The sequence below is a fragment of the Astatotilapia calliptera genome, chromosome 20, assembly GCF_900246225.1.
Source record: "Astatotilapia calliptera chromosome 20, fAstCal1.2, whole genome shotgun sequence".
Taxonomy (NCBI): Eukaryota; Metazoa; Chordata; class Actinopteri; order Cichliformes; family Cichlidae; genus Astatotilapia; species Astatotilapia calliptera.
This window is the reverse complement of record NC_039321.1, coordinates 27544767-27686318: the sequence shown is the minus strand read 5'-3', so window position 1 is coordinate 27686318 and position 141552 is coordinate 27544767. Positions and strand designations below refer to the sequence as shown.

The 141552-nt window shown below is 40.6% G+C and overlaps 11 protein-coding genes and 2 long non-coding RNA genes across 16 annotated transcripts in view; 7 read left to right on the top strand and 6 right to left on the bottom strand.

Annotated features, from left to right (window-relative positions):
* Positions 1-1233: 1233 nt before the first annotated feature.
* Positions 1234-5955, bottom strand: dclre1b (DNA cross-link repair 1B). Of its 2 annotated transcripts, none has more exons than XM_026155159.1 (5): positions 5939-5955; positions 5117-5400; positions 4231-4396; positions 3925-4107; positions 1234-3186 (listed from the first exon to the last, which is right to left on the bottom strand). In XM_026155159.1, the coding sequence occupies exons 2-5, from the start codon at positions 5312-5314 to the stop codon at positions 1973-1975; spliced, it is 1761 nt and encodes a 586-aa protein (XP_026010944.1). In that variant the 5' UTR covers positions 5315-5400; positions 5939-5955; the 3' UTR covers positions 1234-1972. The 2 variants fall into 2 exon arrangements, with proteins under 2 accessions (XP_026010944.1, XP_026010943.1); XM_026155158.1 differs by lacking the exon at positions 5939-5955 and adding an exon at positions 5587-5777.
* Positions 5956-36428: 30473 nt separating this feature from the next.
* adora1b (adenosine A1 receptor b) lies at positions 36429-40226 on the top strand. Its single transcript, XM_026155104.1, has 2 exons — positions 36429-37293; positions 38913-40226. Exons 1-2 carry the CDS (start codon positions 36953-36955, stop codon positions 39688-39690), a joined length of 1119 nt encoding a protein of 372 aa, XP_026010889.1. The 5' UTR covers positions 36429-36952; the 3' UTR covers positions 39691-40226.
* Positions 40227-55303: 15077 nt separating this feature from the next.
* mmp9 (matrix metallopeptidase 9) lies at positions 55304-59523 on the top strand. Its single transcript, XM_026155146.1, has 13 exons — positions 55304-55716; positions 55867-56105; positions 56200-56348; positions 56452-56580; positions 56670-56843; positions 56953-57126; positions 57229-57402; positions 57487-57642; positions 57732-57921; positions 58028-58158; positions 58243-58393; positions 58499-58602; positions 58738-59523. The coding sequence occupies exons 1-13, from the start codon at positions 55579-55581 to the stop codon at positions 58854-58856; spliced, it is 2028 nt and encodes a 675-aa protein (XP_026010931.1). The 5' UTR covers positions 55304-55578; the 3' UTR covers positions 58857-59523.
* Positions 59524-60274: 751 nt separating this feature from the next.
* On the top strand, positions 60275-72719 carry LOC113013475 (zinc finger protein 335). Its single transcript, XM_026154397.1, has 28 exons — positions 60275-61304; positions 62629-62822; positions 62947-63223; positions 63335-63412; positions 63725-64849; positions 64961-65131; positions 65289-65459; positions 65549-65807; positions 65893-66070; positions 66164-66276; positions 66383-66401; positions 66564-66680; positions 66893-66969; positions 67134-67294; positions 67399-67619; positions 67872-67971; positions 68072-68160; positions 68268-68524; positions 68654-68768; positions 68854-69051; positions 69417-69559; positions 69649-69788; positions 69967-70064; positions 70186-70272; positions 70762-70845; positions 70942-71001; positions 71644-71749; positions 72010-72719. Exons 2-28 carry the CDS (start codon positions 62631-62633, stop codon positions 72129-72131), a joined length of 4758 nt encoding a protein of 1585 aa, XP_026010182.1. The 5' UTR covers positions 60275-61304; positions 62629-62630; the 3' UTR covers positions 72132-72719.
* Positions 72720-75226: 2507 nt separating this feature from the next.
* LOC113013082 (uncharacterized) lies at positions 75227-104399 on the bottom strand. 2 transcript variants are annotated; one of them, XM_026153685.1, is made up of 8 exons: positions 102299-104399; positions 101124-101692; positions 97179-97784; positions 93237-93842; positions 88249-88854; positions 84307-84912; positions 79314-79919; positions 75227-75979 (listed from the first exon to the last, which is right to left on the bottom strand). In XM_026153685.1, the coding sequence occupies exons 1-8, from the start codon at positions 104085-104087 to the stop codon at positions 75266-75268; spliced, it is 6102 nt and encodes a 2033-aa protein (XP_026009470.1). In that variant the 5' UTR covers positions 104088-104399; the 3' UTR covers positions 75227-75265. The 2 variants fall into 2 exon arrangements, with proteins under 2 accessions (XP_026009470.1, XP_026009469.1); XM_026153684.1 differs by having other exon boundaries at positions 101124-104399.
* LOC113013083 (uncharacterized) lies at positions 82540-83036 on the bottom strand. Its single transcript, XR_003270786.1, has 3 exons — positions 82840-83036; positions 82678-82767; positions 82540-82600 (listed from the first exon to the last, which is right to left on the bottom strand). It is a non-coding gene; the product is annotated as an uncharacterized LOC113013083 (long non-coding RNA).
* Positions 91112-91791, bottom strand: LOC113013084 (uncharacterized). The gene is made up of 3 exons (XR_003270787.1): positions 91771-91791; positions 91608-91697; positions 91112-91530 (listed from the first exon to the last, which is right to left on the bottom strand). It is a non-coding gene; the product is annotated as an uncharacterized LOC113013084 (long non-coding RNA).
* A 77-nt stretch (positions 104400-104476) lies between the features above and the next one.
* Positions 104477-112103, top strand: LOC113013080 (uncharacterized). Its single transcript, XM_026153683.1, has 2 exons — positions 104477-106911; positions 111185-112103. Exons 1-2 carry the CDS (start codon positions 104554-104556, stop codon positions 111896-111898), a joined length of 3072 nt encoding a protein of 1023 aa, XP_026009468.1. The 5' UTR covers positions 104477-104553; the 3' UTR covers positions 111899-112103.
* Positions 112104-120842: 8739 nt separating this feature from the next.
* LOC113012999 (uncharacterized) lies at positions 120843-122517 on the top strand. Its single transcript, XM_026153490.1, has 6 exons — positions 120843-121195; positions 121267-121578; positions 121709-121835; positions 121943-122061; positions 122192-122238; positions 122359-122517. Exons 1-6 carry the CDS (start codon positions 121156-121158, stop codon positions 122515-122517), a joined length of 804 nt encoding a protein of 267 aa, XP_026009275.1. The 5' UTR covers positions 120843-121155.
* Positions 122518-123329: 812 nt separating this feature from the next.
* Positions 123330-126024, bottom strand: LOC113013362 (pepsin A-like). Its single transcript, XM_026154204.1, has 9 exons — positions 125966-126024; positions 125618-125759; positions 125364-125481; positions 124730-124848; positions 124429-124625; positions 124138-124254; positions 123861-124005; positions 123564-123662; positions 123330-123467 (listed from the first exon to the last, which is right to left on the bottom strand). The coding sequence occupies exons 1-9, from the start codon at positions 126022-126024 to the stop codon at positions 123330-123332; spliced, it is 1134 nt and encodes a 377-aa protein (XP_026009989.1).
* A 1790-nt stretch (positions 126025-127814) lies between these two features.
* Positions 127815-129509, bottom strand: prok1 (prokineticin 1). Its single transcript, XM_026155095.1, has 3 exons — positions 129337-129509; positions 128425-128550; positions 127815-128049 (listed from the first exon to the last, which is right to left on the bottom strand). The coding sequence occupies exons 1-3, from the start codon at positions 129412-129414 to the stop codon at positions 127930-127932; spliced, it is 324 nt and encodes a 107-aa protein (XP_026010880.1). The 5' UTR covers positions 129415-129509; the 3' UTR covers positions 127815-127929.
* Positions 129510-135161: 5652 nt separating this feature from the next.
* Positions 135162-139872, top strand: lamtor5 (late endosomal/lysosomal adaptor, MAPK and MTOR activator 5). The gene is made up of 4 exons (XM_026154074.1): positions 135162-135311; positions 135406-135467; positions 137905-138022; positions 139497-139872. The coding sequence occupies exons 1-4, from the start codon at positions 135277-135279 to the stop codon at positions 139555-139557; spliced, it is 276 nt and encodes a 91-aa protein (XP_026009859.1). The 5' UTR covers positions 135162-135276; the 3' UTR covers positions 139558-139872.
* A 334-nt stretch (positions 139873-140206) lies between these two features.
* Positions 140207-141552, top strand: part of slc16a4 (solute carrier family 16 member 4) — a 29638-nt gene continuing 28292 nt past the window's right edge. The window contains exons 1-2 of one of the 2 annotated variants that reach the window (XM_026154254.1): positions 140207-140609; positions 140971-141048. The gene's annotated coding sequence lies outside the window, so the exon portion shown is untranslated. The remainder of the gene's footprint in view (positions 140610-140970; positions 141049-141552) is intronic. The other variant, XM_026154256.1, reaches the window with a different exon arrangement.

The window sequence follows — 141552 nt, the reverse complement described above, 5'->3', positions numbered from 1 at the left end:
GTGGTTTTAATACATGTTTTTTTTTTTTTTGCATGAGCCCCAAAGGTTGATTCTGTTCATGTGGATGTAGTGTTTTCAGTGGGAGAAATGTTTCGTCACCCATGCAAGTGACTTCTTCAGTCTCAGCGCACTGCAGGTGCCGTATAAACTGTTCATTGCATAATGACAAACTAGCCCACTGAATGAACAGTGAGCTGTGAGGTCAGTTCTTCCATCATTAGTATGCAAATCGCCATGACCACTGATCAAACAATCACTGACAAGTTAGCTCTTCTGTGTTGTGCCATCCGCTTCGCCAGAGGAAATGGAAATCCTCCTGGCACTTAACAGCGTACGCTACATTGCTTCGTTTGCGTCAGGGGACCCGATCTTTGGGGTGGACCAGCTTTTGGCGCAGAGTGTTTTAGGGTTTAAAAACTATGGAGACGCTGTGTTTAGAAAAAATGCACCTCATCTGTCCCGATACTCCTGTCACATGAGGGATCACTAAGGGTTTTTGCTTAGGCAGCGGTTGTCCTCTCCTGGATCAGCTGGAGAGATCCAGGGATTTGGAATTTATTAAACTCATTATTCTGGCAGGACATTTTGGTCCACAAAGATGACATTTTACTGAACCTTGTGTTGCTTTTTCACAGCTTTTGTATTGCTAAAATGTTACTGTTCGCTTATCACTCAGGCAGGCTGATTGATCAGAATCAGATTTGACCTTTAACATTGCAACTTATGTTCAGAAAACACATGGTGCACGGTACAGCCAAATTCTGAACCAGAGAAAGCCTTTTAAGCCTTTATGGTTCAAAGTTTCTGCCTAAAACACAAACCACATTATATTTACTATTTAAGCTCAAGAGATTCATCATTTCCGTTCTCTTAAAGGTTGCTTCACTGTCAGAGTGGGCTGTTAAACGGTCACAGGAGGTGACTGTAACGTACACAGCTTGTTTATTGTTGCAAATAGCGCTGCTAACTTGCTTTGTTAATTGAGTTGATCATTTTCTAAAGTGTTGGGGTGAAAATGGACTCCTTATGTCACCTGATAGGACATTAAATTAAACATAAAACAGAAGCTTAAATAAAAAAATGAATCTGGTACCAAATTCTCTCACATGTAATTCTAATCCTGAGACTTAAAACTAATTTTCCCAGCAAAATCCACAAACTGTACAGATTGAATAAAGATTTGGTTGTGCTACCAAAAACATTAAAAAATACAAAACAGTAACTAACACATGCTCACATTTAGAAAAAATGTTTATTCACATGGATGTTAAGTTGCATCACGCAGCATCAGTGGTATCCACGAGCAATAATTACGGTAAACTAAATTGTTTAGTTTAATTATTGTTTAAACTAAAAAGGAACAAAAAGTGCTCAGTAAGCAATAACATGTGGCTGATATCTTAATATACAAACAAGGACACAGGAGTGAAACTAAATTATAAACAGTGGTGTTTACAGAGAAACTGAGAATCATCACTATTCTCAAAAAATGGCCCATGGTGCAGTGCGGTTTCTTAACACGTATCCCCATAGTTTGGTATAGCTGAAGCATGTACACCCAAAGTGTGAAAACGACCAACACATAATACTGAGAATGTGCCTCAGCTTTGTCCATACAAAAAGTCACTGATTAGTTTTCCCCGACCAACATATCCCGACCAACAAACGGATAAAACGTCTTCCAAATGAGAAATAATTATTTTCTGTCGATCTTACACAGAAAAATGCAAACGTGAGGGAAAAGCTTAAAGAAACAAAAAACAAAAACCATCACTTAACTGTTCCTGCTCAATAACCAATAACGTCCAGGCCACACCAACAACAAAAAAATAAAAAATAGAAATAGCACAAGGAATTAAAGCGCAGGAACAAGTAGGATAACTGCTTTAAAGTGCTTATGACGACACAAAAACACAAAAAGGCCTCTAAAAGAAGGCAAAAACTTCAACCTCAAAATCACCACAAACAAAAATCAGTCTGAGAGGTCATTGTCTTTTGAATACTGTAAAGGTGAAGGGGTAAACTGCTGCACAAAACCTTTCTGCAGGAGGCCGCAGCTCTTAAAGTCCTCCTCTGAGAAGGGGAGGTTCTTTAAAAGTCTGTTTTCAAGCTCCTCTATATATGCATAGTTCAGCAAAGCCAGTGGGCTGGATGAAGCACAGGAATCATTATCAGGGCTGTTCTGAAATAATGTCACGCTGTCGTTCTGATCAATCCCGCAGTGCTGACTCATGGTATTCTCAATTGGCAATGTGTGGTTGTTCTCACACTCACTGTGCTGGTTATTGATTATTTTGGCACTTGTTTCTAAAGACAACGTTGTGGTAACACTGGGCTTCAAGCAGGCATTGGTGTTTGCCAGAATCTCCACTGGAGAGAAGCGGCTCGGTGCGATTTCGCTCAGTGGCGTTGACCCTTCCCTCGCTCTTTCTTCTGTGACTGTCTGGACGATGTTGAGGTTCCACACATCTCCAGCCCCTCTTCCATTTCTGCTGGGGGTGAGCTCTTTGCTCAGGTCCAGGAGAATACAGTCAGAGTCCTTTTCACTACTTTCTGTTTCTGTCTCTTCCCCAGATCCATCCTGCTCCACACACTCTGCCTCCCAGGCTTCTTCACATGACTTCCCAGATCCCCTTACAGGAGACTCAAACACCACTCCTTTAGGAACAAGAGGATGGAAGTGTTTGCGGCGAAGGCTAGTGTATGCTGATGAGCAGAGTTGCCTCTCTGGCTCTCTCGACATGTAGTGTCGGACTGACTCTGGTACCAGGATTTCATGGCGTTTTTTGTGCGGGAGTAAGGCAGAAAGACTTCCAGGTACACATTTTCCTACAATGGGTATAAGGCAGGTAGGTTTAAGTGCTGAGACAAAATCCTCCAGCTCTTGGTAGGAGGAGTGATCTGAATAGGGTACTACATGGACATAAGGGTGGAAAGAGATCAGCGGCCTGCTGGTGGGCAAGATGGCCAAAGTTGGTTGTTCTTTGTTCCACTGGTGCAAAGCAGAGGCACAAATCTCTGACTGGTCCACAGCTCTGATACGGCCGGCCCCTGGCTCAGTAGTGAAGACATCAGGCAGCTCCAGAGCTTTAAGGGTCTCCATTCTCTCAAAGCTCACCTCAATCCAGGTTTTAAATTCCATCGCCAGCTCCAATAGCAGGGACTCTTTACCTAAGGAATAAAGGCCTGCAAGACGGAATAAAGCAACAAGAAAACTTTAGACCTGCAATAACTGACCTTTTTTTTAGCTACTGAGAATCAGCAGGAACAAGCTGTGAACACAAGAATGACAAATCATCACCTTCTAAGCTGAGGATGTGAATTAATAGCTTTGAAAGTGAGACAATGTGTTTATCAGAAATCTGAGGAAGAGCTTTGTGTTCAAAATATCGCACAGCTACAAAAAAAACAAATTTTAAAAAATCCTTCTTTTCAATCCCAACATTGATACTGATATTGCTGTTTTTGTTAATTTTACATGTACTGTTGTCAGACACACCCTTTGGCAAAGAGTGCAATGCGACTCCTGTGTATGTAACATCAGCTTTTGTCCCCTAATGGTGGTGGTGAGGCTAAGGTTCCTATTAGTGCTGTCAGCGTTAATACGACGTTAACACCACAACCGCATTAACGCGGCAAATCCCCGTTAGAGAGTTAACATGGATCGGCCCTGGCGAGGGCTGCACGGCATCAACACACGTGCAGCCCTCGCCAGGGCCGATCCATGTTAACTCTCTAACGGGGATTTGCCGCGTTAATGCGGTTGTGGTGTTAACGTCGTATTAACAAGATTAACGCTGACAGCACTAACTCCTATTAATCTTTGGCAGCATATACACCCAATAAAAAAAATACAAAAAAAGCCATTTATGCACAGTCACAATACAGTAACTGACAGGGCTGCAGCAAGCTGTTTAAACTGACCTATGATAACATTGTGGCTGGGGTGGCTGCGAATAATCTCCTTAATCTGTTGAGTGGCTCGCTGTCTTGATGGCAGGGTACGGTTAGGGTCACAGTTAGTGTTGTCCAGGTACAGCACATCTATAGTGGCGTAGGTCCGTAAGCATGGCTCACGCAGCATTGAAGGAGTGTATCTAAAGTCGCCTGAAATAAATCGGCGCGGAATGTTAATTTACGTGATACCAAAAACTTGAGAAATTAAATCCAACAGGACACAACTTGAGAAATTGCATTTTTCAATGTCTGAGAAGCTTCAGAGAAACAGACCAGTGTATAGAATGGAGCCAAAGTAGCCTTCGAATAGAAACATGACAGCCCCTGGACAGTGGTTGGCATCTATCAGTGTGACCGTGAGCCTCTCCTTGCCAATATCATCCAGTGGGAGTAGGTATGGCTCACCCACTTCTAAAGGATGGATCCACTGTTCTTTCACCTAAGCAGACATGGAAACATTCAGAGGAAAACCAAAAAACATCAAAACCTTATAAAAGACTTTGGTGCAACAGAATATCTACTACTCCAGATCACGGTCAGGTTTAGTCTGAAACACGTTTAAGGTTGATAAAAGATCAAAGTTTGGAAACTATAGAAATAACACACCACTGTTATTGTATATTTTGTATAGGGTTGACATGTTGTGCACTCAGATCAGAGATGCTTGTGTTTATAACCTGGCAGTATTGAATGTTTATGTGAGTTACTGTTGCCTCCTATGAGTGTGAAACAGCTTGGCCAGTCTCTTCTGACATCAGCAAGACATTTTTGCCCAGAGAACTGCCGCTCACTTAATGTTTTCTATAAGTGTGCATACTATAGCTGTCCACTGCAGGGTTGAGGGTTTGACACTTCATCTGTCAAAGTGTCCTTGGTACAGAACATCTGCCATTTTACCTGCTGCTTCTGTGTCGGGCTCTACAGTAGCCAAACACATTTGTTACTGTTCTTTCTGTTCCAAAACTCCAGCTTCTTGGCTATAGAAAATCATGTAGCTGGATAATCATTAATTATACCTGTGCTGTGCGAGCCCAGGTGTAGCCAATAGCTCTAATGAGCTCTAATTCAATAATTAAAGGTTTTAGATCCCGTGCAGCACTGCTTCTACACTCAAACATGCATTTGTTTCTTTATTTTTAATGACTACACCCTCCCTTACCTGCAGCTTGAGTTTCAACAAAGTGGCGGTTGTAGGTGAGCAGTAGATGGGGCGATTGCTCCACGTGGACGTCAAACCTGTCGTGTGGTCGCTGTGCATGTGGGACAGGAAAAACAGCCGGGTACCCGGACACTTCCGCACATGCCAGAAGTCCACGGCCAGCGGCGTGTGGGGAATGACTTTCCCGTTTGCGGGCATTGTTATTGCCACCGCTTGAGGTCATCCAGCTGTGTGGTCAGTCGATAGATGTCACGGGTTTTTCGCCTGTGGCCAGCTGTTAGAGACTAATTAAAGTAATAGTTGGGAGTTTGACGGGCAGTTAAGGTTGTCACAGAGCAAACTGCGTATTAAAATGTCAGCAGAAACACAACAGCGTGTTGACATAAACAAAAAAACAAAACCCTTCACTGGCTTCTGGCTAACGGAATCGCTAAATACAAATTTAACACTCGTTACTAAAGGCTACATACTTTTTTTTTCTCGTATTGACCTCTGATTTAGGTTCAGAAAATCTTCAGCCCAACCTTGAGCACCTTAAACAGCTGGCCGGTCGTTACATTTTCACAGTTGCGGTGCTAACAGCAGCTGTTAAGCCCCGCCATTTCTGTTTTCAATTTAACGCTCAACGCCTCCTTTTCCTTCTTCTTCTTTGTTTTCTTTATTGTAGCGGTCATGCTGCTTATCTACAATACTGCCACCAAAAGGCGGCACTCGGCTGGATCCATATAAAAAAAACTAGAAACACCCCCCCCCCCCCCCCCCCCCAGCAATAGCAGTCACCTCAATATGCTTTATGATGTAAGGCAAACACTAAAAACTTACAATGTTAAAGAGAAAACCTCATCGAATGGTCCCCTCGGAGCAGCACTTGGCGACAGTGGAAAGGAAAAATAATGAAATTTCTTTTTATAGGAAGAAACCAAGGATGTAGCAAATCAATTTCAACAATATCCATTTTTAAAACTGTATTTGTAAATCTCTAAAAATATATATTCAATACAGGAGGCTACCAGAAATACACAACGTAAGCAAACTGTTGTAGTATCCACAAGATGGCGCCAATAGAGCGGAAACAGTCGCTTCATGGCAACTTTGCAGGGCATTTATTGTGTTTCTCATATTTTACGAGATTATAAATTGATAGAGAAGAGCGCTTGATTATTTCCGAAATATATTAAAGCTTTAAACAATTCTAGCGAAAAAAAAGAGAGAGATATACTGAAGACTTTGGTGTTTGGATGATGGATTGATTCCCCTCTGAAACCTTCGAGACTTACTTACTGTATCTAATATATGACTATATATATGTAACACTCATAAAAATCATCATCCCAATATGCATTATTTGTTATATACATTGAGAAGGGGGTACTGCTAAATGGGGTCATTGCTATGGTGATGATAGGAATTCACTGTAGCGCCCCACCCCCCGCACCTCTCCACCCTTTTCCTTTGCACGCTGTTCACTTTTCAGGATAATACCTGGGACTGCTGCGCATTCCTCTCTTATCACGCGGCATGAGTTCTCTTTCCATACAGGAGCGCATTAATCACACGCTGCTTTACAGTTAATTATATCACCCCCAAATGCACGCATGCGCCCACTCTGCAAGGATTCAGTGGAACCCCTGTTACTATTCACTTCACATCTTTGTGATGGTTCCACAGCGGGAAACTGTAACTAATAAAGATTTTGTCCCTGATGTGCAATAGATGTGTTTATTTTGGGGGTAATGCTGCTCTACGTTCACACCTCCAGCTGCAGTGTTAAAACAGTGTCTAGAGACAAGTAAAATATTGATAACAGGACAAATATTTCTCATAGATATTCTAAGTATAATTATGCAACTGTGCATAAATAAACAGTAACGCACTTCATTATTATTTAGTATATTCTTTCTCAATCAGCAACGAACATAATTAAATTCCTTAAATAACGCGTGCACAAAACCACCGTGCCTTGTTGTGATTCTTCAAATATTATAGGAATGTCAGTGCAGGGAGAAGATTAAAATTAGCAGCTGTTTACATGTATCAAGCCAAAGGTTGCTGAGGTCAGCAGGAGCTGTCTTTCCTGTCATGGTGTTCTGCAAGAAGAAGAAAAAAACAAACAAACAAAAAAAAAACAAAAGTGCTGTCAGACAGTACCAGTGATGCTTCAAAAGCAGATGGCTGCACAGTCTGTGATATGCCACTGCTGTTTTTAAAAGGAATGCTTTATATCTAACACATTCTCTTGCGCTAATTTCGGTGTGCAAATGTCCCCATATCCTTTATTCCCCTCTATCAAATGCTACTACAAAATGTTACTTAAATTAATACAGATAAAAAGATGTAAACCAACTTGATGTTTTTTGGCAATGACAACGATGATTAAATGAGATTCGGTGGTCCCATAAAAGTTTTTCTCTTAATTCTCTAGTTTTTTTTCCTAAATATATAACCATCCCCACGGTAATAAAGACCAGTGTGATCTATTTTTATTACCCCCATTCATCTGAGTCAACAAATTTGTACAGTCAGACTCAGTGGCGATGGCGGCTTATGTCTCTTTCCCTTCTGGGATGATGCAGTGGTGCTGCACACACACTCTCCCTGCTGCAGAGATATTTACAGACATGTGTGATGAGCTAAAAATGTCCCTCGGGGGCTAAGAACAAGTTGCAGGCTAGAAGAAGCTGGTGAGGACACATATCCTCATTTTGGCAGCCTCTCTCACTTATTCCATCTGTCTTTCTCTGTTTATCTCTCACCTTCTCCCTCCTCCAGTCTCTGCGCTCTTTGTTTCATTTTCTCTGCTTCAGCCTCTGCCATTCCATCATCCTCAATGGGGTTTCAAGGGTCACACCTTTTATGCTCTCATTGTGTGACATAAAAACAGTGTCATGATACCACAGTACAGTAGCATGATTGCTGTCTAGTCCTCTTTACCCTGTGTGTTGAGCACTACCTTCTTATCCACACTGCTGTATAACACCTATAGAGGTGGAGAAGCTGCACCACAAAAGCACTATTGTTTCTCCCCTCATGTGAATTGATAAGTTCAGTTTATTGGACTTTCAGGAGTGAGCTGAGAGGTGTGGCATGTAGTCAGCATGGTGGAAATCACCCACGGACCAGCTAAGGGTGCAGTTTTAGGGCCGCAGAATGCACAGCCATGATTCGTAGCTTACTGTCATTGCAATGCTGCATACAGAGAGAAAAATGACTCTAATTTTCATCCCAGAGAGCTCCATGTGTTTTAAAATTTCTTTTTATATGATGCAGGGATATGAAAAAATCCTCAGCAGTGAGGATTAATATAGGTAACATGCAAGCTGCAGGGCTGAAAACCCTCATTAATTGTCTATCAGGAGAAGCTGGGACATGGTCAATATGTCAGCCATACTAGCATTTAATCAAAACAGCATTTTTTTCCCCTGAAAAGGGAACAAACAGATACGGGGGCTAAAGAAAGAATAAGAATACGAGCCGTTTGAAAAATGCACAAGAAACATGCTGTAACGCCAACGTGCTTTTAGACACATTTTATTGTGCACAGCCCCCACATGCACCCGACTAAATACTTGAGAGCGGTTTAAGATGGTGGTGAGATGAGTCAAGCATTGTTTACTACACTGACGCTGCAGTTCCTTCTTTGTGCTGTACTGAATTTGTGTAATGTTGCGTGTAATAGGCTATTTCTCCTTACTATCAGCACATCAAGTGTTCATGCACCGAGCAATAAGCAAAAGATTTAATGATAAAATGAGAGTTTAAAGATTTGGCACAATTTCTGCAGAAGCAGACAGGTTTGTTTGATAGAGAGATCCTCTTGTTGTCCCACAGGAAGACTAACACTGACAACTGACTGTCAGCTCCTCAAAAATACACTGCCAACAAACACATCATTTTTCTCCATAGGATGAAGACGAGTGTGATCATTCAGGAATCTGATTTATATACATAGCATGCAACATGTTCCGCATGACTGGCTTGCTGCTGAGATGACAGATTTTCAATTGCTTCCAAGTCAGCGCTGTTGACGCTCTACTATTATGCTCCTCATGTAAATTGGGACAAGATTTCATAGATTTCCTGTTTAGGTTAAATTGTCCTTTTTGGAAGCTCTTTTCCTTCCTGCGTTGGAGAACTATTATTGTAGGTAATTTACTGAAATGGCTTATGCATCAAATGATGGGTGTGAAGCAAATTTGCAGTAAAAGCATAATTTACTCGCAAGGGAAAAAAACAATCGTACACAAGCACAAGAAACCGGATTAAAGTGAGCAGCTTCAGAGAAAGGCGAGGTCAGAGACCATCATTCTGAATTAATTTAATGGACATGAATGTAACTTTACTTTTACTCTTCACAGATGTCTCAGCTTTGCCAGTGGTGCCCTGCACACCAAACCATAATAAAAGACATGATAAATAATTGATCAAACAGGCCCCAAAGAAACTTCAATCACAGGGCTGCCATATACTTTAGTGAATCAATGTGCAAGACAAATGGTGCGTTTGCTCGTGATTTAGCAAAGTGCTTCCCATGTGCATAATGCACGTATGGCACAGTATAGCACAGAAAGGGCTGAATTTACTTCTCATCCAGCACTGAGCAATGTTTGCAGTAATTCTGTCCAATGGGAATAGACAGAAGTACTCTGTTGTGATTGTTGTGTTTGTGCCTGCAGAACTGGGGTGTTTTGTTGGTTATTTGCTTAGAGAAACTTCAGAGGAACTGGCACTGAGCAGCTGCAGAAAATGGGGTTAACCTTGTTTATACCTATTACTACAGTCAGGCTGGTAAAGCATGCAAACGTCAGAACAATACTTTACCCTGCTGGTAATGAGGCACGCACGCACGCACACACACACACACACACACACACACACACACACACACACACACACACACACACACACACACACACACACACACACACACACACACACACAGTGGGCCTGAAGCTCAGTCAAGTGTGTTAAGTTGATGTGAGTATCCCTGTGACAGGAGCTTAGTATACAGTTTACTGAGAGAGGAAAAACACCAGGCTGGTAAAAATCCAGGAGCCAGTGTTTCAGTCTGTAAGGCTGTGAGTAACTACTCCTCATTACCTGTCACATTATATCCACTAATTGACGAAACAACCAGTCTAGTAGATAGCCCCATGCACTTTGCAACTACAGATTGATTTGCAGTAAATTAAATAGTTGCAGTACTCTCATGGGACAATCAGAAGACAATCAATACACTGAGTCTGCAATATCAATTTGCTGTATAAAAGCAGGGACACCATCATTTTCATTGCTTATAAAATCCATAAAAATGCATTTTACGGAAAGAATCAACTGTAAAGTCATGTGAAGCTTCATTTTTCACAAGGCCTATCAGGCTCTAGAGACTCATAGCCCCGTATCCATCCTGCCACAAAAACGATGAGCTTGACCTTTGTCTGCAATCGCTTAAATGCAGAGTCAGTAAATTTCAAATATGAGATCAGAACCACTTATTTTGATAGCAGTTTAAGTCTTTTGTCCCCCAGTGGATTAGGCAGCTGAGGGAGTTTGCACAGGAAGACAGAAAAAGAGAACAAGCAAGCAAGGCAGTTATGGATTACATGGGGTTTGGTGTGCTGTGTCTCAGCGAGGCGTTAGATTTGAAAATCGAAATTAAATTGCAAACTCAAGCTGTAAATGTTTTATCAGTTGTCACCACATTAATGCCACAGTTTATTTTGGCTTAGTGGATAAAAGGATGTTTTTTCAGCGATATGAAATGAATGAGGAAAAACTAAAACGATGGCAGATTTTTCAGCACAAAAAGAAAAAAAGACAGAATCTTTCCTTTAGTTTACCTTAGCTGGCTTTCTGGCTAACCCACTTCTGTTATGCTCTTGTTATCATTTAGAAAATTGTGGATTTGCACAGAGCAACAGAAAATGGTTGATATTACTTATGCGGCTCCAGTTGGGCTGACATAAAAGAAACTTTTGTGGCATATCTCCCGGTGGTTTTATCCCAGGATGCTTCTGTTTGTGCCTTTTTCTTCTCTCCCACATGCCTTTGTTGTGTTTTCAACAGCAACTCTTTGTTTCTGTTATCAGGCTTCAATTTTCTTCTCAATGTTTTTAGATGGCAGTTCACTTGATATTCTGACATCCCAATATGTAGCACACTATACTTCATCACGATGGTGGTAACTTTACTTGATAAGATGAAAGCTGTGCATTTTGTGCGTCAAATATATACAAAAACAGATTGACACAGTTTTATGATGCATAATCATGTGACGCGCACCTTTTTTTTGTGTGCAAGACATTGGATTATATTCAGATATTGCTTCTGGATAGAATCAGTCAGTCAATCACTTTGATTGCTTGATCATGCACAGCTTCATAAATGCAATGAAAAAATACTCATCTATGTGTACTTCTTGTGCGGTTTTAGTTTTCAATTTGTGCAGTTCTTTCTAAGTTTAGCAATGCAGCCAAACTGAAAAGCCGACCAATTATGACTCTGGGAGGAGACCGAGTCCAGAAGATTCCCTGAGAGACGGGGGACCCTGCTAGAAGGATGACCATCAATCAGTCCTTTTATAGACCAGCAACATGTAAGCTATTTGGGGCAATGCTCCTACCAAAAAACAGGCAACCCTTCTGATAATAATAACAGCATGAGGTTATCAAAGTTCTTTTCATTGCCAGAGACAGAAACACAGATCAAAACTGAGAGATGGGTAAATATAGATGATTCGTCAAGAAAAACTGCTCACACTTCATGCAATATGAGACTACAGCCCAACAGTCAACCAGCTGCCAAAAACAGGACGGGCTACAGGACACGTTCTTGAGTAACCCAGGCAGTGCCCATATTTAAACGCCAAAGAACATATGAGAAACCTAAAGTAGGATGTTAACAGCCCCTTTGCATTCACTTTTCAAAGTCATAGCATGATCTCTTAGACAATCCAGCTGTGGACTTCTATGAAGTGTTTTAAGGGTCAGAAAACGTTTGTATTTTTTTTCGAGCACTTAATAGTGAATTTTCATAATAAAATCCTTAGTATGGATTTTCAGGATAAAAAAAAAAGTCAAGCCAAATATATAATGATCCTACAAAAACTGAAGGGGAGTGAGAACATGTTTTAACATCGAATTTATTTGCCGGCGATTTTAAAACAGGCAGATGTGAGCACATGGGGGAATAAAAGCCCAGGCAAACATCCTAGAGTGCTTCCACCTTAGAGAGGCGACAAAATTACAAACGCTCTCTTATCTTCTGCCCATGAACCAACCAGATGCTAATATGTAATTCTTAAGGATGGCCTACTCAGCATCAATTATAGTCACTGCAAAGTAAGGTGAATCACTCTAAGTGCTACGGCGGTAGAGCACTGAGAGAGCTGATACAACAGTTTCAAAGATCATACAAGGAAGTCTTCGTGTGACCTCGGCATATTCAGGGCAGGGAAAATAAATTAGAGTAGACTGCAGATTCCCATGTACCCACTTAATCGTAACAGAATTCATCCTGTTAACCTCAACCTACAGAATTACATAATTTATTTTGTATACTGGTAAAAAACATGCTCTGTATGGAGTGGAAATTTTATGTTCAGTCTCCTATGACTCTGGAGAGATGTGGTAGTTCAACTCTATGGGCATTTTAAAGCTCTTCTTAGTGGTGCTGTCTCTTGGACCGCACTGCATTGAAAAGTGTTTCCAATTTTAATAAACGTTTACTGGCACTGACCAATGCCACATACCACCGCATTTAATTCTCAGCTGGTGTGCAACGCCCGTCTACTGTTCTGTCCTCCTCATCCATAAACAGGGCTGGACGAAACAATAAAAATGTCTTTAAATGCAGTTCAACACGACACCACAGATCCAAATAACTGAGGAGCTGTATTTACTACTACTTACTACAGACAGCAAAACTTGATTATGAGCTGTAAAAGTATTACAGGTCTGTTGCATTGGATTGCAGTAGGCTGTGAATCAAATGAGCTGGTGAGACAGCTTGCCATTCACATGAACTAAAACTACCAATATGAGTCAAACATGAGATAAATTGCTGTTCCCAACATGATTAAGACAACTGCAGACGTTCCCTCTGAAGTCTGAATGCCCACGGCTGCAAATCTATGCAGCAGAGTGGTTTACAATAATGAGGCTTAACAGCAAGTCTTCATTTGTCTTCATTGTCTTCAACACTTGTCTGCTTTAACAGACTTCAAAGGTTGAAAGTAATGTTAAAGCCACAGAGGCATTGCAACAATGAGCGGTTTGATAGCATGACAGCAGAGAGCATGGGTTAAAAAGAAGCTTAAATCACACACACTCACATTGCATCTTCAGAGCATTTAATCATCAAGATAAGAAACCGGTGTTTTGCAAGACTACGTCAGAGTTTAGAACTGACGAAAGGCATATATGTGAGGGTTACAACCCTATTCAATCTAGAGTTACATAAAAGACACAAACTGTAAGAATAGGATGAATATAAAGATGAAAGAAACACAGAGATAACATCACAAAAGCAGAAAATTTAAAATGTAGAAAAGAAGGAGGAACTGGAAAACAGAAAGCTGCAAGTTATAAAGTCACCAAAATCATCAAAGCAAAGAATTAAAAGACGACATACTTTTCAACATATTTTTAAACAGTCATTAAATTGTCAAATTAATTAATAAATAGCTTTTAAATGTTTTTTTCATAAACACATCACATGCAGATTTTTGATCAACATTGTAGAGCTGAAATGGTGCGTTTATTGTTCTGACACACACACACACACACACACACACACACACACACACACACACACACACACACACACACACACACACACACACACACACACAAACTGGCAGTGGTGCCAAAAAGCTGGAATCAACAGAGCAGCACAAAGGACCAACCACTGACATCAGTGACCATCAGAGGGGCTGCCACAGATGATGCCTCTGAAGCCACCAATCTTGACACATACCTAACAGGGTCTGGTTCTCTGCAGGCACCAAAGTCAGAATGGTTCTGCACTACACTCCCATTGGTGGAAAAGAGGTATGAGAGAACAGCAACGCCTTCATAGCAGAACAATAATTCTTTGTGGGTTTGTCATCACAAGTGACTAATTTAAAGCCAAGAAATCACAGGCTCGATTATGAATATGAGTTTTGAAATCAGCGATTACAGCTGTTTATGTTTCCTGGAATCTGGTCAGATGTGGTTGTTACGAAATACTGCTCGTGTCCTTTATAAGCTCAGCTCAAGTGCTAACCTCCTGGCTGTCACTGAATGTAATTTTTAGCATCTTTCTCCAAAGACAGAATGTCAGGTTTCCATACAGAGGTGGAAAAGGCTTGGATCTGCATTCGCCCTCTCCATTTGCCTTGTCAGCTGATGTTCTAGATAAACACACTGTATCAGTTTTATGGTCCCCTGAGTTTTATCCTGTGTATAGATGGTGCTATATTAATACCTTCAGTAGTTGCTTTTGAGTTTAAGTCTTGCACAGGGCTCCAACTGTTAACAAAAGATGTTTGCTGTTCGCTTGGGACTTCAGCAAAGAGCAGCTAGACTACAGAAATAGCAGGCAGTGCACTCTGAGCTCAGAGTTAACAGAGCATTTGCTCTTGAGTTTTTAAAGCACTATTACCCCCACCAGAGAAGTTATGACAGATTGATTTGCAGCTGCGATTTCGCTCCTGTCAAATATGAACCATTTTCAGAAGTAATCACAGGAGAAGTAAGACATAAAGCTCTATTATTTGCCAGACCATTGTGCCAGTGTCAGTCTAAGAAGATGCTCATTTCAGAGTCAATGGGTTTTTTTGTATTGTAGACACTGATGCAGTGAGACAAAGTCGGGCTATCGTAAATATATTTTCAATGCTGTGGAATAAACAGCCAATCTGGAGCCACAGCCAGTGCATCTGTGTTGCTGCATCTATTTCATTGTCAGCAGACAGCACCGTTCTCATTACCATTTTATGAAGCCCAGTTGGCAGAGTGAGTTTGGCAGAGTGCTGCACGACTAAGAACTCTGTTGAAGTGAATTAATTTAAAATGGGATTCAGACACTGGCACAAGATATATTTAGTATCTTCTCAGGCTTGGGCTCTGGGGACCTGATGTCCAGAGCTTTGACAGGAAAAGACAAAATCTGTGCAGGGACCTGATAACAGCTCAGGATCAAGAAGTTGGATTACTTTCCTCTTATTTTAACACACTTATCCTGCCCATTAGATTGATTTTAGAAGAACCAAAAGCTCCTAAATTTACACTCAGTTCGTCTGGATATGTAAATTCAGTGTGATTGTGAAGCTAATTTTAAAGGCAGCAGCAGCAGAGTATTTCTTCCCCATTAAAACTAAACTACCTGAACAATTTTCCTCCCAAGCTGTAGCCTTTAATTATCCTGTTCAGTATAGCTGGGAGTCTTTATTATCTGTTGTAACCAGGATGAATTACATCACCGAAACAACTCATGCCAGTGATATTCTTTACAAATCAGCAGCAGCTTTTAGTACACTGAGAGATGTGCTCGGTCATCTGCTGGAAACGATAAGCAGACTAAACAGGGAGGGAAAAGCCAAGGGGAAAAAATTACAGCGTGAAAACTCAGCACTTTTAAAAAGCTGTTAGCCTTATCTCCATGTTATTGACTGTTGGTGCATTGTTTGAAATTTCTCTGAGTCACTTATCGTGCGGACAAACAGAATCTGACAGCTGTGTGAAAACACGAGTCATAAGCTTTTCAGGAAGAGATCATTCAGACTGAAGGAAACCTTTTCAAATGTGCCCTGATAACCTTTTTGTCAAGTGTGCAGATGTAGAGCTGAAATCCCACAGGTCTTCACCCTCTTAACCTGTTTCAGTCAAATTGATCCTCATTGTATCTCTAATGGTTAACTGAAAGGCATTAGGAACGGGAGAGCAGCACGCAGATCCAAGAGGATACGATACGAAGCTCCCCAACTGCCATATCAGCCCTCCCAACATTTGACTCATTATAGAGGACTTGTGCAATTAATGTCACAAAAAGAGCACTCATGAGGGAGGACTGTATCCATCCATCCATCTTCATCCGCTTTATCCGTGGCCGGGTCGCGGGGGCAGCAGCCTAAGCAGAGGCGTGTCAACCAGGACAGCCCTACAACATCCAGAGCCTTCAGGAACTCGGGGCGGACCTCATCAACACCACTAAGGAGTTGTTTAACTGCCTCAGTGACCTCGCCTCCGGAAATTGGCGGGTCATTCCCCTCATCCCCGAACTCTGCTTCCTCCTCGGAAGACGTGTCAGTGGGATTAAGGAGGTCCTTGAAGTATTCCTTCCACCGCCTGACAATTTTCTCAGTTGAAGTCAGCAGCGCTCCGCCAGCACTATACACAGTGCAGGTAGAGCACCGCTTTCCCCTCCTGAGACGCCTGATGGTTTGCCAGAATCTCATCGAGGCAGTCCGAAAGTCTTTTTCCATGGCCTCTCCGAACTCCTCCCACATCCGAGTTTTTGCTTCAGCCACTGCCCGAGCCGCATTCCGCTTGGCCTGTCGATACCTGTCGGCTGCCTCTGGTAAAAAACCCCAACGTACCGATACCCAGCCCCAGCCCGCCGCCTCTCACCAGGGGCAACTCCAGACTGAGACAGAGTCCAGCCTCTCTCCAGGAGACTGGTTCCAGAGCCCAAGCCATGCGTAGAGGCGAGCCCGACTACATCTAGCCGGTACCTCTCAACCTCACGCACTAACTCAGGCTCCTTCCCCACCAGAGAGGTGACATTCCATGTCCCGATTGCCAGTCTTGGCAGCCGGGGGTCAGTCCGCCAGGGCCTCCGCTCCTGGCCGCCGCCTGGCACACAATGCACCCAACCCCTATGGCGCCTCCTGCGGGTGGTGGGCCTGCAGGAGGATGGGCCCATGTCCTCTTTTCGGGCTGTGCCCAGCCGGGCCCCATGGACTAAGGCCCAGACGCTCGCCCTCGGGCACCCTCCCCGGGCCTGGCTCCAGGGCGGGGCCCCGGTAACCCTATCCCGGGCAGGGTAAACTGTTCCCTCGATGTTTTCTTCATAAGGGTCTGGGAGGACTGTAGTCATACTTAATTTCCTGTAATTTTCATGATTTTTTTCATATAAGCTGCATTTGCATTGTGAGTCAGAGCTTTACTACTAATGTCTCTTCTTCTTGTCTATTATAATGTGATTTCACCCTGACACATTCACTAAGGCGTGGGCCAGAGCTTGAAGGCACACTCCAGGCCCGTTAACCTTGAATATCCCTTTTGTTTTTGATGTGTCAGATTCTCAGACTGAAGAGAGGCTGACCTGCCAGCTATTGATTGCAGGAATGAGAGATGCAATCCAATATTCGATATCCGCCTACCGTCATATCAGGCTGCCATGTTGACTATTTTGAGAGCAGCATGAGTGGGCTTTCATTATTTATGAGATCGTGTACATTCTCTCAATGCATGTCAGGTCCATAATTTGTAGGACAACTACACACTTTTTGTAGTTTTCCCTCTGTACACCAACACAGTGAATTTTAAATCAAACAATCAAGATGTGATTGACAAAAACATTGTATTAACTTATTAGGAATTACAGAGGTTTTTATACAAGGGCGTCCATTTTCAGTGGTTCAAAATTAACCAGACAAACAAACACATAACTGTAAATATAAGAATTGTTTTTAATACTAGGATGCAAATCATTTATGCTCAATGACTGCCTGAAGTCTAGAACACATAGACATCACTAAATGCTGTGTTTCTTCCCTTGATTTGCTCTGTTAGGCTTTAATATAGCCACCGTCAGTTGCTGCATTTTTCTGGCTGTCTACATTCTGTTTGACTGACTGAAGAAGAATTTCCCATTTCTTTGCCTTGAGTGACTATCAGCATTTACACTTGGCTGAATCAGAGCAGAGAGTAGAGTCCTGTACACTTCACAAATCATCCTGCTACTTCTTTCAGCAGCCACATCATCATTAAACACAAGTGACCTGCTTCTCTGCCTCCACCAAGTTTGATGTGGTATGCTTTGGATCATGAGTTGTCTCTCTCCTTCTCCATACTTTTCTCTTCTAATCATTCTAGCACAAGTTCATTTTGGTTTCATTTGTTCAAAGATTTTTTTTCACTGTGCAGGCTCTTTTAGATGTTTTCTGGCACAGTCTAATCTGCTCTTCCTGTTCAGTGATTTGCACCTTGTTGTAAACATTAATGAAAGCATCTCTTAACTACAGACCTTGACAATGATACACCAACCTCCTCAAAAAGGCTACTTGACTCGGTTATATGTTTTGAATGTTTGTTCGTTTGTTTTTTAATCGTGGAGATAAGTCCATTGGACTTTAGTACTGTAATTTTTCAAGCTTTTTTGTGCTTTTGATGTCTCAGATAGGATTTTTCTTTTTCTGTCTTTTTCTTCAGCCTTGCAGTGACAGCTTTCTGGACCTTATATTTAAATTTACAAGGAAACCTAAATTGAACACTTTGAATCGGCTTCATATATCATTTCTGCTCCATTTGTCACAGCAAGCGTATGGGCCTTACCTGCTTGTAAAACTGCTTGTCAACCGCAGCCAACTGTCAAATTACATTTGCGCCTCTGAAAATTGGGGAATGCTGTGAAAAAATAAACTGAGCAATGAAACCAAACTGATTTTCCAATATTTATTGGCAGAAACCTTTGTAAGGCACAATCTTTGCACCATTATTGACACAGAAAAAAAAGAAAAAACCCAAAACCAATTCTGTCTTGTGCACGGACAGAATCTTTGTCTGTTCAGCTGTAGGGAGTTTTTTTCTTTCTCACAGTCATGTAGTCCTGCCCAAAAAAAGACAAAGACCACACATCATAACCTCGAAACAGCTTACAGCTAAAAATGGATTTAAAATCGAACAATTAAATCAAACAGAGACAAAATGACAAAACTGCGCTTTTGTAAAATGAATTATGGATCTATCTATTTTTATCCTATTCACATAATCTTTAAATGACCTCTGCACATCATCCACCACATAACCTGTGCAGGTGAGAAGAGCAGCGAAATGAGGTGATGACATGCCACCAGCTCTGCCATGTCTCGCTCTCTTGGGAGAAGTGCTTCTTTTTAGGAAGTGAAGGGATTTCTAGAAATGCTAGTGCTGAAAGGTGAGACATGACACACTTCCTGAGGACTGTTGCACAGCTTGTTAAACCTGCCACCATGTCAGGGGTGAAAATGTTAGTGTTTGTCACTTAACAGCTGTTAGCAAGTGATTTCACCTGATGAGCAATTGTTGGACAGAAAATGAGTGAAAAGGCACAAACTCACATACACAAACACACAAACACACATGCACAGTACTATAGCACTCAAAATAATCTGGCAATTGAAATGGAAAACTTCCAAAGATATGGGGCGCAAATTCCCCCATCACCATTAAATTGGCATTTCTATGATGACATGCTGGGGATTAGCTGTCAGATTCCTGTTTGAATTTAACGTCATCTTTGATTGTTTTCTGATTAAAATGGTGCTTAGCCTCACATTGAGAGCACCCCAGAGTTTTACATTACAGCTTTCCCGTAATTGACAATGCCCTCATGTCAGCATGAGCTTAATGCTCATACTGTGCAGCAGCTGGTGTAATATGAAACATGGGGTTGCAGGAGTGCAAGAACACGTGTCTGTGGGTGGCGGTAGTAGGAGTGCTGAATTTAATATCAGTGCAGATGGAGAAGTGTAGCGGCCGGTGAGGTGGACGCCTTAAGAAGAGACACTTGAGAAAAACTGGACATAATAAAAAAGTATGCACTGTTTGAACAGCAGGAAAGATATCAACGGTTGAAAAAAAATGTAATTGTGTGATTAAAACGATAATGGCAAGAGAAATATCCGCCTTGGAACATCTGTTTTTTATACAAGTGTCTGTCAGTGTTGGACTGTCATAACACTGGCAGGCGTGACTTGGGATTGGTCTCGATGGGAACAAGGGGCTGAGATTGAAGCAGTGGCCAAGGCCATGAAACGCTTCAGCAAAGACAAACACTGAAGCAGAACTGGTCTCTTCAGAAACAGGGAGAGAAAAGCAGTGAGAGGAAAGACAGGATAAGAAAGATCAAATATTAATGCCAAGCCCACCTCTCTCCACTGTGATACTGTGCTTCATTTTCAAAAACAGCATCTCTCTCCCTCTCTCATGTTGCTTAAAGTTTTCCATTACAAGAACTGGCACTTTTAGTTCTCCAGGTATCTATAATTTAGCAGTTTTGCCCTGTGGAGTTGGTTAAGCTACTTTAAAAGATTTGTGTGCCCCCTCCGGTCTCGTCTCTGGTACAACAAAGACTGGACCTGCCGAGTGCTGTTTACTTTGGTTTTGGATCAAGTGTTCTCCTGACTGCTCTGTGGTGGTGTGTTTAATTACAACAATTTGACCTTTGGGTGTTGCAGTCAAGTTTTAAATTGAGGAGGATTTAATTAATCTTTTGATTCAAACAGAAAATAAATACACAACTGACCAAAATCGCTCCTTTATTGATATAAAGTATATGTTTAACTGGATGAGATTGCTCTTGTTCTACATTAAATCAAATTCACATTGTACATGATGTTGATGGTCACTTTTAGCTAACATTCAGAGGTTAAATGCTCTCAGCTTTGGAAAGCATTAACACAGTGTGTGTATATAGAAGCTGTGAGGTTGTTTGAGCTCGTTTCAGCTGAATGACTGATCATATCCACATTTTCTTTTCTGCCACGTTCCCTCCTATTTTCTATTGACAATGAACATGAATTTAAGAAAAAAGAAAAACTTTGTTTCACAGTTGTCAGCTAACATTAGCACCAGTTAGCGATCTTGGTTATTAAGGTGCAGTTCACTGTTGGCTTCTTCTGTTGCTTCTACAACATCACATGTTGCCATGAGGCTATCTTTGCAACTTACAAATAATGTTGTAATGCCACAACTTAGTAAAGGTGGAAAAAAGGTTGTTGAAGTGTTGCCAAAGAGTCTTGGCAACCAGGAAACATAAACAGGCATGAATCTGATTGAAGATTCTTTTCTCCATCTTTTGCATGTATCTCTGAATGCTGAACAAGACGAGACAATAACCACGTGTCGCACTAAGCGTCCGTGTCTCCAGTAAGACATAACTTTAAGCGTCATAATTTAGAAAGGTGAATTATAAAAATTCACCTCTTTTAATAATTTCACAAAGGAGTAACTTGGCTGTAGAAACCAAAACCTTTATTTGTACCATGCTGTAAACATGCCGTGTAATTTGTTATTTTAATACGAGCCTCTGTTGGGAAGGAACTGCAGCGAACTGCTTTTTCATGTTCAGCCCTGGTGGTTGGTTCTCTAACTGGATCAGTTATGCTTTCTGAGACAACCTACCCTAACCCTAAGCACCAATCACAACACAGCACGAGTCCTGCTGTCTCCAGCTGTTTGATCCTGTTTAAAATAAAGCAGGGTAACAACTGAAGAAAGAAGACATGGTTAAAAAATACAATAAAATATGTATTCTGTACACAATCACCCTCAAAGAGAGTAGTTGGCGGACTATCTACTATAGCTAGACACATAAGAACATTTTTGCATCCAAAAGATAATAACCATATTAGAGGTCATTTAGCAATGATGTGTAAGCAGTAACCAATCTAATATGACTTGCCAAACAGGCTTAAACCTGAGTTCATAGTGTCATTTTGTGAAAGGTTATGGACTGTAAGTAATCAGCATGCACAGAAAGCGAGCTCCAGATGCCCTGCCCTTGGGTAAGGACACAGATCCTCAGTAGATCCTTTAAAGAACTGATGGAAGACCTTGACCTTGGGATGTATTATTCATGTGCATTTAGTATGAGATATCAAAGGGCATTTCAAAAACTTAATGCCGTCTTAAAAAATAAAAAACAACAGCAAATTAGGTCAGAAAACACATCACTCAATGCAGCAGAGATTTTGACGATTCCTCTGTGGCATTTCTTTAACTGGGTATCAGTGACTGATGTTAACGTTGACGCAGCTTGTGTAGACTTGACCAGATCAACGAATCTCAGCAGATACCTTAACAACACAGGGATTATCTGGATTCCAGCATCACGGCATCTGTGTATGTGAGCCGTAAGTGTATTTTTTAATCTGTGCCCTCATTTATCTGTAAACCATACAACATAAATCCGGCTGAGAAAATCTCCTTCCTCCTCACAGGACTCTCTGTTCAGTATACTATGCCACAGAGAATTTTATGAATAACAAAATATATGAAGGCAATACAGAGTAAACCACGGTGTGTGCTAGTACATGTGGCTCCCTTGAGATGGATGGGGCATTTAAAAAACAGAGATCAACTTTATGATTTCGGTTTGGCAGAAATATGACTCCAGAATACTTATGTGCCAAGAGAAACACAAAGGAATAGGGGTGACCATCTGTAACATGATCTCAAAGCAGAAATGAGCAAAAACACATTATATGAACAAGGCCAGAAAAATAAGTCCCTGCAGGGAGCTTTAAAAGGCTGTGATATCGATTAGACTCTACAGTACAAATGTTTTGTACATAGTTAATGAACTGAGGGGGATCATTAACTATAACACACACACACACACACACACACACACACACACACACACACACACACACACACACACACACACACACACACACACACAGAGCTGATCAAATGAACGTGTTACTTGGATACACAGCATGAGCGGGGCAGCAGAAACAACTGTAACCATTGTAACAATCTGTTTGAACAATTAAATCATTTCTCACGGCGATCAGACAGGTTTCTATATCTCACACGCCAACACTGAAGGCAATCAACTCGAACTCAGGTGGAGGATAACATCAGATAGGTTCAGTGAATGAGAGCAAAGTCGAGTAATCAAGCTTTAAATATAAGACATTCATTAACTCTTAGTGGCAAAGGATGGCACAACAGTCACAAGACGTGTAAGATAATGAGGGACTCTTGGACTGTAGCACTAAAACCCTGCAGCAGGTGGATGAACTAGTACTGAAGTGTGGGATTGGCAGGTGACAGCAGTGATCAGTTTAACAAGGAAGCGAGTGGCTGCCCAGGTGAATTTAGGTGAAATGTGTGGCGTTGCATGTTGTCAGGAAATAGCTACACCTGAGTCAGCAAAGTGAGGGGATGGAGAAGCATGGCAGCAGTTAGTTCAGGTCAGTCATCTAATTGGTGACATGGTGTCATCTGGGATTCAGAAGTTTCAACAGTTGTGCTTAAATTAAGAGCTTTTGTGTTCAGTTAAATAAAAAGCCACTTATGTGTTGCAGTTACTAAAGGTAAGCTTGTCCTGAATAGGATTTGAAAGCAGGAGATAAGATATATAGCCAAGTCTGCTTCATCCAGCTGATGAAGTAGCTCCATGAAGTAGTGAGTATTGCTAGTAGTTACAATGTATGGCGAAAAGTGCTTTTTAAGGTAGAAACAGCTCACCTGCCATAAGGAGGTTTGTGGAGTCTCAGAGCTGAAACCCAGAGCCAGGGCGGTGACTGCTCTTTCATCGTTAATCTCTTTTGTTTATTCTCTGGTGAGACATCATAATGGTCCTGGTGAATGCCAGCCTTTTATTATCATCTGTTTAATGTCACCTAAATGGATCTTTAACCAGTTTACCGCTGTAGGAAAAGGAGACCATGAATGGCTTCTGACCATATATATGCTGCCCAATCCAATTTCCGTTTCTGAATCAGTGGAAAACCATGCATGTGAACGTTTTTTATATGAAGTAAAGATTCCAAAAATGTTCCATTTGTTCAATTCTACTGTACATTTCTCACAAGCTGTTAAGAGAAGCAGCATGTTAAGATGAACCAGAACAGTGTAAAAATCGAACTTTAGCCGTTTATTAGTAGTTCAAATCCTGGACCACTATTTATGGACTTTTGAGCTGCTGTGATGCAAAAATTATATCATCTGTAACTGCTTTTCTATATGTTGCTGCGACTGAATGGACTGATTTTAAAAGCAGCCATAAAGCTCAGGAACTTACCAAAAAACTTACTATGCATGAAAAAAATTTCATATGTTTGACTGTTTCATTTCTATATATTGCTAATTTTTTGCACAACTTTACAGTACCTGCAGTTTTTTTTCCTCTTTTTACAGTGGATTACAGTGAAATTTACCTTCAGAGTTATAACAATAACAATACTGCATAACAAAATCTACAGTACTCCAGATTGTATATGATTTCAGATCACTTATCAATGTTTGTTTGTGACTGTTCTAGATTAAAGATTAAATGGATTCAGTGTCAGAGTTTTGGGCTGAACATTTATTAACAAATGATTTTGTGTTTAACCTGAATTGAAAAATCACCTTTTTAAGGCAATGCATCACACTAACATCAGGTGTGATTAATGTGCAGCAACCTAAATACTCAGTGATTCAAATCAGTCTTTAGTGTGATGCAACGGCTCTTGCAGCTGGTATTTGATTGCCCAACGTGGTAATACATATGTGAACTAATAAATAAATGATATCTTAAATTGGCTGCAAAGGTTTTTAGTTTTTCCCAGTTGTGATCTCAGCATTTTATTTAACAAGCAGAGATTTTTTTTTTTCTTTTAAAAAAAGGTGCCTCTCAGCACTGTGGCCAGCTGATCTAACGTTTCTGGATGTTTAATGATTTCATATATCATTAAAGTTAGCACCAAGCCTGGGGTTGCAGCTGCAGTTCGTGTGTGTTGGGTTGTGTCATTCAGAATCAGTTCTTGTGCATGAATATGCTAATAGAGGAGAAGGTGCCACTGGCTGTTTCACAGTCTTGTAACACCTCAGCTTTACTAGCACTGAGTCTGTCAGCAGTTTGTGCCCTGCCAGCATTGACAGTTATTCGTTTGAGGCCACGAGTGTCCTTAATGCATTTCGGCAGATCTTTGTTGTGACTCTTAAAATTTACTCTCTCCATTTCTGTGTGATAAAACGCAGGAAACTGCAATAGCCACCAGAAAAGGCATCTGTCAAGTTAAGAAACTTCCTGGGTAATTCTTCTCAAAGTTGTATCCAAGTAAATCCTGAGATGTTAGAGGAAAAAAAACATTTTCACGCCACTTCATTCTGCAGGTTTTTAAAATCCCAAAGCCAGCAGTCCTTATATGACCCTGTTGTCCCGGTATCTTTTCCATTCACCCACAGTGTGGGTAAGCCTTTATTTGACAGTCGTAGTAAATAGATGCAGGAAGCAGTCTTAGAAGCATAAGAGCCAGCTGCACTGGGGGACTCCCTGCGAAGGGCATGCACGCATGGGTTGTGTACTCTAACCACTCAGCTATCAGGTTACCCCAGTCCAACACTCTTAAAAAGGAGGTCTCGATCCCTGAGGACCCTCACCTTATTGTCACAAGTATTAGTGTCTTCAGAATTACGTAGACTGAGCCATGCGTAAAACATTTGAGTTGTTTGCTTTTCAAAGCCTCAGGTTAAAAGGATTTAGGGAAAATGAGCAGAAAATGCTCACTGGGTGATTTTTCAAAAGCAGTCTCATCTGTTTACCTCCAGTTCTCCAGCTAAAACTTCATGCTTGGCCTCACTGCGGTAAATAAGTGCGTCATGTGTCTCTAAGTCTACGTGAGTGACTTTATATCCAAACAAATGTTCCCTTGAGTGAAAAACTCTAAAAGGCATTAGTTCCCACACTGAAATTTGTTGCCATAGGAACCAACATGGAGGGTGCTGAATGATGGAGGGTGCATATAACGTTGAATAAGAAATGCATTTTACTCCAAAATGAAGCACTTAATCAAGACTGCCACGTGCACCGCGAGGGTCAAAAAGCAATCCAAGCGAATATCAAGTGAAAACACTGAAAGAAAAAAACCTGAACCTGGAGTCACATGTGTATTTGGATGCATGGAGGTGTGACTGAAGGTTGGTATATGAATGCAGAGTGATAGGCTGTTGGGATGATGGACAGGATGGCTAGATGGATGGATCTGTGATGGATGAAAGCAGAGATGGAGGGTGGACTGGTAAACTGATGGATAAATACAATACAATCAGCATTGACTGCAGCATTAGTGTAAGTGTAAATAATAAAGGACACAATATTAGTTCCCTCAGCAATTTAAAAGTACAGCAACTTAATGAAACTTCAAATGAGCAATTTACAGTTTGAACGTGTAGGTAAGAGTGCACTGCATTGATGAATACCTTGATAATTTAATCATGATGATTCAAATGACAGATTAAAATGGTCCCTAATCATTTTTCTTCTCATGTTAATAATGCATTCGCACATTTCACTGGAATTTCATCCTCTCCTCGGTAGGGAATCTCTTTTTATTGCCTGGTGGTTTCTAGCATACAAGGAAGAATAATGCATTCCACATTGCTGTAATTATTTCCTGCAGCACCAATAGCCCTCTACACACACACACACACACACACACACACACACACACACACACACACACACACACACACACACACACACACACACACACACACACACACACACACACACTTTCTTCACGTGCAATAGAGCTCTTGAAAAAGCAAGCGGCCATGGAGTGCGAGGATTCATCTTATTAATAAAATATCACCCTTCCTCTCAGACCTTGGATGGCTTGAAAGGAACTTGAAGTGACAAGAGGCAGATGACCCTTTGAAATTAATTTTCTTTTTCTTTTTTAAGGACTACAAGTAGCATTGCTGTTCTGTGAAGAAGTGACAGTGTCTTTGAGTAAAACAATTTGCACAAAATCTCACTCATCCTTCTGTCTGACTCAACTATTACAGATAGTGTTATTTTCATTCCCAGGGTTGTCATATTCTAATTGAGAGGCGAAGAGAATATTGGTTTTTGAAGTGCCTACAAATTCTGCTGAGGAATGATTGTTATTCATGGAGATTTTTCACAGCTTGAGGCAGTTAAGTTAAGAAAACCATGTCTTTCTCACAGTGTTTACTTCATGTTCTGGTTATTTCAAAAAGCTTCCGATGACCTGCGTGCATAACTCTCCATTACATATCAGCCTTTCCACATATCAGTCAAAGATCTGATTGAGAGGCGGTGAACAGGAAGAATGCTGCAGCGAGACATGCAAGCGTACATGCAATGTGTAATGCAGCGCAGTTAAGTGATGCAAAAGTAACCTGCCAGGTCATTTTTCCTCCAGTAGGCGGAGCGGATGTCAGCCTTAAGGTTGGTCCTTTATACCAACAAATCCCCATGGGTTGTTGGTGGTGGGGTTTGTTTTATGGAGACTGGCCAACACATTTTCTGTACGCACAGCTGTGAGGCAGATGCAGTGAAGAGCCATTACACAGCGTGCATATTCCCTGCACACAAACAAATAATGCAGAATAGCACTGGATCTTTGTTTATATGAATAAGGGTAGACTAACATTATAAACTTGTCTCAGTGTATTACAACACAAGCTGCAGCTTCCACACTGACCACATAAATTGAATCAACGTCTCTAAAACTAAATGGAAACATTATTACATTTTTAAAGGTAATAATGCTGCCTTGAGAGGTGCAAGATGTGCACGCTTACATCTGTGACATCCAATAAACTGAACAGTAAGTCAAGATCTCAGTTGCTGTTGTGAAAAACTCAGTGGTTTCTAGAAGATGCGTTAAAGCCGTGGCAGAATAACGCCTGCAATTCTGCTGTCAGTAGCTGATTGCTACCAGGTCAGCAGAAACCTAAACTATTCACAACCCAAATCATTAGGTTTCTCCAGATTTTTCTGCAGAGTCTCACAGACATTATGTATCTAAAAAGTAGTAGTTAAAACAGTTTCATGACAGTTTGGCATAATTAAGCCACTAAACAAAGGTTGACAGGGCTGTCACAGGAAGTCATAGTATTGCCTGACAAATAGACCAAACAGACAAACAAAGAAAAAAACAACCAGCTTGACCAAGACAACCACCTGATTTCATCACAGCTGTCAATTTAATATGCAGCCGTGCCTGCCCTTTTAAACTGATGTGCAGCAGTGAAATACAAGCACAGCTTTGTTTCTTTGCAAAAACAGAGTCAGCAGTAAGTTATACATTATGTAAGCTATAGACAATAAGACAAACACTCAGGCACGAATAGGAATAAATTGATGAAACAAGATGAAATGCTTCTGCTGTCTAATCAACAGCATCTAGAATATTTTTGCATACTATTCCCCAGAGCGTGTCAGAGGCTGATTAGTGGCATCCAAACTGTTACGCGAGGACCAGTCGGTCCCAACACAATTTCTGTGTGCGGAACGGTGATGAGTGACGAGCAGTCGGAAGTCAAACAGACAGCCTTTAGTATTCAAATTGTGCATAGTGAATACTGGAGTGTTTTGATGTACCCTGCTATAGAATTAGGCTTGATTATTAATTCTTTCTATTACAACACTGGATCCTGGCAGCCTCCAAAATCACTGAGCCGACATCAAAGAAGCCGAAGCCGTAGCACAACATCTTCTCCCACAGAGAGCTGAAACTACATGTTTGACCCAGTTTTCTTTAACTCATCAGGACCTGCTTTTCCAAAGTCTCTTTTCAAAGGAACATCGCAGCAAAATGGGCTGTGACTTAAAAGACCCATCTAGAAGCGATAAATGCACAAGAGGCCACACCAAGTCCTTTGATACAGGATTGACCACTCCTCTTAAACAGATTAGATTCGGAGTTTTGTCATTAACCCACACATTTTTTCCCACCTCTCCTTCCATTTCCCTTTATTTTTTTCTCTCATCTGTGTAGTTGCTCCCTAACTGACGCATCTCTCCCATTTCTCTATTTAATTATATCATTTCCCTTTCAGTGATTCTCTACCAGTTTCCCCGGTGATGCCTTTGTATGCCAAACTGAGGGAGTGTTCAGTGCTGCTGAGGTGAATGAGAACAAGAGCCTGATTTCAAAGGTAACTGCTGACTTGGGTTTTGAAAGCTATAATTATTCAGGTCTCACTTTATTCTTCTTGCTTCCTCTGAATACGAGCTGAGGAAATTCTATAGTGGGAGCCTTGTTTATGCAGTAATAAGCATACCCAGCCATTCCACATTGTATTCTGCTAATTATCACCCTTGTAGACTAATTAGAAATTTGTATTGACAGCTAATAAAATGTAAAGCATCAATATTTAATGTGGAAGCTGTGATCAAGCAGGGATGCTACTGTACACGCTGCTGTCAAAGAACTTCTCTGTTACTGTTGTCAAGCAACAAAAGGAGCACATATTGAGAAAAGGAAGCAGGGGGAGTCTTCATCATTATCAAGAACTCCTTCAGTATCTCCACACCCACAAGCAGAAAGATAAGACTCATCAGAAATGTTTTTTCTTTTTTAAGATCAGCATTAATTGCTACCAAAGTCTGTGGTGAAAACAATTTGCGCCCCACTCACTAACACTTAAGGCAACAGGATGTGGGTTCTTTACTTTTTCTTTTCTATTTTTGTCTGCAAATGGAGCCGCTTATAATTCTGTGATGTTGCGTAGGCGGCTGGAAATTCTTTTTTTATTACTGTAAAACCATCTGTGGGAGGTGCTGAAAAGCTTTCACCCAAGTCAAGCACTGATCATGGAGCTGGGCGGGGATGTTAAGTGAATATTAAAAATGTCAACATGCCACTTGAGTTACATTTCTAACCTTGAAATTTTGAGAGAGAGATTCAGTGAGGGGCACTCACTGCTGCCGCCTCTTTCATGTGGGGCGAAGAGCTGTGGGAAACACAGCAGAGAATTTGATAACCTCAGTATTTTCTGCACTGTAATCTTATTTGGGGCTGGTGTTGGATGACTGTGAGATCCTCTCCCCACAGAGCTGCATTACCGAGCCTGTAGTTTGGGTTTGGCATTTTTCTTTTTTTTTGCTTAAGTAAAACTCCTATTCACGTTTTAGTACACTTACAAACACACACACACACACACACACACACACACACACACACACACACACACACACACACACACACATGGAGTGCGAGGATTTATCTTATTAATAAAATATCACCCTTCCTCTCAGACCTTGGATATAATGCTTATATTAAATGCACCTGTCTTTTTTAACTAAGCAAAAAAGCAATGATGCTGTCAAGTCATCCTTAGGTTATTAAAAGTATGAAATATTATGTATCAGTTGTTGAGCTTTGGAGGTGCGTTTCGGCATCTTTTGTCATATTGTAACTAATATAATTGTTCAGCTAAGCCAACTGGCTACAGCGTTTGCAGACGTACAGCGTCTGCAAACGCGTGAACTCTCAAAAATATCTGTATTTACATGTAAACAATGCCATTCTCTTGTTCAGTGGATACAGTAAATACTGCCATTTTTTTCAAAGCCACAGGCTTCCAAAGATACACAAAAGGTGCCCTTTGACGTCAGTCTCTGGATGGTTGAGGAGATATTGGATTACCAGAGAAAACAAACTGTTTGAATTAATGATAAAGTCAATGATATGTGAAGGGATGTTTGTAGAGTGTACCAGTGGATGACTGACTGGTGCCCTCCTGCTCCCACAGTTCAGCCAAATCTGGTTTTGAAAAAAAAAACAACAAAAAACTGTGATGAGAGGTAACTCTTGCAGTGGCTGAAGCTCCCCTTGCGTGCGGTTGTCAGTGGTTAGTTTAAAAGGCTTTTTTGGGAGTTTTTAGGTGAGGTGAGTCATGTTGAGCGCTTCTGATTTGCATAAAGAACTTAATGCAAAAGAGGAGAGGCCAACTTGACTGCTTACACAGAGAAGCACTTAAAAGGGAAGTACTTAAATTACAGATCGTGTGGCCCAATAACAGATGTACGGTGGGTTGCGGGTCCTGTAATATATAAGATAAAGTGCTGTAATTACAAGATAATTAAGCAGGAGACCATGGTTTGTGTGCCCTTTTCAAGATTCATTTTGCACTTACTGGTTTTCACTCACTGTGACTGTGACTCACTGAGCACCCAGAGTGTGCCGAAAGGCCCAGGGCAAACATCTGCATGTGAGACTGTGGAAGTGACACCAGGTTTGTGTAAACTAGTCAAACAAAACGGTTCCATCTTTTTTCTTTCCATTTAAAATAATATCACACAAATTGCTGTTCTCATCCATAATGACCAGCTAATTCAAACAAACACAGTGGAGGCTGTTGGAAAACATAGTAGGATTTGGAGCTACAAATGATGATTATGGAAAATATGTAGTACCACTGTGGCTCTTACCATCTTTGTTTATGACTACATATGCATAAATACCCAAATCATACCCAGGTGTACACACGGGTGATCACACCCACAAACTACACCCTTTTTGGCTCCTACCTCAAAGCACACTGTGTTCTGTTGATCTTATGTGCTGCACAATAATGTTTAACATTTAGTATTTACTGTCATATTCCCATATATCATTGTGATGTTGTTTATTCTATTACTCTTGTTCTCTTCTGCTTGTTTTCTTTTTTCTTTCTCAGCAGATGATCCAGGTGATTGATATATGCATTTTTTTTTCTCTGCCCGTTCTGTTGGTTTTTGTCTTTTGCCCTTCTCCCCCGTCCCTCTTCTCAGCTGTTTCTCTTTCCCTCTTTCTTTCTCCCCTTCTTTCCCCCAGTCAAGTCTGTCCCGTATTCAGTAAGTGAAAATAAAATAAACAATAAAAGGTGAATCAAATGGACCATTACGGCAAGGCTGGGATGGTCAGTTTGGTAAAGTAAATCCGTTGGGCATCTTTCTTTGCCTTTAGACAACAATTCTGATGGCAAAAGAGCCAAACGGGACAGGCCAAAAAACAAAAAAAACAAAAAAAACCCCCCAAAAAACAACAAAAAAAACCAAAAAAACGGTTCCATCTTTTTTCTTTCCATTTAAAATAATATCACACAAATTGCTGTTCTCATCCATAATGACCAGCTAATTCAAACAAACACAGTGGAGGCTGTTGGAAAACATAGTAGGATTTGGAGCTACAAATGATGATTATGGAAAATATGTAGTACCACTGTGGCTCTTACCATCTTTGTTTATGACTACATATGCATAAATACCCAAATCATACCCAAATCATTGCCCTCGCTTACACAGAACATGCTATCCATCACAGGGCATACATTATCAAGCCGCTCCTCTCTAAACACATGATCATCTTACTTACATTTGCATGCCTTGACACGCAGCAACTGTTTATTAACAACTGTAAACCAACACAATTATGAAAACATGATCCCAGAGTAGAAACAGCACCATCATATTTCGGGGGCCTTGATGGGGACTTGCCATGATGGAATGGAGGGTGAAATTCCCACTTTTATTAAGACATCTCACGCGATAATGCAGGTGTGGCTCTTGCAACAGCCTGAAGCTTAGTGGAAGTTGAGTGATAGAGCAGGACAATAACACTAAAAATCAAAATAATAAAATAAACTTTTGCAGTGGCCCGGTCGGACCTCTGAGTTCAGCCCAATCCTGCCGCCTGACCTCAAGAGACACATTTAGAGCAGACACCCCAACATTATAGCTGAGGCAAGTAGTTCTGTCAGGAGGAATGGTACACAATGGACCAATTAACACAGCGGAGGCAGCTGCAAATGATGTCATTTTAAAGCAGACTCTTCAATATTTTGCCATTAAAAAGTTACAGCGCACAATCTCCGTAAAACGTATTGTTCTATTCTGCTGGTGTGAATGAAAGACAATGAAATTTGATGAAATGTGTTCTTGCCTTGTTCTTGCTGTGCTATTAATAAAATGAAAAAAAGGTCAGCATGTGACAGCAGCTTCCACATAGCAGTTTCCCGTCATGTAATATAGATATTTGCAGTAGTTAAGAAACATTAATATGGGTTTTAAGTAGAAAATTAAACATAAATGAAGGAAGCTTACATTTTGCAGGCCGTCACTAGGGAAACTACACCAATGACTCTACACCCACACTCTAACATTTAAGTAGACCTTTATTGGTTTACACACCAAACTACTTTGGATTGCAAAATGCCAGCTTATTTATAATACATTGTGTGCTGTTGAGTGATCGCTACGAGTGATGACACTGAGGCCATGTCCTTGGGAGTGATTCAGTTAGTTTGGCTGTTTGAGTGACGTGCAGCTATATACATTGCCTTTACAGTATTTTTGAGGGTTATCTAATGTTTTTAAAATGTATGTCTTTCTGCCAAAAACTACAATTTAACCCTTGTGTTGTCCATGGGTCATTAACAATAAATATAGAATTAACATGCATTTTTGTAGCTATTATTTTTCATCAAAACATTCCATGTTTCATCGAATGAGGGCTTCAGTTTGATATTGCACAGCAAACTGCCATGTGAGCTGCTGAGATTTTTCATTTTCACCTTGTCAGCTCATTCTTCGAGTGTGAGTGGTGGTAAATTTCCTGGACACATTCTGGGTCAGAAGCAGGTGAGCTGCGTGGAGTAGGCTGAATGGTGTGGAGCACCCAGCTGGCAGCTCTGAGAGGAGCTCTTACACCAAATTATAGTGCCCATAAAGTTGTTTTTCTTGAGTGTAAAAAGGAAATCAAAACATATTAAAGCACTTCAATTCACAGTATATGATTATCTACAGGGGCTGAGCCACAGTGAGGCTGCTGTAGACAGTGGTCAGGACTTAAAGCCAGCTTAACTCTATTTTTGTAACACATAACCAAAAATCACATGATAATGTACAATTTAATAACAGCAAAATCTATTTCCTCTACAATCAGATGTGCAGTATTTATTCCCACTAAATCATTGTTTTAATGCTATAAAGTATATTATTAGGCCAGAGGGGCCATGGCGCGATATGGCAGCCTCGCTTCTGTCAGTCTGCCTCAGGGCAGCTGTGGCTACAACCGTAGCTTGCCTCCACCAGTGTGTGAATGTGAGAGTGACTGAATAGTGGCATTGTAAAGCGCTTTGGGTGCCTTGAAAAGCGCTATATAAATCCAATCCATTATTATTATTATTATTATTATTATTATTATTATTATTATTATTATTATTATTATTATTAAGGAAGTAATAAATGCAGTGGAACACTTCATTCTCTGGTGCACAATAGTTTGTGGTAATAACTTTAATTATATCATATTTATATTCATTTTAAAGAACAATCAAGCTGATATGTTTGCATGGAAACTAAGAGCATCTATGGAGCAGATTTTTTCAGGGAAAAATAATGAGATACATGTGACTGTTCAGTTCTCGCATATATTGTTTTCAGTGAAAGTCTTCTGATCAGCAGTAGCCCAGGCTCCCTATCTTGTTGTCTGCACTGTAACACAACATTTTTATTACTAATTTCAAGTCTTCCACTTTGCGTCAGTCCTTTTTAAATGTGTTTTGGCCCAGAGACGATAGTGGCATTTCTGGATCATGGCTTCTTCTTTGCATGACAGAGCTGTAATCTGCATTTGTGGATGGCACAGTGGACTGTTTTCATAGACAATGATTTCTGAAAGTGTTCCCAACCATTGATTTCCATGACAGAATCAAGCCTTTTTAATGCAGTGCCGCCTGAGGGCCTGAAGATCACATGCATCCAATACTGATTTTCGGTCTTCGGTCACAATTTGCAGAATTAATTAATTTTTTTGTAGATTGGTTAACCTCTGCTCGCCTTTACTTCTGAGAAACTCTGCCTCTCTAAGATGCTCTTTTCATACTCAGTCATGTATCTGAGCTGATGCCAATGAACCCAATTAGATGCAAAATGTTCCTCCAGCTGTCTCTTTTTAGTACCACTTACTTTTCCAGTCTTTCCCAAGTTTCTGGTGATGTGTTTCTTTCACCAAATTCAATCTGAGTTAATATTTTATAATGAACTGTTAGTATTTCCGGGTTGCTAAAAGTAATTCAATAAAGGGCTAGATAGTGGGAGATGCCATAAAAAGTTGAAGCCTTTCAGCACGTCATTTCGGTGAAGATGGCGTCAGTGAACATGATCAGACAGCATTTAAGGGTCTATGTATGTCATGTTAAGTGTGGGAGAAAAAATCTGAAATGAGGGTGTCTCTTGAACTTGCTTTGCTCCTGCTTACCAGGGTTCGTCAAAGCCATAACACTATTTATTGATAAGTAGCTGAAGACAATAGTACTGTGAGGATATGACCTTGATAATGAGACTTATTTCAAAGTGTAAACATTCAGAATCTTGAATGTCAGCCATTTCCACCCAAGCGAATTAGTTCATGCCATTTGCTCTATAATGATTGATTTGCTCAACACTGCCACCACACATATGCTCATTAAAAAATGTCCCTAGTGAGTCGCAAGCCAATCGCTGCAACTGGGCCATATGGCTGCTTCCTTCCTTGCTTATTGGCTGACCTCTGTACATCATGCTGACAGTTTTCACCATGCTGCTTCTCACAGAGTGGAATTGTCTCCAGTGAAATCCTGCTGACTGTTGGTCCCCCTGTCATCTCTGTCTCTCAGTGTGGATCCCGGAGAGTAGTAACACCCCCCCCCCCCACACACACACACACACACCCGCCCCCCCTCACTTTGCCTTTTGTTTTCACCGTGAATGTCAGCTGAAACAAAGTGTTTGCAGTTCTCCATCTGTGACACCTGCATATCCAATCTACACAGTCATGTGTGGCTGTTGTGGTCAGTACTCACACTGCTACCTGGTGCTGACCTTTGAACCTTGGAAAGGTAACACAGGATGCTTGTAATTTTATGCAGCACTTGGCTTCTTGAAGTTCTTTATGTCACTGGAAGAAACAGGGCAGGTTATTGTGCCATGGGGATCCTGTTCCTGCTTCAGATTCTGAAGGAGGATATATCCGTTTTCAGAAACCACTTACAAAGCTGTAAAGGTTTTTTTAAAAAAAGGATGATCAATAGATCTAAATCAGTCACAAGGTTTCCAATTTTAAATCCCATTAGTTTTTCAGATGGGCTTGCTTCAAGCTGAGATTGCAGGCCTTTGAAGTCTACAGCATAAAGATCTATTTAGAATGACCTGAATATTTCTTTTTATTACAGATACATTTCTATCTGATGTGTTCTTAGTATGTGGCTGGAGGAGTAAAACCAAATAAGTGGCTTACTACTGTGTGCCTCCCTCCAGTAATACTGCAGTTCCAACGGCGTTTGTTACATGGCAGTTTCACTCCTTCACGCCTTATCAGAACAATGGGCGAGTGACCAAGGTCTATTAGTTTTCCAAAGGGCGTGGGAGAAATGCATACATGGCGTTACAGAGAGTTCACATCACCCTTCGCTCTACTTCTTTCGGACGGTCCTGCAGAAGGCTAGCACCATTTCATTTCTCCGTGGAAAACGAAGGAGTTGCACGAACCGAGGGGAAAACGACTAATAAAACCAAGAAAGCAACTCTCAATGCCACACTGTTTTCACTGAAAGCGCCACGAGCGAGAGAGAAAGAAAGGCAGAGGTGAACGGAAATTACGCCGCGTCGGAGCTGCAGCCGTGCGAGGCTTTCTGTAGCAGGTAGTTTCTCATTGGATGTGTGTTATGTTTTTTTAAACTGCTAGATTAAAGTGACAAAAGCTGGGTGATGAACACGAGGCGCCCTCCCGGATAAATCGCAAAGCATGGCAAGAACGCTCCTCTCCGAAGAAGCAGGTGTATTCCGCCAAGTGAAGGCGCAGGACGCAGAACAGCAGCGACGCACAGCCGCCTCTGGACCGTAATCACCTGCTCCAAAGGAAAACACCCCATTCTAAGACACCGTGGCTCTTAACCTGCGTATCATCGTCAGAATAACTAGATTTTCTCTCAACTTAAATCTCGTCTGCTAACCAGGAGGATGAGAGTGCCGTGACACAGCGGGACGCATTTGGAAAATTCTGTACTGACAGGAAGAAAAAGTCAAGGATTGTTCTGTTGGCTTTTTTTGTTTTTATTTTGCAGCTCACTCTTATTAAGGACAAAATTATCTGCAAGGATGGCCGGGGCACTCTTCTCAGTGGACTCAGTCTACATCGGAATGGAGGTGGTAATTGCTGTGGCGTCTGTAATCGGGAATGTGATGGTGGTCTGGGCGGTGAAGATTAATAAATCGTTGCGAGATACCACGTTTTGTTTTATTGTCTCCCTGGCTCTGGCGGATATTGCAGTGGGAGCACTCGTCATCCCTTTGGCCATTACTATCAACATCGGACTCCAAACTCACTTTTACAGCTGCCTGCTTGTGGCGTGCACGGTGCTGGTCCTGACGCAAAGTTCGATCCTGGCCCTCTTGGCTATTGCAATTGACCGCTATCTCAGGGTCAAAATCCCGACCAGGTAACGACCTTTTTGCAACCTAAAGGATAAAATTAAGGACGGGATTGAGTCATGCGTTATTTGTGTAATGTGGGGAAGTGATACGAATGAAAATAGCATAGATTTGTTGGAGGTACTCACCAGAAATGATAGCAGAAGTCAGCACAGTTCCAGTGCTGTTTCATTGATTTCTGTATGGGCCTCGTTTCACTATACAGGAAGCTGCCAGTCTGCCAGTTTCTTTATATGCATATATATCCGCCTCCCCATGACAGCTTAACAGAGCAAGGCCAATCTACTAACTACTTTAATTAGTCTTTCTGTCATCAGGATCTCTAATGTGCTGAAGAGGTGCACAGCGACACAGAAGTGGTCAGCTTTGCTTCTCCCGCTTTGTATGTGGTGGACACATCATGTCATGCTGGGGTAAAGTAAAAGCACAAGCAGTGGTGTTGAAGAGCTAAAAGGACAAGCCGAGAAGGAAAGAGAAATTACTTATTTGAGAATATTGCCTATGAAAGCCTCAGACCCTTGTCCCCTGTTAAATCCCATGAAGTCTTCCAGGCTTACAGTAATATTCTGTCATCAGTTTTAACTCTTGACTTTTCCATGTAAAGTTTGTCTGTCACAGCAGCATCTGGGCGTCCTTGCTCGGGTTATGCATGTAGAAAGTTTCTCAGGAATTGTCACTTGTTTCCAACACACATTGCAGAGACTATATTTAACAATATGCAAATACAGCATTGTAACATTTTCATAAATTACATAATATGCTGCATGCTCTACCACGCTCCCTGTTTTTAGATCAGAACCTGATCTTTTCCGATCTCTTTCAGGCTCAGTTTTTCGATTATTTTATTTATTTATTTTTTTCTGCACTTCTGACACAGACCTCACTTAAGGTCTGGGTCCCTAATCAATACTCATCCTACACATGGCACCTGCTACATTTGGGCTAAATTGAAGAATCTTGTTTTGCCTCACGCTACCCTTTAGCAAAGGTCAGCCTGTGGTAATATGGGTGTTTTCTTTACAGCCAAAACATCCTACATTAAACATTAACCATTAGTAATCTGAAAATGACTAATCACTGGCTTACCATGATGAGCTGTATCAGATAACTACTTTCATCCCTGCCTCGGGGCAAGTATCAGGTTGTGGTCCCTGAAATTCTTTACTTACAAGTCAAGACAGCAGTGATAAGATCTTTAAGCCTCTGCCTTTTTTTTTAACCTCCCTCTGACTCTGGCTACTTCTTCATAAAGCTTCTTAAATAATGAGAAAGCCTAGCCTGCAACACCTTTAATATCCAGTATGTAATAGCAGCTTTCTTTCTTTCTTTTCTTTAAAAAAAAACCCATTTCTGGTTTTAAGAAAGTCATTAAAAAGTAACAGTCTTGCAAAGGTCAAGTATCAAAGATAAGAATTTCAGAAACATATTTTAAAAGGTAATATGTGCTGCAAGGACCTTTTCACAAAGTGTCTTGGGGGTTGTGGCTGTGAAGATGTGAATCACATCTTCTGTCAGCCCAAGGACACTGACAATATGAAAAATGAAGTACAAAGAATGAAAACATGCATGCCCTGACAATGCTATGTGGGAAAGTGCTGACGTGTCGCTCTGCTGTTTACTCCTGTAGGTATAAGCGGGTGGTGACCCCTCGGCGAGCGGCACTGGCAGTCGTGATATGTTGGACGGTAGCGTTTATTGTGGGACTCACACCCATGTTAGGCTGGAACAACCTGAAGCGCTGCCAGGAGAACGGCTCCATCAGCTCCGACCTCATTACCACGTGCAAGTTTGAAAATGTCATCAGCATGGACTACATGGTCTATTTTAACTTTTTCGGCTGGGTGCTCCCACCTCTGCTGCTCATGCTGTTCATCTACGCAGAAATCTTCTACATGATCCACAAGCAGCTTAACAATAAGAAACTGAACACCAGTCACGCAGACCCCAACAGGTACTATGACAAAGAGCTGAATCTTGCTAAATCCCTTGCTCTTGTCCTCTTTCTCTTTGCTGTGAGTTGGCTCCCCCTCCACATCATCAACTGCATCACACTCTTTTGTCCTGAGCGTAACAAGCCCAAAGTCGTCCTCTACATTGCCATCCTGCTCACCCACGGCAACTCTGCGGTCAACCCAATTGTCTACGCTTTCCGCATTAAGAAGTTCCGCTCAGCCTTCCGGAAAATCTGGCAGCAGTACTTCTGCTGCAAGGACACATCGGCTCTGGAGACCCAGGCCAGTGACAGGAAAGAGATGCCAACGTTAGACCTACAGCAGGCAACACCGCCTCTTTCTCCACAGACAGAAATCCCTAAACCCCAGCCTCTGTCTGAGCAAAACCAGAAGGCCGAATCACCTCAAAAACATAAAGGACAATCATCCTTACTGGGGCAGAATGCAGCCTAAGCAAAGGATAGAGCTGATGCCTGGAGAAGTAATGATCAGTGGGCAAAGCATATGCTCTCTCCTTGTCTAATGTGTAACATGCATTGTTACACAGGGCTACAATGCTTAGCGGAAGGGAGCCAGTTAAATCACTGGATGAGCAATTGTCTTCACTCAGGAGGAGTGTATATGCTGAAAGTTTGATCAGAGAGAGGGAAAGAAAGGTTGCATATAATCGTGAAATAATGGAAGTCTTTTTCTGACAGTGACTGTTGGTTTATCTTAGTAACAAACTGAGAACACTGAGCTTTAACTGTTTTATTCAATTTGGTGGAACAGTTGGTGGAAACATTACAAGATGTGCAATATAAGTTATTGTGGTTGGTCAGTATGAGATAATCAGATATTACAACTTTCTTAAACGTTTATATATTCAATGGAGGCGGCAACTCTTACTACTCCATAACTGTGTGTAAGTTTAAAGTGACAGTGGCTAAAAATATATGAATGTAATAATGTAAATATGGGACTAAAAGCAGCACAGCTGTGAATGAGCATATCTTCTTCAGGGTCTTCACTGGGCAACAATGTGTAGTGTGTTATCATGGAAAGGTTTTTTATAACCCCTTAACTCCTTTATGCAGGAGCTCAACCCCCCCCCCCCCCCCCCCGTCATTCAGCAGTATCAATCTATAGCAGAAGGAGCGACGAAGAGGGATAAAAAAAGTAGCAGATGGACCAACAAGAGCTTTTAGGTGTTGCATGCAAGAGACTTGAAGAAGGAAGACAGCAAGTCACCTGGGAAAAACCCAAGATGCACTTAAAGCTCCTCCTTGAGTGGATCTCTTCCTGCCAGCCTCTTTTATCTGGTAGTAAGAGTGGGGTTTCCCTTTTTACATTAATAACAACATTATCACATCTCAACACCAGAGTAGCAGCCATGGCCTTATTCATTATCTGAACTGGTGTGGGCTCCACTTTTAACTGACCCAGAAATGACAACCTGAAGATGGTGAGTATGTACTACGCTGTAAGATGAACTTTTTTCGCATTAGCTTAGTAATGTAAGTATGGTAAATGCCACTGACTTAAAGACTGTGTGAGAATGTAAACTAACTTTCTTTTGTCTCTGGAAAAGACTAAGAGGTGGGATAAGACACTGACATTCTCCTAAACTGGTGACAATCTCTTCTGTAAGGTTAAGGCATTTCTATCACTGTCTTAAACATCTGACAGGCAGGAGCAGACAGTGAAGCTGTTTGATTGACTGAAAAGACAGGATCAACAGAAACAGTAAAGCACTCCACCCATGTGAAATGCCTACAAAGTAGAGGCTGGGTGGGTTGTAAATACATACATTTAAGGGAAAAGTGGATGAATAAATGTTTAAAGATGTGTCTTTTTTTAGTTAATGCAATTTACAACCTGGGTTTACAGCTCTGATTAGCACTGAATAGTGAAATATACATGTTTGTGTCATGATTTTATGTTTTTTAATAAAATGTATAATTCCTAGTCCGAATGTTATTACTGAGCACAGTGTCTATGTGCTCTATGATATATGGTTATAAAGTAAAAAGCATTTTCAGCAGTAAATATGATTTTTTTTAAACTTAAATTGAATGTGGTTATGTTTTTTTGTTTTGTTTTTTTTTTTATAAAAAAGAGGAAACAATCATAAAGAATGCCATCATCAGTCATAGAACATCCATGCAGTGCACATCAGTAAACACATCAAAATTCAGTCATGGTAAAAAAGAAAGTACATTTATAGGGTTTTACATAACAGGACATAATAAATCATCATCTAATCCTAAGAAAATACAACCTGAGGTGAGCAACAACCCAAACATATTGCACCCGCTTCTTATTTATTTAAGAAAAATAAAGCAAAAATGCAGAAGCAGTGCCTTGAAAATGAAATATAATTAAGCACACCCTTAGCTGCTCCTTAGACTCTAAATTCCACTGGAGGCAGTAAGTGCTGCTAATAAAATGCACTTGAGGAAGTGATCATCACCATGTGTGAGTACCTCTATGAAAGCAGAAGGTTTGGCAGTGTGCAGATGTGGGGCATTCAGGTGTGACACAATGCCAAGGAGGAAAGGCAATAATCTCAGAGAAGCAATTGTTGCCGATCAATATGGGAAAGGTTTGTCATCCGTTTGCACCAACAAAGATTATTCACATGAGGAAAAGATTCAAAAGATCCCCCCCCCCCCCCCCCCCCCACACACACACACACACACAAATAAATAAATAAATAAAATTAAAAAAGAAAGAGAAACCCCCCAAAACCAAGAGCTACACCTCAGAATCTGCAGGCATGTAAGATGTTAAAGCTCTGTAACAGTGTATAGGACACAGATGAGGTCTGTATGGAGATGTTTCTCCATAATGCACAGCACCATGTTTGGTGAAAACTGACCACAGCATATTAGCAGTGCATAACAGCATGTTTTGTAGCCAGAGGACCCGGGCACCTTGAAGTAAAAAAAACAAACAAGGAACTTCTCTGTAAGTCAAAGTATTCTAGAGCCAAACATGTGAGGCTGAAAGCTAAAGTTAGTCTGAAAATTGGGCCATTATACAGAATAAGCATGCAAGTAAACTAGAAGATCTCCATCAGAATGGTTGAAAAAGAAAAGAGACGTCAGACCTCAGTCTGATTGAAATGCTGCAGTCACGCCTCACAATGATGTGAGAGACTGATGAATTCAACAGAAGATGTAGCACTTGAACTTACTGCTCTAGGTGATTTAATAAGCTGGGTGTACTTAGTTTTCCATACATTGCTTATGTATTTTTGCTCAGTTTTTTAGTTGTGAAGTAATACAGAAACAAGCAGCAGTGACTTTAAACCTTTGATTCGATCTTTCTCTGTGTGCTTTGGTTTCGACTGGATGTGTAGGATGTCAAAAACATTTTGGTTGTGAACTTTGGTCAACTCTGGGTTTTTTTTACGTAAATGTAGTTCTTTTACTCAAATAAAGGGTTGTTTCACAGAGTGATTGTAATTGAGAAATATGCTGAATCCCAGGCCACTCATTTAATCAGTTACACACATCAGAGTACAGCAGTGGGTCAAACACAGTACTGTATCTGCTGAGCGATATGTGAAAATGGTACACTGGCAGGTCATTTTTGAGTCTTTTGCTTTTTGTTTCAGTTTTCCGGAAGCCAACCTTCCTGGTTAGGTTCAGTCTCACATCTTTCAAAAACACACCATTATTTCAGGGCTGGTAGTCTAAAAATAATTCCTCAGGAGTCACTGAAGACCATACCAGAGCTAAGGACAGGGAATATTGCATCAGGTGTTCAGGAACATTCAATTATATGGTGAAATTGATCTTTGGATGTGTAAAAAAAGTATCTGTTTTCAGTTTTGTGTTTACATTTTATTTCTGCTACTCTCAAGTGGCCGAAAGCACCAGTAAATGCATTTTTAAAAGAACTGGACTAATAGGTCTTACACCTATGTTTCTTCCTTATATAAAGTCATGTTAACTAAGGATGCACTTGTAATATTAAAAGATCATAAACAAGTTCTTTTCTGTCTGTTCAGTCCTCTGGATCATTTGTCATCCTCTGACATGTAATTTTTTCCACAACAATCAGCACTCGAATCGGTGGATATCTCAGCTTCTTATGGGTACCTTGCTGCGGCTTATCAGCGCTGTCAGAGTTCTCATTAATTTTTCAGAATAATGCCGTGAGTGGCTTTATGATAACAGTTGACAGTTGTCACCATTCACACAGCATTTCTTCTCTCTTCTTTCTTCTCAGTCTGTGAGTTTCTTTGATATTAAAAGACTTGTGAAGTTCTGAAAAAGACCAGGCAGCGCAAATAAGGACTGTGCTGTGTCTGCAAGGGTTTATGCTTGAAAGCTGTCAACAGAGTAACTTCACTCGCTTCTTTCTGATATGACATGTGTATAATCCCTACAGTGGATGTTGTGTGCGCAATTTTATATGACATGATGTTAAACAGAAAGCTTTTATAAATCAATAAACTGTTCAATATAATGATTCATAATAGTTTGCTCTGTGGCCCTGTTCTTATCATACTGGCTCCAATGAAAAGATTAAATATTAAGTGAAAGGAGACTTCAGATAAGAATGTGTATTTCTATTAGAGCAGTGACCTTTCCCTGCAGTGACATACTGTTCTTGGGCTGATGTTAGTGTGAACCACAAGGCCTGAGAAAGAAGAGAGAGACTTGTCTTCACACGGTTCATCATTCATAAGAAAAAGTGATACTTAGAGCATAGCTATCATTGACTTTATGAAACCACAAGTGTTATAATACATTTTCACAGTTGTTGTATTGATTGGTTCACATTTCCAAAGACAGTTCTGCTCAGTAATGATCTATTTAAATAATACATGAGTTAATAGAGTACAGAGTACCATAATAACAAGTGTGCTTTGAATTTTCTGGCAAACCATATATACACGCACAGTACTGTGCAAAAATCTTGAGCCACCACTCGGGGCTTTTTTCTACAATTCTCATTCACTCAGTCACACACACAGTCATACAGTGTTCACATCTATGCCTAAGCAGTTTTTTTAATCTAACATTCACATGTAAACACACACACACACACACACTGATGAATGCATCAAGAGCAACTGGTTGTTCAGCATCTTGCCCAAGAATACACGTGGACTGGAGGAGCCAGGAAGTGATCTACCAGCATTCAGATTGGTAGATGGCCAGCTCTGAGTCACCACTGGCCCTAGGAGGCAGACTTTCTTAAAAACACTCTTTTGCAAACAGAAAGCCTGGATAACTATTTGCTCTTGAGCAATAGTTCTCCAGGCTTTCTCAAGGTCTCTCCCAGTATTTTTTTGGACATTGGCTGTGTATTCACTCATTTCCAGCCCAGTCTGACAATTTCAGGGAAATTTCTTTATTCTTTTTTTATTTGTTAAGTCACTTAACACTGACCTACTATGAATCGCTCAAGCATAAAAAAAATGCTGATGCTGTATGGTGATGTGTCCTAAAAAAATTAGGTAAGTGAACAAGTGGTGGAAAAACTCTAAAGAACTATCTGCAGCAGAAGAACACTATCTGAAAGTCATATCCATAAAATCAGTGGAAACTGGTCTTAGGGAGTGATTACTCCAACTTTGATTTTGGTTCAAATGACCATCAGTATGCATGGACGAGTTCAGAGAGAGATAGAACAGTGAATGTCTAGAACTATCCAACCCAATATCACGGCAAAATGTGTAATAGACACCGAAGCATGAAAAGGGCGCACATGCAGAAGTTGCAGTAAGCAGCAGTAACAGCAAAGGGAAATATTTTATTTTAAACAAAATTAAAATAATCTTGGGAACGTGTTTAAACAGCCATCATTACACATTAGTTGCCTTGCTTAAACGTTTCTGATGATTAAGGACCCTTGAATATATTTTATAGGGTTTTTTTGCTCACTACCGACTTCTTGGCTGTAAATATATTATTTCTCCCTGTTGGTAATCGTCTGGGTTGAACCATCTGTGAAACATGGTGGAGTTTTTGTTTCTTATGGTTCCTGGTTCAATGACCCAGTGTTTTGAGTTTTTTTGGTTAATCTTTGGGTTTATGAAGTCATTTAGGGTCTAGTTCTATATTGCTTCATCCTTTGAGCACTTCTGAGTTTTGTTCTGTTCCTTGGTTTGTGTCACCTTTTTGTCTTCAGTCTGTCCTAGACTTGTCTCTGTGTTTCCTTCCTAGCATCACTGTATGAAGTCTGTCTTGTCTCTGTGTGTTTCCCTTTCTGTCTTTGTGTCAAATCTGCATTTCTGTTCCCGTGTTCTGTTATTTTATTTTGTGTTCTGTCTTATTTTGGTAGTCTTTCATGCTGTCCCTCATTCTACTTTGCTGTGTGTTTCCCTGCTTCTTGTTCCTGTTTCCTCCAATAAGTGTATCCTCTGGTTTTTATTTTGTCTGGATCACAGTTGACTAGTTTAGTTCAGCCAGAATAAAGGTTTGTTTCTTTTGAACTTCTGTTCAAAACCTGCCTGCCACATCACTTCACATGACACTGTCACAGTTTGGAGCAGCATTTCTGCTAATGTGGCTGTTGATCTTGTCAAAACTGATTGAATTGTGAACGCAGAAAAGTACTAAAGCCACACTGTCATACAGTAAAAGGATACTTGGACAGAAAAGACAGTGTTTCACTATCAGTCGTGGATTGGCCTCCCCGGACTTCAACATTATTGAAGCAGTGTGGGATCACCTAAAGCACAGGTGTCCTACTCCAGGCCTCGAGGGCCGGTATCCTGCAGGTTTTAGATGTGTCCTTGATCCAACACAGCTGATTTAAATGACTAAATTACCTCTTCAACATGTATTGAAGTTCTACAGAAGCCTGGTAATTAACTGATCATTTGATTCAGGTGTGTTGACCCAGGGTGAGATCTAAAACCTCCAGGACACCGGCCCTCGAGGCCATTAGCTCCCCACCCGACCTAATGGAAGCTAACAGCCAAACGTGAGTTTGGATATCCTTAAGGAAGCCTGGAAAACTATTCCTCAAAGATACGTTACATTATATACTATTGTAAGGTCTTTGCCTTAAAAAGTGAAGCAACTGTTTGATTTGACACTATATAAATAAAATTGAATTGAACAGAAAGACCTTGTCTAAGAGAGTTCAGGCTGTGTAGAAGAATAAAGGTGGTGATTCCAAATATTGACTTTCAAGCTGGTTAGAAGTGCACAAACTCTGGTTTTGTCTTTTATTCTGTATTTTTGTTCACGTTTGCAAAATGCTGAACCTATTTCCCATTGTCTTAGAAAAATACAAGGTGTGGCTCAAGACTTTTGCACAATACTGTATGTGGATCAATATTTCTTCTGGGTGGTCTGTTCCAGCTGTGTTTTCAGTCAATAAATTGAGCTGAACCTCTAACCAACATGGCTATTCCACTTCTCCCGTAAACTCCAGCAAAAGAGGATGAAGTGATTGCGTATTCGCTCCTGTAAGAAACATTTTCATTAAAAATGGAGGAGAGGTTTGATCTACCTGGGATCTCATCAGGCATCATAAATAAGCAAGTGTCTTTTGCCCCCAGTGCTGCTGCACAACAAGAAACACATCACCTCACCAAAACACTTATACATGATAGCAACATCTGTCTCAGGGAGCAGCTGAAACAGACCCTGAAAATGAAATGAGGATAACACCAACAAAACAGTTCTGTAAAGTCATGCCAGCACTTTACTATGTGTTATACAGTAAAGCACAGAATGATGCTCGTGTCTATTGTTGACTTTGTTATGCATGTGCGACTTCACAGAGAAGCAATCAGTCATAAAAACAAGGCCACCAATACCGCCTCCGCTGCAAGAACATCTGTGTCAGACTCCTCTGCGTTGTGATGCAGCAGTTTGGGAACATCAATTCCTGGTTGGCACTGCAGCTAATGAGAGGCTACATTCACATCAATGAACATAAATGAGCAGATGAAAAAAAAACCCACCAAAAAAACAAAATGTGTGGATGAAAATTTGCAGCAGATGGAAAATTTGCATTCAGTATCAGCCGAACATTGCCTATTAAGATGTAATGATATGCAGCATATTACTGGCAGTATGTCACAGAGCAATTACAGCACAGTGATTAAGTGAAATCCTGTTTAGCTGCAAAATAAACATAAAGGTGTTTTAACAGAAAACCAGGGCAATCTCAGAGCATTAATGAAACTACTTCTATAAATCGGTGCAAGGAAATCGATGCAGTTAAACAAGCTACTTTCCAGTAACAATCAATTATTCACCAAAAAAGGCCTACAAAATTAGAACAGCATCAATATTTTATCTCCTTTTGTTATGTTTTTTTTTTAACGAAAGAAGAAAAAGCTAATCTCTGCACCAGGATGTTGACAACGCAGCCTTGAAGCAGGCTGTAAAATGTGGGGAGGGCATTGCCTGCTGTGTGAACCCAGACTAAAGAGAAGATGCACTAAATCATCCACTGGATTGATTTAAAATGATATTTTTATGGAGCAGGTTGAGGAAATGATGATTGTCTGCTTTGTTAGCTCCGCAGTTCCTTCTTTGGGTAAATAAGAGATCAATGGACAGTATGGCTGTTAAAGCTTAGTGGTGCATTTTCTTTCTGACACTAATTCCCTATACCAGAGTGCTGTCCTTTGTCTTCACTGACTGCCCTTATGACAGAGTGCCACCTACTGGTGAAGATGCACTTAGTACTAAGTTTATTAAAATGTGGTGGTGCCAAGAGAAGCTGCTACTGATTTGGCTGACTTCCGACTTCCTCATTAAGCATCTCCTGCAGGTTCTGGAGGACAGATCAGTGTTTTTTTTTTTAATCTAAAATAGTTTTGATGACAGCTCCAAAGACCTGCTTGGCGCCATTACAGGAACTAATTATAAAAAAAGGGTGGGGGGGGGGGGGGGGGGGCACAGGGAAAAGAAAACACAGCACTGCTACACATAATGACATGCTAAACTGTGCTGCTTATATGATGTAGATTTCTTAGCTATGAAAGAACATGCGTTGTTTAACTTGGCAATGTTCTTTGTACAATTCAGCAAAAAAAAAAAACTAAATCAAGATTTTGCACAATTTTAAGGCAGGATATCATCTCTCTTTTTGATCACAAACAAGATTTTTGTTTTCCTTTGGTTTCTGAGCACGAGCCAGCTGTTTGAAGTTCTTGACTATCTGACCTTGATCCTACAGTATGTTCCAGAAAATCTTCCCACATCCACAGAAGCTCACCCACACACCGTCACTAGACCTAAAATTCTGTCCCCATTGTAAAGAGACAATATGTTTTTTATTGCTCCACTTCTCAGGCAACTTTAAACAAGTTCGTGATGGTAAAATGTTACGCTGAATGCAGCGCTGTCCACTTCAATGACACAGGAAGAGTCATGAGCAGATGTATAACCACAACCAGGCAGGGTTCGACTTGTTTACTGCAGTGCCGGAAAATGACACATATTGTGTGCAAATCTAGGTTTTTACCCCGAAGGAAAATGCTGCATTTATCTTACTCTGTGTGAGTTCAAACCCCTGCAGCCCCACGTATGGTAACAGTAAGCGCAAACACCAGCAAACACACATCAGAGGGAGGGATAATTGCCTGCCTCGACAAGTCTAAAGTAAAATGTGCAGAGGCAGTTGAACTGCTGTCTGACTCACTTCCCACCTGCTATCAGCTGCTTTTTTCTCAGGACTTTTTTTTTTAATGAGGACAGGGAAATTCCCAACTCTTTTCCCATTTTTCTGAGATTGTGGTTTTTAAAAACCTGCTGAATAGACTTTGCCGTGCTCAGCTTTGCATTCTGGGAGTGTAATGGTTAACTGTTTTTCCTTCCCTGTTCCTTGTGGCAGATTTGAAAAAAACAACTCTTTATAAGAGTTACGAAGGCGTTGCTCCATATGCAGTTAAACAATCCAAAATAATATTTAGGGCAATCAGAGCTCCCACCGTAGCCCATGGTGTCACTCCTTGTGGCTGTGCTTTGGTTGGCACCCGCTCATAAAAGGCCACTGCTTATGACTGGGAGTAATTAGCTTTTAATGGTGGTGGTGGTGAAAGATGGCTGTCCTTAAAGTCAACATTACTCCGCCTGCCTTAACTTGTTCTGCGGTGGCAGCAGACACTGTCTGCCCCCACAAGTGGCTCTCAGCCAAACCCCTCTGTTGCTTTTTAGTGATATTATATAATGACAGTACTTCACACAAATTGCCTGCAGCATTATTTAAAACGATATCTCCCCGGGGTCGTATGGTGGCCTAGGGGTTAAGGCGTGAATGTCTACCACAACATATCCAGTTCCCTTCCTGCTGTGGCCCTTTTCTCCTTTTATGACTCCCCGTTTCATGTTTTAATCTAAAAAAAAAAACATGAAGTAAAAGTATACATCTCTCTTCGTGACTTCTTTCATGATAGTTGAACAAAGCTACATGTTCTCAAAGACTTGAGCTGATTCTGCAAGTATTTACAAAACACCAGTTTACATGTACTCATGTTGGTCTGAGATTTCTCTGTCACATCCTGTTTCATTAATCAGTGCCAGTGTGTCCCAATCCTGTAGAGTACCTGAGACGCAGAGGAAGGCTATGACTGTAGCAGTCATCATGGACTCTGTGCCAGGGAAATAACACAATAATTGGACCATGAACATGGCAAATTTGAACTGCATTGATCAGGTTTGCACTGCACCGTGTTTCAAAACTTATTTCCACATGTCTTGGCTGAGTGTAGTCATCATCTTCTGTCATCATCAGAATTCTGAAGAAAGATTCAGGATTAACTCAACCATAGATACAGTTTGGAGAAGTTAAAGAAGGAGTAGTTGAAGAAGAAGACCTTCAGTGTTTTGTGTTGTGTGTTTTAGAGTAAACATGATAATGGATGAATTGCTACTGTTCGGATTGTCAGCGTCACTATTATTGTTTTTTTAGCATATAAAATCCCTGATGTTGACGATAGTAATAAGTATATTTTAATTGTATCCACTTTTGTATCCATTTTTCCCATCTCCTAAGTTTTACAACATTTTATTAGATTTTTACAATAAAGCATGATATGGAAAAATATTGTGCCAATAAACAAGAAATATTCCCAAACTAATGGCCTGCATTCTGATTATCATTGACGAAGTAGAATAATTACTCCTGTCTACTGATCCAGGGAGACATGAGTCAAACTTCCAGCCTCTTGTGCTCCTACACTCGTATTCATATGACTCTATTCAACTTTATGACAACTGTGTAAAGTCTGTTCATGGAAATATTTCTGTCAAGTGTTTCACGCTGACTTATGACTCATTATAGACAAGCTGTTATATGAGTGACCCTTGAGGGATTGGAGGGCACAACATGGTTTCCGCCCCTGGCATTGACTTGTTTTCATCAGTTTTTGTTTTGGTTGTGTCATTTGTTATGTGTGCTGTGCTACAATGATCTTAGTGTGACAGTTTCACCCACAAGCACGCATAGTATCTGGACAAATTATGAAGTGCTACAGATATTCAGAGACAATACATGAGACATACGGGTAAAAACTGTTTTAGTTTCACTGCTACTGTAGTAATGAACTGAAGAACATGGAGCGATCAAAATTAAAAGAAAGAAATACAGAGCCTGTCTTGGAAAACCAAAATAAACATGCGTAAAAACAAAACCATTCCCAGAAGACTCTGCAAGACTCAGCAGACTCAGCACAGGCTGCGTAAAGTACCTGGACGTGGTGACGGGGTTACATTTCCTCCACATCAAACCAAGTAATGCTCCTGATTGTTGCACAATCTCTGAATCCCACCACAATGTCAGCAAGCCAGTCGTCATAAAATACAACACAGCTGAAAAACGAAGCTAGCCAAGGAACCACATCAACTGTCGCAGACAGGAAATGAACTGCCTGCTAGTAACATACCATAAGACATAAACAATTTGCTTTAACAAGGCAGTTTTAAAGTAAACAGGGCATGTTAACAATTAAGGGCAAAGTTGCAAAACTGCAAACATTGAATCCAGGCTGGCTGAAAAAAATGAGGGTATGAATTACACTTTGGTGAAACACTCACACAGTTCTGCTGCCACCGTTCAAAACATTTCTTGGCTATAAAATGGTGTTTTTATAGTATCTGCATGTGTGTGTGTTTTTTAGCAACCCCAGGGAAAATACACAGAGGCCACAAATGATGACTTTTTTGGTATTACATAAGTTAGTCATTTGCACAGTAAACCTAATCCAAAAAATCCAACCCACTTTAGCTGTGAGGGTCTAGCAACTCCACTCTGATATTATCCAGTTCACTGCTGACGCAGTCGGCCACCTCATATGGTCACGTGGTGTGTGCCAACAGACTGAGCTGTGAATGAGGGCGAATTTTGGAATGATGCCATGCAAAAATGTGTATTTTTCAAGGTTTTCGGCCAGACGTCTTTTTGGGAGCACAGTGGTGAAACCAAATGAAATGTGGCATTTGTTAAAATGCATGGAGCCATGTTCATTAAACCTTTGACGCCATGTGAAATCAGAGGCAGATGTTTTGAAACGAGATCTGGGAATCCTTTCCGGAGCTACAAATAAGCAGAAATAACAGTTAGATCATGTTAAATGAAGAAAAAAGGGAGGAAAGGGCATTACATTAAAGAGAGATTTATGTCAGCTGTTGCTTTGAGGCTGAATAGAACTGCTTTATTCTGCACTGAACAAAATCAGTGAACCCAAAGATATAGCAGAATATCAGGGCATGCAGTGTGCTACAATGTAGCTGGCAAGATGAGACATTTTAGACGGGTACATTTTTCAGTTCATTTGCAATAACATGGTTTAGGTTTGTTAGTAGGAGTCAGTAAAGGCAACAAATGTCATAAAATTTGGAACACTGACATTTTTCATTCTTCTTAAATCAAAGTGAGCATAACGTCAAGAAGGCCAAAGAATTCAAGCTCCGATACAGTCCCGGTAGATCAACTGCCAGCACATATAAGCTAATGGCTAATGGTTCAACTGATAAATTTCTACACATTCAACTTGCAAATGTTCCATATAATGTGCCTACAGTTGCTGGCCACCTGCAAGCCACTTTGAAACCCAGCCTCCATCTCCTTTGTGACTAACTTAATATATCTGTTTTAATACTCTACTGGAGTCCTCCCTTTTTTTCATGTATGTACTTGGAAGGTAGGGATGTGTGTCCAAAAAAAGAGCCATATCGCCAAATATAAGTGGCAGTATATTTATTTATTTACTTATTGCTATTCTGTTAAAATATGTTAAAGTATGAACTCTTTACACAGCAATGTAAAATATACACATTAAAAACAGAGTACATCCTCTTTCAGTTCTAAGGTTTTACATATCAGGACATAATATAAAAATTGGTTCTGTGCAGGTGCTAAAATTATTTAAATACTGAGATGAACAATAATGAATGGCATACTGTCTTGTGCCATATCATTAGTTATTTAACAATAACCACAACAAATGCAGAAACTGCACCATGTGACTCAATAGCTTGTAGAACCAGCTTTGCAGCAAAAGCAACTTTTCAGCTTGAAGTGATTGTTTTCAGTGATGTAATAGGATTTATCAGTCTGTCACATCATTGTGGGGGAATTTGGGCTCTTTTTTCTGTCCAGCATTGCTTCACTTCACTGAGATTTGTGGACATCTGGTAACGCGTGGCTCTCTTAAGGTCTTGCCACACCATTCTAGTCAGGTTGAAATCTAGACATTGAGTGGGTCGTTTCAACACCTTGATTCTTTTCTTTGTCAGCCACACTGTTTTAGATTAGCTGGTGTGATTGGGACCATTGTCCTGTAGCATGACCCCGTGTGGGCCGACAGATGGTCTCATATTTGACTCTAGAATACTTTTTGTTTGTCATGAACTTAAACATTTAACATGCTAACTAAAGGTTGTAGGGTGTGAGATGTGAGTGTTGCACTGTCTGACCTTCGGTTGATTTTGGTGGGATGTATGGAAGACTTAAATGCTTTCCACTTTTCACACGATGGACATTAATGGGAAATTGTCTTAAAACTCTTCTCACATTGATAAGCAGCAGCAGTTACTTCTCAAAGATTTTTGCTGATGTCTTCCCTCTTTGGCTGCTATTTCTTAATTCCTATGAAAGCAGTACTTAGTTTCCACACAGTTTCTGCATTTTAGCCAAAACTTTTTGTTTAATACATTTTTCTCATGACGTTGTATTTAATAATTCTAATGATTCTCGTGATACTTAACCTTAGAAGTCAAAAAGTGTGCACTTTCTTTTTCATGTGACTTTAATGGAGACAGGTAAATGGCCTGGAAGTTTTACAGATATGTGAAAGATGTGGACCATTACTGCTGCTGTTCAAGGGAAAACAAAGCGAATTGCAGACATAGAATTAAAAATATGTTCTTCGTGAGAAGATAACATCATTTCTAGTGTACGTCAACAAACATTACCAAATGGCAAACAAAGGATGTATGTGTCAAAATGTATGAAGCATCACCCACACCAGGAAACCATGAATTCAGAGATGCGGAAATACATCTTCCTCAATAAACCACAGGTCCAAAATTTCAACCCTCCTCTTCAGTAATACTGTATGCACACCATTTCCTTTACCAAAAAAGGTAACCCAACAGCTTTAGGTCAGAGGATGTGCATACAGTTCTTTGCATTTCCAAGTTTAAAACTCAGTCTAGTTCTATTTACAGCCAACTGATCTTATAGTCATTCACTTTACTTAGTAAAACATTATTCTCAAGTTCTTGGACAAGACATACCCTCTCTGCTTTTTACACAAGACATTTTGACTCTGCAAAACGAGTTGTTTATTTTCCTGCATCTGTGAAGGTACTAAGTAAACATGTTTGCACAGTAGAAAGGATGTGTTCACTGACAAAAAGCCCCATATCTGTAGTCTTGACCATTCATGTGAGAACAAGTGAGTCATGGCATGCTGGCTGAGACACATCCTCTCCCACCTTGATATTCACATCTCCCAAAATATCAACATTTCATGGTTCAACATTCACACAGCAGTACACATAGTTGGCATTCTCTAAAGATTAAAGATTAAAAAACAAGTTTTCCTTAAGTCATATCTGTGTTTATGTGTTTTTCAGTGATGTCTCAAATTGTTATGAAATCAATGCGTGCATGAGAGCTTTATGGGAAGAATACAAAAACATTTGACGCAGTGCTTCTTGCCAAATAGGACATGTTAGTAATTGCTAATGAATTGAGTCATTCTGGGGATAAAGCAATTGAAGATGTTGCACCAGTAGTTGGCAGGCAATGATGAAGCAGTTAGTTCCCAAAAATCTGAACTGCAAAAATGTAAACTGCAAAGGAAGTAAATGTGAGTGCGTGCTGATTTCATTGTTACCATTTATGATGATACATACTAATGCTTAATGCAGCAAATACAAGAAATCATTAGGTTACTGCCTTAACAAAGCAACATTTTCTTTCCAAGTTTTCAATGCGATCCTGCGTCTGGCTTGACCTAGTTTCATGTTTCCTTTGGTTTCAAAACTTAACAAAAAGAGGAAACAAGTTGTATTTATGAAAAAAGTGGAAGCAGAAATCTTTTTATATCAATAATTTGAGCAGAAATAACAGAAGTGTCTAGCTGAGTCCCATGATGACACGATGAGTGTGTTATGCTTTAAAAATACAAAAAAAAAAAAAAAACTTCACTGTTCAAATTTAACCTTTTGTTTATTTTTTTTGTTTAATGGTGTTAATCTCTTTTGTTATTTCCTGAATGGTTTTTATGGTGGTTTATTTTTTTTTTTTTTGGTGCTTTTTGAATGGCTGAAAACACATAAAACTTTCAAAGTACTTCATCATTTCCTAATTATTTTTGTGGGTATCTGGCATCATACATTATTTATTTATTTATTTTAATCAAAACACAAAACAAGCATTGCTGTTTACCAAAATTGGTCTTATCAGCCATTGCCAGGTAGTCATTCAGTAACACTCATTTCCAGTCTGACAAATCTACCCAAAACTACATTAGGTCAGTCACTCATTAGCTGTTATATGTAAAGCTAAAAGTGGATATTTGGAAAGTCCCTATGTTCATTCAACTAATACAGTTTGCCAAGATGTATGTAGGAGGGATGCGGTTTTTGTGTGGGAGGGGAATAAGGTCAGGTGACTAAGAGTTTTTTTGATGTATAAATACAAGGATCCCTAACCCTTAACCAGCAGCACATCACAGCAAGACTACAGCAAGAGCCTCCAGTCAAAACGAAGAAGGGAGCCAAAGCTGCAGCAAAATCCAACATCAGAGGAGAATCATTTTGGCTTTTTTTTAAGTTTGTTTCTTTTGGTCTGAGTCCTTGCTGACTGCAAACTCTTAGTAAATATTTTTGTTATATTTTGCGCCAGCCTACAGTAGATCTCACCATGAGATGCTGTACTTTACTTGTGTGTTTACTTTTGGGCATAAGCACACAAAACGGATGGAGCCTTCCCCTGAAGTCCGTCTTTGTCACCTTTCCAGGAGACATTCCCAAAAACATGACTGATTCGGAGCTGGCAGAAGTAAGTATGAGGGCTATTTTATTCAGACAGAATAAAATTGCATAAGTGGGATATTTGCAGAAAGACAGTGTAAATACAGATAAAGTTAATTTCTGCAGAAGGATTGTAACAGTAACACAGTAATGTTGGTTTGTCGTGTTCTCCTTCCAGAATTACCTAAAGAACTTCGGCTACATGAATACTGTGGAACGCAGTGGCTTCCAGTCTATGGTGTCCACCGCCAAGGCTCTGAAGAGGATGCAGAATCAGCTGGGGCTGGAGGAGACTGGGGTGCTGGATAAAGAAACCCTGGATGCTATGAAAAAACCTCGCTGCGGAGTTCCTGATGTGGCCAACTATCAAACCTTTGCAGGAGACCTCAAGTGGGACCACAAAGATGTTACTTATAGGTGAGCAAGAAAAAAAAGTCACTGAGTTCACTATGTAAGGGGCGGACTGTGCAACGAAGTTCTGACTGTGTATGTTATTTTATCTCCTCCACAGGATCCTTAACTATTCCCCAGACATGGATAGCGCTATCATTGACGATGCTTTTGCCAGAGCGTTTAAGGTGTGGAGTGATGTGACCCCTCTGACTTTTACCCGTCTCTATGACGGCACGGCTGACATCATGATATCGTTTGGGAAAAAGGGTAATGTGCTTTACGATGGTCGTTTGATTTGTTTTATGCGCGCTGACGCAACATAGTTGCATAGAAAACCAAACACTAATGTGAAGTGCACATTTCTATTCAGACCACGGAGACCCCTACCCATTTGATGGTAAGGATGGCCTTCTAGCCCATGCCTACCCCCCTGGTGAGGGTATTCAGGGAGACGCCCACTTCGACGATGATGAGTTCTGGACCTTGGGGAAAGGAGCAGGTAATTAGAAACACCGGCAACAAGCATTTGTCTCCCCCTAGTGTTCACTTTAAATGTAATTAAATGTCCGGTCTCTTCTGTCTATATAGTTGTGAAGACTCACTTTGGAAATGCGAATGGCGCCACGTGCCACTTTCCCTTCAGTTTTGAGGGCAAATCTTACTCCACCTGCACCACACAGGGCCGCACAGACAATCTGCCATGGTGTTCCACCACAGCTGACTACGACAAGGACAAGAAATATGGCTTCTGCCCAAGTGAACGTAAGCTTGACACTGTATTCTCCAAGGCAAATCACATGTCACAGGTCACCCAGATAAGCGGATTTGCTTTTGTGACATGCTGACTTCTATTCTCTTTTCATCCTAACAGTTCTATACACTTTTGATGGAAATGCTGGTGGAGCTCCATGTGTTTTCCCTTTCACCTTTCTGGGGGAGGAGTATGACAGCTGTACCACAGAGGGCCGCAGTGATGGTTACCGCTGGTGTGCCACCACAGGCAACTTTGACCAGGATAAGAAATATGGATTCTGTCCCAGTCGTGGTGAGGGAACACATAAACCACAACACATAAATGCAGTGCAGTGCTGCCACAGTGCCTTGTTATTTTTGTTTAACTGCTGCTGTTATGTCTCTGTTTATCCAGATATAGCTGTAATTGGTGGAAATTCTGAGGGAGATCCCTGCCACTTCCCCTTTGTGTTCCTGGGTAAGGAGTATCACTCATGCACAAGTGAGGGACGAGGAGATGGCAAGCTGTGGTGCAGCACCACTGACAGCTATGATGATGACCAGAAATGGGGCTTCTGTCCTGACCAGGGTGAGCAACAAACACAAGGCAGAAAAAAAGAGGAGGTTAAAATGAATCATTAGTCATTAATAATATTTAATATATTTGTTACAGGTTATAGTCTGTTCCTGGTGGCTGCCCACGAATTTGGACATGCTCTTGGCCTGGATCACTCCAACATTAGAGAAGCTCTCATGTACCCCATGTACAGCTATGCTGAAGACTTCTCCTTGCATAGCGATGACATTAGCGGCATTCAGTATCTCTATGGTAAGCGTTTCTTCTTAGCATGCGGCATTAAAGTGTTAATGTACCTAACTTCGCAGCAATATCTCTCATGAAACTATATATTTTTTCAGGAAGTAGAACTGGCCCTGTGCCCACCCCACCTAACCCCAAACCGCCTACCGCTGAGCCCACTGAGCCGACTGATCCCACCACCACCACCACTACTGCAGTACCTGTGGATCCAACCAAAGATGCCTGCAAGCAGGACACATTTGACACCATCACTGTGATTCAAGGAGAACTACATTTCTTCAAGGATGGGTGAGCAGCTTACTCATCCTACTTTATCGCATTCTTCTTTTCCAAACAAGTAAAAACAAGATTTCCAAGCACATGAAATGTTACATTTTGTGTGTCAATTTTATAGACATTACTGGAAGATGTCCGGGAGCAGCAATGCAGGGCCCTTTTCTATTTCTAACAAGTGGCCTGCTCTTCCAGCTGTCATCGACTCTGCCTTTGAGGATAGTCTGACCAAGAAATTGTACTTCTTCTCAGGTAATGAACCCTCATGCAATGTTTAACAGCCTGTATTAGCCAACAGTGCTGACGGTCTAATAATGATCATTTTATTGTTTACAGGGAGCAGATTCTGGGTTTACACAGGACAGAATGTTCTGGGTCCCCGCAGCATTGAGAAACTAGGCCTGCCCAACAACATTCAGAAAGTGGAGGGAGCTCTGCAGAGGGGGAAAGGCAAAGTGCTGCTCTTCAGTGGGGAGAACTTCTGGAGGTAGGTTAAAACTCAGCCTTGACAGTCCTGAATTTAAGAGAAAACTGCTACTTTTTTTGCCATTTTAATGACATTTTCTCTCTTTGTTTTGTTTGATCTAAACAGGCTGGATGTGAAGGCCCAGACAATTGACAAGGGCTATCCAAAGTTTACTGATGTTGTCTTTGGTGGTATCCCCAGTGATGCTCATGATGTATTCCAGTACCAAGGTAAATAAACTACAAAATGTAAATTTTCTCTTAAGTTTAAGGGGGAAAAGCCCCCCAAAACATAAAAAAAAACAGCAGTAGAGCACTTTAGGGTGTTTGCTTTAATTTATATTAACTTCATTATTTTCCTTATAGGTCACACTTACTTCTGCCGGGATCGCTTCTACTGGCGTATGAATTCCCGCAGGCAGGTGGACCGTGTTGGCTATGTCAAATATGACCTGCTCAAGTGCTCATCAGACACCCGCTACTGAATACACACATACTGAGCTGGGAATTGTAATGTGGTGGTACCCATTTCTCCCAGCTGCTGTCTGGCAGAATGTGACAGTGTTTTTGTGTAGCACCTGCTGTGCTGATTTACGTGCTTTCTGGGATGTGAATAATTGTCTTTCAGTCATACTGGTTATAAAACATGTAGCACCGGCCTAAAAATGTGCCAAAGTCCCAGTACACTAGAGCAAATTGCAATGTTTGGCACTGCCTTCCCTCAGTCTGATTGTCTGTGAACTGATGGTTATGGTGGCCTATAACAGAAACTTAATTATTCTTAACAGCGCTCTGGCTCAGACCCCGGAGCTGCAAAATAATTACCATGTCTGACAGGCTCAGACTATTAACAGTATTAGATTATTTTGATATTTATAGCAATATCTAACATTAATATTATTTTTGTCTCAAACTTATTTGTTTTGTACAATTATTGTGTGTTTTTCTGAAAATGGCTTCAGAGCCAATTACTTGCACTGGAAGACAAGGTATGTCTCCTACACATAAATTATTTAAGAGGTTTAATACATTTTGTAGGGATGCACCAAATATTTTCTTTACTGATACTGATATGATCAAAATTTGAAGTTTGCCAATAGCCGATGTTTTTGTTTTGATTGTATTGGTTTATTATTTATTCACCCTTTGTGCAAAGAAAACAAAGAACTGCCATTGTTAAAAATAACAGTTCATTACTTTATCTTTGAATATTAATCTGTTTAGCCATCAAAATTGATGCGATACAAGAGATATCATGAACTAGTATCAGTGATTGCCATCTTGTTTGTGATAGGCCAGTGGAAGTCAATGAGACCGATATCAATCGATATTAATATGTTGATGTATCCCTAAATGTTTCTATCAAAGTCTTGCCTATCAATGCAATAAACTTTCTGTGAAAACAATTTAACCCTGTGAGCAGTATTAATCATTCACTAAAAACACACTGAAATGCTTTGAAGACAATTCAAGACAGCTAAAACATACACAGTGAAAAGTGTACACACTTGTGTTAAAATGCCAGAAAAAATAAGAGCACAATAAATCATTTCAAAACCCCTCTTACCTTTGATGTGACATATAAACCAAACAATTCAAATTAAAAAACAAACAAATATGTTACAGAAAAAAATATTTTTTTAAAAACTAAACAATACAATGAGCTTATTGCATAAGTGTAGACACCCTTCAAGTAATGCTTGGTTGAAGCGTCTTGAGTAAACAGCCCCCCCCCGATCAATTTAAAAGACTCCGATTAACCCCAATTAAAGTTCAGCTGCCCTGGGAGGATTTTCTTGGCATTTACTCAGTTGTAAGAAAAGTCATGTTTTGTAAAGAGCTTACAAAGCATCAAAGGGATCTCACTGGTGAAAAGTATCAGTTACTACAAAAATAAAAATACAAAAATAAGGCCGGAGAAAATATGGGACAACACTGACATTGCAAAGAACTGAATGACCCCCCTAAAAATTAATTCAAAGATGAAAACTGGTCAGGGAGAATTTCAAGAGACCAATAGTAACACTGAAGAAGCTGCAGAAGTAGAAGTATTGACAGAAGTGGTCAATACTTGGTTTGGAGCATATCTGATTTATGAATATGAAATTTTCCTACAAGCAGCAAAAATTGAATGCAGTATGTTAGGTTTTTAATTATCATTTCCTCAGTTTTTGTCCAATATATTGCTGTACATCATTCCAAAACATTTTGACACACACACACACAACAAGAATAATTAATATCGAGGGTCAGTGTTTGTCCTTTATAGGAATATTGCTTTTTAGTGACACTGCCTTCACAAATCAGCATTGGTAATTTATTCCATTTGACTGGTTGGAGAGACATTATGCTTTCATACAAGATTCCACACTAGAAGAGCTTGTTTATGAAAACTAGAACATTTCACGGGTAGCTTCTCTGTTTTATAATCAATATTTAAGCAAAAATGTAACCCCACCCATCAAACATGGTAAAACATGGTTTAGAAATGTGTTCCAAAACATATCTTTGACACTGAGTAAGTTGGTTAACCATTTCGCTTTAAATGAATTAGTTTGCATTATGAAACTTAAAGGTTTAGTGTGCACGCATATTACTCCGCACCCAATTACGTAATACGTCTTCCTCTTAAAAACAATAGTCCACTCAATGAGTAAAAACATAGTAATATCTCACGAATATTTGCAACAACCAAAAACGATCAAGTGATTATTAGAAATAAAATGTTGAAGTTAATAAAAAAATATTAAGACTGGTTAAAACAAAAAGCTCCGTTTTGAATAAAAACAATAAATAAGATCCGGTTGCACGGACAGGAAGCGAGGAGATACTCATGGTGCCCGACTAGAATGAAGCAACAATTATCGGTTAGTAACTTCTGTTCGAATTAGCGCCTCCACACCAAAGGACACCCTACTACTCGAAAATATACGGTAAGAAAAAAGAGCTGCGATTCTCCTGCCGAAGATGGAAATTGTTTTTATTTTCTTCAGGGAGAGAATTTGGGCGGTCTGCCGCAGCGGAGGCCCTCGAGGTCCCCAGTAGAGCTTTCAGAATGCCTGAATGGAAAAGTGGGTTAGTTGGTATAAAATGGCGACGCGGAGCAGGCAGGATGAAGGGCAGCTAGGCCCGTTTAAAAAAGGCTAACGCATGCTATTTTGCATCACGTAACACCCGATATGGCGACTTAGCAGAAGCATTTAGGTTATAACTGTACTGTGCTGCTCAAACACAAGTTCTATGATTGTAAGTGTCGGTTGTTAGCCCCACAAAAGCCCGACGTTAAGCGAACAGCAGTGCTGGTTAGCTATATGGAAGCTAGCCAGTTAGCTGTTTTGGTCGTGAGCAAGTTTATAAAAAACTTTGTTCCTGGGTCTTCAACAAATTATGATAGTGTGAAAATCACAAGAGTTTCTTTCCCTGAATCAAGATACCCATGATATTTACTAAAAATAAAGAGTCAAAAGATACGATGTTAACAGAAGCAAAAGGCTTTGGGGTAAATGCTCAGAAACAAACTCACTTGCACGTAATGCCTTTTAGTTAAACTGTGTAACAATATCAAGCACTGCAGTGGTTGCTGCAATGGAAAGCTACTACAGTACACATTATCTGAACATAGTCTGCTATAACAAATGAAGTCATATTTAACTCTAACCAGTAAAGAAGTATAAAGTTTATGAAAACTAACAATCTATCGGAACTACACCTAAGCAAACTATTAGTGTGCACTGCTCAGTTTGGTCTTTCCAACTAAATGCAAACTATAGAGAGTTCAATCTGACCTTGGAAACAGAGAAGTGACCACAAAACCTTCAGAGGTCATTTAGAGTTGGCTCTGATTGACAGGAGTTAGGCAGTATACAAGTTATGATCCACTGCAACAGCCTTATTCAGCAAATACACTCTTACTTAAATACAGTTGATTAAGTTAGACAATTTTTTTTCAGCCCCTAATGTCCGCAGGTCTTACTGGTTTTAAAGTTATGAAATACGTTGCTGTTTAACTCCATATAACATAGCTTAGAGTGTCTAAATTTTAAAAACAAATAGTGATCTTCCTTCGTACTTAAACTATGTGCAAGTTGCATATATCTATATATACAGTACTTGTATGGATATTCAAGGTATGTTTAAGAGATGACACCTTAGATTTACAGTACAGTAGTATGGTAGTGTAGATCTATTTTTTTTTTTGGAAAATAGAAATAGGTGGAGTAGTTTGGTTAATTTTTTTTGTTTCATTCTTGTGGATAGTTATGGATTTGGAGGAAAATGAGGTGGAGAGCAGCAGTGATGCAGGTCCCTCAGGGATGGAGGAGCCATCTGAAAGTGGCATGGGAATGGAGTCATCAGAGGCGATGTCTGCAGACAGCAGTGATGCTGCTGCTTCTCATGCACAGGCCCCAGAGTCTGACTGCCATGTTGGACAGAGCTCGGAGGGACTTGTGGTAAGTTAAAAATACAGTGTGGTTAAACAAAACAAAATAAAACAAAAAAAAAACAACAGCGATGAATGTAGCTTTTTAATCTGTAAGTTTCCAGATGTCATCCTTTCTTTCCCTCACTCTTAAGGTGTTCATCCCAGAAACAAGCTCTAGCACAGATGTCAGAGTTTCATCGGTCCATCTTCCAGACTCCTCTTCAGTGGCCCAGTCCACCAGTGTGTCCAGTGTCTCCACGGTGACTCAGTCGGTGCTTGTGTCTGAGTCAGCTCAAGTGCTGGTCCACTCGAGTGCTGTCTCTGAAGGGGCTATGATGGTTTCTGACTCAACTGCTTCTACCTCATCAGATCTGGGGTCTGCCATTGACAAGATCATAGAATCCACCATCGGCCCCGATATCATGAATGGTATATGTTTTTAATGACTCTTCGTTTTCCATCATGTCCTGACAAGAGAACGATGAACTTGTCTTATGTTGAAAACTTTATGGCATGAGATTTTATATCTTTTTCTTTTAGGTTGTATAGCTGTGACCAGTGCAGAAGATGGGGGTGCAGAAACAACCCAGTATCTAATACTACAAGGTCCAGATGACGGTAAGTGGGGTGTTCCTGCTAACTTATCATCTTTCAATTGGCCAGAATAATTTAAAATAATAATTCTGATAAATGACTCTTATATGTTTTATATTTGTTTACAGTGCTTGTAAATGTCATGTATGTATGAATTGAATGCTTTAATTTGATCTTTATCCACTAGCAAAATAATTTTTACATTAGAAATGTGTTTATATTTTAAAGCAATATACATTTATATTGTTATACTTAAAATCTGTTTAGGCTGATGACAACAAAGTTAAACAAAGTTCAGGAATATTTTTTTAATCATTTCCTTGTTTATTGGTGCAGGTGCTCCTATGGTAGCTCAGATGTCATCTTCTGCCCTGTCCAATCGTATAGCAATAGAAGCTCTTGCCGAAGGTCCCACATCCACCTGTCTTGACCAGAGAGACCTGCAAGGCAATGTTGAGCCTGACCAGCCCGATGATCAGCCTGGACATTCAGGTTACTTAGAAGACAGCAGCAGCCAGCCTGACCAGCCACAGCACTCCCACCCCTCCCAGTACATGGACTGCAGTGCAGATGGTCCAGACCAGACAGAGGAATCTTCATCTTCCTATGTGGAGTGTTCAGGCGAGGAACCTGACCAGACACGCTCCCGTTCAGGCTTCCCTGACTATAGTGGGAATAACAGTGACCAGGATCTGCCTGGTTATGTGGGGTGCAGTGGAGCTGACTCAAATCCTACCAGCCGAAGTCACTATGTGGTGGAGTGCAGTGCTGGGTATCCTGGGCGTGCAGTGGATGACGGGGAGCGGCCACATCATTCACGCAGTTACATTGACAGTAGTGCAGATCACCGGACTCAGACAAGTCGTCAGTATGCGACTGAGTATGGTGGGGAATGTATTGTAGCTGCAGACTCTGAGCAGCCAGGTTGTTCTCGTTACCAAGCGGAGGACGACGATGATGAAGATGATGATCAGAACCAGGATCCAGATCAGCCACAGCACTCTCAACAGCAGCCCCAGCACTCCTGTTATATGGAGAGCAGCAATGGCCCAGAGGCTTCTCTCTATACTGACGACAGTTCCTCTTCAGACCATCCTCTGGCAGACACGGCAGGTTCAGGTGGGCTTCCAGAGGCACTGGAAGGCAGCGAGAGCCAGCCGGGCCCATTCATCAGCAGCAGTGGGACCTATACCTCTAATGCAGAACCTGAGCTGGCCCAGCACTGCTCACCCAGCAAAGAGGAGCCCCAAGGCTCTCAGGATGAAGCTGGGCTCGGCAGGGACATGGAGACATCAACTGTAGCAGAAGGCTCTGGAGAACGACCACCAAACCTGGCTGAGTTAGAGGAAATGATGGAGGTAGTGATCGTGCAGCAGTTCAAGTGTAAAATGTGTCCATACAAGAGTGCCTCCAAAGATACTCTTATCAACCACATGAGAGACAAACACTTCAAACCTGCAGGTAAGCTAGCAGAATAATAGCCATGACATTGTTATCTCACCAAGCTTGGTAGTATATAGATAAAATGTCTTTTCTTTTTTTTTTCCTTTTTTTTTCTTTTTACAATTTTAGGGGAAATGCCAAAGAAGCGTAAACGTGGACGACCTCCTAAAAGTGAGACCTTAGCCCGTCAAAAGGCAGAGAGGGAGGAGGCAGCAAAGATGAAGGCTGCAGAGTCCCAGCAAGCAGCAGAAGAAGAGGAGGATGACGTTGTGGATGATGGTGCTATTGATGATCCTGAAAGTTAGTGAAAAAGACATAGATGTAATATGCAAATTTCTGTCTTTGAATAGATTATAACATTAATACTTTTCTTGTTAATGAGCATTTACTCAATCACATAGCTCTCACTGTCATTTCCACTTATCCCTCACACTGATTAAAAATAATCTGTCTCCAGAGGACAGCGACTACAACCCAGCTGATGAAGATTCCAAAGGAAGACCACCTGCCATTCTGAAAAAGTCAGCAACTCCCACTTCCTCCTCCTCTTCTCCTCAAGGGCGTCCCCGACGTAAAGCTGGCCGTCCAAGGAAGTACTCAGTTGTAGATGAAGGCTACAGCAGCAAAGGTGAGTTTTCAGCCTATCACTGCGAGCCTAGAGAGCCTACATGCAAAACCTTAGGCAAATATATTCTCCTTTTTCCGCTTTTGTTGCAGAAGCAGAAAGTATTGCTAAGAAGCCTAGGGTTTGTTCGGATGCTAATGAGTCTGAAGAGGCAAGCTCTTCAGGCCTAGACAATAGTGCACCCACGGTGACTGATGGAGATGCACCTGAGGCAGTAATTAGCCAGTCAGACTCTGAGAACAAAGATCCTTCATCCAACCAACGGACGGAGGTGGAGTACTTCCCAAGAAAACGTGGCAGACCATCCCGGCGCTTCCTTCGCAAGAAATATAAGAAGTATATGAATCGGAAGTAAGTCTTTTTAACATTTTATTATAAATTCCATTAAAATATTTTAGAATGCACTAATTTCTTCTTTCTCTTTGTTATCTCCCAGTCGGCACTACAAATCTCTCAAACCACTGCTGAGACCTCACAACTGCTACATCTGTGGGTCACGTTTCCTCACTCTAGAAGACCTGCGCTTCCACATCGACTCACATGAAGGCAATGATCCGGAGCTCTTCAAGTGCCTGCAGTGCAACTATCGCTGCAAGCGCTGGTCCTCGCTCAAGGTCAGTTGCAATAAAACAGATCACAACACACTCAAGTTAACCTCAGTTTATTTGCATGTTTCCACAGTTTCCTAAAACATTTTTTTTTTACAGGAGCACATGTTCAACCACGAGGGCACCAAGCCATTCAAATGTGAGGAGTGTGATTACACAAGCGTGTACAAGAAAGATGTTATTCGGCATTCGGCAGTCCACAACAAAGAGCGGTATGAGCGTTGCAACTGTGGTCAAACTCAGTTATTCCTGAAAAAGAACATGTTCATAAAGTTTTCTGTTGACGATATAACTGATTATTTCTCTTTCCTCTTGCAGGAAAAGGAAGACAGAGTCGGTAAGAATTTATATTTGAATGCCATCTACAATACTTATTGGCATATATGTGGTTTAAGAATAATTCTACAAAATAATCTGACAGAATTTCAGTTTCTGTTGTTTGCTGGTTGCTACTTACTGTAAGAGGTCAGCATTGTGATTTTTAGTCTGATTATTGCAGGTGCCGAAGGCGTCGGAGTTCCCCTGCCCTGTGTGTCACAGGGTGTATCCCATGCAAAAGAGACTTACTCAGCACTTAAAAACCCACAGCTCAGAGAAACCACACATGTGCGATAAGGTCAGAAAGAGGATTATGCAGTTCAAGAACTATTCTTTTCATATTCTTATCATTTTAAATTAAATATGGCAACTCAAACAAACAAAAAAGAGGGTAATCTCACTATCTCACAGAGGTGTGTCACCAGTACTAATGAATATTCTCTCCTGCTTTCTTCTTCCACTAGGAAGTTCGCTTACTTTCTTGTTTAAGATGCCTTTCTGTCTTTGCAGTGTGGAAAATCCTTCAAGAAGCGTTACACTTTCAAAATGCACCTCCTAACCCACATCCAGAGTCTTGAGGACAACAAGTCAGTACTCAGACTTCTATTCCTCCTCTTTTACTCTGTCATCTACCAGTCAGTCTTCTTTTAAAAACAAGGCTATCACAATGGTTAATAGTTTTTGATAGAATAAATAATTTAGGTGTGAGTGTGATATCATAACTAATGCCCCTCTGGTGTTAATGTGACAGGTTCAAATGTGAGTTTTGTGACTACACTTGTGACAACAAGAAGCTGCTGCTCAACCATCAGCTGTCCCACACCAACGACAGGCCTTTTAAGTGCGACTACTGTAAATACTCTACTTCCAAAGAGGAGTTTCTCGTCTCCCATCTGGCCATCAAACACACAGGTCAGTGCAGCAGAAAGACAATAACGCTAAATTTAAACAGCTTGAGTTTAAATTCACCTATTGAATTCACTTATTGATGTTGTGTGTTTTTTAAATTTCTCCAGGCGAGAAGCCTTTCTCCTGTGATATGTGTCACTTCATGACTAAGCACAGGAAGAACCTGCGCCTTCATGTGCAGTGTCGCCACGCTGAGGCATTTGAAGAGTGGTCTTTGGCTCACCCTGAAGAGCCTGTAAAGACGCGGCGCAGACCTTTCTTCACCCTGCAGCAAATAGAAGAGTTGAAACAGCAACATGAAGACACACAGAGCTTGCAGAACACTATTGTAAGTTTGATTTGTTGTTATCTTGTGTTACTTTTATGCCAATGGGGGGTGAGAAGGGAAAAAAACATGAAAATAACAAAATAATGAGATTGTATATTGTTGTTGTTTTTTTTATTTGTAAATGTCCATATGCATGAAAATTCAGCAATTTGCAAAATTTAGAAATATTATTTACTCTTAAAAAATAACCATAGTTTTTGTTTTATTTTTTCTTTCTGTCTTTATTTCTTTTTTTTAACATGATCTTATTAGGTCACTGTGGATTCTGCAACACTGCAAGCCATGCAGGGCATGGAAAACGCCTCAGTGTCCCAGGACGCTTTGGGAAACACCACGATCATCTATGAACAAGGTCAGTAAGGATTTCTCTGAAAACATATTAAATATTTATGGTGTTATATATATAACCTGAATGACAAGCTCTGAACTTTTCTCCATGTGCTTCTCCTCAGCTGAATCCAGCGACCTATCTGCTCAGAATGCCCTGGACCTACTGCTGAATATGAGCAATGCACGGGAGCTGGTTGGGAACTCCTTACAGGTCAGCTCATCAAAATTTCAGAACGGTTACATGAAAGATAGCATTGTATTCTATAAAATAAACGAAAAAATAATAACGGTAAAATATATCTTGATTGTTTTTCACAGGTAGCAGTGCTGAAGTCAGATGGAAAAGCTTTGGAGAAGGGAACATGGAGCACGGTGACAGCAGCGTCCGGTCAGGGCCAAAAGATCTTGACCTTCCATGTTTCTGAGAATGGCGAGACAGTGCTACAAGAGGCCTACGAGGCTGCCACCTCTGAAACAGGCGAGCTTACCCACATCGCCATTGAAGGCTATGAGGGGGGAGGGGACTTCAGTGTGGTGGAGCAGGCAGCTGAAGAAATCCGTAGTCCTGGATATAGGTAACATAGCACACACAGTCCAATTTGTAGCTTATGTTCAAATATTTCATAAGCAAGAGATTACTTTCATATTAAGGACATTTTGGTGTCTCAGCAGTTTCTAATCTTATTAAACTGCTTTCTTTTCAGTAATGTGGAGTCTAGCCCCTCTCAAGCTTTAGAGGTTTCTGGGTCAGAGAGCTTGAAAAGTGACAAGTATTATCTTACATCAGCACTGGCTGATGGTGTATTGCAACAAGTGGAGGTAACTAGCAACTGTAGTTTATACCATAAACAGATTTACTATCTCTGTCTTCCACTCCTTGACTGTGTTGTCTGTTCTCCGTTAGCTGAGCAGCGAAGCTCCAGCTTCTCCCTCTGCAGTGGGCTCTCCCAGTCTCACTACTAAGAGGTTTTCCTGTCGAATCTGCATGGAGTCTTTCCATGGACGCTCGGACATGGAGAACCACAAGAGGGCGCACGTGGATGCCAATACTTTTAAGTGTCCTGACTGTGACTTCACCTCCACCTCCTGGCCTGAGGTCAAGGTGAGTCCTTCCAAACCCCAGATTTATCAGTGGAAAGTTGGCCAACGTTAGCTAGATTTTTCCACTGGAGGCAGTGATGACAATTAAAATTGATAAACAGCTTCATATTAACTCATTCACTGCCATTGACGTCTATAGACGTCAATTGGCCATTGGCAGTGAATGGGTTTAACTCATTCACTGCCAATGGCTGGCAGTGAATGAGTTAATATAAATGGGGTAAAAAAACAATAATTGAGAGGTGTACACCCCCATATTCATTTAGTTTGACATTTATACTCTGAGCCATTTTAATGACATTTGAAAAACATCTCGCTCTAACTTTTGCTCCTTTGAATTGTGATTAATGTTCTGTTTTGTGTTAGACCCACATGGGACAGCACTCCTACCTGCGTCCTCACAAGTGTCCAAACTGCAGCTTTGCCTCCAAGAACAAGAAAGACCTACGCAGACACATGATGACGCACACCAATGAGAAACCATTTTCTTGCAAACTTTGTGGACAAAGGTGGGAGCATCTAACACATCTGTATTCATTAGGCATTAGAGGTACAGAACAGCTATTAATGTGAGTGTTTTTTGTTTTTTTTAACTCAGGTTTAACCGCAATGGCCATCTGAAGTTTCACATGGAGCGTCTTCACAATCAGGATAATCCTGCTCGCAAAAGTCGAACTACTGCGTCTCAGCAAACTATAATAGTTAACAGCGATGAGGAGGCATTAGCCACACTACAGTGTAAGAAACACAGGATCATACAAGCCAAGACTTACAGTTTGTGCTTAAAAGTAATAATAACAGTAAACGCAAAGGTGTCAGTGGTCAGAAGTCCATAAACAGAGGCCTCAGTGTAAAACAGATAAAAAATGAACACAAAGTTAATATATTTTAATGTGTGTATGTGTGTGTACATCAGCCCTGCAGGGACATCAGGCAGTGATCACTCCCGAGCGGCTGCAGGCTCTAGGACAGGAGCACATCATTGTAGCTCAGGAACAAGCACTGTCAGACCAGGTAACAGCTCTCACACAGTACAGCCTATATGTATGTGGTGTACTCTCCAAAATGGATTGATTTTGCACGTGTAACTGCTAAACATTTGATAAATAAGAACCCTTAAATGTGCATTAATCAGGAGGAAGGTGCATACATCCAGCAGATAACCACCATAGACGGTCAGACGGTCCAGCATCTGATGACGGGAGACAACCAGGTGACTGAGGTGAGTTCCATTTTAATCATTCTACCGCTGTGCATGTAAAATGCGTATGCATTAAAATTTTAAGAAACGTGATTTTAAAGTATTTTAATGTATATTTTTTGCTTAAACTTATTGTATAACATGTTTGTATGGCCACCCTTGCTTTTGACTCATGGGTGTCAGTTTATCTCACTTGGTTGAGGTTCAGGGTTTAATTTTGACCCAGTGCCCTTTGCCTTGTGTCTTCCTCCATTATATTTCCCCACTTACCTGTCTGAAAAGCTTTGTTGTCCTATAAAATAAAGGCAAAAAAAAAATGTTTGTACAAAAAGAAGGTCTGATTCTGGCTCCATGCATCAAGATAAATTTGGGGCCTCAGAGGTGGTTTATAGTCTTGTGTGTGATAGAACACAATAATCATGAAAGTGCCTAAGGCTTCTTTGTGGTATTGTATAATCAGTATCAATGTTAGATTTAATCTCACCTTATTTGTCCCATGTTCACTTTCAGGTCCAGTATATCATCTCACAGGATGGAGTTCAACACTTACTTCCTCAAGAGTATGTAGTAGTAGCTGATGGCAACCACATACAGGTAAGTGTTTGACTGCCTAAACGGTGCATATATATGCAGTATTTAATAGTGAGGATATCTGTCTCATTTGTAACTGGTTCTGTGACTGGCCCTCAGATGCCAGACGGACAGATAATCCAGTACGAACATGACAGAACCATTGTCCAGGAGCAACAGGTGAGACAGGTCTAAGATCTAAAACATGCTGAATGGACCTCTGTGTAGGATGGAGTGGGAGCTGTTTGTGAATACTTTATTGGATTTCTCCAATCTTGTTCTCAGTGTGTAATCATCTGTACATCCAAATTTAGAAGCTTTTGTATTTTTAAATTGAAGTGATGGGAACCAGTATCTAACTGGTTACATTGAGCAACTTCACAACTAGTGCAACTGAATCATATACATGGAATTGTCTATAAAGTTAAGTCAAACTTTATAGACAAATGAAATGTCATTATGTCCAAACATAACTCAAATTTAAAAACAAATATAAAAGAGATTATTTAGTCATTTTGGTTTGTGAGCTCAAACTGTTTTGTGTGTATTGTATATGAGTGTAAACTTGTATATAGTTAAACATGTATATTATCTGATTACATGCCAAACTCTGAACATTGATTTGCAAATTGGGCGGGAACAAATAAGTGTAAACTTCATCCTACTCCTTTTCAAGCATAATAATTGTGTGGGATTCAGAGATATTCATGACAACTTGATGTCTTTATCTTGGTTTTTTTGTGTGTGTGTTTACAAAGTTTTTGTTCTTGTAACTCAGTTATTTTCACGTTTGAAATAAACTCTATTCTGTTCTATTTGTAGATTGCTGTAAGTCACGACGGTCAGATCCAGTACCTACCTGTCAGCTCTGATCAACAAATCGTGAATGCTGAAGATCTGGAGGCTGCTGCCCACTCTGCTGTCACAGGTTGGCTCTTATGAGAGTGCTCAGTTGATGTTCAGTTCCAAGTTTTTGGATTTTATGAATTTCTTATAATTTTGTCCCAAATATATGATAAGGTTTCTTCAGGAAAGCCAGTAAGTAATTCCTTAAATGCAGACATTTTTGAAAGTGATAAACAAACATCATCAGTAGGTTTAAAACTTGCCAAAATATAATTTATTTCTAATATTAGCTTCAGTATAAATAAAGCTGAAAAGTATGAACTCTGATCTTTGTTCCTGCAGCCGTAGCAGACGCAGCCATGACACAGACCCAGACAGTCTACACTGAGGCTACACCTGAGCAACTGGAAGAGCTGCAGCAACAGGGCATCCACTATGATGTCATTACTTTCTCCAATGAATAGAGATACAAGTGCACCAAGAGGAGGACCAATACAAACCACTATGAGCTAACAGAACAGTGACCTCAACTTATTTATGCATCTAGCTGGCAGTGAAGTGAAAAAAGGCCTTATCTCCTGCCCAGCATCACCTGCTCGGGGCGGCTGCATCAGTCAAGATCAACAGCTTCTTGTAAATTTCAATTATTGTACGCAGTGCTTCTAATTTATTCATAGGTACTGGAACGTTGGGCTCGTCTCTAATTATTCAAACCGAATTGTGTACATGTGCCCCAACAGCTCCCATTTGCAAGACAATGTTATTAAAAATGATAAAATGGCTTATTTCATGTTATTGAAACTGTCCTAATGAACATTTTAGTTTTTGAATGGAATGAAATGAAAAGGCACGCTTTATTTTTGATGTGTAATCAGATAAGTTAATTAATAAAATGCCACAATATTGTTTTTACATAATATTATGTACATACATTTCGCATGTGTCTTCTGTTGTGCAAAGGAAGACATGTTTTGATTTGATGAGTATAAAGTGTTTAATATGTTCAAAGCTGACACCAAATAAATCACTTTATACATGTATGTAATCCTTAATGTGTCTGCTCAGAATTATTTCATCTTGTCCGTATCTGCTTTAACATATCCTATCTATATAAATGCAATCATTGGCCACTCTATTAGGTACACCTTGCTAGTACAGGGTTGGATCCCTTTGCTGATTTTATTCTTCATAGCATGGATTCAACAAGGTGCTGGAAAAATTTGAAATTTTCTCCTTGTTGACAGGATCGCATCGCATGGTTGTTGCACATCTGTGATGTAAATCTGTTCCATGACATTCCAAAGGTGCTCTATTGGACTGGGATCTGGTGACTGTAGAGGTCATCTGAGTGCAGTGAGCATGTTGTTATGTTCAAGAACCTTGGGCATGATTTGAGCTTTGTGACAAGTTATGTAGCTTCGTGCTGAGTGTATGTAATATGTTGTATAACAATGCTAACTTATCACATTGGACATATCTATATTGAAAACGCGTCCTGTAGCTTAATACTGGCCCCATCCTTGAACTGCATGAAAATCATATGTTTACACATTGATTTAAATTTCTGGATATTTGGACATTGTTCGTCCTTAGCCGCTAATCCACTCCACAATTTAACCACGCACACAGACACACAAACTTTTCCTATCAGTTAATTTTGGAGTTGCTACAAACTTTGTAGCAACTCCAAAATTAACCGATGAAAATAGTACATAGGTTAAAGTACCACATGATGTACTGTCAGTGAAAGCTGCACTTGTTTTATTGATAAAGTTAAAGAAAAAAGTCAAAGGCATTAATCATCCATGTAACTGTGTCACTATAAAACACTTTAAAACAGGCTTTAAACAAAGTGATTTTAAGCATTCCACATGAGCTTTTCAAGAATTTGCGTCACTTAAAGCACATTATGTCAGTTTGTTTAAGAAGCAGGGTTGCAGCCATTTCATTATGATGTCACTCTCAAAGATCACAGAGCAGATCACATAGCATTTGTAGAATCAAGAGATCTGGTACAAAGACGTGCATGTGGTGTCTTATTGCACCCCAAAATGATATGTGGCAGGATCTTTTAGTGGTTTTTGTACAGCGGATCAGTTAATTTGTGCGTGCATACCACCCCAAATGTACCTTGCATTCAAGAAAGACCTCAACTGTTACTGGAACATATGGCTCAGCTAAAATGCAGGTCCAGGTTTACAGGCCAGCTGTATTTCTGCTACGTGCACATGGAATTGACACTTCATTGCATATACATTTGCCTCCCGTTCCTTTTGTTGTTTTAGGTTAATACTTTAAAAGGCGATTTAAAAAAATTTAAATAACGTGAGAGTTATGTCAGGTGGCATTGTATGTGTGTGAAAGCTGTACATTTCTCCTCAAATCAATGTTTTGATTCAGTGTGTCAACCCATGTGGTACTTTAAATTACAAAATGAAGGTTTAGAGTGCTGCAGTCTAGTAGGTATTGACTCAAGCAAGATTTAAAAAGCATTACAAGTTGATCATGACCCTAATTCAGAAAGCATTAATTTTTTCCTGCAAAAGAACACAACCTCCAGGCTTTTTCAGCATTGTCAGTTTGTGCAAAGAATCATTTTCCACTACATGTACAACAGGTGAAAAACAAATTAAAATAAACACATTAAACCTCCCAAGTGTTTTTTGTTTAATTGCTATTATTTTTCATTTCCTAAAGATTAATTGAAAGGTCCATGGAGTTTGGAGGGTGAGGACCCAGGAAACCGCAACAAGGAGGAGAGGGACAGAAAATGGCAAGTCGCAAAGGAGGCCTTGGAGACCATGATGAAAATGTCCACCTCACTCAGGCTTTTTGCTTTAGACTTTCCATTCTGGACCAATCTATGTGCAGAAATGTGCCTAAAACCCTGAAAACTGTTAAACTTACCACAGATATTCACTTAGTGTCTATAATAACAACATTTAATAGTTTCATGAATTGTGTTCATCTCATACCCAAACCACCTTTATCAAATTCTACTCTAAATTCTGCTCTAATACAATACCAGTACTCATGACCAGAGTGCACAAATGCAACATTGTTTTTTCATACTTGACAACACAATAAAACACAAGAAAAATCAGAATATGTTTGAGATTAGGATTTTTATTTGATGGTAAATCAATTTTCTTAAAATTTCATTTTGTTTTACTTTGATGCTATAATAGATGATTTTAAAATTCAGTTAAATCTAAGATTATATAGCATCGCAGCAAAACAAGAGTCTCCTCAAGGTGCTTTATAATGTAAGGTGAAAACCCTACAGTATTAGCAGGAAAATACCCAACAATCAAAAGATCCCCTTTGAGCAAGCACTAGGCGACAGTGGGGAGAAAAAACTCCCTTTAAACAGGAAGAAACCTCCAGCAGAACCAGGCTCAAGAGGGGGCGGCCATCTGCTGCGACCGGTTGGGGGTGATGGAGAGACAATATAGGGAGACAAGATGAAATATACTTCTGTTGGCCAATTACATTGTTTTTGAATAAATTATTAAATGCTTCGAGATCTTTAAAGAAGCATTGTAGTGTGTGTGTGTGTGTGGGGGGGGGGGGGGGGGGGGGGGGTGCAGCTGGTCTTTTAGTCATCGCTGCTGCCCCTACAGCAGCTCCTAAACGGCTTCATTAAAGCTTTTCCCACTGCTCGAAAGAACCTTGTGATTTTAGACTTCAGTGGGGGATTGAGTACAACCTCAATAATCATGTCCAGGAGATCCAGAAAAAGTTCATCAAAAGTGTAATCATCTGGTGTAAGAGCCGAATGTACAAACTGATCTGCAGAGTCAAGCTCCTTTATAAGGGCCTTACTCATTTTCTTTAGCATCCGCCGTTTGTTATTTTTAAGAGCACTCAGATATCCTGGGATTCTGACCTTATCTAGAAGCAGATCTGTAAGACGCCTGGTGATCGCTTCGTAATTTTCTATATTCAGATAGTTTGTGTCGAAAAGACATTTCTCCAGGAGCTCATCTAACAGACAGTTACTGAAGTCTCTGACAATTTTCTCAGACTCCTCCTGTAAGTTTTCAGAGGTTGATGGCTGACTTTGAGCTTCTGTAAGCCCAGCTTCAGTGATTGGTTCAGGCTCAGGGCTGTTTTCTGGGGGTGGGCCCTGCTCTAGTACACTCACGCAGGAGACTGTTTCATTTTTGGGAGGACAATCTGGACGTGACTCTGGTTCAGACAGTCTGTCATTTTCTTTTTGCTCTGTTGGAGTCAGTGCTCTTAAAATCACATCCTGGATGTCTCCCACGGCACCAGAAATCTTGTCACTTTGAACAGTTTGATCCAAAGCATCATTCTCTAACCACAGAAGAGTGTTTTGCAAAAACTTTTGCACTGAGTCTTCTACAGTCACATAGAGGACCTCGGGCGAAAAGGGTAACTCATCTGTTGGCTCTGCAGACCTAGAGATGACAGAGTCTGAAAGACATTTTCCTGATAGCATCACAGGGAGTACATATCTTTCAGTTGACTGGAGATGGTCATACACTTTATCTGTCAACTCCCTGGAAAACATCTCAATTTCCTTTATCCTTTCCAGGGGGTTCCAGATACGGTTCAAATGTTCTGGCCCGTTTAATTTATTAAACATTTGTTCAAGAACAGGTTTGATGGTGTTATAATCAACTGGGGAAGAACTCTTAAACATGCTATCCATCACTGGTGTGTTTACATAGCTACAAAAAGAACTGTAGCTGTCCATACAATCTGCTCTCTGATCATCAAGAGACTTGACCGGTTCGTGGAGACAGATGAAGAACCTTTTGTTTTTCTTCACCAGGTGTTTTATCTCTCTGATCATTTTGTAAAACTGCTTTTTGGCAAAAGCGCAGAAGTGGTCTTTGTGCAGCTTTTGGTCATTGCTTTTTCTGGATGGGATGCATGACGTGAAAAAGTTTTTCACCTTTTGGATATTTAACTGCACATTAAAAGCAGATTCGCGTGAGTCACATTTCTCACTAGATGTGACATCTTCACCATCAAAAGACTGCAGATTATCAATTATTGTCATTACAATGTCAGCTGCAGCTATTTCTGCTGGCGTGCTGGGACGCTGGAGACTTTCAGCTGTCTCAGCATCTGTGCACTTCTCTATCTCTGTGTCATCTTCGGCATTCGAATACTTCAGAGTGTCAAGTATTGCACTGACAACATCAGCCACGATCACTTCACCTGTGGTGCTGGAACGACTTTCCGCCATCTCTCCAGTTTCACTTTCTTTTATCTCTACAGGCGTCATGTCATTTTCATCCTTATTGTCCTCTGTGATTCCTGTGTCTGTGCTCCATTTGGTGAGAGCGCTGCTCACCTCCTCAACAACCATTGCCTTCTCAGAGATCTTTGATTCAGTACTCTCTGAATTAGACGGGCTAGGGGAACTAGCTGCGCCGCCCTTTGACATGCACTGGCTGCTTAGCTTAGCTGCACATTTTTCCAAACACGAGGCTGCGTGAGAGACCATGCGTCGAAGGTTTTTTGTGGTTGTCATTTTTCCACTGACATAAACGGCAGGATCTGACCGTAAATCCGGGTTGTTCAAGAGTAGAGTCACAGCTGAGTCGACCTTTTCTGAGATCTCCAATTCAATCAGTTTTGTCAGCTTCTTACTGGACTGACAGTTTTCATGGGGGGTGTTAAGAGCGATGCCAATGCTGGTTGAAAGAGAGTCTCCCAGCGACGGAGCTATTTTTGCCACAGGTATGCTGATACCTGTTTGGGACAATTCGTCTGTCATTAACTCCTGAAGTGTGGGAAGTGCAGATTTCAGGATGCCGCTAGAAACTATCTGAATGATTTCGATTATCATATCAGCCAGTAATGCTTGGAGATCAGAGTCCCAGATTCCCTGTTCAATCATTCCCCATTGTACCTGGGAGAACTGATCGAAACACTTGGTTATAGCTGGTAAAATATGCTCGGGAATAATGGGGATAGAGCCTGTAGTCTGAAATTCAGCCATTGTGGACGTTTCTGTTTCAGTACAATTATTTGAAGGACTTTGAAAATCTAAGATTCTAGAGTGCGAAGATCGCGGTCTGTACATCTCATTTACTTAACGCTAAGTAGATTGTGAGTCCTGGCGGGTTCTATATATAGGCTCAGTTGACTGTAACGTCACGGGCACGTCAAAGCGTTCGCTTACGTCACAGTCAGGCGATCAAAGCGTTCGCTACTTCACGTCACACGCATGCGCACTGTCTGTGTTTTGAACTCCCACGCACAGGCTTCCCGACTTAAACCGCTAATAAATTCTTACATACACATCGTGTTGGTGTAAAATACAGTATCTGGAAGCGAAAGGACATTTAGCCTCGTTATTTACTCTCTTAAAATGCACAACACCCATATATAAAGTAACCGCGTGCGGCATTTTAAGAGAGTAAATATTGACTCAAGCAAGATTTAAAAAGCATTACAAGTTGATCATGACCCTAATTCAGAAAGCATTAATTTTTTCCTGCAAAAGAACACAACCTCCAGGCTTTTTCAGCATTGTCAGTTTGTGCAAAGAATCATTTTCCACTACATGTACAACAGGTGAAAAACAAATTAAAATAAACACATTAAACCTCCCAAGTGTTTTTTGTTTAATTGCTATTATTTTTCATTTCCTAAAGATTAATTGAAAGGTCCATGGAGTTTGGAGGGTGAGGACCCAGGAAACCGCAACAAGGAGGAGAGGGACAGAAAATGGCAAGTCGCAAAGGAGGCCTTGGAGACCATGATGAAAATGTCCACCTCACTCAGGCTTTTTGCTTTAGACTTTCCATTCTGGACCAATCTATGTGCAGAAATGTGCCTAAAACCCTGAAAACTGTTAAACTTACCACAGATATTCACTTAGTGTCTATAATAACAACATTTAATAGTTTCATGAATTGTGTTCATCTCATACCCAAACCACCTTTATCAAATTCTACTCTAAATTCTGCTCTAATACAATACCAGTACTCATGACCAGAGTGCACAAATGCAACATTGTTTTTTCATACTTGACAACACAATAAAACACAAGAAAAATCAGAATATGTTTGAGATTAGGATTTTTATTTGATGGTAAATCAATTTTCTTAAAATTTCATTTTGTTTTACTTTGATGCTATAATGGATGATTTTAAAATTCAGTTAAATCTAAGATTATATAGCATCGTAGCAAAACAAGAGTCTCCTCAAGGTGCTTTATAATGTAAGGTGAAAACCCTACAGTATTAGCAGGAAAATACCCAACAATCAAAAGATCCCCTTTGAGCAAGCACTAGGCGACAGTGGGGAGAAAAAACTCCCTTTTAACAGGAAGAAACCTCCAGCAGAACCAGGCTCAAGAGGGGGCGGCCATCTGCTGCGACCGGTTGGGGGTGATGGAGAGACAATATAGGGAGACAAGATGAAATATACTTCTGTTGGCCAATTACATTGTTTTTGAATAAATTATTAAATGCTTCGAGATCTTTAAAGAAGCATTGTAGTGTGTGTGTGTGTGGGGGGGGGGGGGGGGGGGGGGGGGTGCAGCTGGTCTTTTAGTCATCGCTGCTGCCCCTACAGCAGCTCCTAAACGGCTTCATTAAAGCTTTTCCCACTGCTCGAAAGAACCTTGTAATTTTAGACTTCAGTGGGGGATTGAGTACAACCTCAATAATCATGTCCAGGAGATCCAGAAAAAGTTCATCAAAAGTGTAATCATCTGGTGTAAGAGCCGAATGTACAAACTGATCTGCAGAGTCAAGCTCCTTTATAAGGGCCTTACTCATTTTCTTTAGCATCCGCCGTTTGTTATTTTTAAGAGCACTCAGATATCCTGGGATTCTGACCTTATCTAGAAGCAGATCTGTAAGACGCCTGGTGATCGCTTCGTAATTTTCTATATTCAGATAGTTTGTGTCGAAAAGACATTTCTCCAGGAGCTCATCTAACAGACAGTTACTGAAGTCTCTGACAATTTTCTCAGACTCCTCCTGTAAGTTTTCAGAGGTTGATGGCTGACTTTGAGCTTCTGTAAGCCCAGCTTCAGTGATTGGTTCAGGCTCAGGGCTGTTTTCTGGGGGTGGGCCCTGCTCTAGTACACTCACGCAGGAGACTGTTTCATTTTTGGGAGGACAATCTGGACGTGACTCTGGTTCAGACAGTCTGTCATTTTCTTTTTGCTCTGTTGGAGTCAGTGCTCTTAAAATCACATCCTGGATGTCTCCCACGGCACCAGAAATCTTGTCACTTTGAACAGTTTGATCCAAAGCATCATTCTCTAACCACAGAAGAGTGTTTTGCAAAAACTTTTGCACTGAGTCTTCTACAGTCACATAGAGGACCTCGGGCGAAAAGGGTAACTCATCTGTTGGCTCTGCAGACCTAGAGATGACAGAGTCTGAAAGACATTTTCCTGATAGCATCACAGGGAGTACATATCTTTCAGTTGACTGGAGATGGTCATACACTTTATCTGTCAACTCCCTGGAAAACATCTCAATTTCCTTTATCCTTTCCAGGGGGTTCCAGATACGGTTCAAATGTTCTGGCCCGTTTAATTTATTAAACATTTGTTCAAGAACAGGTTTGATGGTGTTATAATCAACTGGGGAAGAACTCTTAAACATGCTATCCATCACTGGTGTGTTTACATAGCTACAAAAAGAACTGTAGCTGTCCATACAATCTGCTCTCTGATCATCAAGAGACTTGACCGGTTCGTGGAGACAGATGAAGAACCTTTTGTTTTTCTTCACCAGGTGTTTTATCTCTCTGATCATTTTGTAAAACTGCTTTTTGGCAAAAGCGCAGAAGTGGTCTTTGTGCAGCTTTTGGTCATTGCTTTTTCTGGATGGGATGCATGACGTGAAAAAGTTTTTCACCTTTTGGATATTTAACTGCACATTAAAAGCAGATTCGCGTGAGTCACATTTCTCACTAGATGTGACATCTTCACCATCAAAAGACTGCAGATTATCAATTATTGTCATTACAATGTCAGCTGCAGCTATTTCTGCTGGCGTGCTGGGACGCTGGAGACTTTCAGCTGTCTCAGCATCTGTGCACTTCTCTATTTCTGTGTCATCTTCGGCATTCGAATACTTCAGAGTGTCAAGTATTGCACTGACAACATCAGCCACGATCACTTCACCTGTGGTGCTGGAACGACTTTCCGCCATCTCTCCAGTTTCACTTTCTTTTATCTCTACAGGCGTCATGTCATTTTCATCCTTATTGTCCTCTGTGATTCCTGTGTCTGTGCTCCATTTGGTGAGAGCGCTGCTCACCTCCTCAACAACCATTGCCTTCTCAGAGATCTTTGATTCAGTACTCTCTGAATTAGACGGGCTAGGGGAACTAGCTGCGCCGCCCTTTGACATGCACTGGCTGCTTAGCTTAGCTGCACATTTTTCCAAACACGAGGCTGCGTGAGAGACCATGCGTCGAAGGTTTTTTGTGGTTGTCATTTTTCCACTGACATAAACGGCAGGATCTGACCGTAAATCCGGGTTGTTCAAGAGTAGAGTCACAGCTGAGTCGACCTTTTCTGAGATCTCCAATTCAATCAGTTTTGTCAGCTTCTTACTGGACTGACAGTTTTCATGGGGGGTGTTAAGAGCGATGCCAATGCTGGTTGAAAGAGAGTCTCCCAGCGACGGAGCTATTTTTGCCACAGGTATGCTGATACCTGTTTGGGACAATTCGTCTGTCATTAACTCCTGAAGTGTGGGAAGTGCAGATTTCAGGATGCCGCTAGAAACTATCTGAATGATTTCGATTATCATATCAGCCAGTAATGCTTGGAGATCAGAGTCCCAGATTCCCTGTTCAATCATTCCCCATTGTACCTGGGAGAACTGATCGAAACACTTGGTTATAGCTGGTAAAATATGCTCGGGAATAATGGGGATAGAGCCTGTAGTCTGAAATTCAGCCATTGTGGACGTTTCTGTTTCAGTACAATTATTTGAAGGACTTTGAAAATCTAAGATTCTAGAGTGCGAAGATCGCGGTCTGGACATCTCATTTACTTAACGCTAAGTAGATTGTGAGTCCTGGCGGGTTCTATATATAGGCTCAGTTGACTGTAACGTCACGGGCACGTCAAAGCGTTCGCTTACGTCACAGTCAGGCGATCAAAGCGTTCGCTACTTCACGTCACACGCATGCGCACTGTCTGTGTTTTGAACTCCCACGCACAGGCTTCCCGACTTAAACCGCTAATAAATTCTTACATACACATCGTGTTGGTGTAAAATACAGTATCTGGAAGCGAAAGGACATTTAGCCTCGTTATTTACTCTCTTAAAATGCACAACACCCATATATAAATGTGACCCGTGGTAGGTACCTATTTAAAATAGGACAGAGCCGTAGGCGCACAGTCAGTTTAAAAGAGTTTAATTTTTTAATACAAAATAAAAGAAACAGTGTAACAGCGGCACCTCAAACCAATTAAAAACGTTACCTTATTAGAGACGATAAAACTGTGCGATTGCCCGTGAGACGGGACAAGCGCTGCGGGGAACCGTTTAAAAACAAATCGACATAGCACACAGGTTAAACATGGACGGACACTCACACATGACCCCAAATGGGTAAAACACTATAGAAAAAAAGTCAAATCTTCAGTGCCGTCTTCACTCGGGCCCACCGCTGTGCATGCAAAAGCGGGGAGACAAAAAAAAGGATTTGTTTTCCCTGCAGCGCCTTCACCGTCTGCGACAATATATATATATATATATAAATAAAGGGGTTAAAATACTAAAAGGATCAATATCTGTGGTGCCTACTGATACAGAAAAAGTAAAACCAAAAACCAAAACCATCGACAGCCGCAGCAGTCAGTCTGTCGGCTTACACCAGTTTAAAACAAATTAAAAACACACTGATGTGTTGGGTCCTTTGCCCGCAGCCAGAAATCCACCTGGCAAAGCAGCAGCTCGGTACTCTGTGAATAAAAGACAGGAGATCACTAGCTGGACAATAAAACACAGGAATATTCCTCCACTGAATTGGTTTTGTTACCTGTCCACAAGTTCGTGTCACACCCTAATAAATGTGGGTCAGTGGCGATGAAGTCCACTATACCGTTCTCACGGGAGCAATGTTTCCCACCTACAAGGTGCAAATAACTGTAAACCTCTGCCAACAGCCAGAGCTCAAGTGGTACATTTTTGTGTAACCTACCGTTCTAACAGAAGTTTAGGGGAAGGACGCGTATCAGACTTTCATAATTAAGAAACACCAACTTGCCCAACTCGGACCAAGCACTCGCAGCTTCAGGTTTGCAAAGGAATACCCAATTGCCCACACCTGCGCTTATGAAAGGAGCGAAGACCAGCTCCGCCCACCAGGGGCGGTCCCAAATCTCCAGGTCTCACCTGTCACATAAAGTAACCGCGTGCGGCATTTTAAGAGAGTAAATATTGACTCAAGCAAGATTTAAAAAGCATTACAAGTTGATCATGACCCTAATTCAGAAAGCATTAATTTTTTCCTGCAAAAGAACACAACCTCCAGGCTTTTTCAGCATTGTCAGTTTGTGCAAAGAATCATTTTCCACTACATGTACAACAGGTGAAAAACAAATTAAAATAAACACATTAAACCTCCCAAGTGTTTTTTGTTTAATTGCTATTATTTTTCATTTCCTAAAGATTAATTGAAAGGTCCATGGAGTTTGGAGGGTGAGGACCCAGGAAACCGCAACAAGGAGGAGAGGGACAGAAAATGGCAAGTCGCAAAGGAGGCCTTGGAGACCATGATGAAAATGTCCACCTCACTCAGGCTTTTTGCTTTAGACTTTCCATTCTGGACCAATCTATGTGCAGAAATGTGCCTAAAACCCTGAAAACTGTTAAACTTACCACAGATATTCACTTAGTGTCTATAATAACAACATTTAATAGTTTCATGAATTGTGTTCATCTCATACCCAAACCACCTTTATCAAATTCTACTCTAAATTCTGCTCTAATACAATACCAGTACTCATGACCAGAGTGCACAAATGCAACATTGTTTTTTCATACTTGACAACACAATAAAACACAAGAAAAATCAGAATATGTTTGAGATTAGGATTTTTATTTGATGGTAAATCAATTTTCTTAAAATTTCATTTTGTTTTACTTTGATGCTATAATAGATGATTTTAAAATTCAGTTAAATCTAAGATTATATAGCATCGCAGCAAAACAAGAGTCTCCTCAAGGTGCTTTATAATGTAAGGTGAAAACCCTACAGTATTAGCAGGAAAATACCCAACAATCAAAAGATCCCCTTTGAGCAAGCACTAGGCGACAGTGGGGAGAAAAACTCCCTTTAAACAGGAAGAAACCTCCAGCAGAACCAGGCTCAAGAGGGGGCGGCCATCTGCTGCGACCGGTTGGGGGTGATGGAGAGACAATATAGGGAGACAAGATGAAATATACTTCTGTTGGCCAATTACATTGTTTTTGAATAAATTATTAAATGCTTCGAGATCTTTAAAGAAGCATTGTAGTGTGTGTGTGTGTGGGGGGGGGGGGGGGTGCCGCTGGTTTTTTAGTCATCGCTGCTGCCCCTACAGCAGCTCCTAAACGGCTTCATTAAAGCTTTTCCCACTGCCCGAAAGAACCTTGTAATTTTAGACTTCAGTGGGGGATTGAGTACAACCTCAATAATCATGTCCAGGAGATCCAGAAAAAGTTCATCAAAAGTGTAATCATCTGGTGTAAGAGCCGAATGTACAAACTGATCTGCAGAGTCAAGCTCCTTTATAAGGGCCTTACTCATTTTCTTTAGCATCCGCCGTTTGTTATTTTTAAGAGCACTCAGATATCCTGGGATTCTGACCTTATCTAGAAGCAGATCTGTAAGACGCCTGGTGATCGCTTCGTAATTTTCTATATTCAGATAGTTTGTGTCGAAAAGACATTTCTCCAGGAGCTCATCTAACAGACAGTTACTGAAGTCTCTGACAATTTTCTCAGACTCCTCCTGTAAGTTTTCAGAGGTTGATGGCTGACTTTGAGCTTCTGTAAGCCCAGCTTCAGTGATTGGTTCAGGCTCAGGGCTGTTTTCTGGGGGTGGGCCCTGCTCTAGTACACTCACGCAGGAGACTGTTTCATTTTTGGGAGGACAATCTGGACGTGACTCTGGTTCAGACAGTCTGTCATTTTCTTTTTGCTCTGTTGGAGTCAGTGCTCTTAAAATCACATCCTGGATGTCTCCCACGGCACCAGAAATCTTGTCACTTTGAACAGTTTGATCCAAAGCATCATTCTCTAACCACAGAAGAGTGTTTTGCAAAAACTTTTGCACTGAGTCTTCTACAGTCACATAGAGGACCTCGGGCGAAAAGGGTAACTCATCTGTTGGCTCTGCAGACCTAGAGATGACAGAGTCTGAAAGACATTTTCCTGATAGCATCACAGGGAGTACATATCTTTCAGTTGACTGGAGATGGTCATACACTTTATCTGTCAACTCCCTGGAAAACATCTCAATTTCCTTTATCCTTTCCAGGGGGTTCCAGATACGGTTCAAATGTTCTGGCCCGTTTAATTTATTAAACATTTGTTCAAGAACAGGTTTGATGGTGTTATAATCAACTGGGGAAGAACTCTTAAACATGCTATCCATCACTGGTGTGTTTACATAGCTACAAAAAGAACTGTAGCTGTCCATACAATCTGCTCTCTGATCATCAAGAGACTTGACCGGTTCGTGGAGACAGATGAAGAACCTTTTGTTTTTCTTCACCAGGTGTTTTATCTCTCTGATCATTTTGTAAAACTGCTTTTTGGCAAAAGCGCAGAAGTGGTCTTTGTGCAGCTTTTGGTCATTGCTTTTTCTGGATGGGATGCATGACGTGAAAAAGTTTTTCACCTTTTGGATATTTAACTGCACATTAAAAGCAGATTCGCGTGAGTCACATTTCTCACTAGATGTGACATCTTCACCATCAAAAGACTGCAGATTATCAATTATTGTCATTACAATGTCAGCTGCAGCTATTTCTGCTGGCGTGCTGGGACGCTGGAGACTTTCAGCTGTCTCAGCATCTGTGCACTTCTCTATCTCTGTGTCATCTTCGGCATTCGAATACTTCAGAGTGTCAAGTATTGCACTGACAACATCAGCCACGATCACTTCACCTGTGGTGCTGGAACGACTTTCCGCCATCTCTCCAGTTTCACTTTCTTTTATCTCTACAGGCGTCATGTCATTTTCATCCTTATTGTCCTCTGTGATTCCTGTGTCTGTGCTCCATTTGGTGAGAGCGCTGCTCACCTCCTCAACAACCATTGCCTTCTCAGAGATCTTTGATTCAGTACTCTCTGAATTAGACGGGCTAGGGGAACTAGCTGCGCCGCCCTTTGACATGCACTGGCTGCTTAGCTTAGCTGCACATTTTTCCAAACACGAGGCTGCGTGAGAGACCATGCGTCGAAGGTTTTTTGTGGTTGTCATTTTTCCACTGACATAAACGGCAGGATCTGACCGTAAATCCGGGTTGTTCAAGAGTAGAGTCACAGCTGAGTCGACCTTTTCTGAGATCTCCAATTCAATCAGTTTTGTCAGCTTCTTACTGGACTGACAGTTTTCATGGGGGGTGTTAAGAGCGATGCCAATGCTGGTTGAAAGAGAGTCTCCCAGCGACGGAGCTATTTTTGCCACAGGTATGCTGATACCTGTTTGGGACAATTCGTCTGTCATTAACTCCTGAAGTGTGGGAAGTGCAGATTTCAGGATGCCGCTAGAAACTATCTGAATGATTTCGATTATCATATCAGCCAGTAATGCTTGGAGATCAGAGTCCCAGATTCCCTGTTCAATCATTCCCCATTGTACCTGGGAGAACTGATCGAAACACTTGGTTATAGCTGGTAAAATATGCTCGGGAATAATGGGGATAGAGCCTGTAGTCTGAAATTCAGCCATTGTGGACGTTTCGGTTTCAGTAAAATTATTTGAAGGACTTTGAAAATCTAAGATTCTAGAGTGCGAAGATCGCGGTCTGTACATCTCATTTACTTAACGCTAAGTAGATTGTGAGTCCTGGCGGGTTCTATATATAGGCTCAGTTGACTGTAACGTCACGGGCACGTCAAAGCGTTCGCTTACGTCACAGTCAGGCGATCAAAGCGTTCGCTACTTCACGTCACACGCATGCGCACTGTCTGTGTTTTGAACTCCCACGCACAGGCTTCCCGACTTAAACCGCTAATAAATTCTTACATACACATCGTGTTGGTGTAAAATACAGTATCTGGAAGCGAAAGGACATTTAGCCTCGTTATTTACTCTCTTAAAATGCACAACACCCATATATAAAGTAACCGCGTGCGGCATTTTAAGAGAGTAAATATTGACTCAAGCAAGATTTAAAAAGCATTACAAGTTGATCATGACCCTAATTCAGAAAGCATTAATTTTTTCCTGCAAAAGAACACAACCTCCAGGCTTTTTCAGCATTGTCAGTTTGTGCAAAGAATCATTTTCCACTACATGTACAACAGGTGAAAAACAAATTAAAATAAACACATTAAACCTCCCAAGTGTTTTTTGTTTAATTGCTATTATTTTTCATTTCCTAAAGATTAATTGAAAGGTCCATGGAGTTTGGAGGGTGAGGACCCAGGAAACCGCAACAAGGAGGAGAGGGACAGAAAATGGCAAGTCGCAAAGGAGGCCTTGGAGACCATGATGAAAATGTCCACCTCACTCAGGCTTTTTGCTTTAGACTTTCCATTCTGGACCAATCTATGTGCAGAAATGTGCCTAAAACCCTGAAAACTGTTAAACTTACCACAGATATTCACTTAGTGTCTATAATAACAACATTTAATAGTTTCATGAATTGTGTTCATCTCATACCCAAACCACCTTTATCAAATTCTACTCTAAATTCTGCTCTAATACAATACCAGTACTCATGACCAGAGTGCACAAATGCAACATTGTTTTTTCATACTTGACAACACAATAAAACACAAGAAAAATCAGAATATGTTTGAGATTAGGATTTTTATTTGATGGTAAATCAATTTTCTTAAAATTTCATTTTGTTTTACTTTGATGCTATAATGGATGATTTTAAAATTCAGTTAAATCTAAGATTATATAGCATCGCAGCAAAACAAGAGTCTCCTCAAGGTGCTTTATAATGTAAGGTGAAAACCCTACAGTATTAGCAGGAAAATACCCAACAATCAAAAGATCCCCTTTGAGCAAGCACTAGGCGACAGTGGGGAGAAAAACTCCCTTTTAAACAGGAAGAAACCTCCAGCAGAACCAGGCTCAAGAGGGGGCGGCCATCTGCTGCGACCGGTTGGGGGTGATGGAGAGACAATATAGGGAGACAAGATGAAATATACTTCTGTTGGCCAATTACATTATTTTTGAATAAATTATTAAATGCTTCGAGATCTTTAAAGAAGCATTGTAGTGTGTGTGTGTGTGTGTGGGGGGGGGGGGGGGGGGGGGGGTGCAGCTGGTCTTTTAGTCATCGCTGCTGCCCCTACAGCAGCTCCTAAACGGCTTCATTAAAGCTTTTCCCACTGCTCGAAAGAACCTTGTAATTTTAGACTTCAGTGGGGGATTGAGTACAACCTCAATAATCATGTCCAGGAGATCCAGAAAAAGTTCATCAAAAGTGTAATCATCTGGTGTAAGAGCCGAATGTACAAACTGATCTGCAGAGTCAAGCTCCTTTATAAGGGCCTTACTCATTTTCTTTAGCATCCGCTGTTTGTTATTTTTAAGAGCACTCAGATATCCTGGGATTCTGACCTTATCTAGAAGCAGATCTGTAAGACGCCTGGTGATCGCTTCGTAATTTTCTATATTCAGATAGTTTGTGTCGAAAAGACATTTCTCCAGGAGCTCATCTAACAGACAGTTACTGAAGTCTCTGACAATTTTCTCAGACTCCTCCTGTAAGTTTTCAGAGGTTGATGGCTGACTTTGAGCTTCTGTAAGCCCAGCTTCAGTGATTGGTTCAGGCTCAGGGCTGTTTTCTGGGGGTGGGCCCTGCTCTAGTACACTCACGCAGGAGACTGTTTCATTTTTGGGAGGACAATCTGGACGTGACTCTGGTTCAGACAGTCTGTCATTTTCTTTTTGCTCTGTTGGAGTCAGTGCTCTTAAAATCACATCCTGGATGTCTCCCACGGCACCAGAAATCTTGTCACTTTGAACAGTTTGATCCAAAGCATCATTCTCTAACCACAGAAGAGTGTTTTGCAAAAACTTTTGCACTGAGTCTTCTACAGTCACATAGAGGACCTCGGGCGAAAAGGGTAACTCATCTGTTGGCTCTGCAGACCTAGAGATGACAGAGTCTGAAAGACATTTTCCTGATAGCATCACAGGGAGTACATATCTTTCAGTTGACTGGAGATGGTCATACACTTTATCTGTCAACTCCCTGGAAAACATCTCAATTTCCTTTATCCTTTCCAGGGGGTTCCAGATACGGTTCAAATGTTCTGGCCCGTTTAATTTATTAAACATTTGTTCAAGAACAGGTTTGATGGTGTTATAATCAACTGGGGAAGAACTCTTAAACATGCTATCCATCACTGGTGTGTTTACATAGCTACAAAAAGAACTGTAGCTGTCCATACAATCTGCTCTCTGATCATCAAGAGACTTGACCGGTTCGTGGAGACAGATGAAGAACCTTTTGTTTTTCTTCACCAGGTGTTTTATCTCTCTGATCATTTTGTAAAACTGCTTTTTGGCAAAAGCGCAGAAGTGGTCTTTGTGCAGCTTTTGGTCATTGCTTTTTCTGGATGGGATGCATGACGTGAAAAAGTTTTTCACCTTTTGGATATTTAACTGCACATTAAAAGCAGATTCGCGTGAGTCACATTTCTCACTAGATGTGACATCTTCACCATCAAAAGACTGCAGATTATCAATTATTGTCATTACAATGTCAGCTGCAGCTATTTCTGCTGGCGTGCTGGGACGCTGGAGACTTTCAGCTGTCTCAGCATCTGTGCACTTCTCTATTCTGTGTCATCTTCGGCATTCGAATACTTCAGAGTGTCAAGTATTGCACTGACAACATCAGCCACGATCACTTCACCTGTGGTGCTGGAACGACTTTCCGCCATCTCTCCAGTTTCACTTTCTTTTATCTCTACAGGCGTCATGTCATTTTCATCCTTATTGTCCTCTGTGATTCCTGTGTCTGTGCTCCATTTGGTGAGAGCGCTGCTCACCTCCTCAACAACCATTGCCTTCTCAGAGATCTTTGATTCAGTACTCTCTGAATTAGACGGGCTAGGGGAACTAGCTGCGCCGCCCTTTGACATGCACTGGCTGCTTAGCTTAGCTGCACATTTTTCCAAACACGAGGCTGCGTGAGAGACCATGCGTCGAAGGTTTTTTGTGGTTGTCATTTTTCCACTGACATAAACGGCAGGATCTGACCGTAAATCCGGGTTGTTCAAGAGTAGAGTCACAGCTGAGTCGACCTTTTCTGAGATCTCCAATTCAATCAGTTTTGTCAGCTTCTTACTGGACTGACAGTTTTCATGGGGGGTGTTAAGAGCGATGCCAATGCTGGTTGAAAGAGAGTCTCCCAGCGACGGAGCTATTTTTGCCACAGGTATGCTGATACCTGTTTGGGACAATTCGTCTGTCATTAACTCCTGAAGTGTGGGAAGTGCAGATTTCAGGATGCCGCTAGAAACTATCTGAATGATTTCGATTATCATATCAGCCAGTAATGCTTGGAGATCAGAGTCCCAGATTCCCTGTTCAATCATTCCCCATTGTACCTGGGAGAACTGATCGAAACACTTGGTTATAGCTGGTAAAATATGCTCGGGAATAATGGGGATAGAGCCTGTAGTCTGAAATTCAGCCATTGTGGACGTTTCTGTTTCAGTACAATTATTTGAAGGACTTTGAAAATCTAAGATTCTAGAGTGCGAAGATCGCGGTCTGGACATCTCATTTACTTAACGCTAAGTAGATTGTGAGTCCTGGCGGGTTCTATATATAGGCTCAGTTGACTGTAACGTCACGGGCACGTCAAAGCGTTCGCTTACGTCACAGTCAGGCGATCAAAGCGTTCGCTACTTCACGTCACACGCATGCGCACTGTCTGTGTTTTGAACTCCCACGCACAGGCTTCCCGACTTAAACCGCTAATAAATTCTTACATACACATCGTGTTGGTGTAAAATACAGTATCTGGAAGCGAAAGGACATTTAGCCTCGTTATTTACTCTCTTAAAATGCACAACACCCATATATAAATGTGACCCGTGGTAGGTACCTATTTAAAATAGGACAGAGCCGTAGGCGCACAGTCAGTTTAAAAGAGTTTAATTTTTTAATACAAAATAAAAGAAACAGTGTAACAGCGGCACCTCAACCAATTAAAACGTTACCTTATTAGAGACGATAAAACTGTGCGATTGCCCGTGAGACGGGACAAGCGCTGCGGGAACCGTTTAAAAACAAATCGACATAGCACACAGGTTAAACATGGACGGACACTCACACATGACCCCAAATGGGTAAAACACTATAGAAAAAAAGTCAAATCTTCAGTGCCGTCTTCACTCGGGCCCACCGCTGTGCATGCAAAAGCGGGGAGACAAAAAAAAGGATTTGTTTTCCCTGCAGCGCCTTCACCGTCTGCGACAATATATATATATATATATAAATAAAGGGGTTAAAATACTAAAAGGATCAATATCTGTGGTGCCTACTGATACAGAAAAAGTAAAACCAAAAACCAAAACCATCGACAGCCGCAGCAGTCAGTCTGTCGGCTTACACCAGTTTAAAACAAATTAAAACACACTGATGTGTTGGGTCCTTTGCCCGCAGCCAGAAATCCACCTGGCAAAGCAGCAGCTCGGTACTCTGTGAATAAAAGACAGGAGATCACTAGCTGGACAATAAAACACAGGAATATTCCTCCACTGAATTGGTTTTGTTACCTGTCCACAAGTTCGTGTCACACCCTAATAAATGTGGGTCAGTGGCGATGAAGTCCACTATACCGTTCTCACGGGAGCAATGTTTCCCACCTACAAGGGTGCAAATAACTGTAAACCTCTGCCAACAGCCAGAGCTCAAGTGGTACATTTTTGTGTAACCTACCGTTCTAACAGAAGTTTAGGGAAGGACGCGTATCAGACTTTCATAATTAAGAAACACCAACTTGCCCAACTCGGACCAAGCACTCGCAGCTTCAGGTTTGCAAAGGAATACCCAATTGCCCACACCTGCGCTTATGAAAGGAGCGAAGACCAGCTCCGCCCACCAGGGGCGGTCCCAAATCTCCAGGTCTCACCTGTCACATAAAGTAACCGCGTGCGGCATTTTAAGAGAGTAAATATTGACTCAAGCAAGATTTAAAAAGCATTACAAGTTGATCATGACCCTAATTCAGAAAGCATTAATTTTTTCCTGCAAAAGAACACAACCTCCAGGCTTTTTCAGCATTGTCAGTTTGTGCAAAGAATCATTTTCCACTACATGTACAACAGGTGAAAAACAAATTAAAATAAACACATTAAACCTCCCAAGTGTTTTTTGTTTAATTGCTATTATTTTTCATTTCCTAAAGATTAATTGAAAGGTCCATGGAGTTTGGAGGGTGAGGACCCAGGAAACCGCAACAAGGAGGAGAGGGACAGAAAATGGCAAGTCGCAAAGGAGGCCTTGGAGACCATGATGAAAATGTCCACCTCACTCAGGCTTTTTGCTTTAGACTTTCCATTCTGGACCAATCTATGTGCAGAAATGTGCCTAAAACCCTGAAAACTGTTAAACTTACCACAGATATTCACTTAGTGTCTATAATAACAACATTTAATAGTTTCATGAATTGTGTTCATCTCATACCCAAACCACCTTTATCAAATTCTACTCTAAATTCTGCTCTAATACAATACCAGTACTCATGACCAGAGTGCACAAATGCAACATTGTTTTTTCATACTTGACAACACAATAAAACACAAGAAAAATCAGAATATGTTTGAGATTAGGATTTTTATTTGATGGTAAATCAATTTTCTTAAAATTTCATTTTGTTTTACTTTGATGCTATAATAGATGATTTTAAAATTCAGTTAAATCTAAGATTATATAGCATCGCAGCAAAACAAGAGTCTCCTCAAGGTGCTTTATAATGTAAGGTGAAAACCCTACAGTATTAGCAGGAAAATACCCAACAATCAAAAGATCCCCTTTGAGCAAGCACTAGGCGACAGTGGGGAGAAAAAACTCCCTTTAAACAGGAAGAAACCTCCAGCAGAACCAGGCTCAAGAGGGGGCGGCCATCTGCTGCGACCGGTTGGGGGTGATGGAGAGACAATATAGGGAGACAAGATGAAATATACTTCTGTTGGCCAATTACATTGTTTTTGAATAAATTATTAAATGCTTCGAGATCTTTAAAGAAGCATTGTAGTGTGTGTGTGTGTGGGGGGGGGGGGGGTGCAGCTGGTCTTTTAGTCATCGCTGCTGCCCCTACAGCAGCTCCTAAACGGCTTCATTAAAGCTTTTCCCACTGCTCGAAAGAACCTTGTAATTTTAGACTTCAGTGGGGGATTGAGTACAACCTCAATAATCATGTCCAGGAGATCCAGAAAAAGTTCATCAAAAGTGTAATCATCTGGTGTAAGAGCCGAATGTACAAACTGATCTGCAGAGTCAAGCTCCTTTATAAGGGCCTTACTCATTTTCTTTAGCATCCGCCGTTTGTTATTTTTAAGAGCACTCAGATATCCTGGGATTCTGACCTTATCTAGAAGCAGATCTGTAAGACGCCTGGTGATCGCTTCGTAATTTTCTATATTCAGATAGTTTGTGTCGAAAAGACATTTCTCCAGGAGCTCATCTAACAGACAGTTACTGAAGTCTCTGACAATTTTCTCAGACTCCTCCTGTAAGTTTTCAGAGGTTGATGGCTGACTTTGAGCTTCTGTAAGCCCAGCTTCAGTGATTGGTTCAGGCTCAGGGCTGTTTTCTGGGGGTGGGCCCTGCTCTAGTACACTCACGCAGGAGACTGTTTCATTTTTGGGAGGACAATCTGGACGTGACTCTGGTTCAGACAGTCTGTCATTTTCTTTTTGCTCTGTTGGAGTCAGTGCTCTTAAAATCACATCCTGGATGTCTCCCACGGCACCAGAAATCTTGTCACTTTGAACAGTTTGATCCAAAGCATCATTCTCTAACCACAGAAGAGTGTTTTGCAAAAACTTTTGCACTGAGTCTTCTACAGTCACATAGAGGACCTCGGGCGAAAAGGGTAACTCATCTGTTGGCTCTGCAGACCTAGAGATGACAGAGTCTGAAAGACATTTTCCTGATAGCATCACAGGGAGTACATATCTTTCAGTTGACTGGAGATGGTCATACACTTTATCTGTCAACTCCCTGGAAAACATCTCAATTTCCTTTATCCTTTCCAGGGGGTTCCAGATACGGTTCAAATGTTCTGGCCCGTTTAATTTATTAAACATTTGTTCAAGAACAGGTTTGATGGTGTTATAATCAACTGGGGAAGAACTCTTAAACATGCTATCCATCACTGGTGTGTTTACATAGCTACAAAAAGAACTGTAGCTGTCCATACAATCTGCTCTCTGATCATCAAGAGACTTGACCGGTTCGTGGAGACAGATGAAGAACCTTTTGTTTTTCTTCACCAGGTGTTTTATCTCTCTGATCATTTTGTAAAACTGCTTTTTGGCAAAAGCGCAGAAGTGGTCTTTGTGCAGCTTTTGGTCATTGCTTTTTCTGGATGGGATGCATGACGTGAAAAAGTTTTTCACCTTTTGGATATTTAACTGCACATTAAAAGCAGATTCGCGTGAGTCACATTTCTCACTAGATGTGACATCTTCACCATCAAAAGACTGCAGATTATCAATTATTGTCATTACAATGTCAGCTGCAGCTATTTCTGCTGGCGTGCTGGGACGCTGGAGACTTTCAGCTGTCTCAGCATCTGTGCACTTCTCTATCTCTGTGTCATCTTCGGCATTCGAATACTTCAGAGTGTCAAGTATTGCACTGACAACATCAGCCACGATCACTTCACCTGTGGTGCTGGAACGACTTTCCGCCATCTCTCCAGTTTCACTTTCTTTTATCTCTACAGGCGTCATGTCATTTTCATCCTTATTGTCCTCTGTGATTCCTGTGTCTGTGCTCCATTTGGTGAGAGCGCTGCTCACCTCCTCAACAACCATTGCCTTCTCAGAGATCTTTGATTCAGTACTCTCTGAATTAGACGGGCTAGGGGAACTAGCTGCGCCGCCCTTTGACATGCACTGGCTGCTTAGCTTAGCTGCACATTTTTCCAAACACGAGGCTGCGTGAGAGACCATGCGTCGAAGGTTTTTTGTGGTTGTCATTTTTCCACTGACATAAACGGCAGGATCTGACCGTAAATCCGGGTTGTTCAAGAGTAGAGTCACAGCTGAGTCGACCTTTTCTGAGATCTCCAATTCAATCAGTTTTGTCAGCTTCTTACTGGACTGACAGTTTTCATGGGGGGTGTTAAGAGCGATGCCAATGCTGGTTGAAAGAGAGTCTCCCAGCGACGGAGCTATTTTTGCCACAGGTATGCTGATACCTGTTTGGGACAATTCGTCTGTCATTAACTCCTGAAGTGTGGGAAGTGCAGATTTCAGGATGCCGCTAGAAACTATCTGAATGATTTCGATTATCATATCAGCCAGTAATGCTTGGAGATCAGAGTCCCAGATTCCCTGTTCAATCATTCCCCATTGTACCTGGGAGAACTGATCGAAACACTTGGTTATAGCTGGTAAAATATGCTCGGGAATAATGGGGATAGAGCCTGTAGTCTGAAATTCAGCCATTGTGGACGTTTCGGTTTCAGTAAAATTATTTGAAGGACTTTGAAAATCTAAGATTCTAGAGTGCGAAGATCGCGGTCTGTACATCTCATTTACTTAACGCTAAGTAGATTGTGAGTCCTGGCGGGTTCTATATATAGGCTCAGTTGACTGTAACGTCACGGGCACGTCAAAGCGTTCGCTTACGTCACAGTCAGGCGATCAAAGCGTTCGCTACTTCACGTCACACGCATGCGCACTGTCTGTGTTTTGAACTCCCACGCACAGGCTTCCCGACTTAAACCGCTAATAAATTCTTACATACACATCGTGTTGGTGTAAAATACAGTATCTGGAAGCGAAAGGACATTTAGCCTCGTTATTTACTCTCTTAAAATGCACAACACCCATATATAAAGTAACCGCGTGCGGCATTTTAAGAGAGTAAATATTGACTCAAGCAAGATTTAAAAAGCATTACAAGTTGATCATGACCCTAATTCAGAAAGCATTAATTTTTTCCTGCAAAAGAACACAACCTCCAGGCTTTTTCAGCATTGTCAGTTTGTGCAAAGAATCATTTTCCACTACATGTACAACAGGTGAAAAACAAATTAAAATAAACACATTAAACCTCCCAAGTGTTTTTTGTTTAATTGCTATTATTTTTCATTTCCTAAAGATTAATTGAAAGGTCCATGGAGTTTGGAGGGTGAGGACCCAGGAAACCGCAACAAGGAGGAGAGGGACAGAAAATGGCAAGTCGCAAAGGAGGCCTTGGAGACCATGATGAAAATGTCCACCTCACTCAGGCTTTTTGCTTTAGACTTTCCATTCTGGACCAATCTATGTGCAGAAATGTGCCTAAAACCCTGAAAACTGTTAAACTTACCACAGATATTCACTTAGTGTCTATAATAACAACATTTAATAGTTTCATGAATTGTGTTCATCTCATACCCAAACCACCTTTATCAAATTCTACTCTAAATTCTGCTCTAATACAATACCAGTACTCATGACCAGAGTGCACAAATGCAACATTGTTTTTTCATACTTGACAACACAATAAAACACAAGAAAAATCAGAATATGTTTGAGATTAGGATTTTTATTTGATGGTAAATCAATTTTCTTAAAATTTCATTTTGTTTTACTTTGATGCTATAATGGATGATTTTAAAATTCAGTTAAATCTAAGATTATATAGCATCGCAGCAAAACAAGAGTCTCCTCAAGGTGCTTTATAATGTAAGGTGAAAACCCTACAGTATTAGCAGGAAAATACCCAACAATCAAAAGATCCCCTTTGAGCAAGCACTAGGCGACAGTGGGGAGAAAAAACTCCCTTTAACAGGAAGAAACCTCCAGCAGAACCAGGCTCAAGAGGGGGCGGCCATCTGCTGCGACCGGTTGGGGGTGATGGAGAGACAATATAGGGAGACAAGATGAAATATACTTCTGTTGGCCAATTACATTGTTTTTGAATAAATTATTAAATGCTTCGAGATCTTTAAAGAAGCATTGTAGTGTGTGTGTGTGTGTGTGTGTGGGGGGGGGGGGGGGGGGGGTGCAGCTGGTCTTTTAGTCATCGCTGCTGCCCCTACAGCAGCTCCTAAACGGCTTCATTAAAGCTTTTCCCACTGCTCGAAAGAACCTTGTAATTTTAGACTTCAGTGGGGGATTGAGTACAACCTCAATAATCATGTCCAGGAGATCCAGAAAAAGTTCATCAAAAGTGTAATCATCTGGTGTAAGAGCCGAATGTACAAACTGATCTGCAGAGTCAAGCTCCTTTATAAGGGCCTTACTCATTTTCTTTAGCATCCGCCGTTTGTTATTTTTAAGAGCACTCAGATATCCTGGGATTCTGACCTTATCTAGAAGCAGATCTGTAAGACGCCTGGTGATCGCTTCGTAATTTTCTATATTCAGATAGTTTGTGTCGAAAAGACATTTCTCCAGGAGCTCATCTAACAGACAGTTACTGAAGTCTCTGACAATTTTCTCAGACTCCTCCTGTAAGTTTTCAGAGGTTGATGGCTGACTTTGAGCTTCTGTAAGCCCAGCTTCAGTGATTGGTTCAGGCTCAGGGCTGTTTTCTGGGGGTGGGCCCTGCTCTAGTACACTCACGCAGGAGACTGTTTCATTTTTGGGAGGACAATCTGGACGTGACTCTGGTTCAGACAGTCTGTCATTTTCTTTTTGCTCTGTTGGAGTCAGTGCTCTTAAAATCACATCCTGGATGTCTCCCACGGCACCAGAAATCTTGTCACTTTGAACAGTTTGATCCAAAGCATCATTCTCTAACCACAGAAGAGTGTTTTGCAAAAACTTTTGCACTGAGTCTTCTACAGTCACATAGAGGACCTCGGGCGAAAAGGGTAACTCATCTGTTGGCTCTGCAGACCTAGAGATGACAGAGTCTGAAAGACATTTTCCTGATAGCATCACAGGGAGTACATATCTTTCAGTTGACTGGAGATGGTCATACACTTTATCTGTCAACTCCCTGGAAAACATCTCAATTTCCTTTATCCTTTCCAGGGGGTTCCAGATACGGTTCAAATGTTCTGGCCCGTTTAATTTATTAAACATTTGTTCAAGAACAGGTTTGATGGTGTTATAATCAACTGGGGAAGAACTCTTAAACATGCTATCCATCACTGGTGTGTTTACATAGCTACAAAAAGAACTGTAGCTGTCCATACAATCTGCTCTCTGATCATCAAGAGACTTGACCGGTTCGTGGAGACAGATGAAGAACCTTTTGTTTTTCTTCACCAGGTGTTTTATCTCTCTGATCATTTTGTAAAACTGCTTTTTGGCAAAAGCGCAGAAGTGGTCTTTGTGCAGCTTTTGGTCATTGCTTTTTCTGGATGGGATGCATGACGTGAAAAAGTTTTTCACCTTTTGGATATTTAACTGCACATTAAAAGCAGATTCGCGTGAGTCACATTTCTCACTAGATGTGACATCTTCACCATCAAAAGACTGCAGATTATCAATTATTGTCATTACAATGTCAGCTGCAGCTATTTCTGCTGGCGTGCTGGGACGCTGGAGACTTTCAGCTGTCTCAGCATCTGTGCACTTCTCTATCTCTGTGTCATCTTCGGCATTCGAATACTTCAGAGTGTCAAGTATTGCACTGACAACATCAGCCACGATCACTTCACCTGTGGTGCTGGAACGACTTTCCGCCATCTCTCCAGTTTCACTTTCTTTTATCTCTACAGGCGTCATGTCATTTTCATCCTTATTGTCCTCTGTGATTCCTGTGTCTGTGCTCCATTTGGTGAGAGCGCTGCTCACCTCCTCAACAACCATTGCCTTCTCAGAGATCTTTGATTCAGTACTCTCTGAATTAGACGGGCTAGGGGAACTAGCTGCGCCGCCCTTTGACATGCACTGGCTGCTTAGCTTAGCTGCACATTTTTCCAAACACGAGGCTGCGTGAGAGACCATGCGTCGAAGGTTTTTTGTGGTTGTCATTTTTCCACTGACATAAACGGCAGGATCTGACCGTAAATCCGGGTTGTTCAAGAGTAGAGTCACAGCTGAGTCGACCTTTTCTGAGATCTCCAATTCAATCAGTTTTGTCAGCTTCTTACTGGACTGACAGTTTTCATGGGGGATGTTAAGAGCGATGCCAATGCTGGTTGAAAGAGAGTCTCCCAGCGACGGAGCTATTTTTGCCACAGGTATGCTGATACCTGTTTGGGACAATTCGTCTGTCATTAACTCCTGAAGTGTGGGAAGTGCAGATTTCAGGATGCCGCTAGAAACTATCTGAATGATTTCGATTATCATATCAGCCAGTAATGCTTGGAGATCAGAGTCCCAGATTCCCTGTTCAATCATTCCCCATTGTACCTGGGAGAACTGATCGAAACACTTGGTTATAGCTGGTAAAATATGCTCGGGAATAATGGGGATAGAGCCTGTAGTCTGAAATTCAGCCATTGTGGACGTTTCGGTTTCAGTAAAATTATTTGAAGGACTTTGAAAATCTAAGATTCTAGAGTGCGAAGATCGCGGTCTGTACATCTCATTTACTTAACGCTAAGTAGATTGTGAGTCCTGGCGGGTTCTATATATAGGCTCAGTTGACTGTAACGTCACGGGCACGTCAAAGCGTTCGCTTAAGTCACAGTCAGGCGATCAAAGCGTTCGCTACTTCACGTCACACGCATGCGCACTGTCTGTGTTTTGAACTCCCACGCACAGGCTTCCCGACTTAAACCGCTAATAAATTCTTACATACACATCGTGTTGGTGTAAAATACAGTATCTGGAAGCGAAAGGACATTTAGCCTCGTTATTTACTCTCTTAAAATGCACAACACCCATATATAAAGTAACCGCGTGCGGCATTTTAAGAGAGTAAATATTGACTCAAGCAAGATTTAAAAAGCATTACAAGTTGATCATGACCCTAATTCAGAAAGCATTAATTTTTTCCTGCAAAAGAACACAACCTCCAGGCTTTTTCAGCATTGTCAGTTTGTGCAAAGAATCATTTTCCACTACATGTACAACAGGTGAAAAACAAATTAAAATAAACACATTAAACCTCCCAAGTGTTTTTTGTTTAATTGCTATTATTTTTCATTTCCTAAAGATTAATTGAAAGGTCCATGGAGTTTGGAGGGTGAGGACCCAGGAAACCGCAACAAGGAGGAGAGGGACAGAAAATGGCAAGTCGCAAAGGAGGCCTTGGAGACCATGATGAAAATGTCCACCTCACTCAGGCTTTTTGCTTTAGACTTTCCATTCTGGACCAATCTATGTGCAGAAATGTGCCTAAAACCCTGAAAACTGTTAAACTTACCACAGATATTCACTTAGTGTCTATAATAACAACATTTAATAGTTTCATGAATTGTGTTCATCTCATACCCAAACCACCTTTATCAAATTCTACTCTAAATTCTGCTCTAATACAATACCAGTACTCATGACCAGAGTGCACAAATGCAACATTGTTTTTTCATACTTGACAACACAATAAAACACAAGAAAAATCAGAATATGTTTGAGATTAGGATTTTTATTTGATGGTAAATCAATTTTCTTAAAATTTCATTTTGTTTTACTTTGATGCTATAATAGATGATTTTAAAATTCAGTTAAATCTAAGATTATATAGCATCGCAGCAAAACAAGAGTCTCCTCAAGGTGCTTTATAATGTAAGGTGAAAACCCTACAGTATTAGCAGGAAAATACCCAACAATCAAAAGATCCCCTTTGAGCAAGCACTAGGCGACAGTGGGGAGAAAAAACTCCCTTTAAATAGGAAGAAACCTCCAGCAGAACCAGGCTCAAGAGGGGGCGGCCATCTGCTGCGACCGGTTGGGGGTGATGGAGAGACAATATAGGGAGACAAGATGAAATATACTTCTGTTGGCCAATTACATTGTTTTTGAATAAATTATTAAATGCTTCGAGATCTTTAAAGAAGCATTGTAGTGTGTGTGTGTGTGTGTGTGTGTGTGTGGGGGGGGGGGGGGGGTGCAGCTGGTCTTTTAGTCATCGCTGCTGCCCCTACAGCAGCTCCTAAACGGCTTCGTTAAAGCTTTTCCCACTGCCCGAAAGAACTTTGTAATTTTAGACTTCAGTGGGGGATTGAGTACAACCTCAATAATCATGTCCAGGAGATCCAGAAAAAGTTCATCAAAAGTGTAATCATCTGGTGTAAGAGCCGAATGTACAAACTGATCTGCAGAGTCAAGCTCCTTTATAAGGGCCTTACTCATTTTCTTTAGCATCCGCCGTTTGTTATTTTTAAGAGCACTCAGATATCCTGGGATTCTGACCTTATCTAGAAGCAGATCTGTAAGACGCCTGGTGATCGCTTCGTAATTTTCTATATTCAGATAGTTTGTGTCGAAAAGACATTTCTCCAGGAGCTCATCTAACAGACAGTTACTGAAGTCTCTGACAATTTTCTCAGACTCCTCCTGTAAGTTTTCAGAGGTTGATGGCTGACTTTGAGCTTCTGTAAGCCCAGCTTCAGTGATTGGTTCAGGCTCAGGGCTGTTTTCTGGGGGTGGGCCCTGCTCTAGTACACTCACGCAGGAGACTGTTTCATTTTTGGGAGGACAATCTGGACGTGACTCTGGTTCAGACAGTCTGTCATTTTCTTTTTGCTCTGTTGGAGTCAGTGCTCTTAAAATCACATCCTGGATGTCTCCCACGGCACCAGAAATCTTGTCACTTTGAACAGTTTGATCCAAAGCAACCTCAATAATCATGTCCAGGAGATCCAGAAAAAGTTCATCAAAAGTGTAATCATCTGGTGTAAGAGCCGAATGTACAAACTGATCTGCAGAGTCAAGCTCCTTTATAAGGGCCTTACTCATTTTCTTTAGCATCCGCCGTTTGTTATTTTTAAGAGCACTCAGATATCCTGGGATTCTGACCTTATCTAGAAGCAGATCTGTAAGACGCCTGGTGATCGCTTCGTAATTTTCTATATTCAGATAGTTTGTGTCGAAAAGACATTTCTCCAGGAGCTCATCTAACAGACAGTTACTGAAGTCTCTGACAATTTTCTCAGACTCCTCCTGTAAGTTTTCAGAGGTTGATGGCTGACTTTGAGCTTCTGTAAGCCCAGCTTCAGTGATTGGTTCAGGCTCAGGGCTGTTTTCTGGGGGTGGGCCCTGCTCTAGTACACTCACGCAGGAGACTGTTTCATTTTTGGGAGGACAATCTGGACGTGACTCTGGTTCAGACAGTCTGTCATTTTCTTTTTGCTCTGTTGGAGTCAGTGCTCTTAAAATCACATCCTGGATGTCTCCCACGGCACCAGAAATCTTGTCACTTTGAACAGTTTGATCCAAAGCATCATTCTCTAACCACAGAAGAGTGTTTTGCAAAAACTTTTGCACTGAGTCTTCTACAGTCACATAGAGGACCTCGGGCGAAAAGGGTAACTCATCTGTTGGCTCTGCAGACCTAGAGATGACAGAGTCTGAAAGACATTTTCCTGATAGCATCACAGGGAGTACATATCTTTCAGTTGACTGGAGATGGTCATACACTTTATCTGTCAACTCCCTGGAAAACATCTCAATTTCCTTTATCCTTTCCAGGGGGTTCCAGATACGGTTCAAATGTTCTGGCCCGTTTAATTTATTAAACATTTGTTCAAGAACAGGTTTGATGGTGTTATAATCAACTGGGGAAGAACTCTTAAACATGCTATCCATCACTGGTGTGTTTACATAGCTACAAAAAGAACTGTAGCTGTCCATACAATCTGCTCTCTGATCATCAAGAGACTTGACCGGTTCGTGGAGACAGATGAAGAACCTTTTGTTTTTCTTCACCAGGTGTTTTATCTCTCTGATCATTTTGTAAAACTGCTTTTTGGCAAAAGCGCAGAAGTGGTCTTTGTGCAGCTTTTGGTCATTGCTTTTTCTGGATGGGATGCATGACGTGAAAAAGTTTTTCACCTTTTGGATATTTAACTGCACATTAAAAGCAGATTCGCGTGAGTCACATTTCTCACTAGATGTGACATCTTCACCATCAAAAGACTGCAGATTATCAATTATTGTCATTACAATGTCAGCTGCAGCTATTTCTGCTGGCGTGCTGGGACGCTGGAGACTTTCAGCTGTCTCAGCATCTGTGCACTTCTCTATCTCTGTGTCATCTTCGGCATTCGAATACTTCAGAGTGTCAAGTATTGCACTGACAACATCAGCCACGATCACTTCACCTGTGGTGCTGGAACGACTTTCCGCCATCTCTCCAGTTTCACTTTCTTTTATCTCTACAGGCGTCATGTCATTTTCATCCTTATTGTCCTCTGTGATTCCTGTGTCTGTGCTCCATTTGGTGAGAGCGCTGCTCACCTCCTCAACAACCATTGCCTTCTCAGAGATCTTTGATTCAGTACTCTCTGAATTAGACGGGCTAGGGGAACTAGCTGCGCCGCCCTTTGACATGCACTGGCTGCTTAGCTTAGCTGCACATTTTTCCAAACACGAGGCTGCGTGAGAGACCATGCGTCGAAGGTTTTTTGTGGTTGTCATTTTTCCACTGACATAAACGGCAGGATCTGACCGTAAATCCGGGTTGTTCAAGAGTAGAGTCACAGCTGAGTCGACCTTTTCTGAGATCTCCAATTCAATCAGTTTTGTCAGCTTCTTACTGGACTGACAGTTTTCATGGGGGATGTTAAGAGCGATGCCAATGCTGGTTGAAAGAGAGTCTCCCAGCGACGGAGCTATTTTTGCCACAGGTATGCTGATACCTGTTTGGGACAATTCGTCTGTCATTAACTCCTGAAGTGTGGGAAGTGCAGATTTCAGGATGCCGCTAGAAACTATCTGAATGATTTCGATTATCATATCAGCCAGTAATGCTTGGAGATCAGAGTCCCAGATTCCCTGTTCAATCATTCCCCATTGTACCTGGGAGAACTGATCGAAACACTTGGTTATAGCTGGTAAAATATGCTCGGGAATAATGGGGATAGAGCCTGTAGTCTGAAATTCAGCCATTGTGGACGTTTCGGTTTCAGTAAAATTATTTGAAGGACTTTGAAAATCTAAGATTCTAGAGTGCGAAGATCGCGGTCTGTACATCTCATTTACTTAACGCTAAGTAGATTGTGAGTCCTGGCGGGTTCTATATATAGGCTCAGTTGACTGTAACGTCACGGGCACGTCAAAGCGTTCGCTTACGTCACAGTCAGGCGATCAAAGCGTTCGCTACTTCACGTCACACGCATGCGCACTGTCTGTGTTTTGAACTCCCACGCACAGGCTTCCCGACTTAAACCGCTAATAAATTCTTACATACACATCGTGTTGGTGTAAAATACAGTATCTGGAAGCGAAAGGACATTTAGCCTCGTTATTTACTCTCTTAAAATGCACAACACCCATATATAAAGTAACCGCATGCGTGCGTGACGTGAAGTAGCGAACGCTTTGATCGCCTGACTGTGACGTAAGCGAACGCTTTGACGTGCCCGTGACGTTACAGTCAACTGAGCCTATATATAGACCCCGCCAGGACTCACAATCTACTTAGCGTTAAGTAAATGAGATGTACAGACCGCGATCTTCGCACTCTAGAATCTTAGATTTTCAAAGTCCTTCAAATAATTTTACTGAAACCGAAACGTCCACAATGGCTGAATTTCAGACTACAGGCTCTATCCCCATTATTCCCGAGCATATTTTACCAGCTATAACCAAGTGTTTCGATCAGTTCTCCCAGGTACAATGGGGAATGATTGAACAGGGAATCTGGGACTCTGATCTCCAAGCATTACTGGCTGATATGATAATCGAAATCATTCAGATAGTTTCTAGCGGCATCCTGAAATCTGCACTTCCCACACTTCAGGAGTTAATGACAGACGAATTGTCCCAAACAGGTATCAGCATACCTGTGGCAAAAATAGCTCCGTCGCTGGGAGACTCTCTTTCAACCAGCATTGGCATCGCTCTTAACACCCCCCATGAAAACTGTCAGTCCAGTAAGAAGCTGACAAAACTGATTGAATTGGAGATCTCAGAAAAGGTCGACTCAGCTGTGACTCTACTCTTGAACAACCCGGATTTACGGTCAGATCCTGCCGTTTATGTCAGTGGAAAAATGACAACCACAAAAAACCTTCGACGCATGGTCTCTCACGCAGCCTCGTGTTTGGAAAAATGTGCAGCTAAGCTAAGCAGCCAGTGCATGTCAAAGGGCGGCGCAGCTAGTTCCCCTAGCCCGTCTAATTCAGAGAGTACTGAATCAAAGATCTCTGAGAAGGCAATGGTTGTTGAGGAGGTGAGCAGCGCTCTCACCAAATGGAGCACAGACACAGGAATCACAGAGGACAATAAGGATGAAAATGACATGACGCCTGTAGAGATAAAAGAAAGTGAAACTGGAGAGATGGCGGAAAGTCGTTCCAGCACCACAGGTGAAGTGATCGTGGCTGATGTTGTCAGTGCAATACTTGACACTCTGAAGTATTCGAATGCCGAAGATGACACAGAAATAGAGAAGTGCACAGATGCTGAGACAGCTGAAAGTCTCCAGCGTCCCAGCACGCCAGCAGAAATAGCTGCAGCTGACATTGTAATGACAATAATTGATAATCTGCAGTCTTTTGATGGTGAAGATGTCACATCTAGTGAGAAATGTGACTCACGCGAATCTGCTTTTAATGTGCAGTTAAATATCCAAAAGGTGAAAAACTTTTTCACGTCATGCATCCCATCCAGAAAAAGCAATGACCAAAAGCTGCACAAAGACCACTTCTGCGCTTTTGCCAAAAAGCAGTTTTACAAAATGATCAGAGAGATAAAACACCTGGTGAAGAAAAACAAAAGGTTCTTCATCTGTCTCCACGAACCGGTCAAGTCTCTTGATGATCAGAGAGCAGATTGTATGGACAGCTACAGTTCTTTTTGTAGCTATGTAAACACACCAGTGATGGATAGCATGTTTAAGAGTTCTTCCCCAGTTGATTATAACACCATCAAACCTGTTCTTGAACAAATGTTTAATAAATTAAACGGGCCAGAACATTTGAACCATATCTGGAACCCCCTGGAAAGGATAAAGGAAATTGAGATGTTTTCCAGGGAGTTGACAGATAAAGTGTATGACCATCTCCAGTCAACTGAAAGATATGTACTCCCTGTGATGCTATCAGGAAAATGTCTTTCAGACTCTGTCATCTCTAGGTCTGCAGAGCCAACAGATGAGTTACCCTTTTCGCCCGAGGTCCTCTATGTGACTGTAGAAGACTCAGTGCAAAAGTTTTTGCAAAACACTCTTCTGTGGTTAGAGAATGATGCTTTGGATCAAACTGTTCAAAGTGACAAGATTTCTGGTGCCGTGGGAGACATCCAGGATGTGATTTTAAGAGCACTGACTCCAACAGAGCAAAAAGAAAATGACAGACTGTCTGAACCAGAGTCACGTCCAGATTGTCCTCCCAAAAATGAAACAGTCTCCTGCGTGAGTGTACTAGAGCAGGGCCCACCCCCAGAAAACAGCCCTGAGCCTGAACCAATCACTGAAGCTGGGCTTACAGAAGCTCAAAGTCAGCCATCAACCTCTGAAAACTTACAGGAGGAGTCTGAGAAAATTGTCAGAGACTTCAGTAACTGTCTGTTAGATGAGCTCCTGGAGAAATGTCTTTTCGACACAAACTATCTGAATATAGAAAATTACGAAGCGATCACCAGGCGTCTTACAGATCTGCTTCTAGATAAGGTCAGAATCCCAGGATATCTGAGTGCTCTTAAAAATAACAAACAGCGGATGCTAAAGAAAATGAGTAAGGCCCTTATAAAGGAGCTTGACTCTGCAGATCAGTTTGTACATTCGGCTCTTACACCAGATGATTACACTTTTGATGAACTTTTTCTGGATCTCCTGGACATGATTATTGAGGTTGTACTCAATCCCCCACTGAAGTCTAAAATTACAAGGTTCTTTCGGGCAGTGGGAAAAGCTTTAACGAAGCCGTTTAGGAGCTGCTGTAGGGGCAGCAGCGATGACTAAAAGACCAGCTGCACCCCCCCCACACACACACACACACACACACACACTACAATGCTTCTTTAAAGATCTCGAAGCATTTAATAATTTATTCAAAAATAATGTAATTGGCCAACAGAAGTATATTTCATCTTGTCTCCCTATATTGTCTCTCCATCACCCCCAACCGGTCGCAGCAGATGGCCGCCCCCTCTTGAGCCTGGTTCTGCTGGAGGTTTCTTCCTATTTAAAGGGAGTTTTTTCTCCCCACTGTCGCCTAGTGCTTGCTCAAAGGGGATCTTTTGATTGTTGGGTATTTTCCTGCTAATACTGTAGGGTTTTCACCTTACATTATAAAGCACCTTGAGGAGACTCTTGTTTTGCTGCGATGCTATATAATCTTAGATTTAACTGAATTTTAAAATCATCTATTATAGCATCAAAGTAAAACAAAATGAAATTTTAAGAAAATTGATTTACCATCAAATAAAAATCCTAATCTCAAACATATTCTGATTTTTCTTGTGTTTTATTGTGTTGTCAAGTATGAAAAAACAATGTTGCATTTGTGCACTCTGGTCATGAGTACTGGTATTGTATTAGAGCAGAATTTAGAGTAGAATTTGATAAAGGTGGTTTGGGTATGAGATGAACACAATTCATGAAACTATTAAATGTTGTTATTATAGACACTAAGTGAATATCTGTGGTAAGTTTAACAGTTTTCAGGGTTTTAGGCACATTTCTGCACATAGATTGGTCCAGAATGGAAAGTCTAAAGCAAAAAGCCTGAGTGAGGTGGACATTTTCATCATGGTCTCCAAGGCCTCCTTTGCGACTTGCCATTTTCTGTCCCTCTCCTCCTTGTTGCGGTTTCCTGGGTCCTCACCCTCCAAACTCCATGGACCTTTCAATTAATCTTTAGGAAATGAAAAATAATAGCAATTAAACAAAAAACACTTGGGAGGTTTAATGTGTTTATTTTAATTTGTTTTTCACCTGTTGTACATGTAGTGGAAAATGATTCTTTGCACAAACTGACAATGCTGAAAAAGCCTGGAGGTTGTGTTCTTTTGCAGGAAAAAATTAATGCTTTCTGAATTAGGGTCATGATTAACTTGTAATGCTTTTTAAATCTTGCTTGAGTCAATATTTACTCTCTTAAAATGCCGCACGCGGTTACTTTATATATGGGTGTTGTGCATTTTAAGAGAGTAAATAACGAGGCTAAATGTCCTTTCGCTTCCAGATACTGTATTTTACACCAACGCGATGTGTATGTGTAACGGAGCGGAAAGGCTGATTTTATTTCCACAGTGTCGTTTTTTAAAGGAAGGAAACCTTCCTCCAAACGGACAGAGCAGTGGAGCCGCCAAGGGAAAGCACACGATTAAAAAACTGTATAATTAAAATATAATTTATTATATTTAAATAGTTAAAAATGCAAAATGAATTAAAACAACCTTGGCCAAGGGGTAACACAATAAAAAGTAATAAAACACAACATTAAAAGTCCAGTGGCATCCGCCACGATATAAAAGTCACAAAGAACTAAAAAAGTCCAGCGAAGTGATGTAAAAGGGAAACCCAGCGGAGTCCTCGCCTTCCTCCCCGCATTCCGCGTCCTGGTACGCTGAAGAAAGGGAGGGAGCGGCAGTCACTATTCTTTTCGGCAATTTTCATTCAATAAAAGGGGCTAAGTCGAAGACTTACCCCGGGTGGGCAGAGCTCTCAACTCCGCCCGCCGCTTCTTTAAAACTGCAAGTCGGCACCAGCTGTCTCGCCGCCTCTGCTCTCCCGCAGTGCACAAGCTGGGCTCTCGTTACTACTGCCGTCCGCCTGTTCGCTCCGCGTCCCTAGTCGCTGGTGCTGCCCGTCCTTTCCTAACGCCCAGCTCCACCAGCCCCTTCGGCTTGCAGGCGCTGCCGCCTGGCATCACTTACTCCTGGCCGTCTCTCAAGCCTCTCGGTCGAACCCCTTCCTTTGGTCTGCCAGGCCCTCTTATTGGCCTCTCTGGGATCTCTCGCAGGTGTGATCAGTTTATTATCAGGTAGGGGCGGAGTCTTTCCAGGACAAGTCATCAAATAAATACCATTAAAACATGCAGTAAAACTCATAAAAATAAGCCAGTGTACAATATTAAAATATTAAAAAGGTAAAACACAGCAAAACATGCATAGTAGAAAAACTTAGATAACTTGTCCCTTTCCACCCTGTGACATCTGTAAGAATTTATTAGCGGTTTAAGTCGGGAAGCCTGTGCGTGGGAGTTCAAAACACAGACAGTGCGCATGCGTGTGACGTGAAGTAGCGAACGCTTTGATCGCCTGACTGTGACGTAAGCGAACGCTTTGACGTGCCCGTGACGTTACAGTCAACTGAGCCTATATATAGACCCCGCCAGGACTCACAATCTACTTAGCGTTAAGTAAATGAGATGTACAGACCGCGATCTTCGCACTCTAGAATCTTAGATTTTCAAAGTCCTTCAAATAATTTTACTGAAACAGAAACGTCCACAATGGCTGAATTTCAGACTACAGGCTCTATCCCCATTATTCCCGAGCATATTTTACCAGCTATAACCAAGTGTTTCGATCAGTTCTCCCAGGTACAATGGGGAATGATTGAACAGGGAATCTGGGACTCTGATCTCCAAGCATTACTGGCTGATATGATAATCGAAATCATTCAGATAGTTTCTAGCGGCATCCTGAAATCTGCACTTCCCACACTTCAGGAGTTAATGACAGACGAATTGTCCCAAACAGGTATCAGCATACCTGTGGCAAAAATAGCTCCGTCGCTGGGAGACTCTCTTTCAACCAGCATTGGCATCGCTCTTAACATCCCCCATGAAAACTGTCAGTCCAGTAAGAAGCTGACAAAACTGATTGAATTGGAGATCTCAGAAAAGGTCGACTCAGCTGTGACTCTACTCTTGAACAACTCGGATTTACGGTCAGATCCTGCCGTTTATGTCAGTGGAAAAATGACAACCACAAAAAACCTTCGACGCATGGTCTCTCACGCAGCCTCGTGTTTGGAAAAATGTGCAGCTAAGCTAAGCAGCCAGTGCATGTCAAAGGGCGGCGCAGCTAGTTCCCCTAGCCCGTCTAATTCAGAGAGTACTGAATCAAAGATCTCTGAGAAGGCAATGGTTGTTGAGGAGGTGAGCAGCGCTCTCACCAAATGGAGCACAGACACAGGAATCACAGAGGACAATAAGGATGAAAATGACATGACGCCTGTAGAGATAAAAGAAAGTGAAACTGGAGAGATGGCGGAAAGTCGTTCCAGCACCACAGGTGAAGTGATCGTGGCTGATGTTGTCAGTGCAATACTTGACACTCTGAAGTATTCGAATGCCGAAGATGACACAGAGATAGAGAAGTGCACAGATGCTGAGACAGCTGAAAGTCTCCAGCGTCCCAGCACGCCAGCAGAAATAGCTGCAGCTGACATTGTAATGACAATAATTGATAATCTGCAGTCTTTTGATGGTGAAGATGTCACATCTAGTGAGAAATGTGACTCACGCGAATCTGCTTTTAATGTGCAGTTAAATATCCAAAAGGTGAAAAACTTTTTCACGTCATGCATCCCATCCAGAAAAAGCAATGACCAAAAGCTGCACAAAGACCACTTCTGCGCTTTTGCCAAAAAGCAGTTTTACAAAATGATCAGAGAGATAAAACACCTGGTGAAGAAAAACAAAAGGTTCTTCATCTGTCTCCACGAACCGGTCAAGTCTCTTGATGATCAGAGAGCAGATTGTATGGACAGCTACAGTTCTTTTTGTAGCTATGTAAACACACCAGTGATGGATAGCATGTTTAAGAGTTCTTCCCCGGTTGATTATAACACCATCAAACCTGTTCTTGAACAAATGTTTAATAAATTAAACGGGCCAGAACATTTGAACCATATCTGGAACCCCCTGGAAAGGATAAAGGAAATTGAGATGTTTTCCAGGGAGTTGACAGATAAAGTGTATGACCATCTCCAGTCAACTGAAAGATATGTACTCCCTGTGATGCTATCAGGAAAATGTCTTTCAGACTCTGTCATCTCTAGGTCTGCAGAGCCAACAGATGAGTTACCCTTTTCGCCCGAGGTCCTCTATGTGACTGTAGAAGACTCAGTGCAAAAGTTTTTGCAAAACACTCTTCTGTGGTTAGAGAATGATGCTTTGGATCAAACTGTTCAAAGTGACAAGATTTCTGGTGCCGTGGGAGACATCCAGGATGTGATTTTAAGAGCACTGACTCCAACAGAGCAAAAAGAAAATGACAGACTGTCTGAACCAGAGTCACGTCCAGATTGTCCTCCCAAAAATGAAACAGTCTCCTGCGTGAGTGTACTAGAGCAGGGCCCACCCCCAGAAAACAGCCCTGAGCCTGAACCAATCACTGAAGCTGGGCTTACAGAAGCTCAAAGTCAGCCATCAACCTCTGAAAACTTACAGGAGGAGTCTGAGAAAATTGTCAGAGACTTCAGTAACTGTCTGTTAGATGAGCTCCTGGAGAAATGTCTTTTCGACACAAACTATCTGAATATAGAAAATTACGAAGCGATCACCAGGCGTCTTACAGATCTGCTTCTAGATAAGGTCAGAATCCCAGGATATCTGAGTGCTCTTAAAAATAACAAACAGCGGATGCTAAAGAAAATGAGTAAGGCCCTTATAAAGGAGCTTGACTCTGCAGATCAGTTTGTACATTCGGCTCTTACACCAGATGATTACACTTTTGATGAACTTTTTCTGGATCTCCTGGACATGATTATTGAGGTTGTACTCAATCCCCCACTGAAGTCTAAAATTACAAGGTTCTTTCGAGCAGTGGGAAAAGCTTTAATGAAGCCGTTTAGGAGCTGCTGTAGGGGCAGCAGCGATGACTAAAAGACCAGCTGCACCCCCCCCCACACACACACACACACACACACACTACAATGCTTCTTTAAAGATCTCGAAGCATTTAATAATTTATTCAAAAACAATGTAATTGGCCAACAGAAGTATATTTCATCTTGTCTCCCTATATTGTCTCTCCATCACCCCCAACCGGTCGCAGCAGATGGCCGCCCCCTCTTGAGCCTGGTTCTGCTGGAGGTTTCTTCCTGCTAAAAGGGAGTTTTTTCTCCCCACTGTCGCCTAGTGCTTGCTCAAAGGGGATCTTTTGATTGTTGGGTATTTTCCTGCTAATACTGTAGGGTTTTCACCTTACATTATAAAGCACCTTGAGGAGACTCTTGTTTTGCTGCGATGCTATATAATCTTAGATTTAACTGAATTTTAAAATCATCTATTATAGCATCAAAGTAAAACAAAATGAAATTTTAAGAAAATTGATTTACCATCAAATAAAAATCCTAATCTCAAACATATTCTGATTTTTCTTGTGTTTTATTGTGTTGTCAAGTATGAAAAAACAATGTTGCATTTGTGCACTCTGGTCATGAGTACTGGTATTGTATTAGAGCAGAATTTAGAGTAGAATTTGATAAAGGTGGTTTGGGTATGAGATGAACACAATTCATGAAACTATTAAATGTTGTTATTATAGACACTAAGTGAATATCTGTGGTAAGTTTAACAGTTTTCAGGGTTTTAGGCACATTTCTGCACATAGATTGGTCCAGAATGGAAAGTCTAAAGCAAAAAGCCTGAGTGAGGTGGACATTTTCATCATGGTCTCCAAGGCCTCCTTTGCGACTTGCCATTTTCTGTCCCTCTCCTCCTTGTTGCGGTTTCCTGGGTCCTCACCCTCCAAACTCCATGGACCTTTCAATTAATCTTTAGGAAATGAAAAATAATAGCAATTAAACAAAAAACACTTGGGAGGTTTAATGTGTTTATTTTAATTTGTTTTTCACCTGTTGTACATGTAGTGGAAAATGATTCTTTGCACAAACTGACAATGCTGAAAAAGCCTGGAGGTTGTGTTCTTTTGCAGGAAAAAATTAATGCTTTCTGAATTAGGGTCATGATCAACTTGTAATGCTTTTTAAATCTTGCTTGAGTCAATACCTACTAGACTGCAGCACTCTAAACCTTCATTTGTGTAATTTAAAGTACCACATGGGTTGACACACTGAATCAAAACATTGATTTGAGGAGAAATGTACAGCTTTCACACACATACAATGCCACCTGACATAACTCTCACGTTATTAAATTTTTTTAAATCGCCTTTTAAAGTATTAACCTAAAACAACAAAAGGAACGGGAGGCAAATGTATATGCAATGAAGTGTCAATTCTATGTGCACGTAGCAGAAATACAGCTGGCCTGTAAACCTGGACCTGCATTTTAGCTGAGCAATATGTTCCAGTAACAGTTGAGGTCTTTCTTGAATGCAAGGTACATTTGGGGTGGTATGCACGCACAAATTAACTGATCCGCTGTACAAAAACCACTAAAAGATCCCGCCACATATCATTTTGGGGTGCAATAAGACACCACATGCACGTCTTTGTACCAGATCTCTTGATTCTACAAATGCTATGTGATCTGCTCTGTGATCTTTGAGAGTGACATCATAATGAAATGGCTGCAACCCTGCTTCTTAAACAAACTGACATAATGTGCTTTAAGTGACACAAATAGTAATACTGGGAAAATGTTGGTAGCTGTGATCATATGCTTGTCCATACCTGCTGTGAAAACATCCATTCTACACTCATCATAATGTGAGTACGCAGGGGGCTTCTTTCGTTGTAAATTGTTTAGTTAGTAGGGAAGTTACGTCTGTGTCGAGGCCTTTGTCGTTCTTCAGAATGTCATTTAACCAAGTACAACCGAAGCCCCCTTTCTCTTAAACAACGTTACTCCCTCGTTATGTCATTCAAGCTTTTGAAAACACATTACAGAATTCCAGGCAGTGTTTTATGTGATCTGGGTGATTCCGAGGAGAATGCAAGCACATTATGGAGCCACTAAAAATGTTAAAATTATCAGCATTTTGTGAGCATGTGACATCTTCGCAAAACAATCGTAGAGTGGATGGGTTGTTTCATAAACACACACACACACACACACACACACACACACACACACACACACACACACACACACACACACACACACACACACACACACACACTGGACCTCATACTCATACGGGTATTCTGCAATTGATACATGATTAACGTTCACATACTCACTGATATATCACAGCAGGGCTGTTGTAGAGTGAATGACCAGCAGATGTCAGTATTTCCAAATGAGCTGTTGAATGGGGCTTTGTGTGATCTGTGTTTTGGCGAAGCAATTGGCCGGACAGATTCGACATATTCACAGGGTTTTATCACAGCATCACTAGTACTGTAGTTAGTGTAATGACACCCGATTACAGAAAAAGCAATGTGAATGAATGTGAAACACATAGTCACATCAGACTACAGCAAAACAAATGCAAAAACAAAACAAAACAAAAGATCACGTGAATGTTTCCACGATGAAAAGAAGAAAAGCTTGTTCAGTGATCACTCGAGAGATCCGGGAGTGCTTTACTACTATTGTTTAGTTCATAACAGATTTGGTAAATCAAACTTTGTTTCATTTTTTCTCTCTAGGAGTTTATTCATCTCATATACCTGTTTTTAAGAAACTCTCATGTAGCTTTGGGTTTATGTCCAGGCTCAGTGGGTTTTATAAAAGATCCTTTTCTTGTATTTAAAGTGATTTCATGTTTGTATGCCAGCTTTACTCACAGGAGTGTTCCAAGATTAATTTATCAAACCAACAAATTGTGCAAAAAATTGTATAAATAGTTTTGTGTATTAGAATGAATACAAATCATACTGATACAATGCTTAAAACATTTATTAGACCAGCAGTCATTAATAACAGGAAAGCACAAATATTGTTTTTAAATCTGGCAAAAACTTGTTAAAAACTAAAAGTCAAAGCCATGGAACTGAATTCATCTTTTTATACCCATATTTTGGCCTGCACACCGGACCAGTCTGAGAATTCAGAAATTAATCAGACATAACATTCAATCATTAAAACAATTTTTTTCCAAAGCAAAATAAATAACTTCCTTAATATTTTTTCCTTTTTTTGTCAAATAGTAAATGTGAAAATTTGTACATTGTATGAGGAGCTTATGGATGCCAGTAGATGAAATAGATACTGTACACTTTTTTTTTGCTGTGAATAAAATCTTGATAGAGTTTCTACCAAATCTGAAAATGTCCACAGTGTGTCAGAGAATAGAACTGAACTGAGATGTTTTGTTTAAAGTAAAAGAAGGAAAAGCATCATCCTCTTTCCTTGTAAACGTGCAGCTCAAGACCAAATAAGGCTGCAGCATTGTCCCCTGTAGTGATAGCACTAATCTAATGCATTTGAAAAAGAATCATAATATGACAAGATTTAGCATCTCTTTTTTCTAATTCATAAAGAGGTTAATGGTTGTGTGTCTCTGTCATGGTTAATCTATACCATAAATGAACTGCTCTGAAATTCATTTGTAACTGCACCAAGACCACTGTCTCAAAAAGCCCCTTTTACATTAGTAATTAATCAGATCGACTTGCCACAGTTTGCCACAGTTTTCAGGGTTTTCCATTATGTCACAGTACCTGGTACTTGGTACTAAATGGTGCCTGCTTGGCCGGGCTTCGAAGAGATCTGAGCAGGTACTAAAATGTGATGAAGTCAGACTGCATGCCACCAACTGATATGTGTATATATATATATGTATATGTATGTGTATATACACATACATATGTATATATAGCTTGGGAGTCATTTGCAGTGACTCCCAAGCTAGGCTAGTGGCTCCAGCAGATCCTGGGAACAACATCAGAGATCTCTGTCCAGAAGAGCGCAGTCCTAGGAACAGCTAAGATCCCCTCAAGCTCCCAGGCCTCTGGTAAAGGACCCGAGCTTGAAGGATTGACCGCCCGCAGGGGCGAGCGGGGAATAATATATGCATATATATACTTCAGTTAACAGAAGTTGCATCCGATGTGGTTTCCTTCTTGGAGTTACTGTTGCTTTCTTTTCACCTTGAAGCAGTCTGGCCTTCTTCCTCTGACCTTTGATATCAGCAACACATTTTCTTCTGAAGAACCTCCGTTTACTGGATATTTTCTCTTACAGATGACTGTGTGGGAAATGCCAGTGGATCAGTGCTTTCTGAAATACTGAAACCAAAACCAACAACCACGCCACATTCAAAGTAAATGCTTGGTTTAAACTTAAGCAAGTATCCTTAAATTTTGACTGTACCATCCAAATGTCTCAGCAGAAATATGTTTTCTCAATACTCTGTTTTCCAGCTTTGGTAAATATTTGTTTTAATGTGCAATATTTTTGGCTCATGTGCAATTATTTTGGTCCCAGTCTGTTTCAATGTTTCCTACACATACACCATGTATATAGTTCCACTCACATATGTATACATATACACTGTTTTTTATTTTATTATATTTATTTAATTATTTATTTATTTTCCGCCTTCGTTGTATATTGGTTTCTCTTCTTCTTACTTTACCTTTGTGGTCCAGCTACCCAAGAAAATGCACAATGAGAATAAAAAGCTCTAAGTAAGTCTAATGACCTCACAAAGTCACTGGCAGGCATAGTTGTAGTTTATGACAGTATAACTTGTTAATGGAAATCACAGTATACACTGAAAAAAAGGGACTGGCCATCTCTTGGATTTATGTAAGCATCTTGCATGTATTTAACACAATTGCCTCATGTTTTAAAGTTAAATGTAACTATATAGTGTAAAAACTACATGATATGCAGAAAGGGTGTATTAAATTGTTCATATCATGTTCAGGTGAAGTAAGTCAATAAGATAGCAACGTTAAATCTCGTGAAACCACGCGTGATTTCATCTCGCGGGCTTTGGATCGTGGTTTAAAAAAGGCATCCATCTCAGTCAAGTCGAGCAGCCAACTCTACGTTTTTGGTATGTCTTGATTTTTTGAATTAATATTTACCATATTTCAGCCAAATGTAGTTAAACGTCTAGAGTGTCGCCATGTAACATGCTAAAAAAGAGCCGTTAGCTTATTTGCTGTTTTATCTGTTGTCAAAGAATTGGCGCTTTTTCATTTGAATTTGTCTTTGGCACAAGAGCCGTAATATCACATTAAACCTAATTATGAGGCACTCATAACATAATTTGGTTTTCTGTGTGAATAGATTTGCCAACTGACTCTTCAGTTACATTGTGTATTTACTGCACCGTGGTGTTAGTGAGATTTTGGACATTGAACAGCTTTAGCTAATATCATCAGCGGCATTATGCTAGCTTACATCCCTACCCCTCCTGCCCTCACCTGCTGTCCTTTTGTTTTTGTTTTTGTTTTTTTTGCTGCACATTGAGAGACGACCTCTATTCTGCATTTCACCAGGAGTCAGCTGATGGATTGTGGGTTCAAGGTGTTATGGTAAGCAAGTATATTCTATTTTCGTTTCTGTAACTTAATTATAATAGGTTTTTTATAATTATTAGGTGCATGCATACTCACCCTATTAATACAACTGAGAAATCCAAAATCTGCCATAGGTTTAACTTATACCTGTATGTATTGCCAGAAAGGTGATTACTGGACTCGCATTAATGCACACTTGAACTGAAATGAGGTTGTAACTTGTGGGTTGTTGGGTTGCAAATCAGAAACAAACATCTTTGGATTTTTTTTAATCCCATAAGATCTGGAAACACAGTTTTTATTCAACAAAACATTACTGATTAACCAAGCACAGTGCCTGCTGTTATTTCAAAATAATTTTATGTCATTTCAGATAAAATGCAGCATTCCAGTGCATCCCAACCATGCCTTTACAGTCAAGGTTTCTGACGGAGCTGAGTTTCTCTCTGACAGTCTGCTGAAAGTGTTTGCAAAGTGATCGGGGGAACAGGGCACAAAGCTAAAGGATGTAGCTGCCATGATGACAGTAAGAACTTTAAAATTCTTTAACTACAAAGTGTATATGTATTGCATTAGGTCAGTAAAAGATTTTTATGCTACATCCATTGAAACAGTCAACTATTACCTGTGAGTAATGATTCCACTAAAAGGATGCCATAATTTTCGTCATGCATTTACTGGCCCACTGAGAAAAAATTATCTTTTTTTAAAAATAAATGTTCTGGAAACTATATATCCATAAAGTTGATGTCAAACAGGAACTTTTGATATTGCTTTGTAGATGCTGGTGTTGCATGTTGACTGGTTTAAAAAGTCAAGAGTTTTTGTCTGGGATCATTTTCTTCTGTGCTACTGAAAAGTTCACAAATCTTTGTTTTCTTTGTTATAATACTCAAGGATGACATTAATGCTCGGAGTCCCTCATCAAAGTGCTCCGCATCTGTGTGAAAGACAATTGCAACATCTTGGTGCAGGAGTTCATGGTGAGTGTTTTATGAGTAGATTGTGGCTTTGCAACATCTAAAAATGCATTTAGTTATCCACTTGATCCTCATTGGACTGGTTAGGACCAGTAGTCCTCTTTAATAATTTGAAGTTCACATGAGGCCTGGTAGTGAACTCGGCCGCCGGCCCTTGAGGCCCCACCCCCACCCCTGTATTAGGGGTCACATCAGTGTGAAAAAAACTTTAAATTTGTCATTCTAATTAACAAAGGAAAATCCCACCAGTATTTACTTTAGCTTTTGTTTGAAAAAAAAAAAAAAAGACCAACTGACCAACAGCTAACCAAATTGTGGGGCTGAAAGTCTAAATTCTAACATCTTCTGAGTGACATAACCTGGATTTCTGATGGGCCGGTGTCTTTCTAACAAAAACGAATGTAAAGCATTTGAAATTATTATGTTTTTCACCCTCTCTTAGAAACTCTGTTAGACCATGAATGGCAGCATGGCAGGCCACTCTTTGGCTATAGCTATTTACTATGTTGCTTGCATTGGTTTAAATTACTCTAACATTAGAACTGGTAGATTCAAAAGAGATGAGCTTAAAAAGGAATCTTAAAGAAATGTTTTGTGTTTAACCAGGACTTGCCTGAGGCCACTGCACAGATTGAGAAAACCACAATGAACATCTGTCTCCAGAGGATGCGGCAGGCAATGACTTTTCTGATGTTGTTCTTCAAGATCTGGATAACGTGACCTTTGCAGTAGCCATGCTGTTTGGACCTTTTTTATTCCTTCAACATGAGTTACCCATCACAACTCTGCTACACTTTTGAGGTGATTCAAAGGGTGGTAATGGAGTTGGATGCAACTCAGCTCTCAAGAAAAGCTCACAACTAAGACAAAACTGCTCCTGCAACGAAGCTCACTGTTATGCATGTGAGGTGACCAGCTCTAGGTGAGAGGACATTTAAATCTCACACTTGTTCTGCTGCATTTTTGAAGCTCAATTCCAGGAACGGATCGCAGGGTTCATTTTTATATACTCTGCAACTGCCATGAGGACGAGCTGTTTTTTGTTGTTGTTTGTTTTTCCTTTTGCTCTGTACAAGTTCTGTTTGTCTGTTTGGCAGCATTTTTAAATTTCTCTTTGTATTTTTTCTTTCTTTTACTAGTGAAGAGATGTAGCGTGAACAGTTATGCAGTCTAAATATCCCATATGGGTCGTGTGAAATGGTATTTTCAGTTTCATTCAGTTGAAGTAAAGAACGTTGAATATTTCTAAGTGTGCTGTTTTGAACCAAGATGTCACAGTATGATCAGTGCTGTATTTTTTGACAGTCACTGTATCAATGTTATTTTTGCGTCTCTTGAATAAAGGTTTTGACCTGCAAGTGCTAATTTCTTTAGTTATTGGGGTAAAATGGGTAGTGTTAATAGGAAGGTGTTTGCCAATTCAGTAACCTAATTTAATGTTAATGGAAACTAACATTACCTCAAATTGTTTAGTTATAATTGTTGTTTAACTGAATCTTGATGTCAGAGGCCTTAAATAGAATGTTTTGTATTGTTCTTTCCCAACATTTTTCAAAAGAAACAGTCTAATTTCTTTGCTGCGATTGATTCCAGAGAACACGGAAGAACTGACATTATTTAACTGTTGATTTATATAGATTCAGTAGAGGAGTAATGTCAGTTTAATTCTTTACCTACTGCAGTGAAATTAGACATGTTGTTTTGAAAGGTTACTGGTGGATGCCAGCAACCATCTTGGAAGAGAACAATACAATCTGTTATAAGGCCTCCATTTGAAAATTGTGTATTTGATACTAGAATATAATAGCAAAATGTAATTTGAAGATAACATGTAGTATTTAAGTGACCAAGTAGTATTGGGTAAAAGTTATTGAATAGTGTTGGGATAAAGTGAGAAAATTGTGAAGGATTAAAATATTTCAAGAGCTCAAATTACTTAATCAAAACATGTTTAAGTCACATTTTATCAACACAAATTGCACAGATTTATTGAACATGAATAAATTGTGTTAATTTAACTCAATTGTTTAAGTTGCTGCCAAAGCAAAACATCTGTGTGCAACAAATGTCCACCATTGAATTAAGTAAATCCAACAACATATTTTTTTCAGTGTATGGTAAAATCTTTTAATAGTATTGGAGGCTGAATCACACACACACACACACACACACACACACACACACACACACACACACACACACACACACACACACACACACACACACACACGATGTAATAAACACAAATGTTGCATCAGAAGTGAACTAGTTCGGTTAATCTCCTTGTGTCTTTGTCTGTGCAGTAAAATAAAATAAAGCTACCAGCATATGTTTCATGTAGTTGGTTTTATTTTATTATTGTAACCATATAAAAAAGCAATAGTACATTTTGTGTTTTGCAAGATTTTAGTCATGCAACTTAATGAGCTGCTAAAGCGATCACATTCTTGTGTAAATGCAAAACTATGAGACAAATGTTCGCTGTTGGATATGAGGTGAAAGCATTTTCATATTTCTTTTCCAGTGATATTGACTCTCCATTGTCTATTTCCATTTGTGTCCATTTCCAATATGCAGACACATAACACAGTCAAAAAAAGAATCAGCCACAGAACTGTTGTGCCACAGACGTGTCCAGCAACAGTTCCCAAAGCCTCGTGAGGACCACGTCTTTGACAACTTCCTCTTCTTTCCTCTTTAGGAGGAGCCTTCAATCCTGCAGCAAGAATTCAAAACTAAAACTGTCCCAAAGTGCTGAGAATTAGCGAGCATCACAATGAAGATGAAGTTTTCCATTGTTTTTATTCTTTTAATAGGTATGAAAAAAAAGGCTATTCCACTTTTTCCAGTATTTGAGAAGTTGTATTGACAGCTGTTTGTTTTCCAGATATCTGTCATCTAAAAGGCCAGGAGAGGATTAAAGAGTTCGAGCACATTTTCCTGAGACTCTCCTTTCCTTCATTTTACAACAGTTACAACAAGGCTTGCTGTAAACTGTATCCGGGAGGCTGCTACAGGCTGATGGACAGTTCAGGATATACCTGTGAACTTTTGAAAGGAAGAGTGACCAAAATAGAAAATGATGGCTGGATTGAATTTAGAATAGCAAATGTGCAATTTGTAGATGGAGGCTTTTACAGGTGTGTCGTGCTGGGAGCCCCAAATCACATCTACAGGGACTATTATGTAGAAGTGTCTGGTGAGTATTCTTATAAAACTTTTGACAGGATGCTCTAAATGCATTTCATGCAACAGTTGTTACTGTCATTGTTTATTAGCTGTATTTAAGCATGATTTTTATTTGACTTTGTTATATCTGAAATTTGCAGAAGTTTCAGATCACTTCAGCCATTCACAGCCTCCAATCACAGGGACCACCAAAGCCCCCGGCACATCCACAGCACTCCCAGAGTCCACTAGACCTGCTTTAGCAGAGGACCACGGTGACAGCAACAGGTGGTCACTCTGCACATTGCTCGTTTTTGTTGTTGCTCACTGGTCAAATTGTTCCTGTGTCTGAAACATGAATAGTTTTTTCATTTTTGTGCTCTGCTCCTCTTCAGAGTCTCCTGGAGTTTTAGTTTGCCGCTGGCTGTCATTGTGGCAATTACAGTGATGATGTTCATCAGTTCAGTGATTGGTGTTGTTTGCTGCAGAGTCAGGAGAAAATCCAAACTGCTAGGTAAGCAGTTCCCTGAAAACTGCTGTCGCAGAGCTCAGACTGTCTGCCAAAGTTTATGATAAAATATATTCTTTTTTTTCCTCTTATAGAATGGGTAAATGATGTGAAGTTCTGTTGTTTTTCTTTGTAGACAAATATGGACAAACTCACCGTGACTCACTGAACCAAGAAGCTTCGGTACGTGCTAAACAGGGAACAAGCAGTCGCTGTGACTCACTATCATGTTAAATTGGAGACATGTTTATACTTTAAACTTCCTCTAAAATACTGTCTCTTGGCAAAATGTGTCTCTACTAGGAAACGAGCAGCGTAGTTTACACAATGGTGGACTTCAGGGCTCTGCAGAAGCCCGAAGAAGTGTATGCAAATGTGAGGATGCACAACGCACCAACAGGAGCTGCCGACGAAGAGCATGCTGGGATGGTGGAATACTCCATACTGGCAATCCAACCGTGAATTTGAGTTACAGATTTTAATGTCTGATCCACTTTAATTCTTTTGTCAGTGTTTTGTTGGAAAGTTTTTATGTATATGTCAGTTAACTGCTTAAATACTAAAAGATGTTTAATGATCAAGCAGAGACTGATCACTTCTACTTTGTTTTGATTATTTTGTATCCCAAACCTTGAATGGACTGTAAAATCTGAAATCTGATGATGTTTATAATAATGAGCTATTAATGGAGAAATGTTGACAGCATAAGAAATGAAATTAAAACAGTTAACTCTGTCTCTGCAGTAAATGTGTGCTTTGTCTGTGTTTGAGACTTCCCCATTCTCATGTTCACAGGTTGAGATAGCAGCAGAGTTGTGAAATCATGTCATCAGGTTATCATCTGTTCTATCAATGTTTGTCCTTATCAGCTTCTTCGATGTCAGTGGCAACCTGCCCTTTTTTCTTCTGAGAGCAGTTGGGTCATTTTTTTCTTAGCCTGTTGTCCTTACCATAAAAAAGTGAAAACTTTCAGATCCTTTGTAAAAGGTCGAGTGTATAAAAGAACACACTGGACTGATTCTTGTTCCTGTGACATTTCAGCACAACACAGAAACACTTTATTCTACTGATGTGCGATAATAGTAGATAGCCATGCAAGTCCAGTCGACACAGATACACACACACAGAGAAATGCTATGCGTTGCTATAATCTGTTTAATGTAAAGGCAGCTACAACATGTTCACATGCACGTTTTCCACAAACTCCTGTTTGCATAAACTCTCCCATTCCATTAAAATACATGCTTGGAGTATTTATGAGATTACTGATGTCATTAAGCTGACTTGGCCAGACCAATGTTCTGGGACTGGGCATTAAAGACAGCATAGTATTCCCGGATGAAAACATCTCCCAAGATCCAGAGCTGCATGGTGCCACCCTGACCAAAGCCAGTCATACAACCAGAGGAGCTCTGTGGACAGGGGAGAAAGAAAAGATATATTTCTTCAAATCTTCATTATTGTATTGTATTATTTGGTGCTGTGGTTGGCAGGATGGTCTTACTGACCTGAGAAACATAGGCAGATGCAGGGACTGTGAAGGCGTTTCCATTGAGAGTGAAGGTGACATCGGGCATGCTCGGGATGTTCTGGCAGTTCACTATAGCCTGTCAGCAGAACAAAGTCAGAGGCCATGAGGCAGAAGAAAATCTGTTTATTGGTATTTTACAGTTTTCCAACCGAAGCAGCTATCCGAATCCCACTTAATTATTTTTATTTCAAAGTTCTGACGTCAGGGTCTTAAATGTCTGTTTACTCTGGGTTCAGAAAAAGGGGAAAATTTGTGTCACGATGGTATGACTCACATCTCCTGACTGGTCGGTTGAGGCTCCAACCCAGCTATTCAGATTGTTGATGTCAGTGGTTGGACCAACAATCTGGGAGGTGCCAGTGTCGATGATGGCCTGGCACCCGCCAGAGCAGGCTACAGTCTGCCCGTTGATGGTAACACTGTGAAGTGGAAAGTTGAATTACAGTCAAGCCAAGAAGTTTTATAACCTTGTGATTTTTTGTGTCTGATATGAAGCTGTAAGCAAAGATGTTGGCTATGAAGAAAACAGCTTTTGGATGACTTATTGGCACCTGTCCATGTTGATCTGCCAGTAGGTGGCAGAAGACAGGGGGATCCAGGTGATTGTTCCAGTGTAGTGGGTGCTGTCAGTACCACCAAAGACCACCTCGCTGCCCTGTTCACTATTGCTAAGATATTACACACACACACACACACACACACACACACACACACACACACACACACACAGAGAGAGAGAGAGAGAGAGAGAGAGAATCATATCATAAATTCACAAAATATACTCAAAAAGAAAAACCCAATAAAGATTTTCCAGCCAACTGAATTCCATTTCATTTCAGTACCCGCTCAGGTAGACTGAGAAAATGGGCTCTGACACCAGCCCCTGAGTGATCATGTTGTTAAAAACTGGTACAACATTGTCAGAGGCGATGCTCTGGAAGGCCAGTCCTAAGATCCCATCAGCCTGCATGTAAGTCATGAAAGAAGCCTCTGTCTCACTCAATCCAAACACCTGCTTGGCCACAGAGATGCCGCCCACCTGGACATGCAAAACAGCTGTCACTCACAGTTCAGCAAACCACAAAGAGATGCCCATCTGAAGTCTAAATAGACTAAGTTTTTTGTTCCACGGGTTTTGGTTACCTCAACAGTGTCGCTGCCCAGTAACCCAGTCATGCTGCCAGTCCCGTACTGGATGGACAGAGACTGGTCACCCCACTGGAAGGTGGATGACTGTGATGGGTTGAATTGATTGTGGTTCTCTGCAGAGGAATGCATTTTTAAGTTTTGCAATTTTATACAACTTGGATGTCTAGCATTTCAGTGATGGCAATGAGTGTTGTTCTGCTGGTAAAGTTACAACTAGAACAAGCTAGAAAGAATGTGCTACCAAAGTAAACCAATTCATTATGTGGAGAATCAGAGTTGCAAGTGCAAATACTGCAGAAATCTCAAGTCACTGTGATAATCAAACTGTGCTGCTCTGTTATTATTGCTAAATGACTTCTACTAATGCTCGAAGGATTCCAGTGTTGCTAGCGGTCAAGTTCATCTAGGCTTGTATATTGATTTCGCCTCACGAGTTAAGAGCATATTTTCTGCTGGAAAAAAGTTACATTATGGATAAAATTCATGAATGAAAAAGAGCCTAAAATGAAAAAGGGATATTTTTGAACAGTATCTAATAACAGAAGTACACATTTCTGTATGTTCCAACCATACTGGCCAGGTTGTACCATGTTGTCTGAGCTTCGGCAGTCATCATAGTGGCACTCACCACAGGCTGAACTGTTGCAATACACTGAAGGGACCCACAAGTTGGAGGAGCCAGTGTCAAAAATAACAGAGAAGGACTGAGGAGGGGTTCCAATGGAGATCGTACCATAGTAGGACAACTAGAGGGACAGATAAAGAAGGAACAAGTACACAGATGCAGATTCAGATTTAAAAAGACAATTTTGAAAAAGTAAAGCAAGGTATGTTTTCAACGACATGAACAAAATCTAAAGCTTTTTACTAATCTGGGCTTACGTCAGCGTCATTGGTCATGGACTCGGTGCCACTGCTGTAGAACTTGGCTGCTGGGTTGTATGGGTGACTCTTCCTGTACTCCTCCCACAACCCTTTCTCTTTGAGGGTTTGCCTGGCAGATTTTCCCTTAATCAGGGGCATCCTACATGTAGCAATGTGAGCAGAAAGTCATGCAATGAGCAAGGCAGGCCTGAACTTTACAGCTGGAGAAATGTCTGTGCGATATTCAGGTGAGCAGGAGGACCTTTAGATCTCCTCATAGGAACACGGAGAGTTTCACAATTTTTTATGTATTTAATGTCAAATACATAAAACAAATAAAGAAACAACCAATCAAGTCAGACTTACTTATGGAGACATTCAGCGAAAGCCACGAGGGCAGTCAAAACGACCAGCCACTTCATCATGTTGCTGTCTCTACAGGTAGACTCAGATGAGTGAACGTCCAGTTGCTGAGGCCAGCCCTTATATACAACTAATCAAGGTTGTTTTTCCGAAATGCCCTTTCCTATAAGCTGATATGAAAGATGGTGATAAGAAGCATATGATTTAGAAAACAGACTCTTATCTGGGGACAAATATCCCATTAAGCTTGTGAACACTGAAAGTGTTCAGGAAGATTGTAAAAAAAATGTTTTGTATGAACTTAAAAGTTGCAACTCTAAAAGTCAAACTTGTATTTACAGGGTATCTACTGAAAATGACAACTAACTTCCAAAGGATTGACTTTATTATTTGTCACATCATTTAAATACACTGTAAGTGCTAAACAGGTACACCAATGTGTTGGTGTGCAGTTCAGGAGATATGATGTCCAGACCTTCTACTTAATACCAGTATGCAAACTTTCCTCAAGGTTTCCAAAGATGTGAGCTTGAATTACTTGGAAAGGTTTATCTGATAACAATAAAACAAAGGTAGGACAAGCAAAGATGTAATCATGTGAAAGTGTGAGCCGTAAATTACAGAAACTTGTTTCCACCACTGTATTTATTTGCTTATTTTGCCATCCATAAGTCAAAATTTCTCATTATTATCTCAAAGTTTTGACTTAATAAACTGAAATTAGGGTTAGGTTTAAGATTTAGACAAACACTTTTTCTCAATTTTCATAAGTTCACTGAAAAACAATAGCTGTTTTTCTGTACTACGCTGCAGTAACATTTAACAAATTGGTAGCATAAAGTATTCACACCCAATAGAAGTAGCAATTATAGTACTCCAATCAAAACATACTCAATTACAGTTAGCAAAATGTAATCCTACATTAAACAAATGATGTAAGTGGCTAGTCTTTGAATTTATTCTGGTTTATTATTATTTGCTGTGCATTTATGTATAAGTGGTGTTTTATGCTGTAGCTAAGGCTGCAGCTCTTTATATACTGTAACGGTGAGCTGTATTTGATGAGCATTATAAATGTTTTCTATGTGGTAACTCGACCTAAAAAGTAAGTAGTTACTGCAGATGTCAAATAAATATAAGTACAAAGGACAATATTTTACACAGATGCAGTGGAGTATAAATATAAAGACCAAGTAGAGTAAGTAAAGGACAGCACAAGTACCTCACAGCTGCAGGGTAATACTCCCAGTTCATAACATCTCTGGTGATCTATACTACTTTTTCCCTTAATGTTTTCCTGTTATTAATTTTTTATTAGTTAAAGCTTTTGAAGTCCACGTGTCAGGTCATGATTTCACACTGGACACGGTACATTTCAATTTAAGACAGAAGAAACAAAGAACTACTAACGATTTAACATGAGGGAATTTCACCTTGACTCACGTATGCACTAATCAAATATATTATACAAGGTCAGTTTGCGTGTGAAAGTATTTGCACTAAGATTCTGTTTATGACCGTTATCACACCGTGATTAAAACCAGTTGACATTTCCATTCCATACTGAACATAATGTTTTATGCAACAATATTAACTGAGCCCTCTATAAAACACAACTTTATGTATATGTTTATTGACAGTAATACTCGAACACGTCTCATGATAAATTAATATAAAATGAGCATGAAAGAAACAGCAGATGTGCTAAAGGTTCACAAATAACTCTCGGGGTAACATTTGGCTTGTTAAATTAAAGCTGTCTCATGTTTATTGTAGATCTTGTTGGTTACACTTCCCTGTTTCTTTTTATGTGCTTGTTGTGTGCATCAGTAGAACCTATACATTTTAGTGCATAGAGTACACAAATGAAGAATAAAGTCACTGAAGAAGATTTTGATCCGCAGGCCGTTCAGATTTCCACTCTGTTTGCTGTTGTGCTTGCATCATTCTGGGTGTTCTCTCGTCCGTTAAAAGTCCATGTTTTTGAAGTCCTCAGTACACCTGTACTTGCTGTCAGCATACCTGGTGCACACCAAGTGGGGGAGACAGGGGCAGGTGTGATGTTGCCTTTTCCCTGGATAGGGTACCTGGAAGCGTGAAAAAGGGGAAAGGGAATGTAGCTTTGGGGTAATCTGACAGCTTAAATCCTTTATGAGCTGACAACTGGAACTGCAGGCCCTAAAGCTTCTCTTAATCAGTCTGAGTTTCAGAGATGGATGTGGTGTTAGTAGAAGTAATCGTTGCCTGTTCCAGATAATCAAAGAGATATATGGCTCAGATCTGCTGAGTAGAATCAATACCCCCTGCACTTATCAGCAGCTTTTCTAAGGCTTCAGCCAGCTTGACAGCAATCAGAATTTCTTAAAACAGGAAAGAAGGATAAACGTGTGTGTGTGCCTATGTGCGCGTATGTGTGTGTAACACTGGAAGATTATTATAACTGACATCACATTTATCCCCACCTTGTGGCTAAAGGGGTGGCACTCATCCCCTTCCACACCTCTTGGGACACACATCCTCAGACCCCTCAGCCATAGACTGACAGCACAGCAAAGGCCAAAACCACACTGCACATCTCTCTCACAAGCCTGCAGGAAAGATAGAAGGACAAGGTGGCAGAGGTCTAGACAAAAAGTAATAAAAGCAATTCTATTGTTGCCAGTAAATCAGTTTCATCTTCATATATGGTAATAGATATAGAGTTTATCTTTTCATATATATAACTTTTACTTATTGTAATAGAGATACCCTCCCATGTTTGGCGAGTGAAATCCATTTGATTTATTCCCTGTCCTCTCCCTAACCCATTTACAAATGAATAGCATTCAGGGGGCTGAGATAATTTCCTCTGATTTTTCCAGTTAACTTCAAGCGGGGGAGGATATGATCTGTCATTAGTCATTTGTAATGAAATTTAACAATATTATCCAGAGAAGTGATGTGTTCAGTTTTCATCCACACACAAAAATGTAAGTTAAAATAATTTAAAATAAAACTAAAAATTTATATATATATATATATATATATATATATATATATATATATATATATATATATATATATATATATATATATATATATATATATATATATACATATAAAAGGATTTTGTGATGATGAAAATATAATGATAGAAACAGACATTTTAAATATTTTTCTTGATTTTTTAAAAAATTATTTGAATATACTAGTGCCCCATTCCAAGTGGAATGGGGCACTGAACTGAAGCAACAGTTACAGTTATGATAGACACAATGTAAAATGCACTTTCAATATGACAACACACAGATTGATGAGTTGATTAAAATATTGCTTTAGTCTGATAAATCAAAAACCTTAACATTGAGTTGCTCCATTAGAAATTTCCATCTTACCCCTGTGATAACAGCTCCTCTGCACCAGCTCCCAACAGACAACAGGAGGAAGGACAGCAGCACCTCCCTGAAACCCATGACAGCAACAAGAGAACTAGACTCTCTCAGCACCCCCAGCACCACACAACAACTGTGAACTGTCTCTGTGGCACGTCAAGCTGGTTCCCCGACTCTTCAGCCACTCCTCAACGTTTACTCAACTCCTTAGAGAAGGCAGCCTCCCTTTCTCCTTCTCTTTATCCACCTGTGACCCCCCCCCACCCAACACTCTCCCCTCCCTCTCTTCTTTCCTCCCTCCTCATGCCAGAAAAATCCCCCTTACACCCCTTCTGCCTGTCCACTCAGAAGCTCTGTCATCTCACCTATCCAGATGATGGCTTACGAAGACTCACTTTAGGGTTCGACTACATCGTCTCTGGACCGGAGCTGTAAGAGTTTCCACCAAGCTAGCAAAAACAAAAGAACCAATTCAGGAGTTGACAAACTAAAATAAATCTGACATGTCTGTGGAAGAAAGGGCACAAGTCCTGAGCTATTTGTCAATCAGAAGTGATCAAGACAAAACAAATAAAAATCAAAGCCATCTAATGAGTTTACTGACATTACCACATTACTGACTTGTGGGTTGGTCTTCTGGTAAAACAGAAACAAGAACGCAATATTTCTTATTTATCACATTACTGTATGGCAGGGGTAGGCAACCTTTCTGATGACGAGTGCCATTTAAAATTTCCTCAGAAGTCAGTGTGCCATATGATTCCATTAGCAATAAATTTAATAACGCTCTATATGAACAGTTACGCACTATATAGAACCACTTTATAGAATTATATTTGTTCGCAGATGTTGGCAGCTATCAGTGAATAGTTATCAGCTATTTTGAAACAAAAAAAGACTTTTTATCCATGACAGCAAATGAACTGTACAACAGAAAATGCAAATGCTATTTATGGTCTCCTCACAACAATGATAAGAACAATAAACTGGGCCAATATGGCATGTCTGTTAATACAGGGAAAATGTGATCTCTGGTCTCCCACTCAGAGACACAGGTCTCCGAGTGTCCAGCATTCAGACGGCTGCCTGAGGACTCATGTGAGAGAAAATCCGCTCACACAGATATGTAGAGTCAAATACTGTCAATAAGGCCTCTGCAATGTTCTGAAGACAGTTAAACCTGTCAGGTAGTGATGTCCAGCAGGTGAAAATGCAGCTCCATGAACACGCACAGCTGTGGATTCCAGCTGCTTCGATGTTGCATTAACTGGCATTAACTCAGCCAGTTAATGTGAGACAAATCCAGCTGCTCATTAAAGATTTCTGGTTTGATCAGAAAAAAAAAATTGGTCCATACACCTGAAAGTCCCAAAAACGCCTTGTGTCTCAAGCCTACGGATGTATCCGTGTATTTCCGTGGTGCTGATGCTGTGCTGAGCGGACAGCTCCTGAAGCTTTTGAAATGTCGGAATATGGAAAGCTAACAACGACCCTCTCACCAGTAGGCTAAGTTGGGGTTGTTAGCTAAGATACCGTCATGAAGAAGCAGCACAACTAATGTGTCTATGAGAGCTAATTTGCGATGTGCACCGCTGACGCGGCCATTTATTTTTTAATGCACCTTCTCATATTAATTCACTGCGTGTCGTGCCCAGGGCTGGACTGGGACAAAAATCGTCCCGGGCATTTTGACTAGAGACCGGCCCACCAGGTATTAAAGCCATTAAGCCTTTAAATGAAAACAAACGCTGTTGTGACAGTGATGTACAGTCTTGTTGGTATATATATGATTTCTATATATTTTACGTCAGATAAAAACTTTGGTTGTAAGATTCAGATAATTATTTAATAACAGACATTTTAAATGAGAATAAGAAAGTATTTCTTTGTGCCCCCCTCTCCCTGTTAGTGCCCTACCTGCCCCCCTGGCAAAACTTTGCTAAACCCGCCCCTGCACAGTTACCAGCTGTCAGCTACATAAAAAAGGATCCTGGTGTTATTTGTCTCTCAGAAACAGTTCATAACTTCCCTTCAACTCAGTCATGTCACCTAAAAGTTAAACCTGTTTCTCCATCACAGCCCTGATGATTCAGTAAGGACATCTCCTGGTTTCCTCTTCATGTTTCCCTCTCACCAGATAACCAAACCGACATCATGACCAGCAGCTTTACAGCTGTGGCTCCAGCAAACATCAGCTGATACTAGAAAGTAATATTAAATACATTCTAACAACAGCTGATCAAGCTTAAACGCGCTGCTGTTGTTTAGCGCGACATCCGGCGGTTTCCTCTTTCTGGCACAAAGTGGGCGATAAACAAACAAGAGAGAAAAGCCGATCAGCTGATCATTGATCAGTTTCATAATTGAAGTAGCAACAGGAGAGGGAGGGGCAGAGAATGAGAGGAGAAGAGGCAGCTGCAGCGTAAAGACACAGAATAACTCCAGCTTTGTGTCTTTTTCATTGTAGCTGAAGTCCGGGACAAACTGCATCCCTTCTCAGCTCAATACGAAACACGTAATAATTTCTCTGAATACGGACGATTCGTCTTTTTACTGGACAGTTGGCAACTCTACTAACTAACCTTATGAATAAAATAAAGTTCAACATCAGTAACATCATAGCACCCACCCAGCTGTATAGAAACTCCGTCATGCTAGCTAGTACGCAGTACGAGTTACTGTAACTGATTGTAAAAAGTCAGCACAATGAGAATACTCGTGCCATCAGTTAACCCTTTCGCGTGCCAACTGTGGCACGCGTGCCTAGGGTTGCCGACCCCTGCTGTATGGTGTGTGTCATGATGCTATGTGTTTTAAAGAGGTTTAAATGAATGATTAAAACCTCGCACCACTCCTCACTGAGACGTCGAAGCTACAGTGCCACTAAAGTGATACGAGAATAGGAATAATGAGTCTTAATGTCTCTGAATTATGGTAGTGAGGATCGCAGTGATACATCGACTCTGAGTCAGGTCTCTATTTCAGATCCAGCTCATTTGCAGATTTACTGCAGCTCTAATGTATAGGTCACGAATAACTGGATTTATACCAACCTCTGGTTGTACAAGATTAAAGATTTCCTGTGTGTGTGTGTGTTTGTGTATGTGTGTGTGTGTGTGTGTGTGTGTGTGTGTGCAGGCCTGTTCTACTATCTTTGGAGGACAAATTTTAATTTGAAATTAGGGAAAAGACTTAGATTTAGGGTTTCATTGAGAATTCAGTAAGGTTAGAGTGACTGGCTTTGCTGTGACGGCTAAGGTTACAGCAATGGGCTTATGGATTTAGTATTTTATTGGCTGTCCTCATGAAGATAGCAGGAGTTACTGTGTGTATGTGATGTGTACATGATACATGAGCATGCATGTATGGCATAAAAAGCAGGCTGAAAATTGTTCCTTATGCACAGACTTATACTTTTACATGCGTCTGTGAGTACGTGACTGCTTGGACAGTGATGAGCAGCTGGTTGTCAGAGAAAACGGGCAGACTGTGATTTAAGTTGCGAAAAGAGAAATATGAGCGAGAGAAGACGAGAGCCAAAGACAGAAAAAAATTAGAGGGAAGGAGGGAGGGGGAGAGCACCCCTTGGGTTACTCAGCAGGACATTACCCTGCTGCTGCACAGGTGATGGATTCCTCCAATGCAGTGGCCATATAATTACATTCACCCATTTTTGCCCTGTCAGCAGGAGCACTGAAGCCAAGCCATCCTGGGACAGGCAGCAGAAATCATGTGGAGGTGTGCCCAGAGGCCTCACACTAACTTCTAAAGAAATTGCATTAACAAAATCTGCCATCAAGAGGGTACAAGAAACAAGATTTCTGTTTTAAACCCAAAGTATTATTGCTATATTTTACATGCAATAAAAGCCATTGTTACCGTCCTTGTATTTATTATGCTGAGTCATTCTGTTATGTTACATGGATGGTGAAGATTGTGTTTGAAGGGGTGATTTTGCTTCTCAGTACCGAGGAGCACCTTCGACATTGGAGTTGTTTTAGGCAACCTCAGCTTATTTGTGGGTGTCGAGTGACTGCTCCATAGGAATACATTGGCAAGTGAATAATCAATAAATATATTCAGAAGAAAAACTAAACTAATCTGATTTTATATTTATACACCTCTGAGTACCAAAATCAATTTCTAGTGGAGGTGGGTATGAAGAGAGTAACAGATCAATGATGAAATATAGAGGAGCAAGGTTTCATTACATAACCTATCTAGTGTAGACAGTTACTTCAGTGAATGAGGACCTCGGGACACGGAAAACTGTACTGAATATTATACTCATGAATCAAACACTTTTCGCAGAGTGGGGAATATGAAATCTCATCATGATGTAAATGTTACGGTCCTGTGTTTTGTCCACTGTTTGTTTTTTGTTCAGTGTTTGGGTTTTGAATTTTTCCTTTTTATATTTGAGTCTATTTGGGTTTTTGTTTGTTTGTTTATTCATGTTATGCAAAGTTGTTGTTTTGTTTTTTTAAATTTTTTTAGTTCTGGCTACTGTTTAGTTTTCATGGTGTTTTGGATGCCTTTTCAGATGGGTAACAAACTGCTTGTTTTGGATCCATGATCTTTATTTAGCTTCAGTTCCTAGTTTGAGTTATTTCTCATGCGTTAACTTCCTTCTGTGCTTGCCTCTGTTATTCCCTTCATCTTATCTTTCTGTGTCCTCCAGTGTTCCCTTCTCCAGTGTTCCCTTCATTTTTAATATGAGCTTTCCTGTCTCTGTGTTTATTTGTAGCTTTTGGATTGTTTCCTGCTTTAGTGTGATTTATTTCTCTCTGATTTCCTGTTTTTGAATCGTATTTTCTGTCTGTTGAATTGTCTTGATTACTTTCATCTTTGTCATGTTGGTGTTTTGTTCCCTGTGCATGTGCTTTTGTTGTCTTCAGGTCTCCTTGTATTCTTTGTACTTTGTGCTTTTGGACTTATTATCAGCTTTCTATTGACTCCTCTGTGTTGTGTCCTGCATTCTGGCTTCATTGCACACAAAACTGTGACATACACTCACTGGCCACTTCATTAAATATGCAAGTTTGATGACTCTTTATTTAGGCATTGAGATAGTCGAGATGACATTTTGAAATTCAAACTGAGTATCAGAATGGAGAACAAAGGTGAGCTGTTCTGAGTTTTTCAGAAACTGCTGATCTACGGGGATTTTCCTGCACAATTAATTCTCTAGGGTGTAAATATGGAAGTTACAAAAGTGTATTAGCAAATATCGATCTATCTAGTCACAAACTCTGTGCTTTATATGAACGTAAGAACGGCCAATATATTATGAATTAGATAATATGGAAGTTAACCCCATAGAAAACAGAAAAGGCGAATGCAAGCAGGCAATAGATTTTAAACTGGGGAGTGTGAATCATCATTTTAAATGTCAGAAATACATTTGTATTTGTAATTGATTTTTTAAATCCATTTAGTGATGTCTCTTTTAAAAATTGCATTTTTTCAAAAGGGTTTTGAAAAAATAGTTTTTAAATTTGGCATTAAAAAATTTTTTTTATTAAGTTTTTATTTGTTAGTTTAATGCCATTTTATTTTAAATATTTATTAAATTAATGGATTTATAGTTCATTTAGAAATATTTATTTATGATCAGTCCTTTTATTTTCGATTGAATTATCAAATAATTATTGACTTTATTAATGCCTGAATGTCCAATAAATGAATGAATGAGGGAATGTATTTTGATGCATCATTCATCATTAAATCGAAAACGAAACGCTTTATTTCAATGCGCATGACTCACTTGGTCCTACAATACTATTGTATATTTCCGCGCTTGGCATATTTTGGTCCTCATATGGACCCTTAGTTCATGTGACAGTCAGCTGACTCTACCCGGAAACGTTGAGGTAGCAGACAACAACAAAAATACAGCTTCATTGAGCAAACTTCGATTTAAGTTATTCCCGATTGATAAGAATGGAGTCGACCCTCGAACAGCATCTCGATGATACGTAAGTTAAAACCACTCTAGCACTGAGTATATGTTTTACGGTTTTGTGACCTTTAAAGCGACTTTCGCTCCTTCTGTGTGTTTGTTTGTGGCAGCATGAAGAATCCAGCAGTGGTTGGTGTGCTCTGCACGGATCAACAAGGACACAACCTGGGCTGTAAGTGAGGAAACCCCAAACTAGTTCACGTTAACTGGCCTTTTACTTGTCAAAGTGCACTGGTGTCACTGCTCAGATGCTCAAAGTTATGGGTTATTTAGCCATAAGTCATTACGCTTTGGATGGGAGAGAGAGTACCGAGTGGTGTTGTTTTCACGAAAACATTAAGTTCTTATTGATCAATACTGGTCTACAAATAAGCATTTAAAGTAATACATAAGACAATATAAAACAGATTCAAGAGCAAAAGAATAATTCAAATAAACAAAGTAAAAACACAAGTATTAATTAAAAAAAAATCCACGTTAAGCTCCTTCATAATAAAAAGGTTGTGGGCATTTCTTTGGAAATGTGGGGATTTTTTTTTTTTTACCTGCAATCTGTTAATTGTTGAAGCTCAACGGCCATACTAAAATTTCTACCTAAAGCATTGATCATAATGGGTTAGTGACGTTTGTCACTGCATGAAACAGAAAGACGCACTTACATCATTATGAAGGGAAAAAATATTCAAAAAGAATAGAAGCTTCTCAACTTAAAATTGTAGTAAAACTATATTGTATACTGATCTGAGTATTAGCATTGTACATACTGTATTTGTAGTCAAATGTAATCATTAGTTTTAGAATAATAAGTTCTAAGTTGTTTTTAAACCATCCACTACTAATACATTATTCTAATACAATAATAAAATACAATAATTAAAAAACTTTAACTATGTTGATGGAGAATTAATTTTCATTCTGCATATAAGTCAAGTGAGAATGAAAGACAATTAATTATGAAAGCTGAAATTTTGGGAATTTGGTGGTCTGCAGGATTCAGGTGTGTGTTAACACACAATGCCACAATCTTCCCATGAGTGGATGTCTCATGGTAAATGTGTTAAATGTTAAACATCATGAACAAGATGGCTGCAGTGTGCTCCACCGAGTCCCGTGAAAACATTCTTTTTTTACATGACTGAGAGTCAGCAGCCTGCTCCTATGCTTGCTCTATCAAGGATTAATAAATGTTTTAGTGATCCCTTGATTAACTTTGATGTAGTTCCTGTAAAAATCATCCAAACATGGGTATAAATGTTACAGATGGTATTTTTCAAATGTACAGTGGTCCCTCGTTTATCATGGGGGTTACGTTCTAAAAATAACACGCGATAGGTTAAATCCGCGAAGTAGCCAACTTCATCTATAATAATTATAAAAAATAATCTCCAGTATTATAGAATGAAACCAAAGGCACCCGCGGTCGCCCTTGACGGTGCAAAACGTTTCGTTGACATTGTTGTGTTTGTTGGGGAGAAAACATACAAACATACAGTACAGCACTTCAGAGTCACACTGCTAGCGATTGAAGATTTATGTAAATTTGACAAGCTGAACGATTGATTGACAATGGTCTACAGCCAATCAGGACGCAGAACACAACGCGCTGTAAAAATAAATAAATAAAATAAAAACCATGCAAAATTGCACAAAAAAAATCTGCGAAACAGCAAAGCTGCAAAAGGTGAACCGCGTTATAGCGAGGGACCACTGTAAATGTAAACGTTTTACTAGATTTTCTCTGATACAAAAAATTGCTGCTCTTTAATAACAAATTGTGTGTCGTGTATCTTTCATTCAAAAACATAATTAGCATATTGATAGTGGTATAACTCAGCTGGAAGGGTTATCACTTACACCAGATTATGTGCTGCTTTATCAGCATTTGCGGATTTTATTACATTTGACCAACAGACTTTCATATCATTGAAATACAAGTAGACTCTCTACTCACAGGCTCACTTTTCACTGCGATGGAATGTCCACTGTGTGATAGTTGTGTGTATTTGAAGTATATGCTTCAAAAGAAGTTCATTAAAATATTATGAATAAAATCTTACTGGCCAAACAATTTTGCTGTCTGACTCTCTGACAGCTTTCTGTATTGATTTGACTTCTTCCTACATTTTAGTTCAGTAGATTCACAGCACTCTCATGTCTGCGTAGTAAAGTAGCAGCCACTCAACTTACATACAGACTGTCTGTCCTAACGTAACAAAATCTACAGACAAATCCAACTAATTATCCACATAATGCTGTAAAATGTTCATTTTTGTTCATCTTACAAAAACTGAAGTGCAGAAACAGCAAATTGTGTTTTCCAGGGTTTTCTTGACCAGGTGCAGAAACTTTCTGGATTGTTGCTAAGAGTAGGTCTGGAAACGCAGTGAAGTTAGTGTGCTTGTCCAAAACCGTGGATTTGTTCCTTCAGGTGTAGCCTGGTTTTCCTTATCAACAAAGAAATGTGTTAAAATCAAAAAATGTTGGTTTGGCTCCTCAGCTAGAAGCTAGACAACATGAGTTTGTTAGATGCACGATGACCTTAAAGAGAAATTAATCAACACTGGTTTGAGTGTTTTTTTTTCTTCTAAAAAAAAGTCTTTTATTTCCAGGCCGCGGGTCCCTGTCTGATGAACATGGCGGTGTTGTGTCCGTTTTGGCCAAACAAGCTGCAGCTCTCACAAAAGACCCAACAGACACTCCAACCGTATGCCTGGAGTCCGAGTCGGGGTGAGCACTGACACGACTTTTGTCTTTTTGGTTTTTGTTTGACTGACTTTCATCTCTCCTTTTTTTCTCCATCTCAGTGAATTCAAGCATTGCACTGATTAATATGCAGGGAGATGAGTACTGTTACGAAATCAGTTTCACCCCAGTTCTTTTTATTCCTCGGGCATCCAGAGACGGCACCGGAACTCAGTAGTCATTTTCACAAAACCTTTATTCATCTTCATTCATCTTCAGTTAAGCATGCATCTTCTAGAAGGGAGGACGTGCAAGGCCGGTGTCCCTCTGCAGATCTTCACTCCTTTGTCTGTGAAACACAGTTTTGTAGAAGCGACTCCATCATAAAACCACCATGGTGTGCTGCAAACTCTGTGTCTGTGTGTGTATGCACGAGCATGTGAGTGCCTGTGTGCCCGCGTACCTGTGTGTCTATGTGAGTGCACGTGAGTGACTGTGCATGTAGGTGTGGGTGCGTCATAACAGTCAAAGCACTGTGTGTGTGTGTGTATTTGTGTACGTGACTTCCTGCCGGTCATAAAAGTAATCTCCTCACCTAAGCTACACCAAATTCCTCTACACAACAGAGAACACAGAGTTAACATATTACAAACACTGAGACCGCCACCCAGGTCTCACCTGGGGAATTTCCACTCAACATTAACTTCTCTTTGTCTTACTTTCACAGCTCAAGTGGGGGAAAGTCTCCTAGAAATCTACTCCTAAGTTTATGACACACTCAGGCCTTTATTACATCGAGGGCAGTGTTAGTGTCTCTACAATAATTCTACATTTCTGAACTCTAAAGTAGGCTAAACATATCTTCAGTACCTCCAAAAAACATCTGAAAACAGGCCAAAATCAAATGATTAATTTCTCTAACTGATCACAGGCTTGACAAAAAGACTTTATTTTTGCAGCTCTGCTGCCCCCTTCTGGTGTACCATTAACATCAGCTCTCAAAATACTTGTGACCATAAAGGAGAAGTTATTAAAAATAAAATTAAGACTTTAAAGTGATAGGATAGAGACAATGGATGAGCCTGTTTTTTGTTGTTATTGTTTTTTAACTGTTTCCTTTTTAAAGGTGGTTATTTATTTTGTTCTGATTATTTCTAGAGTTTGATCATTTGTAACCACTTGATAAGAACAAATTTGTGGTTTTGTGATGAAATCTAGGAAGTGGTGCTTTCTTTCTGTGCTAGTTTACCTCATTTACTGAAATTTGTGGTAATGATGATGACAAAAAATTTTTTTTGAGTAATAATCATTGATTGATTGCTCATACTGATCATCAGATTAGCAGTGTACGACTGACAGGTTGAAAAAGATTTATCAGTCAAAGGTGAAAACATGTCATAGAGAAAAACAGAGCATTTCCTGAACTTTGTCACCTTTGACTAATCCCTGTTTGTCAGTACAGTTTTTGTTTATCAGCTCAGAGTTTCTACATTTTTTTTTATCTTTATTTGTTCTTTAGGAACATTCTGGTGAGGAGTCACGGGACCATCACAGTAGCAGTTCATAAGATTGCATCTTGAAGACAACCGACTCGCTGAGGATTTTTTTTTTTCTCTCTTTTTGTAAAGAAGTGTATGCACATTAAGTTTATTCACGCAATCCAAAAACTGATTTGCTGCTTCTGTATATTCAGACTCCATATTTCAATAAGAAGATGCTTGTTCTTTAAATTGAATGGTAAATGCTGATCTGAAAGTAATACTGTTACTTTGATATCGTTTCCAAAACCAGCTCCGTGCTTTGTTATATCAACGCTCTCTGTTCCTGTGTCTTTTTGATTTCAAGGCTGTCGTACACAGAGTAACAACCCCTAATAAACTTTAACTTGACTTTGAGATTGCCTAATGTGTGTTAAGTATTCATTGTTTTCTCCTTTGCTCAGTCTTACATGGTTGAGCCATTTTCTTGGAAGCTGGATGATATTTGCTGCAGAGGTGAGAACAAACTGGTTTCAGTGTTTGCAATCATTAAACGGAGCTGCTATAAAGCCCCAGTCGTTTTGAGAGTAGGTGCAGGTGGGAACAGGTATCATCTGGGTGCTCTCCTCTCTGTAAGAACTTGCACTGATTTTGTAATATTGCTTGCAGATGGCCTATTTTTAGATATAGTTCCCGCCTATCCTGCTTTCTATAGCACATGGTCTCCTATTCACATACTAGACCGTGTAATGTGAGTAAAGTCTGCCTCGCTCTAAGGTTCTGACCGCAGAGGGGATTTTTTTTTCCTTCCTAGTCTCCGAGCTTTCAGATTGGGGCTCATTGGTGCTACAGTCACGTGGTTCTCCTCCGCGAAGGCTTTGCCCTCTGCAGCTCCTCGGCACAGAGAGCGATGCTGAGGCTGAGATGTGAGATGCAACTTAGAGGGTCAGGGGCATAGAGGCAAAGTTATGGCACGATCATCCCCGGAGAAAAACGTCCCGCAGCAGTCTCTCTGTGCCGAGAAGTCCCTCAATGGTGACGCGCACGTCTTTCATGGGCGCAGAAGCTCTGAGCGAGAAAACCCCAAATTACGCGTCAAAACAAACTAGTTCAAAGCGGGACAGAAGCAAGTCGACGGCAGGGGGAAATCAAAGGTACGAGCAGCTTTTTCTTTAACTGCAAACACGTTTCAACTTACTTATTCCTCAGATGAGTAAACGAAATGTTCGGATTACATTTTAACCGGATTTTTCTTTTATTGGTAAAGATCTATGTTCTCCCACACACAAAGCTCAGACACGGACAGAAATATAACTGTCCAAAAACAGACCGGTATCCTCGTTGACCCATGAAAGTTATTTCGGGGTTAAGAGAGTTTCACCTAGATTGCGTCAGTCCAGGTTCGGGCCTCTTTTTTTGGTCTGGTGGATAAGAGATATAATCTCGTGTCAGTGCCATCCCATGTCTGCCTGAATTTTCACATCTGTTTGAGCGACCCTTCTCTTCACTTCGCAGCGGTGCTGAGTTGAAGTGAGCGGCGCAATGCAACCGGCCTGCGAAGTGAAGATAAGGACTGGCTTGCAGCTACACAAGGTAAGACCACCCTGTTTTTTCCTCACTATAATACGACTGCAAGTCAAAGGCTTGCTCCATAATCTCACTATTCCTGATGTAGAAGCAAGACTGCTGGATGATATGGGTTATTTTGATTGATGGGACCAAAAGTCATAAAGACAGTGTCACCAAGCAATAATAAACGAAGTATAATTAAATGAACTTTTTTGTGAGTTTTAGCAAAGTCGTAGTTTATGTAATCTCCTAGGAGATGTAAACTCCCATTTAATCTCCCAGGAGAAAAAAAAGTTCAGCTATCGATGCATAATCCACACAAAAGTATGTCACTGGCAGTGAACAGGCCTAATTACTAATACTTGTGCTTTGTTAACACTTTATGTTGACTGGAGTACTCCAAATAAAACATGTTATGATGAAGTGGTTGACTTGTTCCTCTGCTGATCACCTGGAGACTATGAATAGGACTTTGCATCTCCGGTCCAGGGGCGATTCCGGTGTGGTTCCAAAGCCCTGTGTGCATAT

What these genes read in the sequence shown, in the direction of transcription:
- LOC113012999 (XM_026153490.1), top strand. Translation starts at nt 121,156, where the DNA reads ATGAAGATGAAGTTTTCCATTGTTTTTATTCTTTTAATAG. An exon ending in CTATTATGTAGAAGTGTCTG is followed by an intron (nt 121,579 to 121,708) that starts GTGAGTATTCTT and finishes TGAAATTTGCAG; the next exon opens with AAGTTTCAGATCACTTCAGC. An exon ending in GAGAAAATCCAAACTGCTAG is followed by an intron (nt 122,062 to 122,191) that starts GTAAGCAGTTCC and finishes TTTTCTTTGTAG; the next exon opens with ACAAATATGGACAAACTCAC.
- LOC113013080 (XM_026153683.1), top strand. Translation starts at nt 104,554, where the DNA reads ATGTACAGACCGCGATCTTCGCACTCTAGAATCTTAGATTTTCAAAGT. An exon ending in TGGACATGATTATTGAGGTT is followed by an intron (nt 106,912 to 111,184) that starts GTACTCAATCCC and finishes TTAGAGAATGAT; the next exon opens with GCTTTGGATCAAACTGTTCA.
- LOC113013082 (XM_026153684.1), bottom strand. Translation starts at nt 104,087, where the DNA reads ATGTACAGACCGCGATCTTCGCACTCTAGAATCTTAGATTTTCAAAGT. An exon ending in TGGACATGATTATTGAGGTT is followed by an intron (nt 93,843 to 97,178) that starts GTACTCAATCCC and finishes TTAGAGAATGAT; the next exon opens with GCTTTGGATCAAACTGTTCA. An exon ending in TGGACATGATTATTGAGGTT is followed by an intron (nt 75,980 to 79,313) that starts GTACTCAATCCC and finishes TTAGAGAATGAT; the next exon opens with GCTTTGGATCAAACTGTTCA.
- LOC113013475 (XM_026154397.1), top strand. Translation starts at nt 62,631, where the DNA reads ATGGATTTGGAGGAAAATGAGGTGGAGAGCAGCAGTGATGCAGGTCCC. An exon ending in AACAAGCACTGTCAGACCAG is followed by an intron (nt 70,065 to 70,185) that starts GTAACAGCTCTC and finishes TGCATTAATCAG; the next exon opens with GAGGAAGGTGCATACATCCA. An exon ending in CCATTGTCCAGGAGCAACAG is followed by an intron (nt 71,002 to 71,643) that starts GTGAGACAGGTC and finishes TTCTATTTGTAG; the next exon opens with ATTGCTGTAAGTCACGACGG.
- lamtor5 (XM_026154074.1), top strand. Translation starts at nt 135,277, where the DNA reads ATGGAGTCGACCCTCGAACAGCATCTCGATGATAC. An exon ending in GAACAGCATCTCGATGATAC is followed by an intron (nt 135,312 to 135,405) that starts GTAAGTTAAAAC and finishes TGTTTGTGGCAG; the next exon opens with CATGAAGAATCCAGCAGTGG. An exon ending in TGCCTGGAGTCCGAGTCGGG is followed by an intron (nt 138,023 to 139,496) that starts GTGAGCACTGAC and finishes TTTGTTCTTTAG; the next exon opens with GAACATTCTGGTGAGGAGTC.
- prok1 (XM_026155095.1), bottom strand. Translation starts at nt 129,414, where the DNA reads ATGGGTTTCAGGGAGGTGCTGCTGTCCTTCCTCCTGTTGTCTGTTGGG. An exon ending in GAGGAGCTGTTATCACAGGG is followed by an intron (nt 128,551 to 129,336) that starts GTAAGATGGAAA and finishes TCTTTCCTGCAG; the next exon opens with GCTTGTGAGAGAGATGTGCA. An exon ending in GCCACCCCTTTAGCCACAAG is followed by an intron (nt 128,050 to 128,424) that starts GTGGGGATAAAT and finishes TCACGCTTCCAG; the next exon opens with GTACCCTATCCAGGGAAAAG.
- adora1b (XM_026155104.1), top strand. Translation starts at nt 36,953, where the DNA reads ATGGCCGGGGCACTCTTCTCAGTGGACTCAGTCTACATCGGAATGGAG. An exon ending in AGGGTCAAAATCCCGACCAG is followed by an intron (nt 37,294 to 38,912) that starts GTAACGACCTTT and finishes TTACTCCTGTAG; the next exon opens with GTATAAGCGGGTGGTGACCC.
- LOC113013362 (XM_026154204.1), bottom strand. Translation starts at nt 126,024, where the DNA reads ATGATGAAGTGGCTGGTCGTTTTGACTGCCCTCGTGGCTTTCGCTGAA. An exon ending in TTCGCTGAATGTCTCCATAA is followed by an intron (nt 125,760 to 125,965) that starts GTAAGTCTGACT and finishes TGCTACATGTAG; the next exon opens with GATGCCCCTGATTAAGGGAA. An exon ending in TGGCAGATCAACATGGACAG is followed by an intron (nt 124,006 to 124,137) that starts GTGCCAATAAGT and finishes TCCACTTCACAG; the next exon opens with TGTTACCATCAACGGGCAGA.
- mmp9 (XM_026155146.1), top strand. Translation starts at nt 55,579, where the DNA reads ATGAGATGCTGTACTTTACTTGTGTGTTTACTTTTGGGCATAAGCACA. An exon ending in TGGCTTCTGCCCAAGTGAAC is followed by an intron (nt 56,844 to 56,952) that starts GTAAGCTTGACA and finishes TCATCCTAACAG; the next exon opens with TTCTATACACTTTTGATGGA. An exon ending in TGGATTCTGTCCCAGTCGTG is followed by an intron (nt 57,127 to 57,228) that starts GTGAGGGAACAC and finishes CTGTTTATCCAG; the next exon opens with ATATAGCTGTAATTGGTGGA.
- dclre1b (XM_026155159.1), bottom strand. Translation starts at nt 5,314, where the DNA reads ATGCCCGCAAACGGGAAAGTCATTCCCCACACGCCGCTGGCCGTGGAC. An exon ending in TGGCTCCATTCTATACACTG is followed by an intron (nt 4,108 to 4,230) that starts GTCTGTTTCTCT and finishes GATTTATTTCAG; the next exon opens with GCGACTTTAGATACACTCCT. An exon ending in CAGCCACAATGTTATCATAG is followed by an intron (nt 3,187 to 3,924) that starts GTCAGTTTAAAC and finishes TCCGTCTTGCAG; the next exon opens with GCCTTTATTCCTTAGGTAAA.